Consider the following 114,867-nt stretch of genomic DNA (forward strand, 5'->3'; position numbering starts at 1 on the left):
CATCTTGTGAACTGTTATCAAACCCCATCAGACTGTCTGTTCATTAAGCACTCTTCTGGGAAAACCTTCAGAGGTCAAACCACATTTATTTCTCCATAGGTGATGTTCCTGCTTCCTGAACCTCAAAAAGAAAATACAAACCTTACTGGCACAGGTCTCTGTGATCCTGAGGGTGCAGTTGAGCTCAATCCCAGTGGAGTTTGCAGACACTAATAATTAGTCAGTTAAAAGCTATTGTACTGGAAGAATGCACCTTAATTTAAGAAATTCCAGAAAGAAAGGAAAAAAAATCTGCATTAGCTTTGCAGCTAAACTGAGCCTGCACATCTGCTCAACAGAGTCAGAGGCTGTCAGGACCTCCCAGGTGTTCACCTGCCTCTGGAGAGTCACAGAATTGTGGCTAAAAACAAATTGCCTTCTCCATGGCAGCACAGTCCTCCCCGGAGTGCATCCAGCAGCACTGCTGGCTGTGGCCTGCTGTCTGATCAGAGCTCCACAAACTCCTCATGAACTGTCAAAACAGAACCTTAATATTGAGAAATTAGTTTGTTCCTCAAACAGTTTATCATAACTTCGTCTTGAGTTGGAAATAAGGACTGAGCAGTGTTTTTGCTAGAAATGTTTTCTGCTCTGTATAGCAACACAGTAACTGTGCTAATGTTCAAAAAGTGAAGTTCTTTGTGATCTACTTCATTATTTTCAACACTGAAACTTGGTCTCCCACAGCAGATATGCTAAGCCCTCACAATGCTGGATGAATTAATATTTGGTGTACAGTTCAGAAGAGGAGTTTTGCTGTTTACAGGTTTGAATTCATACAGCATGTCTATGAAAGACAAGGCTTGAACGCCTATGGATTGAAACATGTTCAGGTTTTTTTTCCAGGTATATGAATCCGATGCTCAAGCAATTCATTATACATAGTTTTCTAAATCCTTTTTAACAGATATAAATAACCTTATTTTTAGTTCACAGTGTTCCAAGTTTTATCAGCAGAATACTGTGTCTCTCATACTCTTCCAAAGTCTAAATACACGCCAAAAATAAACTCTGCTTACTTTGTTAGCCCTACTTACTGGTTCTTCCCTACTTTTTTAACTCTAAGAAGTCCTGTATATTTATGGATTTGAACACATACATCATGAAAAGGAAGGCAAGGGGGTTTTCTGGGCACCTACTGTAAAGACACTCCTAAACAAAACTCCAGGAAGAGCTGACCTTGTTGCATGTTTGCCTGTTCATCTACCATAGCTGTACAGTGAAATAATTTTTTAAAGATGGAAAACAGATGCTGGACAAAGGAAGTTCGCTCATGCTGGACATGTGGGGTTTCCTTTCTTTCTGGGTGAAGTTAACCAAGTGCTCTGCTATGTTTCATCTGGCTTCCTCTCGAAGCCTTGAAACTTCTTCTAGAGAAGCTGATGAGAGAAGTGCTGACAAACAAAGCAGCATGTAACCAGGAAGAAAATATGTGGAATGATTCCCATATTAGTTTTGAAATCTGCAGATGAGTCTTAATATAAAATCACTGGACTTCTTTCAGAATTGGAACAGGCTGCCTAGGGAAATGGTTGAGTCACCATGCCTGGAGATATTTAAAAGACATGTGGATATGGTGCTTAGGGACATAGTTTAGTGGTGGAGGTGGCAGTGCTGGGTTAATGGGTGGACTAGATGATCTTAGAGGTCTTTTCCAACCAACAATTCTATGATTCTACGTACTGTGCAGGACTGCAAAGGTGAGTCATCCCAAGGAGGGCTGCTGTGGGCACCCAGGCATTTTGAGCAGAACTGTTGTGAAATGGGACCAGCCTCTGAGGTTGAGACATGCTGGGCAGTGAAGTTACCAGCACAGCTGAGGCCTTACCTCCACAACAGTATAGGTTGTCCCAGTGCTATTTCCCTTCTGAACCAGAACAGTTTTTCCCAGTTTGCAACTACCATTAGCTACCTGGACCACGGGCACAGTATGTCTGGGGGCTGCTTCCCTGCCAAGACTACTGTTGAGGGACTAAGGTATTTTCCCAGATGAGTTCAGTGTAGAAGTAACAGTGCCTTCATCAAGCTGTAGCTATCCCCATAGCTATTCCCACCAAGTGAGCATAATCTGGTGGTTCATGACCTGCTTCCCTGAGCCCTTCAGGCACAGATCCTCCATCAGAGGAGCAAGGGGAAGTTGCCCTTCTTGTAGCTTTGAGCCAAAAGTGATGCAGGTTTCCAGGCTTTCTCCTCCAAGCTCCCTACTTCAGGCTAAACTTCCCATTTGTCATGCCTCAGTCTCTGTTCTCCTGAAACAACTCATTTTCCCAGGCAATGGCGGGATGAGATGGCAAAGACAACCCCTTGCTCTTATGCAGAGATCCAGAGGCAATCAGTCCCTGGAGTGTCTGCTGGTTGCTTACATGCTAGTTGCTGGTCACATGCTTTTCTGATTTCAAATCATTGCAATCAATAAAAACAGATACATAAAACCAATTTCTGAATGCTATATGAGAAGCAGAGCTAGGGCCTCCAGACGGTGGAGGAGCAGCTCCTGAGCTGGTGATGAAGGGAGAGATGGACTTGGGGCAGCCTCTCTGAAATGTTTTGCTGCGTCAGCAAGGATGACAAGGAATACCCACTTGAGGAATCTGGGTCAGAATAACCATCTGGCTGTTTTATAAAGACTTGGCCAGAGGAGAGGGAGCATTACTTTAAACATGCCAAACCTGTGGGGAGAAAGAGGAACAGTCTGTGGGAAAGGACTGTTCACAGCACTGGGGTGTGGAGGAAGAATTGGCAGAGTACTGTGCCCCAGGGGAGGGGAGAACTGCAGGAACAAGAACATCTGAGAGCAAATAAGTTTGCTGACATATCTTCTAGATATGAAAAATCACAATGATAACAGGTATCATCTTGATCACTGTAGTGTGTTTCTGCGGCTGGGTTTTGGTAGCAGGGGTGGGGGCTACAGCGGTGGCTTCTGTTAGAAGCTGCTAGAAGCTTCCCCTGTCCCTTGGAGCCAATGCCAGCAGGCTCCAGGATGGACTTCCTGATGCTGGCCAAGGCCAAGCCAATTAGGAGTAATAGTAACTCCTCTGTGATAACATATTTAAGAACAGAAGGTTGTTGCACAGAAGAAATTTAAGCCAGGGAAGAGCAGAGTGAGAACATGGGAATAACTATGTAGACACCAAGGTCAGTGCAGAAGGAGAGGGAGGAGCTGAGGGGCTCCAGGTGCCGGAGCTGAGGCCCTGCAGCCCGTGGTGCAGACCATGGTGGAGCAGCTGTGCCCCTGCAGCCCATGGAGGACCATCGGGGTGCAGAGACCCACCTGCAGCCCATGGAGGAGCCCATGCTGGAGCAGGTGGATGCATGAAGGAGGCTGTGACCCCATGGGAGGCCCAAGATGAAGCAGGTTTTTCCTGAGTAGGACTTGTGGCCCCTGTGGGGGACCCACACTGGTACAACTCATCCATGAAAGACTGCACCCCATGGAGGAGTGACCCATGGGACAGCAGTTTGGGAAGGACTGCTGCCTGAGGGATGGACTCACGCTGGAGAGGTCCATCAAGGACTGTCCTGTGGGAGGGACCCCATGGGAGCAGGGGAAGGACTCCTTTCTCTGAGCAGTGGCAGAAACAACAACTGGCTGCAACCCCCATTCCCCATCCCCCTGCACCCCTGGGGGAGAGGAGGGAGAACGTGGAAGGAAGGAGGGGTGGGGGGAACATGTTTTTAAGACTGTTTTATTTCTCACTCTTTGGCTCTTATCCTGTTAGTAATTAAGTACTATCCCCACTTTGAGTCTGTTTTGCCCCTGAAGGTAATCAGTAATTGACCTCTCCCAGCTGTTATCTCAACTCATGAATTCTTAGCTGTTTTTTTTTTTATTCTCTCCTCTGTCCAGTTGCAGAGGGAGAGTGAGAGAGTGGTTTTAGCAGGTACCTGGCATCCAGTCAGGGTCAACCCACTACAATCACACACATAGCCATGCTCTAGAAAAGTCTGAAGGCCTTTCACAGGATGGAAGCTAAATGGAACCTAGAGAAGGCTTTTTTACAGTCTATTAAATTCTGCATGCTTTATTGTAGTTTTTGTTGACTTCTATTTTCCCTGAATTTTTAAATCTTATCCCCCAGAATTCTACAGTTGCAGTTTGTCTTTCTTTCAAAGAGAAAAATTGTTTCAAAAATTGTTTTTACAGGTGCTAATTTTCCATGACGATTATTGGGGAACCACCTGGAAAATTATCACGGACAGAAATTTCAATTACATAAACACCAGAGATGGATATTTTATGTGTGTGAATCCTTATGTCATAACTCATATTATGAAGGTTTTCCAAGTCAAACAATCCATAGGAGGGAATTAAGTTATTTTCTTTATCAAATGCTTTTTTATTCATTCCTTTTGGCAAATAAAAAGTAAACATCTTAATATATATAATTTGTTCTAAATAAATATAGAAGTTTACTTATTTTCTATATCTTTAAAATATCATTCATTAGCATCAGCTCCTGCTACCTCACACAAAATAATTTAGAAGGAACCAAAGGAAATGGAGTTAGATAATACCTTGATATAATTAATGAGCTCAGTATTGCAGATGTCTTTGAGTCAAACAGCTGGACCAGCCTGATTGAGGTGGTTTTTAGTGAAATGTCACAAAAGCGTGTGATGAGCTATCGCCTGTCAACACTGGCCCTGAGGCAGCAGAACAGGGTAGGGATGCTCAGAGTTGTCAGCATGATCGGCTTCACATGGTCAGAGGAGTTCAGGGACTTGTCTAGGAGTGGTGGCAGTCAAAAATTCTCCATCCTTCCTATTTCTGGGAGTAGTAAGAGAGAACTTACCCTCCTGAGATATTTACAACATCACTGGCCAAAACAGTAAAAGAAAGTATTTTCCTCCTGGCAAATCCTTATGCATTTGTTATTAAGTAATATGGCATAGAAGAATGGCCTAGAAGGGAAAATAGAAGTTTCTATGTGTACTGCAAGACATCTTTTGTGGAAATCAAGGCCATGACTGTGGATTCAAGTTTTACTGAAAAGACCTTTAGATAGTACATTAGAAATATTTTCGTAACATCAGCAACCCCCTTTTCAATTCCTCTGCCAGTTTGTCTCCTATGGAGACTGAAATTCAGCTAGTGTAGGGCAACACAGAGACTCTCCCTCACAAATTAGGTTTTTTATTTATTTATACTTAGGCACTATTTTTGGTAGTCATACAGGTAAAAGACACATTTTCTTTTCCAGGAGCAGGGCATGACACAGGCCACATGATTTCTTTCATAGAGAAAGAGATTCAAGTTGAATAAAATGGGGTGAGGGAAAATCATGTAAGACACCCCATGCCACTTAAGAGTTGGCCACTTCTCCTGGGTCAGGCAAAGAGGACATCAAGGGGAAGAAAAAGCTCTGTCTTACCCATGTTGGCTCAGTCAGGACTGACTAGTGTTGTTTAAAGCAATTGCTCTATATTAAGGTCACAGGGAACTGGTGATTTCACTGTGTCATGAATCAGATCCATGTTCATTAAGCTTCAGTGGTCTCCACTTACTCAATCCTTTCCAAGCAGTGTTTGTTCTCACCCTGACTCCTAACAGCCAAAGTCAGTAGAAAGCCTCCTGTCATTGCCCATCTTTATGATGCTGCATTTCTCTCCTTCTCACTGGCAGAATAAAACATCTGGGAGTTGTTTGTACTCTGACCAGTGTGAAAAATGTGAAAACATTTTTTCAGAAGCATAGGAACAAACTCCAATGACTTGGCTTTGATTTGGGGGGGCTGATGATTGTAACAGTGACAACAGATGTTTTCTTTTGCATCTGTAGCAAGATTTATTCTGAAAAGTTAAAATACATTAGAATCATAGAATTGTAGAATCACTAAGGTTGGAGGAAGGAAGGAGATCAGGTTGGACTAGCAGGACCTGCCTTTCCTAAACCCCTGCTGGCTGAGCCTGATCCTCTGGTTGCCATGTGATGGGACTCAAGATGATCTGCTCCATGACCTTCCCCAGCACCGAGGTCAGGCTGAAAGGCCTGTAGTTACCTGGATCCTCCTGGTGGCCCTTCTTGTAGACGGGTGTCACATTTGCCATCCTCCAGGCAACTGGCACCTCCCCACTTAGCCAGGAGTGCTGATACATGATTGAAAGTGTCTTGGTGAGCTCTTCGGACAGCGACACAGAACTGTACTGGCATTACACAAGAACAGGCACTGATGCTGTAAACAGTGGAGCAAGAAACTAACTCCCCTTGTAGGGGCAAATAGGGATGTGAATTTTCTTTCTATGTCATATCTACCTCTTTTAAGGATTCTATACATTCAATTCACTTGGAGCTATTTCATTCCAGCAGTGGGTGTCACACAACTTGACATACAGCTGTTGTAAATTAATAACAATGGGATATTATAATAAAATGAACAGCCTATTAATGCACATCCTGGTTTATTTTCGTGCCTCACTCTCAATAAAACCAACTGGCAGCTGCACTATGACTTTGAACTGGTCCCTATTCATTTCCTACTGGGGTGTGCTTGGACACCAAAATGTATTATGCATGCACACCAGCTCAAAGGAGCCCAGCTCTTGCTTTGAGCGTGTGAAAATAATACATTGGATCTGATGGTTATACAAATAGTAGTAATTATACAGAAAAAAGCCCATGTTCCCTTGGTAATGGCACCTCATTAATTTTGTCGAAATCTCCCTAAATGATAGCAATGAATTCTGCTGCCACATTTGGGTTTGGGGTTTTTTGTTTGTTTGTTTTTCCCTTTCAAAAGCAAATTGTTCTATAGAAAAATAAAAGAAAATTCTGCTGGTTGCAGTGGACAAATTGCCCACCAGATAAAACAGTGGTGTTGAAAACAAGAGCTGTGATGTCTAGTACACACTAATAGCTTGCTAATAGCTGTAGAGGAAGTATTAATTTGACAAAAAAAAATTCAAGAAATAGTTCCAGAAGTGGTTGAGCCTAGTTCCCAATGGATTTTTGTCTTGTGGCCAGATGAATTGCATGAAGGTTGCAGCATGAACTCACTATATCAGTAGACATGAGAACACTCTGAGGAGGTAGAAATAATATTAATTTTGAGAAAAATTGCTATTAGCCAGTTGGGGCTTTTTATTAGTAGTAGTTAATGCCAGATAATCTCCTTAGGATACAACCTTTGATAGAGGAGAGGATTTTCCACTTGACCCTGTGCATTGTGCAGCTGAAGGTCAGCCATGAAACACAACTCACTGGAGGCCTTGAAGACATACAGAGCATCCCTTGGGTCTTATGGATCCTCTGGCAACTGATACAATCTGAGCTCAAGTTGGAATAAGAAAATGAGTGAAAATGCAGTGTCTTTGAGACCTTCAGGAGTCTGTCACATCTGGTCAAAATTGAACAGCGAGTTTGAAAGTTATTGAAAAGAGAGCTGATGGTTGACATATCTCTGCAGCAATAGAGATTGGGCTTAGTTTCATTGGAAATCAGGATAATAAAGAATATGTTTTCATTATTGTCACCTTTATGGTTCCCAGGGCTAGCTGATAACAGTGTCACCATATGGATTTGGCCTCTAGATAAAACTACACACGTTCCTCTCAAAATCTCTGTCTTTGGAGGTCCATGCCTTTAATATAGGTGTTTCTCTGTAACGGGCAAACACAAGAGAAGCAGCTTTCTACTCTCTAAAATCAAGTAGCATATAACTTTTCCCATGAAAACTGCTCCAAATCAATGGGTAAAAGGAGGAACTGACATCAGGACAAGACACTGGAGGGTTGTTCTTGGCAGGTACATTATTAGAGATAGATTTGCTGAAAGAGTGAATTGCTGAAAGTGAATCTAAACATAGATCTGTATATGTGGCCAGTGTTCACAGTGCAGCCTGGTAGCAGGAGGTTGCAGAGACTCCTTTCTGCTCGTGCATGGATATGGAGCAAACAACTACTGCTCTAGTGATGTTAAAATCAAAGACCCTCAGCGCTTTTCAAAACATGATTATTTCCAAATATATTTTTTCAGTCTTCATTCCCACTTTTAAAAGACTATGAAGACACTTCTTCAAAGACTGAGAAAACATTCTAAGGTATTTTGATTCCATTTGCAAAATATTGGTTGGATGACTAACTGCTAATACATACTGCACAAATCCTAGGGGTGAGTGACATTTTGTCCCTTATTTCTCTTTGTGAAGTCCTAAAAAGGGTTTCCTTTGGTTTGCATTTGGAAGGAGGAGAATGTTTATTGTAGAGCCTCCTATATAAACTTACATTGATTATTAGGTGTTTCTAATGCATATAATTTTATTCTATATACTACCGAATGCAGTAATGGAAGCAACTAATTGGGATAATACACCGTTACTGCTCCACTACACATACAGAATCATAGACATTCAACTGCCAATTCTCAACTAACTTCAGTTAGTTATCACTGTGTTTCTGATTTATTTTATTTTTTTCAAATCCTTTGTTAATTTTACTTTATCTAACCTTGTAACTTCTGGTGAGGAAAGTTCCCAAAGAATCACAAGAATCAGTCCTTTTGTGACAATTTAAACTGTTAGTCTCCCTATCTGATATGACTTATTTTCTTTCTCTTCTGTTGGGGTGTTTCTTGCATAAATACAGATCATAATATATACATAAATACCCATGTTTTTACTAAGCTTTACTAACTAATTTGCTTCATTTTTATTCACCAGTTGTGCTACTTAATAATTTTATTTTACTTTGCTTGGCCTTTCCAAGTACATATTCAGCCTTTACCAGTGCAACATATTATCAACTCAATTCTTGAGATATAACACTTTCAACAAATGCAACAATAGTCTGTTCTCTAACAAGCTTACAGCTCAAATAATGGATGACAGAAGAAGCCTGAGCTGGGGGCAATCACAGAATGATAAGATTTTCAGAGTATACAGTCAAGAATGAATTGACCACAGGATATATATAGATCAACACATCCTTGATGGCATGTAACTCTGTAATCAGTGTCTGATAATGGCTTCTAGAAATCAAAGCAATGAGATTTTAAAACAACCTTCTTGTTAGAGTTGTGGGGACAACAAAATAAGTCACCCTTAAGCTGGAGAGTGGTGTGTTTCTGGGAAGGACTGTGTGATGCTGTTGCCTGCAGCAGTGGGGGAGTGGATTTTTTTTTTTATTTTATTTTACTTTTTTCCACAGTATTCTTTGTATTTGCTTGTTGTGAACAGAGAGGGAGAGGGGCCTGTTAGAGTGTAGGTTTACAGAAGGTGGATGTCTAAGTTACATCTCTGAGGGACAGAAGTCAGGGCACAGTACCTTGGGAATGGATGAAGTGCCAGCACAAGATCTAGTGACAAGCAGGCTCATTAGACAGCTTTCCACAACCTTGCCCACCTGCACTTGTGGTAGCTCCTGTCCATGCCCAAGAGGTGGAAGTATTTGGTTTATTGCACAAGAGATGGACAGTGTGCATTAAACTGAGTATTACTGCAGACTAGCTGATCAGAGACTAACCCAATGACAGCTGTCAATCTTCCATTCAGAGCAGTCAGCGTGTGTGACACCAACCCTGCTAACATGCCAAACCATGTTAAAATAAACAATAAACTGCTTTCCAAATAGGGAGTTGCTCTAGCTTTTAGAGAGCAAATAAAAGCAAGGAGGAGAAGGAAGGTGGTCTGCAGGTCAGGAAGATAAGAGGGTGGGGCACACGGCCAGAAAATGATCTCACGATTGACTGTGATCTGCTTTTCAAAAATAGTTTCTACTCCGTCTGCAAACAGTATATTTGATGATAAATGGCACTGCAGAGTGGCTAGACGTCTTAAGAAAAAATTAAATGGTTTATTTGATTATATGGGGATGAAGTATTTGTGCAGGCAAAGCATAATTAAATACCAGGTTCTCTCCAGCCCTCAGAATGTCGCCACAAGGTTAAGGTACTGTCTTTTTCCCTTGTGCACTGATTGCTTTTTGCCTACACACACGCACACACCCACTCCCCCATACCCCTAGATCTGTCAGCTTGCTGTATTTGACAATTTTTTTGTGATTTGAGATAGTCTTCTCTTACTGGAGAAAACACTTTTGTATCACTACCAGTAGCCTTCCAAGTACTAGTAGCATTCAGGGAGCAGTGATAGGGAATGGCTTTTTCATCCTGTGTGTTTCTGTCATTGGTCATACTTAGAGACTGAATCTTATTTTAAAAAGAGCTATATTTCCTAACTGACTGTTGGTCTAGAAAATCAGATGTCTGAATGAAAAAGGCTGACAGGGAAGGTGGGGTATGATTGTAGCCTTTAAATTTTTTACTGAATTTCAAGTAGGAAATTCTATGGTGCTACATGCCATGGTCTTGCTGATGGAAAGAGGGGTTCAGCAGTCCTCACTGCTGAGGCCCTCAGAGACACTTCTTGCTCAAATCTGGAGTTGGCATCCACAACCTGTTTCCCAGATGACCATTGGTGGTTACTAGCATGGCAAGCTATAGCATATGCCTCTTAATTCTTGAGGAAAAGTACTCAAAATCCCTTGTGTAGGGATATAACAGTCCAAACTCCCTGAACGGAAGGAGAAATGGGGTAAAATGTAACATGGATGAGGAAGTGAGAGAAGCAGATGGAACAGCCATCCTGCCACCAATAAGTGTGGTCAGTGAAAGGATCTCCAGAACACGGGCTACGTCATTGCCCTGGGCATCAAACATCACCTTTCTGTTGACCAGATACTTTGGCAGTCAATTTTGTGGGGAATTTTTGTCCTGCAAACCATTTACTCATTGCTCCACATTGTCTGGAGTCAAAGCAAAGAGCCTGAGAAAAGTTTCAGGGGATAACCTGACGGGTTCAAAGGGCTTCAAAGAAAACATGACTGTAGGTGCCATGAAACAAAGTTTTTCTTTTCCAACCTCTGTCTGGACATCAGCTTCCCTCTTGTCACTCCAGTTAACTTTATTTCAGTCACCTAGAATAGGTAATGCATTATTCCTTTACGTTCATACACAGATAATGGCCTGGAAGATGCATTCACTGTAATATCTTAGATCTGTTTCCAGCTCAGCTTTGTTTCAAAAATAATTGCAGTTTCAGATTAAGCCAAGCTTTGCTTTTGTCCTGAGTATGGACTTCAGACCAATCTAAGTTACATGTAAGCTATTTCTAAAGCTGGTTTTGAACTTTCCAATAAGAAAAATGCCTGTTTGGATACAGACCTGTGTCACTGTATCCACCTTGATATGAACTGAAATGATCACTAATATCTTGAATCTAAAACATATTTTATTGTTCTTTAATTTAAAAACAATGAACAAATGGTCTGTTCATAGCTGCTGTCAGGTAAGAAAGGATTAAAATATGCTGAAACTGAGTTTCTCTAGCTCTCTCTCAGAGCCTTTAAATTTTTTCACCTAGTAAAAATTTGGGATATTAGCAAAAACTGATTCACACTGTTACTCTAGGCAATTAAGGAATTTTTATAATGTTTTCCCACTTTTTGAAGTATCTTGAGCCATATGTAATTCACTGTAGTTCTAACAACATCTGTCATTTCCTTGGGAATACTTCACTTGTCAGAAATTAAAATACATTACCACTAATGAGACATTCTGATTTCAGATTGTCATTTCCGATTCTAAATATAAAAGTAATTACCAGCACAAATGACACCCCCCAACTGAACACTTTTATCATCATTCCCAGAAGTAACATCAATACTTTTGTTGTTTCTTGTAAAAGAAAAGTCTTTACCATAATGACCCCCCTGCTAGTCAAGGGGAAGCCATTACATAGATACAAGGGAATAAAATAATAACATCAATGATCTAGCAACATTTTCTACTTAAAAGAGTAAGAAATAAATACAAAAGGACAGTTATTTAAGTTCCTATGTACAGTTACATAAAGCAGTTTTTGTTTTGGAAAAAAATACCTAAAATATGCAGCTGAGTCTCTGAAAACTGCAGCAGCAGGCAATGAAGTTTGTGCTACTCGTAAATCTCAATAAATGAAATATCCTTTCTTTTCATCATACCAGTATCTCATTTTGCAAACTATACAGCTGTTCATGAGAAGCCTTTTAAACATAACTAGCAGATTCATAAACAAGCTATAATTCAGGGATAATTTTGCCAAATCCAGACCTGATATTCCTCTCCTTCAGAACCTCTCCTTTTTCAGCTGATCCTTTACAGTAGGCAAACATTTCTGTTAGCATCATCATCCATCTTATGATTTGGTCCTGTCAACCCTGTATACTCCATATTGGATATCCTGTGTTTGATATAGAATACAAGATGTCTAAGAAGGGAGTCAACAAGTAAACAAACACGTATAGACTCTCCCTTTATCTAGTACTTATAGATAAAATTATCTAAATAATTGCTGCATTCTTATACAACCTATTCCTATTCTGCAATTGCATTGAGTATCTCTGCCCATGTCTGTACATTATAACACACTTCTGTATAGCCCCTTCCATGTTTTACAAATTAAATTTTTAGATGAGTATTAGTAAATATATTAATAACGGTGATTAAATAAGTAAGAAAATTTCTTTATTACTTACTACTTGGTACTGAGAAACTGTATTTTGAACAACTGTTCTGGTTTATTCTAATAGAAAAGTTTTTCCTTTAAAGCACCCTACTGGATATCTGATTAGATCAATATTCAGATACTATGTCCCCTATTCCCATTTCATGCCCATGTGAAAGACAAGAGAACTTGGTGGATTTTTGCCCTAAGTCTCCTCTTTTTCTTGAGAATAAGACCATGAGAGGAAGGATCTTCTAGGATCATCAGATCTAGTTTTCTCCTATCTCTATTAGCAATGTCACACACATTTTTCCACAGAGACAAGTACATAAGTTTATTTTTCACTCGTATCACTAATCAGCTATTGGTTAGGAACACTGGGTTCATTCCAACTTTGAAATTATTCTTGTCCTTGTTTATTTCCAGTTGTTCTTTTATCAGCTTTTAGGTCAGTTAAATGCAGTGAGGTCCTCTGGTTAGCTGCCAGAAAATGGGTTTTCCTTTCTTCTGATTCTCTTCTTCCTCTTGCCCTCATTTTTACTCCTCTTCAGAAAGGACAGATCATCTGCAACTGTGTGCAGTGTTTTGGATGGGAACTTACCAGTGGTTCACAGAAGGTGAATAAGACTTTTCCAGTTTCTGCTGAAAGTACTGTCTGATCCAGCCACAGGCCCCTCGTTGGCCTTCCCACGGTTGTGTCTCAACCTGCTCACCCTGCAGCTGCTTAGTATGACAGGGTCTTGTTCCCTTCCTTGTTTCCAGTTGATGGACTCCAGCTTACAGAACAAATTTTAGCTACTTAGCAACCTTGTAATTTTGACTTCTACAATGTCATTATTTCTTTATTATGTCCAGATTTAAGGTCATCCTTTTGTTCCTGTTCTGTTCCTACCTCCCAGCTGTTACCACCAAGAGCTTATCAGCATGTTTCTGCTTTTTCTGCCAAATTCTAAGATTTTTCCGAGTCCCACATCCAGTCCCCAAGGAATTCAGTTCATCTTTTTCTTCCTATTGATTAGTTTTCCTCCACTTGCAATCTGCTTCTCAGGCATTTCCTTAGCTATCATATGCTAACGCATGAAACTTCAGCCCGACTAATCATTTTCAGTGAGGAAATATTTTACTTAAGTCCAGAGAGATTGGAGCTATTTCACTTCCCTTTTATCAAAAATTAACTGAATCATGAGAGATAAGTATTAGGTTAGACTGACACAATCTACTGTCAGGAGATGGCAAATCTATGTTGTGTTTTATACTATTCCCCATCTAGTTCCATTCTTTTAGAATTCAGGTATGAATATTGCTTAAGTGTCTAGTTTGACTGCATTCAGCAATTTAATTCAAATTTGGTCATCAAGTTAAAAATTACTGTGTTCAGCTGAAAACACAGTCATGTTTAATTACTTGTAAAGCTATCTTTCTGTTATGTAATAGGTCTGTTTGGGCATCTATCCTGCTGAAGAAACTTTTATTATTTGTGCTATTTTTCTGCAGTAATAAACTTCTTGATTTTCAAACTGTCTTTTTTGTTATTGCTGTTGATCTATACTTTTATTTTTATCTGATCAGTCTAAAAAATGCTTGTTTCTCTATACAGCAAAAATCCAGGAAAATTTCGATGCACTGTTATTTCCATGGTTCTTCATTCTACACCTGAGAAGGTATTTTCCTCATTCATATTGCAATTCTTAAAATGTTTTTGATTTGGAGAAGTACTTGAAAAATAACCTACTCAGACGCACCCACACAAGCAAGTATAGATATAAACACTAGAGAAAAAAAAATGAAATATGTGTGTGAAATAATTGTGAATCACACAGTACTAGTAAATTTGTTTTGTTAAAACTAGCAGAAAAAGCCTTTCTCGTTGCAATTCTTACTAGTAACTCTATAATCACCTGATGCATTTAACTTCACATGTAAGAGAACCAGAGAATTTGTCCTAGTTGCAAGGTTTAAGAGAAACAAGACATACAAAGGAAGAAGCTGGAGATTTTCAAGGCAGGATGTTGCCAGGGTTACAGGAATTTGCTCTTGCAATCCTCTCCACCACACTTAAACTATCCCAGGGCTGTTTCCTGGGCCCACACACTGAAATAAATGCATACACCAGATCTTGAGAATGTCATTTATAGATGATAGGAAATACAAGATGCTGTTTTCAACACTGCTTTTGGCTCATTCTGTTCTTTATTCCTTATTAAACCAAATATTCTATGTCAAAAAAAAAAAAACCAAACGACGTGACCTTGTTTGGAGGAATTTAACTGAATTAAACTACATGTCAAGATGTTTTGGTACTATTTCCAGAATGCCAGAGTCTTCATATTTTATACTGGACTTCATAATGCTGCTGAAGAGTTCCAGAAAAGCAAACCTACTTTTTAAGTGTGTATTGATTCATTTTTCGCCTTATCAGCATCCAATCAAAACAAAGTATTTGTTATGAAACAGCATACTGTAAAACCCCTTTAGAGAAAGACAAATGTTAAACTTTGAAACACAAACCAGAAGATTTCCTGGCCCCACCTGGGCTAATGTCACAGGTCCCTGTCCCCTGTGGCATTTGTTACCACTGGGCATCATGGTCATTGTCATGTCCCCAGTCCTGCCCAGCCCTGCCTCCTGTGTGAACCTCAAACTCACATTGCAGCACTGTCTCTGCTGCTGCCAGATGGATTCTGGACTTGACTCACTACCTTGCCTCCTCTGGGACTGCTGGTGAATCTGCCACTGCCACCAACCCACTCCTGCTCAGACACTGTGGGATAGAGCTTCATTGGAGAAGGCAAACCAAATCCGAACTCCAAAGGCAGGAGGACTGGCATTTCTGTGCAGAGAAAGTGCAAATCTTGTGGAGGTTGTGATGAGAATGAGCCTTACTCACACTCTTTGGTCCTTCTAGACAGATCTCAGGTTGAGAATCAGTGCAACCAGGCACAGCCTGGCTGAAGGTCTTCTGTTGGACTATCCTTTGAGCAAGAAGGATTATGGTAGCATACACAGTACATAGTTTTGCAAACCAGTGGAGAATTGTCTTCTGCCTGGGAAAGTGCTTCTCTTGACCAGTTGCTCCCTCTGAGCTTTCCTGGGAATCTATGGGACACAGGAGAAGCCAGCAGTATGTGAAACTATATTTCACTTCAGAAATATTCAAGTAGCTCTCGGAATCCTGCTTGCTAAAGAGTCCAACATGGTGTTAGAAACTAACCTCAGTTTCTCAGTGCCCTGAAAAGAATCCCTTTCCTCCAGTCATGCTGCCAGTTCTAATCTTTGTTTTGTTTTTCATGGCCACTAACTAATTATCCCATTGCTTGATGCAGAAGGCTGAGAGGACAGGTTGCTTTTGGCATTAAAATTTTTTTTTAAAAAATCTTCATTAAGGAAAGCTGGAGATGTGGTTTCTCAGAGGCCCATATGGATAGAACCAAAAGACCTGTTAGACCCATAAGTAAAGTTGAGACCACAATGATCTCATGCACTATATTTTCATTAATAAAATGCACCCCGGCAAAGGATTAACATTACTTGAGCACATCTTACCTGGGTTTTTGTGTGAACACTTAGTGCACTTTCCAGCATACTTAGGCTTTGAAGGACTCACAAAGAATAGGGGCAGGAATGGGTTTGGCCTGCTAACAGCCACTTTGCCATTGTGACTGTATTGTGGTGTTACACAAACCTAATACCAACAGCCCCAGCGTTGTTTGGGCATGTTCATAGAAATGAAATGTAGAGCATTCAGAACAGAGGCATTACGCCCTGCCTTGCATCATAGCCCAGCTGCCTTTTGCGCAACCCACCCCAGAGCCTCTGAATTCCTGATTCCATAAGTAACTCCTAACACTCAGCAGCAGAGCAAAAGGGCAGAAGGCAAGCTGCTCTTTCCCCACCTGCCCCTAAAGGCAGCTCTCCTGGCTCCCAGCCCTGCCTTATTGCAGAGCAGGGTTCCAGTGGGCGTAGAGGAGGGTCTCTGAATCCCTGGAGGAGGAGATGAGGTAGAAGTTTATGTTGTAGTGAAGAGCTGGGGCAGGAGAAGAGAACTCATTGTATGACCTTGAATAGCAATGTTCACTGTGGAGACACATCCCAGGCTCATCACCTCTCCTTTGTTCCTGTTCCAGCTGAGCTCTCAATGTACCAATTCTCTCCTAATCAGCATCACCCTTTGTGAGCAACACAGGAAGTTTCCCATTTTCTAGATACACCAAAATAATGCCTTGATTGAATCTCCTCCCTGTAGAGGCACACAGAGAGAAAGACCTTCTTCCACCTCTGCCCCTACACTGAGCCCCTTAGTGCAGCATTATTGACACTAATCAGAAACTGCCTCCAGAAATGAAAAACCGGGCAATCAAGAATAGCATGAAATCTATGCTGTTGCTGTTTTTAAATGACCTTTAACTGACAGCTCTCAAACCCAGCATCAGAACAGAGGCATGTCCAGGCACTGAATGACTTAAGATGTAGTGTGACAAGGTTACAAAACCTAGGCTTTTCAATCTCTTTTGTTCTAAAGTTTATCTCCATAGTCTTGGACTCACTAAGTAGCTGCAAACACCCACTGTCTTCTTAAAATGAGGGTCTAGTACTGTGTGATTCTCAGCACTAGTAGCACCATGGCAAAAATATGCTAATTGGATAGGGGCAGTGTATGCCTGCAAGACAATAAATATATCTTTGCAAGCGGTTCCCCCTGGAAGTGTTGAAAATCATGCAACATGGTTACTTAAACACTTGGCTTAGCTACTGTAAAGAGACAACATTCAGATACAAAAAGACAGCATCAGCTTGTGGAAACTTTATTCCATGGTCTAATGGTCCTTGGAGCAGCATAAGTGAAGCTGTGCACAAAACAAGAAAATAAACAAGTAAGCAGTGATCCTGGCAAATAGCATAGCTATTTATTCTAATTAACTAAACTTAATTACAGGAGTCAGACCAACTGTCTTTCTACAACCAGCCAACAAAATCAATACCAAAGATTAGTCACAGCAAATGTAGTAGTGCTGCCTGTTAGGAAGGTGGCTGGACATTTCCTATTGGAAGATCTGCTTTTGTGCTAATTATCCTTTGCAAAACTTCATCTGTCTGAACTGAAATCATCCATATGTGTTATCTAATTTTGACTGATTCTTCCAGAATATTGTAGCAAGAAGAGGATAACCATTTCCAAGAATGAAAGCAGTGAACAGGATGCTGCTTGGCCATGTAACTTTCCAGGACCTTTCTTTTCACCTTCTTACCCTTTGCTTTGAAGAAAGAATTTGAAATGCAGTAGAAAGTGCATTTCTACTGCTGGACCTGGAAAGTGCATTTCTACTTACTGGAGCTGGAATTGTGTTCCCCATAGGGTCTAGCCAAACTCAGCTAAACTTCACCATCCTCAGACACTCCACAGACATTCTAGAGTCTTCCATAGCTGCCATGCCCAGAGGTCCAGCTCTCCCTGAGGGCAATGCACCCATGTCCCTCATTGACACAACCCAGAAAATAGCTCAATGTGCAGGAGCACTGGGAAACTCCCTTGAAGAGCTGCTTTGAGTCATTCTGGACCTACCTGGATAAATCAAGAATTTGTACCTTAGGTAGCACTCAAGCAATCCAAGGGAGGCACGAGTTCTTTATGAATAAGGGATGCAAACCAAAATAACAAGAAAGAAAAAGACTTGCCAGGTACAGTAGATACAGTCCTAAGCCTGGGGCAGGAAGAAGAGAAAGCTGTGACAGAGGAGCAAAAGGATCAGAACCTCAAGAACTGGGTCCATGGGAACTTCATGAGGTTCAACAGGGCCAAGTGCAAGGTGTTGCACCTGGGTCAGGGCAACCCCTGGTGTAAAAAAAAAAGCTGGACGTGACCCAGCCATGTGAGCTCACAGCCCAGAAAACCAATTTTATCTTGGGCTGCATCAAAAGCAGTGTCGCCAGCAGGTCGAGGGAGGGGATTCTGCCACTCAGCTCTACTGTCGTGAGACCCCACCTGGAGTGTTGTATCCAGCTCTGGGGTTCCTGACATAGGAAGGACATGGACTTGCTTCAGTGAGTCCAGAGGAGGACCACAAAGATGATCACAGGGCTGGAGCACCTCTCCTATGAAGACAAGCTGAGAAAGTCGGGGTTGTTCAGCCTGGAGAAGAGAATGCTCTGGAGAGACCTTATAGCACCTTCCAGTATCTAAAGTGGGCTACAAGAGAGCTGGAGAGGGACTTTTTTCAAGGACAGGTAGTGATAGGACTAGGGGTAATGGCTTTAAAGTGAATGAAGGTAGGTTTAGATTAGATATTAGGAAGAAATTCCTGACTGTGAAGGTGGTGAGGCACTGGAACAGGTTGCCCAGAGATGGTGGATGCCCCATCCCTGGTAACATACAAGGTCAGGCTGAATAGGGCTATGAGTAACCCAATCTAGTTGAAGATATCCCTGCTCACTGTAGAGGGCTTTGATCTAGATGATCTTTAAAGGTCTCTTCTAACTCAAACTATTTTATGATTTTTTGTTGAGACAAGCACCCAGGTGGTGGCCCAAGTCCATATTTTGTGGAGGCTACCATACATATCAGTGTCCTCTCCAAGGTGGTCTCCATGTGGAGAAAGTTCCCTGGGTGCAAGCCAGACAGCAACTTCAATGCAGTCCAAGATGTGCTGACTCAGTGTAATGAGGAAAGCCAGGAGGAGGGGAGGAAGGAGGACTGGAAGGAAGCAAACAATATGGCACATAAGTAGGCAGGAGAGAATACTTCTGTGAGTGACAGAAAAAAAATGATGAATATTTCTTATAAAAGCAAAGTTCTAATCAATACATACTAAAAAGACAATAAGGCAGAATAAGCACCTAAATTGTTATTAATCCTCTTCTCCTCTGGCATGTGTGCTGACTATTCCTGGACCATAACAGAAGAGGTAACCAAGCTTTATCCAACCATGCAACAGAGCCATCAATAACTCTGCCACCAAGATGCCTAAGGGAATTCTCTCCTAACCCATTTAAGTCCCAGTGAGCTTAGGAGTAGCTGTCAGAGCAGACCTTGATGATCCGCTCTAATGATCTTTTCGGGCCACTGTGGAAGAAATAAAACTGAACATTTTATTATCTGACTTGCTGTGTGTTTGGGCTTGGTTTTTTTCATTTCTTACCTGAGAAATTCAACCATCCAAGGACTGTCTTCAAAACCTTTCTCCTCACTTTCTTGGGTGGGGACTTCAAAGTAAATCTGGCCATGGTCACACATACTCTGCAGAAATGACTGTCAAACCATTCGTTATCACCTTCCTGCTGGAGAGGAATACTTCCTGCTTGAAATTAGGAGAATTGGTTGGAGTTCTTCTTAATCAGTCTTGTGCTAGATGCTAGGTTGGTTTAATACTCACTAGAACACAGTCTGACCCTGAGATTAGCTCAGTTGGTTAGAGTGTGGTGCTAATAACACCAAAGGTTGTGGGTTTGATCCCCATATGGGCCATTCACTTTAGAGTTGGACTCAATGATCCTTGTGGGTCCCTTCCAACTCAGAATATTCTGTGAATCTGAAGTTTAAGCTGCCCTGGCTTACTCTGCTGAGAGGTGGACAAAAAGGCCTCATATTTCATCCACCTGGGGGAGCAATCACTTCTGAAATCATCACAGGTATTCCAGTAGGAGTCATCTGTCTCCAGCCTAAACTTACATAGTGCAAGTGCTGAGCACAAAGATTATGTTCCACAGCATCTCTTTGCTGTCAAAATTTAGTCCATGTAATGCTGAAAAAAAAGAAAAATGAGGAAAACACAGGTGCTGCTGTATTTCAGTAGCTGTCAAACATTCGGTCTGGAGACCAATAGATGAACAAAGTAATCTCCACTCTTCATTCATATTAGGGTTCCCTACAATGTCTGTCTGTTATGGGAGAAGGCCAGCCTATTCCCTTTGTCTCATCTCCTGTGAATCGATATTCTGAAAATGAATGAAAAAAACCAAACAAAGGCAATTCAAACATGAATTAAGTCACGCTTTGAAAAAAAAGTAACATAAATTTGCTTGAACAAAAAAGGTCAGACACAGGTAAAGCATTAGAATGTGGCACATGGACAGGAACTCTCTCTCTGAATTTCATCTCAAAATAATTCGGCTTCAGTATTCTTAAAAAGCAGGTGTCCTTGTACAATACTAAATCAGACATGCAGAGCTGTGACTGACAAGAAGATCAGCCATCAGTCCAACCTGGCATTTCTGCTATTTTAATTCATCAGATAGAGCCACTGATGTGTCTGCTATGTGTCTATAGCAGTCATGGAGACAGGCATTGTAAGTATTGCATGATCTCCCTTCAGCTTCCCTATCCACACTGGTGGGAAAGGAGCTATGAAATAACTGGAAACACTCTTAACTCTAAGTATTCCAATCCTTTCTTCACAAAACCAGTTCCAAAACTGAAAACTTGTTTCAATCTATGCTAGCTATCAGACAACCTGATTTTTTTCCAGGTTTTTCAGGGCAGCTTTTGAACCGACTCACGTCTTGTGAGAAAGCCATGATGCAAGGACCATTCCCCAGACACCTTTAGAAAGCTGTCTCTGTGGTTCCAGACATGGCAAAGGACTAATCCCATTTCAGGCAAGTATAAGGAGAGAGAGAGAACACAAACCCACCTTCCTCTCTTCATCTCAAGTCACAACATTTAATGATGCCAGCAGTGGTCAAGCCTGGCTGGAAGCCCCTCACATACGTTGTTCCATGGCAAAGAAGGAAACTCGGGAGGCAAAAGCCCAGGCAGGCATCACACCTGTGATTGTCACCCCTTGGCAGGCATGCCTGGATTTAGAGAGTGTATGGGCCACCCTAAGGAGACCTCAGCAGGAAGCGTTAATAACACTAGTTCATTAGAGATTTGCTGCCAGGTATTTTATTTGGGACATTGTTATAACACTTTGATACAAGAAAATAATCACTGATGGGAGCTAGTAATTATCTAGATAATTGATCTAGAGATCACAAGAAAAGGAAGAAATGATAAAACATTGGCTATGGTACAGCCCACTACCTTGATGCCTTCTGGTGCTCAAATTCTCCTCAGCCCTAATTTCTTTTTATTTTACTTACTGCAACTCACTCCTCTGTGGCCTTCTATGGTTTCTGATCCCTTGCATCTGAAAGGCATTTATTAAACCTCATAACTGTCTCAGGCTTTTTCCCAATGAACAATAGCCAAAAAAAAAAAAAGAGATTTACAAGGAATTGCCAACTTTTTAAAGTCACATTACCCTCTGGTTTATCATACTTCCAGCTCCAAATATCTCTAATTCATGTAAGCATCAAACAGAGACTATTCTTGTTTTATACAACGTGTCTTCCTAGTCTTATTCCAATGTGCATTTGTTGTCATCATTGTAGAAATAGAACATGCAGCTGTTCATAATAAGAACATGATGCTTTAGCAGAAAAAAGCCCCATGGGGCTCATATGTCTCTGTTCCCTCTAGTCCTAGTCTCTTCCTTTCATCCTTGGGATGGGAATACAGACAATATGGCTGCTTGAAGGACACTACAACCTTATCTTTTCAAATCCCAGGTTGCTAAACTGCTTCCCAGTTAATGTCTTAAGAAGTCCTTCCTTGCAGCTGTCTTGATGCACAGGATTTGCTGGTGACAGGACAGATCTGTGCTCTTCCTCATCCCCTGGAAGCCAGTGAACAAAACCAGTGCAAAGACCCGGATATGTAAGCAGCACATGCTCTTTAACCCTGAATCCTGTGAATAATGATAAAGTTTGAACACCAATGCTCTCATAGCCTCATACCTATGGCATCATGAGCTATTTCACTTTGATAAACTGCATTAGTGCTTCTATGTCTCTCATGGCCAAGGCCAGCCTTGATTTAAAGACACAGCAATTGTTTCTGTGACACCCATGCCCAGATTTTCACAGTGTGCTAAAATCTTTGAAATATCTGGTACCATTCACATTGAAGAGGAGATATGGCCTTTTAATGTGTGTATCATAATAAGACTAAAGAAAGTCTAATGAAATCCATGCTGGGATATTTCATTATCTTGCAGGCAATAAAGCCATCAAAACAAAGCCATTCATTTTCTTTCCTATTAGGGAAGAAAACAAGTGATCTATATCATTTAGATTATCTCATTGTCCTCCCTGGTCACAAATGATAGCAGCATTATGAACATTAAAAAAAGCAATGTATATTAGTCACTTGTTTGTTTCCACAGTAGGAAAGCAGTTCCCTAGAAGGAAAAATAAGCTTGAGGGCTCAGCTGCATAAAAATTGTCTATTTTACAGCTCATTGCATTGTTAAGTAACATTATAGCGTAATTTGGCCTTTGGGGTATAGTTTTACATAGGGTAGACTAGCACTTGCATTTTTTTTAATATTCTTTTCCCCCAAATGCATCACACATAACCAAATTCAATATTTGGATTTTCAAATCTGCACTAAATGGAAATGACTATGAGCATATACGACAGCAGGCTGCTTCTGGACTCCAATTCTGAAAACATAATTGTTTCTAAAGTGATATATTAAACACTTCAGAATTGCTGATCTCTACTGTCTATCTTGTTAAAACAGATTATAAGGTCTTTATTATGAGAGCTCTGTCACACTGACATGCCATAAGGCTGTGATCATAATAAGAGATTTGGGATGTTAAAAAATACAAGGATAGTAATGATTTTTGTCCTGTTTCATAAGAAAAAAATTACTTCAGTGATTGCAGCATTTTTCCCAATCTCTTCCTCAGTCTGTCAGTTCTCGTAACTTTCAAGAAATTCTCATAACAAAGAACCACTGGGTGTCACAAATGTTAAGTTTCCCAAACATTGTGGAAATAGGCAGAAATACCAGGGTAAAATGCAGTTATTACTGCCAAAAGGCACCAAGGAGTCAGGCATCAGCTAGGGGTAGGCTGGGATGACCTGCACTGCTACCAAGGCAAGCCTTGGCAGGAGCACTTCTGGCCTGAAGTCACAGGCAACTGCTCTGGGGCTCACCCCTCATCTCTCTCATCTCTACAGCTGTCTGTAACACCTGGGACAAGTAAGAACAGCACATCAGCTGCTGCAATGTTTATTAGACATGATCTGCTTAAGCAGCAGAAGAAAATATACCATGGAGATATTTTCCCAGGTTTTATCTTCCTGCTCCTCCTTTGCTTTCCCTGGTACTTACTGCAAGACAAATTATATATATGCAACTTCTATTTTTGCTTTATTCTTCCATACAAATATCTGATAACACTGCATTGCATTAATAAGCTATACTAGCTTATAAGGACCTGCTTTTCAAGTGACCCTCTAAAAAAGGCCAAGAGTTGTCCAAGGGGAGTACCTGTGGCCAACCATCAGATCCTAATACACAAAACGTGTCTGTTTTGAGATAGATATCTCTCAGCTTTCTAAGCTTAAAATAGAGAGGACAGGGGGATCTTTACTACAGCAGATTCCCCATCGGTTGCATGTTAAAGACACTCAGTACGGACACTGTGATTGATGAAGATTAGACTAGAAGTAGACCAAGGCAACTGTGGAGTAGGTTTATCCAGTATTTGGACTTAAAATGCCATGGAAACTGTGAAAGGGCATTCCCTAGGTATAAAATACTAGCTTTGTTTATTTCAATTAAGCCAGAATGAGATTCTAGTCTCTATGGCTGTGGGAAGTAAACCGAAGCCAAAATATATTGCTTAGAGGCAGCAACTGAAATCAAAGGGATATTCAGAAGAACGTGTCATTACGATATTGCCCATCTCTAGATGACTAAATACAACAGTATATAAAAGACCAGAAGCATATATTTTACTTTCAGATTGGATTCTCCTACAAAATTGTTGGTAGCAAGGAGAACCAAACTGTGTGAAAGCAAGAACGTTGCAGGTTCCCCCTAATAAGGAATTGCCCTACAAAGAATATGAGTGGCATGCATCTTTTTTTAAAAAGCTTACTTGTAATAAAATTTTTTTATTTAATAGAATAAATTAAAACTAGGAAAGAAATAGCGATATTTCACTTTATGCAGGGAGGGGAAATTCTGGATTATGTTCTGGAATTGGATTCTTAATAAATGAAAGCATTATTAAATAATTATTAATTCAGGCAACTAAAATGGTTATCCTGTGGTAGCACCTCAGTCCTGTATTATTAAATAGATAGAATAAATACATGGGTCTTTCTCCAAAGCTGGGCTTTCATCACCATAATACACAAATCTTTACTTGTAAGTTGGCAGTAGAAGATCATTTGTGGTAATTTAGCTATAAAGCAATTCAGTTCTTAATGCACTCTAGCATAAATTTCCCCTACCATTTTCAGCTTACATGAAAAGAGGGCACCAAATGTTGCCTTTGGGCATCTAGAGGACTACAAATGTGCTCAGGTGGCCAAGAAGGCCAATGGCATCCTGGCCAGTATCAGAAATAGCGTGGCCAGCAGGACCAGGGCAGTGATTGTCCCCATGTACTTGGCTCTGGTGAGGCTGCACTTCGAGTCCTGTGTCCAGTTTTGGGTCCCTGGCTGTAAGACAGACATCAAGGTGCTGGAGCAAGTCCAGAAAAGGGCAATGGAGCTACTCCAGCACCCGGGGCCCCTCCTCTTCCCCCCTTCACTGACCTTGGTGTCTGCAGAGTTGGAACCAGCTGGCACTGGCTCTATCAGACATGGGAGAAGCATCTGCCAACTTCTCACAGAAGCCACCTCTGTAGCCATCCTGTATCAAAACCTTTCCCCACAAACCCAATACAAACAAATGAGAAACCGATGATATATTTATGCTTTTTTATATACTTCCGTACCTAAAAGCCTTTAAAAAACTGAATACTACTTTAAAGGATAAAACCCAGGTAACAGAGCATCACACCCTGGAGAAGAAAGAGACAGAGGAAAAATGCTGCTAAATTATTACTGGAATGTTGTCAGAGCAATGATGGACCAAGGGTAAAGTGAGGCAGGATTTGTGGGGAATACTGTTTTTGTTAGATTGAGAGATATTGCTTGGAAAAACAAACTACATTTCAGGTTAATAAGCTCTCTGTCAGATGACCCTAAAGCTTGTCAGAACCCTCCTAAGTAAGTATTTTCATTTCATGAAAACTGTTACATCCACCTTCAAGTTTCCTTTTCCTAACTTCACAGCTAAAGTGTTAACTTGTGTCAAAGAGTCAGCAAAGCAGAGAGTATTAATTCAAATAGAAGCAGACACTTGTTCTTTTATCAGGTTCATGTTCCTGAACACTACAGCAAATATTACCAGAAATTTTTAAGTCTGCACAGTAGAAACAAAAATGACAAAAATTAGCAGCCTTGTAAATTAAGGCTCCTCACTGTTAAAGAACAAAGCAAGCAGGCTGGGTAGCTGTCTTTTACCTTTTTTACACTCACATATTCCTTTGCCTCACACAACAGGACAACCAACTGATGTTGAACATTATCTTGGAATAAGCAGTTTCAGAGAAGTGTCAATGGCACATTTTATTTTGTACCTAGATTTTTACTTTACACAGTCATATTTTAACCTATGCTCTTAATTAAACTTTTAAATTTGCATCACTGAAACATTAAATATGAAAAGTACATAAGCATGAACTTTGTATGATTCCTCTGACCTGCTGTAGTAAGCTTTCCGTCAAAAGTCTCAACTAAAGCAATCCCAAGAGTTCTTCTCCACACTTCTCAAATTAACAAGCAATCATGTCTTTCTTCCCCAGTGAACTCAGAGCTGCTTTACTCTAAGTAAAAAGCAGATCATTAAATGTATAATCTCATCCCTAATTCACTTAGTTATGTGCGAAGCAAGACTCCTAATTCATGCCCCCCAGGAGGTCTGATTCTCTCCTGCTCACGATATTGGACTGCTGTCTAACTTCACATAGCCAGGAGTGCTTTGCATCTTCAATGGGCTGGAGAGAAATGTTTGCTGGTCAAAACCTTTCTTTCTTAAAGTCTGTGTAAAACTGAAAGGAGATGCTCCCAAGAGTGGTACCCCTGTAAGTCTGTATACACAAGTCTGGCAATAATAATGATGTTAGCAGTAAAACAGCATACACAGATACAACTCTAAATTAGGAACCTGCTCCGTACTATGAACTAGTACTGACCAAGCATTGTAAATGATGCCACATTATGATCCCAAGACTAAACACAGGGAAAGTACATTAGCCAGCCACAAGCCTTAGAAGTTAATGTTTTCACTGTTCAAAATTCTGTATGCCTTTTCAACTTCTCAAACCTCGAGACTCAACCAAGGTATATTATGAGGCAGGTATGTTAACAAGAGTTCAGGCTCTTCCAGGCATTGGAACTATGCTCAGAACAGTTTTTCTTTTATGTGTACAAGCTTCTTTCTATCCCTTTTTGGAATAAACTCAATTAAAATCCTGGGTAGGACAGATGAGTGAGTAGCACATCCAGCACAGGAAAACATAATAAGCTATTGCCTGAGGCTGGCATAAGAAAAAGCTGGCACAGGCTCTTATGGGCCAGCAGGGACAATAAGCGGATGGACAAAGCAATGATGCAGCAAGTTCCAGCCATAGGAGAGAAAAAAGAGGTGAGGTGCTGTCACTCTTTCCTGTTCAGTCTGTGCCACCCCAGAGAACAGGGTTCAAGACTTATTTGGCCAAAAAGAGAAAGCCTATTTGCCATGGCACTGGCTTAACAAATGGGAGTCCTGTGCTCTGGCTTCTTTGGCAACGACTGTTTCTGTCTTTTATTCTTAAATTCATATACAGTCTAAAGACATGGGCTCAGGTGCTCTCCCTTCCTTCCTCCCAAGGAACCTCCTGTTGCCTCACCTGCAGAATCATATCCTTGCTGTTTCTCCAACATAGAACTAGTGGTTGTTTTTGCAGATTTTCCTAATGTTATGACAGCAAGGAACACTGGCACTGAGAACTGGCTTTAACCTTGCGGAGCGGGCAGCCCCTGATGGAGAGGGGGCCCGGCTGCCTCTGAAACTCAGGAGGAAATTGGTCATGTATCCTACATCCTGGGGGAGTGCTCTGGGAAACAGACTATTATTCCACAAGAGAAGTGAGGCACACTCCATGATACCACATGACAGCAGATTCTACTGCTGCTGCTGCTGCATGGAACTGGTCCCAGTTAACAGCAGTCAGAGGTGCTGGGGAGACACTGGGACAGGGTCCTGCTGGGCTTTGGCAAGAAAGGCTTGCTAAATTTAAGGCTTCAACTAACACAAAGATGGGTTTGAGGCCCTAGGGAACTGTGAATGTTGTACTCTGGGGAAACTTCAGCTGTCCAGGGGTGAGCCTGCTTATCAGAGCCCTCCCAAAACATGAAGCCAGCTACATCTAGCTGATTAGTAATGATGAGCTGATGGTAATGACTAATCCCCACTTCAGCACCTACACATGATGAACAGAATCATCTGACCAAACACTGGTATCTGAGCTGTTTGGGCCAGGCTCTTCTTTCAGGTTCATGTCAAGAAAGAAGCATTATTCATCTGATCTACTAAGGATGATTGAAAAGCACCTGGTCCTTCTGCTGAGTACAAAAGGAGCCTGCGGTGAGTCGCTCACATACAGGCATCAGTGTTTAACTAAGGTGATACTGCGCAGGTGCTTATATAAGCATGGTCCACCTGTTTTAAAACAAGGATTATCTGTGATGCTGCGTTTTGCATAATGTCCCATCACTCAAGTAGAGTGCTTAACAAGCTCAAAGAGGACCCAGATCAGGCCCATCCAAGGTGACTCGAGGACTGTGCTGCCTGGTTTCTGGTCTTACATGGAAATATGTTCCCAGCAACTCAGAGCATGGTGTCTTGTGTTGAAGCTTGAGGAAGCATTCGGTATAAAAAAAAAAAAAAAATTGCTGATAGGACGGTGAATACAATATCCATACAGGATAGGAACCATTTTTGGGTGGCACAGAACACTTGATGGTTTGACAGCTTTCTACTGGCAAACACACAATGTTGCAGGCATCCATAGCAGTGTGCTTCTCCAGGTGGTTTCAGAACTGAATCACACCAGCTTTTGGAATGGATCTTCAGTTTTATTTCCTCCAAAAGGATCTGAGGTCTGGTGCACAACAGCTGCTGTGGGAAACCAGTCACACACAGTGAATGGAGAGAGTTTGCTCCAAAACTACATCATTTCTCCAAATTGCTAATTTATACTTAAGACAATGAGGAGCATGTTCTAAATGTAGCAAAAGTGATATTCAAGCTAAAAGACAACTGAGGTAATATTTTTATTTCTCAGATTGACTCTGCGAAATCGTGGGTTATTGAAGCTGTAACTGGGTGAGCTTATGTCATGTGGAAGCTTAGAGCAGACTGTCCTAAATATTCCTTTAAATATATGGAGTTTTGGACTATGCTTTATTCAAAGACTTGGGTCAATTCTTAGGCTATCCAAACTATGCTACCGTTAACTTCACTAGCAGCTTCCAACTTTATTAACAGAGAGCCCACAGAGGTAGAAAAGACAGATATGCCTTCCCAAGAGCATTTCTGAAACACAGAATGTCCACACTTCAGGCAAAGCTGGTTTTCTAGGCTCTGATCCAAATCTGTGAGAGCATGTTACCAGAAGTCCAGTAAGACAACCAATTTCCTCACATGAAGTAGGATGCTACAAGCAGAGAAAATATTCCATATACAAACAAACCATCAAAGCATAAAGATTAAAGTACACAGTTTTTACAAGATGAAAGACAGTTTAATAGACATTACTCTAGCAGCAGGTCAGCTAGGTCAGAGCAGGATGTTAAATCCTGCAATCCATGAGGTATATTTTAAGGAGAAAGGAATCAGATAGAACTGAAGATGACTCACTTGTATAGGAATAAAGACCAACAGAACCAGTCTACTTCTGTGATCCATGAAAAGTTAATTCACATTTTATAAAAAAAGTGTTAAAAAAAAAAAGCTTACAGATAAAATCAAGAGAATCAGCCAAAGATTGGAAAATCAACATTTCTGGAATTGCTACTCAGAGTGAATTTCCAGTTGAGGCAACACAGACATTTTCTTTGGACATATAATAGATGCTTATGTAAATATTGTGAGTCATTTTAGGGGAATTACACAAATATGAACTTCCTATACAGCAGAACATATGTAGATCCTTTTCATATTATTATTTTAGATGAGTCCTTACTTCATTTCACCCTGTTATCACATGGTAGTTACCAATTCAGGTACAGCTGAACACCTAAAAAAAGTAGACAGTACTGCGAACCCAACTAATTGAGAAACATCTGAGATGCTAAGTTCATAACCATCAAAAATATAAAGGCTGCTAACTGGGAAAATGTGTGATATGCTTGAACGAAGTGCTGACCATGTCAACAGTGGGGACAGGGTGAAGTGGTAAGGGGAAGAGTTTGCCTGGAAGTTATCACAGAGCTAACAGTCACTGATTCACTATGCTAGCAGGGAAAAGCTAAGCACTATGTGGGATAAAATGCTAAAGCACAGAAATATACCACAACTTTCATGTCCATTTCCCAGTGAAGAAGCCTTCTCTTTCTTGCATGCAAGGATGAGGTGTTATTTAGTCCTAGGTACGGAAACAATTATAACATGTTTACTTTCCCCGTCATGTTGCAGTGCGTGAGTTTCCGCAGGATGCTGGAGGAGGCCACGTGTTCTCCCAAGAGAAACATTAGTCTGATCACCTCCTTGCTCCACCCTAATCCCTTTCTCAGCAGATTTAGTCACGTCACATACGCAAGCAGTGAAGCTGCAGGAAACGAGCTTCGGCCAGTCCCACATAGGTTTCCACAGCTCCTGTTCACTTCCATGACGATCTGGCTTTGCTGCTAGCTGTAGCCAACCTGGCTCAGAAGTCCTGTATGCTGTAATCACACTTCCTACTGTTACTGATACACACAGAGTTTAGGGAGAACCTTTCACTTGCGGTGGTAGCTGTAACATAGCTCCCGTGAGGAGGTTAGCTCAGACCAGAAAATCACACTCTTACACTTGACCCTCCCTTAACCTCCTCCATATCCTTCTGGGCAGCAAGCCTCTGCCCTTGTGATTGTTGTCAATCTGCCTTTTCTTTCCTGAAAACTTCCTTTAGCTTGGGGCTACAATTCCTGCTTACACAGAATCTTGCAGAGAACTCAACCTCTACTTTTAAGTTATTGCTCAAAACTTCTAGTTTTCTCCTGGCAAACTAGGGCTTAGATGTCTGCAGAGGAATTCAGGAGAAGTATGCCTGAGTCCCATGAATCCTAGGTGGCAGTAAGCCCTCTTCTGTACCATTCTAAATCAACAAAGTCACATTTTTGTGGGATATTAATATGACAACACTTTAGTGGCTTCAGAAAAACAGTAAGCTAGTGCAGGATCTGGCCCACCCTTCCACAAGTACTCCCTCATGAGGAATAGTCTGTTTGGTTGAGCAAATCCTCCTCAGTGTCTCAGGAAAACTTGGATATATGTATCATTTAGATCCATTAGATTCAACCTCTGCAGGCATTACACTAGCACATGAAGGTTATCTCTCTGAACTGCTAAATAAGCAAAAGAAACCTCAGCTTCAAGGTTTCGAGTACATGTTAAAATATGTTAAGGCAGGTGCTGAAGGACCTCACTTGTAAAGCTTACAGTGAAACAGGTACCTGTGCTGCTGAGACGCAGTACTTCACCAGAAATACTCAGTAAGATATGGCTCTCCACAATATCAGTTAGTGCAATACCTACTGCACAGTCACATCCAAACTTAGATGCTGCTCCCCTTGTTTAAAAACAAGCAGAGCTTCTGGTCCAACTCAACCAAGCTACCAAACTTGCTATGAGGGAAAATATGAATGTAGCTGGTGAATCAGCACAGGACCACTTTCTGGGTAAGGCAGGCATAGATTTTAAATGTCATCCTCCAACACACCCAACAGATCTACAGTCAGGTTTTCCCAAAGGGAGTAGTTTAGCTAGTACTAGCTATCTTTAGGCTAGTAAAATCTACAGGCTCAAAGGAGATACTCTTTTTTTTTTGATAAAAGATAGTTTCTCACAGACAAAACTGGGACACGACTAAATGAACAATTCCCTCCTTGACACCGCAGTTCACAACTGGCACAATGATTCTTTACTAGGTATCCAAACACTTCTGAATAATACCATTTATTGAAAATATTTTGAAAATACATTTGCACATTACAGACAATCTTAGGAAATTCTTCGCTTTTCACAAACCAGTGGCCAGTGCCTCTCAGTGGGGAAGACACACGGTGACATCAATTCTGTCAATAACTATTTCTAAGGCACACATTTGCAAACTGCTTTAGAAAAGTAATGCCATAGGAATACATTTTATATTTCACTATCATTAAAGCTTCTTTTACTAAAGAGATAAACTGGCTGTGTAACCTGAGATTTCCTAGAGCAATGCAAAGCTTCAAACTTGATGTTTTACAAAGCTGTAATAAGGGACATGGTGCCTTTTAATTTTGTGCAGATATTTAATTTTTGATGAATTTTTAAAAAGTCATTTTGCCCAAAACCAAAATGAAACACGACACTCAGAATTCAGAATTTTTCTTTATAGGAAAGTGTGTTCCAGGCATCTGGAGCCCATCAGTTACATAGCTCAGGTCCAGCTTCTGTGACAGGTTTGATGATGCCCCACTGCTAATGGGATCCAGCCTTACACCCAGTACAGCACCTCTCGCCTTCCTCTTCTGTCTCAGTGATTCTGGCTCCAGTCCTGGCTTTGGAGGGCTGCTTGCAGTTGCTTGCATGCAGTGGAAGAACTTGTGATTTTTAAATTGAAACACATCATTGTATTCTATTGGGGATTAAGTGCTGTGACAATGGAGTGGTCACCAGATGCAGAAAAACATCCTAGAAAACACTCCACGTTTGTGACTGGTTCTTCTACAACTTTCACACAAGTGTTCAATATGATTGTACTTACTTTCTCTCTTACAAAATATAAATACAAAACCAGCTTCTAATATCACTTCTGTAATTTTGCAGGTCAGTATCACCAGACTTCCAGGAGAAATAGAGCAAATGAACTTATGTGGAATCAAATCACTTATAAGAGCAAAGTGAAAAAATGTGTATCCAACATTAATTATTACAATCACAAAGAGCTGAAATATAGCAACAATTTTTCATTTTTACATATTGAACAGCAAAAAAAGTTAAAAAAAATATATATACAAGCTTAACAGGGAAACAAATCTGAAACAGTTTTCTACTGCTCAAGAATAAGACAATTTTCCCTTAAATGTTTTACTCCATTCCCTCTCACTCCCAAGAACTAATGCGTTTTGTCTTCCTGTTCTAAGGCAAATTGAAACCAGTCAAATCTTTCTTCAAATCAAGAACAGCTGTGAACCAGTGAATTAATACATATTCACCTGAGATCACTCTGAAATATAGAACAAGATCAATAATGATTAACAGCTAAGGTGCATACCTGTTTTGTAACTTTTAAAGAGAAACAGCATTTACACAGAACTGTTTTTGCTACAGGACAGTAAACTGTCATCTGTAATGAGAATTACTGAAAGCCATAGAGGAGGAGACAGTATGAGAACTGAAAGCAGCTTACTCTTCTACTTTCTTCAATATTGTTTTGTTCCCAAGTTTCTGTAACATAAAAAGAGGGAGGGGAAGAAAAAATAAATGTAAAAAAATCAATGATTAAAAACATTTTCTCTCTAACTCAGTTTATTTCATGCTTATGTAATTTTCACTCAAATCCGCTGACTGACTCTAAAGTAGTCCTATGGTAAATACTAAAGTAGATTCATTTCATCTGCTTCAAACAGCACAAAACAAACCCACAAAGCTAAATATAGTCTACATGTGTACCCAGCTCTGATTAATGGGTAGAATTAACTACGAGATAAAAATAAATGAACCAATGCTTCTATCCTTTTATATCCAGATTTAGTTTTTTAGTACTTTCTAGAGTAATTCTGTTGAATACAACTGGTATCCACCAGTGACACGTTCAAACAAAATCAACCTGACTACTGATAACCACTTAAAAGCATCACAAAAGTACTTTCATTCACACACTGAACAAGCCAGAGCTGCAACAGTAAACAGAGAACTACCATTCATAAAGCAAAGTAAGGAGAAAGCTAAAGGGGCTGTCCCGTACTTTGTGCTGGTCTCAAGAAACATAACCATTGTGATGTTTGGAGGTGGGAAGGATCCAGGCAAGAGTGAAAAGGAACATTTTGCTTACTTATTTTTTGGTCATTTTACAACATGCATCAGTACTGTATCGATATGTACCAGGTCATGAAATCATTTAACATTCTGTTCTCTGCTCTCATGATTTTGGGGATGGATTATTATTTTTAACATGTGGTACATGAGATGGAAAAAGAAATAAACTGAAAATCCCAGAAGAAACTCAGGCTGCAGCCAAGGACTGAACTCCAATTTCTGGCATCTCATGCCTGTACTTCAATCAGGAGATCATCAGGCAGAAATGCATCATTCATGTGTAGCCTTAATTGTCTGTTTGGCACAGCTGCTTAATGACTACACCACGTGAGAGGAATAAAATCAGAGGGGAGAGTTGTGTCGTGCTTACAGAAGTGCTCAGAAAAACATGAATCAGAGTGCCATACCAGCCACAACTCTCATGAATCTGCACAGTGAAAATAGAGTAAGGCTAAGTTTCAAACCCAGATCCTGCAGAGATCAGGTGTGTCATACTGAAATTAAATTTATGACTACCATGTTTACAGGTTAATAAATAAATGATCCAACACCAGTCTGGCAAAGCCTATGGCAAACAAAGCTATGATTTTATAAAATTTGTTTGTATCTCTATCACTCTGCAGATTAAATTCAAGTACTTATGTTGGGATGTCTTTGTGGTATCAATGCATCAAATGCAAATAAAGGTGAATATTAATGCAAAATAAAAAGTCATGTCTACGTAGTATACTCAAAGTGATTCCAACTTGCAAATTGAAGTAACAAAAAAAATAAGACATAATTTAAGTGATTCCAATTTGCAAACTGAAGTAACAAAAAAATAAGACATAATTTAAAAATGTATTTTCAATATATCTTCAAACAGTAACACAACTTGATTTTGTATAGCATCCTACATATAAGATGTACTCAAAACACTTAGCAGACCTTAATATCACAATTACAGAGTTAAGCAGCAGAAGAGAAAAACAAGTGCTACAGGCAAGAAAGAAGACATAAGCTCTCAGATGGGATTTGAAACAAAAGGGAGAATTAAGTTAACTTTGTCTCCTGTTTTAAGTCTAGAAGAAATAAGTACCATAAAGTAGTATCAAAATGATTCAGTTTACCTCAATAGCATCATCCATTTCTGTAATCTCATACAATCATTTCAGCTTGTGCCAGGATTAGGAAACTCTTTTTCTGGAGAACTGTCATCACTTAGGTCACTGTAGCTGTCGCTGTTAGAAGCAATAAGCATTCAGAAGGATCTAAACCAAATATTTTATTTCAAACCCTCCAACCCATGATGCATATGATCAACACTTTCCTCAAATGCAACCCATTTCCAGAAAACTTAAGAACATCTTTCTCTAAAGGAATGGGCTTAAGTTTGGAGTGTAAGACCTGACAAGAAAAAATATTCTACCTAATAAACAGTATGCTCAATTTCTTTTTGCTTGGCTCCTGTACATTCATTCTACAGTTTGCTAGTGCTGTGTGGCTACAATCATGATTAACAACATGGAGAATAACAGGTATTCAGAGCAAGAATAAAAGGAATTTCTTCTTTACGAAGATAACTTTATCTACTCAGAATTCTTCAACTAATACTTAAATTACAATTTTTGTTCTTCCAGTCAGAACATAAATCATTTTCATTGCACCAATCAATATCCTGACAGTTTTTCCTAAGGTTTTATCCCCTTCTGCTGTTTCCTGAGAGAAGCAGTTTGGTTTTCACAGAACAAACAGCCATGCAAGTGATTGTTTTATAAGTGGCCAGAACAGGGAAACAGTGAAAAACAGGAATCACCGCAGCAACTGAGAGAAATAAGTGCCCACCAACCACATTTTCAGTCAGCTGTGAAGTCTGTTGGGTCTCCAGGTTTTTCTTAACTTGAAGTGCACTTCAGAAGTGCCTCCAGCGTCAACCTACCCCTACCACACTTCATTTCTGCATTCTGCTTTCCATATATTTGAATTTCCCAAGATCAGAAGCCAGCAAAGGGAGCCCAGGGAACTCACAAGTACATTTGAGCAACAGTAATTCTGGTCAGTCCCATGACAATTCAGAGCATAGGTTATGGTTAATACAGTACAGGTGGGGATCTCAGACCTCACACAGCTTTGGGTACCAACTCTACGCCAGCCTCTGCACACCTGTCTTGTCACATCTCGCTTTTACCACATACGCCTTCATCCTCCAGCCAACAGGACCTCAGTCAGGTCATGCTCCCCACCTAGGGGCAGATCTCCTTCTGAGACATCAAGAATGTAAGCAGCCCATGACTCACCTAGACACAGCCTTATCCATGGATCCCCAGTGACTGCCTGCTGGGTAATGTTTCAAGGGGAACTATGTAGCTTCATAGCTAGAGATCTTTGATTAAGACTGCAATGTGGGAACAGTGAACAAACTGCACTCAGCTATACTAGTGCTTGTTATTGAGCACTGCTTTGTTGCCTGAATTTCATTGTCTCTTCTTTGAGTGAAAAGAAAAACCAAGAAAGAACAAGTAAAAGATCGGCCTTTTAATAGCGTGGGACAGGCAGAGTGGCACCAGCAGTCACCTCATTTAATTTCTCTCTCTGACTGTTAAGAAAGCCTCCCACAGTTACAGCAAGTCACTGTACCAAGTTTTGTATAAGACAGCATATCTATTCTGGCTGTCCTAACATTAAGATTTTGCCTACAGCATTTTGCCCTTTCTTTGCATGACACACATGCTGCTGATGTGGTTCTTACAAAGAGCATGTCATATCAGCCTAGTGTGAAATGCTCAATTTGATCATTTCACCAGCTGGCAATCAATTACACAGTTCAAGTGAGGAAAGTGTTGTTAACAGTATGATCAAGCATGCCAGATGCACACAGACAAACACAACATCACCGACGCTGTACTTACTTTTTTCTGAAAGTACCCATGGAAACATGGAACAAAAATTCAGTATTATTAAACAGTTTCGTATTTTCACATCACAGCAAAACAGCAAATACCATCCACAGAACAGAGTAAAACTGTGATTGTAGAGAGCTGTGTAATCTTATGATTGCCCTGATTTAAGACCAAAGTCTTCAGAGAATTTTTTTTTAAATTAGCTCTGCTGCCCGGTGACAGTCACAGCTGTAAAACATGCCAGAGCTCTGTATACAACACAGTATAGGAGTCAGATGCTTAAGGAAAAATGCTCAGGGAGTGAGTGAAGTGAGTGGAGAACTGCCCAGCTTCATCTCTTGAATGCAGGTAGGCGCTGATTCCCAGCCAGCACTCTCTTCCTAGGTCCTCTGCCACCCAAGGTCACAGGTTTTAGAGGCATATGCCCATAGAAGCAGTCACACAGCACCAGATGCTTCCATCATTTCCCCAACTTCTCAAGCCTGCTCCCAGTTTGCAGAAATTAATTAGTAATTATCTTGGGCAGAAACCTGACACCCCCTTCATCTTGTTTGTAACAATTCTTATAACAGTGGAGTCCAACAAAAAGCAGCTACTGAGAAGATCTAAGGCCACTAGATATAAGATCTAACCCCAGCAGCTGTATTCCTTTTGGTTTTTTTGTGAGATTTGCAGTATAAAGAAGTGGCCAAGGGAAAAAAAACAAAACTCAAAGAGTGTGCTGTGTCACTGCACCTAGTCAGTCAGTCACTTTAGTCTTTAAGATGAAGAATTTTGGTCACTTTGATCCTTACATCTAATCTAGCTGTAGTTAATGGAAATACATTCACTGCACAGTGAAATATTAACCAGTACCTAGCTGGTATTTCCCTTTGCTGTTAACTAATGTGAAACTCCTTAAGTTAACGCAGAACACCTCTTAGAACCTAGCTGGCATTTCACTTTGCAGTGAACTGCAACGTATTTCCTGACCTGAGCAAAGAAAACATCCTTTGTTGAGAAATTACCTTACAGGGTTTTGTTTTGAAGTTCACTCATCCTCAGATCTCTGTCTTCTCAAGACGTAAACAATAAAAAGAGCTTTCCCCTGCTTGTGCATTATTATCAAATTAATTCCCCTTGCAGATCTTGCTTTTCTACTGAGAGAAGCATCATCTCCCTGCTATTCATCAGTCTAAAGCATGGAAGGAAGCAAGATGAGAAGATTCCCTATTGGTATGGTATAGAAGGCAGCTGACTGCTGGGGCCATATGACATGTAGCTGGAATGCATTACCTCAGCTGCAAAATCACTTGAATTAAGACTCAAGATCAATTTTAAACCTGTATGTTCCAAACAGCTGCTCAAAAGCACCACACTGCCTGCTTTCTTATTAAGAAACACAGGCAACTGTAAAATGGGTACTCCTCAAACATTCTACTTGTTTCCCTTGGAAAATCCACATTCTTTAGAAACAAAGTATTTGACAGTTTCAGAGGATCTTTTTTTTCTTTTTTTTTAATGTAAAATTGACAAAAAACTCATTTTCCAGAAATGTAAGCAATTTAAACAATTGTTACAGTAATGTTATGCCCTGCAAAGGCAGGAGCCAAGCTAAATGCATTTCTTTCTCAGTGCAAATTAAAGATAAATGTAATTAGATTTAGTACAGGCTGTGGTTGTTTAAAACAAACAATTGTTTAGCTTTCAAGAACACAGCAAAAGGAAATCTGTTAATTATTATCATTTATTTCCTCCCCAAAAAGCTGAATTATTGAAGATATTATAGTCATTAAAACATTGCTTAGAATAAATGCATATTTGACTGTGCAATGGTTATAACTGCAGTCACCCATATGCAGTGCACATTTCTATGATCATTATATGGTAAAAAAAATTATATAACATTTATTATGATGATCATCATTATACAATCCTATGCTTCAACAAAACATCATTTCATTAAGGAATCCCTCAGGACACACCTGAGTCCCCAGTCCCAATCTGCCAGACACCTGCACTCACATAACTGGACCTAGGATAACATCTTCATCTGAGATACTTACCACCAGCTTCTTACAATCACTGGAGAGAAATAGGCACTTGCAGCACATAATGTGTATGTGACCCACATAACAATAATAATGAGCTATTTGGCTCCTTGAAGTGCATTTTCATTTAATGACTACAGAAAAAGACTTGAGGTGACTAGCTCAGAAGGGTCTTCACTGTAAACACCTAACACTTAAATGACAAAGTAACTGACTTAACTAACCATTACTAAGTGCCACTATGGTTAAGAGAAGATTTCCTTTAAAACTCTTCCATAGTTTTCTGTAAGAGCACTGAGGGTAACAAGAGGTCTTTGCTGCCTGGACCATCCTCACCTGGGGCCTTCCCCAGTGGTGACTGTCACTGGAGCCAGACCCCTTGCCTGCTTTGGAGACTGCAGTACTGACTCCTGCCAGTCCTCTCCCTACCAGGACAGCTGCCACCCCGGCTCCTGGATTGTCATCTTTTGTGGAGCAGCCCCTCTCTTGCTGCTCTCTTGACAGTCTTCAAATCACATAATTTCTTTCACTTTAATCTGATATGCCTGGATTTGGCCAATGGCAGATGCTATGCCAGATGCATTCTTGATTGGGGACAATGTACAGGGGACATCAGAGATAGCCCTGCCCATACTGCTTTTGTCTTTCATACACCAGAACATGTCACACAGGTTCTTTTCTGTTCTGTTCACAGGTGCTCACCTAAACTTTCCTCCATAGCTGACCTGGGAGATAGCTGGACCATGCTACTGCAGTAAGCTCCACATGGGCAAATTTTCTGAGGTTTCTGGCAGTTTTCTTAATGCACCACTCCTTTTCTCTGGCCACTTTTGTTCCTTGTCTCTGAACACAACTCATAAGTCATCTTTTATTAATAACCTGCCTGAAACTCAAGAGAGTACTCCGTGATGGCATTGGATTGGTGCCTCACATTAGTATATTCACTAATGATCTGCAAAAATTTCTTTTGGCAGTAGTCATAGCTGCCCACACTTTCTCACCTAGGAACATCTCTCACTTCCTACATTTTCTCCCACCTATGGAACATTTGTGTTTAAATTATTTATCTTCAGCTCTTTATCCTCTTCCTCCAAAGATGTCACTATATTCAGCACAGATTTCTAAATTCCCTACATACTTTTATGTTATTTCTTTGTTCTGAGCAGTGCTTTCAGCTCTTATTGAAATGACATTATTTGCAAACATAATTAATGCACTCTGGCTTATTCTTGCAGGCCATTAATAAAGGTGTAGGTTGAGGACAAAGAAATAAAGCCTGCTGATGCTAAACTTGCTATGGGGAAAAAAAAACCCAAAACAACAAACCAAAACAAACCAGCAACACGGCTTTATTGTACATCAGTGATTCTGCAACCCATATTACACTGTTCCTAAAGATAAGCCAGTTTTTATTATCTTTTCCAAATGAAACTATGTAAGACTCAGTAAAAGCCAACAACATTACATGTGAAGTTCCCCTCTTCATCCACTAGTTTTCTATTAAACCCTTCTGTTTGCTCTTACAAAGCAGTCTATTTGTAGGTATTGTATGCTTTGAGAGTCTCATGTGGATCTAGTTTTCTCTATCCTTGAAAATGAAACATAAACTGGAAGCCTCCCACCTGCCTCACTTCTATATGAAATGGTACCTTCAGTATTTCCATGGAAAGATGTGGAAAAGGTCATGATCTAAAACCATTCACAAGGAAACAAAGTGCATGGCTTTGTTTGATGGCTGGGCACTCATGGCATAAAGCATGAGAGGCTGAAACCACAAAGGCAACTTGGGTGCCCAACTACCATTACAGGTAACTAAGTAATAGCTCATCACTGAGTTACTCTGATCCTTTGCTCAGTTCTTGACTGTCTCTATACATACCAAAGCTTCTGGGAACTAAGTTTAAAACCCCTGAGGATACATTCCAGTCTCAAACTAGGTATGGTCACGCCCATGTGTGCCTATGTCTCTACCAGACTAGGCCTCACAAAATTTTAAGAGAAGGTTTATTCACTTTTATTTATTTAGGGCACTCTCCTGGGAGTTGTAATGCATCTTTAAATTTACTACTAGCTTTGCTTAGAAGCTAGGGCTTCTGTCCAGGTGTCAGATGTTCTAAAACTGCACCCTAATTATGGGGCTGTTAAATGTTTTGGGGTAATGGTTTCCTGTTAAGACTCTCATGCTGAAATACATATTTCCTTTTGTTTCAGGACTTCATCATTACCTCTCCTTTTAGTGTTTATAACAGCCTGATTTAGGCAATCTGTTCAACTTGCTGATCTCCACAAATTCTCTTTCAGGTTACATCTTTGCTCTAGTCCACAGCATGACTACAGCTCATGCAGGCAGTGCTAGATGAGTTGTGCAGAACAGCCTCTCCTCAGATTTGTTTCAGTCTTGCTATGACCTGCCTTAGCTTTACAGCTCAGTGAAATCACCAGCATTCTGGGGTTTAAAGGTTTACTTTGGAAATCCTTTCCACTCAGCAGGTGCACATCTTAATATGAGTGGGTGTGCTGTAATTAGCACTGAAATTCCCTTCTGAACATTCTTCCCTACAAAATGCTTCTCTTTTAGCCTCTAAATGTTTTTCTATTCCAGCGCTCTTTCTCAAGACACAGGGGTTTTGCTTGATTGCTGTAAATGGTAAAATCTGTAACTTTATATATAAGTGTTGGGGTATGAATGTCTTTGCTAAATGTTTAAGGTTTGGTTGGAGTTTATTGTATGAACATGAAGAAAAAGAGCTGTGTATAATTTTTTAATGATTAATTCAAACAAGTCTAAGTGTGGCATATTCCGTAATTGCCAAAAATTAAAGTCAAGTTTAGATAGCATGGTTGCTATAATGCTAAGGGATTTAAATTAGCAGGACATGTACAGATCACTCATCAAAAAAAAGTAGTTTTTCTTTACCTCAGAGATAAATAGTTTTAGCTATGGGATGAAGCAGTGTGAGAAAAGATATTGGGACCTTGGAAACAAGATCAAGAGTGAGGCAGAGTACTCACAAAGAGGGAAAGACAGAATATCACTGAGGTCAAAGACCGCCCCTTGCCAAGCACCACAAAAATCTGACCTATGTATTGCATCAGCACAGATTTTAAAAGGTAGCTAACATTATGACCACTAATTACAATGACAGGCTAAGGTAATACGAATATTTCAATCAAGCTGTACTTTGCAGATCAGAAATAATAATTCTCTTTGTATGTACATTATTGCACAACTGGGCAGGATGAACAAAGATGAAATGTATTTATAAAGTCAACTGATATACCCATAAAGGAGTAGGCTACCAGACCAGATTGGTCTGGTCTGGCTTGGCTATTTTCCATTACTACTCAAACCTGAATAAAATTTCTATTTCTCAACAAAACAACTTCATTTTAATAGAACACAACACTCGGGGGGGGGGGGGGGAAAGCAGCCCAACCCACAAAACTAATAAGTTTGGTGCCTTGTTTAGAAGAAAAGTCAATATGCCAGAGTTGCATCAGTTCAGCATTACTATTCGTTTTATGATTTTTTTTCATTTTTGTTATTGTGCCCTAAGTTTCCTTCTGACTGCTTTATTATTCCTATTACAATGAAATTGTAACTGTTTTTATATCACTGAAATAAACAAGAATTAGTTAACACTGGCTAAAAAATACTGCTACATTCAACAACCCAAAACCTTCGTGTCCAAGAGAATCAGGACAAAGAGTTTTAGTTTAGCTGAACCATCCAGTTTTGATCTAGATCCAAACGCTTCCATAAGTCTAAAGATACCCCAACTGTTTTGTTTCAGGCCTGTCTCTTGGCTACTTCAAAATAAAATTAGTGTTTTCTTTGTTGTTGCTATCATCATTCAACTACAACTAGGTAAGAATTTCACTTCATTGCTTGATTCTCTAGCAAACCTCTTTCCCTAGGAAACTACTGTCAATGGAAGTTAGTACAGGAGGCCACCAGCTTCACATGATGTGGGGTTATGGCTTCATCCCTAATAGCTCCTGAAAAGGAGAAAGTCAGGAACTGTGTTTTCTGCTACAGGTTATTTTAGACCAGGATTTATGACAGGCATGTACAGAAACAAGTAAATCAACACATGAAGAACTCTTCTTCCTCTTCCAGACTTCTGAATTGAAGGATGGGATAGTCCCTCCAAAAATGTGACTGTCAAACTGCAGGCAAGTAACAAAGAAAGATTACCTTGGAGACAATTTACATCCACGCTGAAGGTATGCACTGAGTGTCCCAGTTGCTGCTAGCAACAGCCCAAGGTATGGAGGTGAAGGTTTCATAGGTCTTGAGGAAAATTCTGGGTGGAACTGAACTCCCACAAAATATGGGTGATCTACAAGATAGATGTCAAAGAAAATTACACTATATAGGAAGAAGATACCAGAAAAAGTTCAAGAAAAAAAAGTATATTGAAGATTTCAGACAGGTGTCCAGAAGCCAGATCACTACATGTGAATTTAAGGGTAAGGCAGTAGGAAACTTAACTTTTTTTCCACAAAAAGCTATTGACAACAGAGGCAGAAAGTTAGTAAGGCAAATTAAGGAAAAATCCTGTGATTTAAAAAAGCTGAATAATAAACCTGTACCAACACGGGGTGGGGGGGAGGGGGCGAGGCACACAAAGGAACAGTCACAAAGTTACAATCACCATGTTATTTTCATCATAGTTTGGTTTCCAATATATATTTATGCACGTATATTCAGAACAATATGCTGCTTCACCTTCTCTTAAATCTTCAACTCTTTGTTTCTCACTCAGAGCACCCTTTTACTAGTGCTTTTGCTTCCCTTCTTTCTTCTTCAAAATTGAAAAAAAGAATGTTTTTGTACTCTTCCATGCTGAGCATCTGTTCCTTCTCTGAATATTGTTTTAACCACTTCTAGTGCCAGGACATTAGACAAAACTAGTTACAGACTTCCTCTGGTTCTACATTTTCCAAAATAATCCCAAACATTCAAGGAATTTCTCTGCAGCACAGAGTAGGTGGTAACAAGAAATCAGGGATTTTCTTCTAGGAAGATAAAACTATATGGTTTAGCATACTGTTCTTCTCTCTGCTGTTGTATCTTAAAGAGCAAATGGATCCTAGATTTATATCATAACTTCAATGACAAAGCATTAAATAGTTCCAAAACCTAAAAGCTTTGCCTTAAGCTATCTGGTGTACTGTTATTTCTGTGCTTCTGCTCCAACCTACCCTATTCCTTATGATGACTGTTTTTCTTTAGTAAACAGAGTCTCCTTGCAGCCCATTATGAAATAATTCCAGGTTTTACTGCTGCTTTTCTTCTTTTCACAGTAACACGCAATTTAAAAATTCTGCCTGATTTATTTCACGATGTTCTCTGTAGAAGTTGTTTGATGCAGGGCAAAGTAGCCTCCCAACACCACCATGTGTAACGGAGGCAATCTGTCAGGAACAAACTAACCCAAGAACACTCATGACTATTGGTAGTTTATGAATTCACATGTGTCCTTTGCTCTCAGATTACTCTCTATGGTGCAGCTGCTTGACATTCCAAGTAGGTGTCTATATACCAAACCTGGTTCAAAATTACAACATACCATGGAGTATATAAAATGAATTCTCAGGTGTATCATGCAACAAACAGCACTCTATAGGCTAATAATGTATTCTTATGATGATTTTTTTTTTCTATATATGGAGTTTATCTTGACCAATGGCAATTCGGGTTCACATAAGAACAGAAAAGGAAAAAAAATCTTGTAGAGTAGCCTGCATCTTCAGGTGCCTGATACTTATCTAGCCAACAGTAACTTAAGAGCAAGGAGTTAACCAAATATACATGCAAAATCAAAAGGATGGATTTGAAGAACTACTCTGTGTACCAGTGAAAAAATATATGCAATGTAGGTCCTTTTTATTTCAGAATCTTTTAGAAAAGACATCGTCTTACTTAACAAAGTAGTCCAAATCTACTAAACTTCCAAAGTGTCACTCATCTCTCTGAATCACTTCCATGTAAGAAAGGAGCTTGCTTTGTAGTTAATTTTCACACTGTTTTTCAATGATTCTAACCAGCGGGTAACTGGAAGAGACACAAAGTAACTGGAAGGCGCCTTGGGAGGCCTCTGCTCCTACCTTCTGTTCAAAGCAGGGACAAGTTCAAAGGGAAATCAGGTTGCTGACAGTTTGTCTAGTCAAGCTCTGAAGGTCTCAATTGCAAGGATGAAGATTTCACAGCCTCTCTAGGTAACATACTCTAGTAATGGTTTATACTTTGGTTATATTGTATGTATACACATTTCACATACTCAAACAAACTGAACACATATTAGTTATTGGGACCTGACTAAGAATATTTGAGGGTCCTTAGGGAGCAGGGAAATGTCATTGTGAAGTTAGTTTTTATCTTTACAAAGCCAAGGCAATCATAAGAGGTCCCTGATGACTAGAAAAAGGCAGTTACCATGCCCTTCTCCAAGATAAAAAGAAGGATCCAAGGAACCACAGAACAGTTAGTCTAACCTCAGTTTATGTCAAGATTATGAAACAAATTTTCCTCCAAGGCATTTCCAGACACATGAAGGACAGGAAGACAGTTTAGCACAAGCTAAAGAGAACAGTCTGTCTTTGGATGCAGGGAAAGCAGTAGCCTTCCTTAATTCTGACTTCAACAAGATTTTGATATGGTTTCCTAGCATCCAAGTTGGAAGTTGTGACTATGGGTAGACCACAAAATGGCCAGACTGCTGCATTCAAAGAGTAGTAGTATACTTGGAGATACCCAAAACTTGACTGATAAAACTCTTGACAACCTGACCTATATTTGAATGTAGCCCTGTGTGGAAGGAAGCACAGGGTTGGAGAGATGACCTCCTAAATCACTGAATGATTCTACACAGCCAAATCCCCCTGAGCTAGAATTACGACCTTTTGGAAAAGGAGCATGATTGTCCCTGATAATCAAATACATGCACAACCCTTACAAAGTGTTAAGACTTTTCCTAACACACTCATAATTTTCACCCATTGTAATACACAGATGGAGTCAGCAGTATCCCCCAACATGATCTTGGCTGTTATGACAGCTTAATATCGTGTCTACATGTCATTTAACAACCTATAGTTTATACAGTTTTAACATGCAAACAATACTACAAACAAGACACTCACTCTCCAGTTCAATAATTTCCATTCTGTTCCCCTCCATATCATGGCCAACAAATTTCAAACCTTTCTCTTCAAAGCAGTGAGTCAATTCTGGGTTCACCTGAAATATTGAAAATAATAATAATTGTTATTCTTGGATTTACCAAACAGTAGTAGTTAATAGTAATTTAGCATGCATGCAAGAATGAAAAGAATTGGGAAAGGACTGGGAACTCTTGCTTTCTTGTTTTAACAGCTCTCCAGTATAAATTTGTAAAAGTGTGCATGCTTATTAAATAAAGAGATTAATCAGTAAGTTACTATGCAACATTCAAAAGACTAAAGCCAGGGTCCCTTCTGCTTGCTGTCCTCCTGATTCTGAGCAGCTTGCATTCCTCCTTTTTCCAGTGTCCCACTAGACTAGGTGTAGAGACTAACCTCCCCTTTGAACACTGCATTTCAGTGGTTATGACACAAGCTGTGGTTCAGCTCCTCCTTCAAACTGAGGAGCTTTGCAGTGAGCTGTCTCATGCCCTCGATGATGCTCTAACCACTCAGTTAACATTCCAACTTTGAGCACATTTACCACCATTACATTCTCCCCCCACGTTTTAAGGAAACAACATTGTCTCAATCAGGTACAGCATGCACACATCCCATACTTCAGGCCCTTCTTGAGACACTGATGGAGTGAGGCCCCTTCTGAACTACCTCAGAAATAACTCTAGGAGTCCACTCCGTGTCCGCATGACAGTATTATGAAAGTATTTGGACACCTTTTCCCACATGTTCACAGAGGAGCGGACACATAACAAGGGACATACACAACTGGATGGTAGGAAGCATTGATGTGAATTGGCCTCTGAGTTGTAGATGTCTGAAGTCTGCCTACATTTAGACCATGAAAGAATACGCATTACCTAAACATAATCTAAGCCTTTAAATAAGCCAAACTGGCCAGTACATTTAAGGATTACAAGCCTTTACCTTCCAAGTGTTTCACAAGAAATCAAGCCAGGTAATCTCTGATACAGCTCTCCAAGACCATTTTGCTAGACACTGCATCTTCTCCAACCCAGAAACAGTACCTGACATTATTCCCCTCTGTTGAACACTTCCAAGAACACCTCTGCAATACTGTGTCTACACTCAGGCTCCTCAATACAAGAAAGAGACTGAAAAAATATTGAGAGCTCATAGGAAGTCCAATCAGAATGGTTAGAGGCTGGGCCATGTGCAACATGGGAGGAGAGATGGGACGAGCTGGATTTGTTCAGCCTAGGAAAGAGAAAGCCAAGAGTGGATCTCATGGCTGACTTCAAATATCTAATGGGACAGACTCTGCTCAGAGATGCACAGCACATAACTGAGACTAAAAAGACAAACTGCTCAAGGAATTCTCCTGTTAGATACAAGGGCGTTGGAACAAATTGTCAAAAGATATTGTGGAAACTCTCTCTTGAAAGAGATTCAAAATAAGATGGAACAAAATCCTGAGTGGCATGATCTAATTTTAAAGTTGGCTCAACTCCAACAGGGAGCTGGACCAAAAGACTTCGAAAGGATCCTTCCAATCTAAATTATACCATCTGACCACTACTAAATTTTGGCTTATGCTTATGTAAGAAAACTCCCATCAGCTTTTTTCTGCCTACCAAGAGAAACACAGTTTGCTCAAGTTTTAACTTTTGAGCATAAAGTACATTAGCAGTGCTTACCTCATATCGATGCCTGTGTCGCTCCTCTACAAATGCTTCATCACCATAAAGCTTCCCTGAATATACAACAAAAAATAAATTTATGCTAATGTGTTGCTTTAATAGTTGTTACAACTATTTTTTGTAATTTAAACCTCAAAAAAGTCATATGTAAAACATAACAAGAAACTATTCATCCCACTCCAGCTTTCTGTCTTTCCTGAGTGATGACTAGATTCTTTTAATTTAGCATTACCTGAGTTTATTCAGGATTCCTATTTCTATTGACCAGAAATACCTTAGGCAGACTAGAGAGTAAAGGACACGCTTAAACTAATTTAAATTGTAAAGCTCAAAATAAAATTAAAAAATGTTCGAGCAAAAAAGCAATATAAAATCCCCTCAGGGTTTTACAACAGTGGTACAGAAAACGTGCAGGGAAGGAAGGCTTTTAGTAGCATCTGTTCCATTTTAATAGATTATGCATGGCAGCTGGCGTAATACCTCCAAAGAACAAACAGAGAATATTGCTTTTTTCTGTTTTCCTGATCTCATTACCCAAATGACTCTTGCAGTCCTCTGTGTAATCTGGAACACTCCAGATTTCACAGCAATAAGGAATAAGTTAGAGGTATGCAGTAAACCAGATTATAATCATATCTCTCACTTACAATTACGGCCCAGACTTTGCTCTCAATTTACCCCAAGGTCATCAGAATTACTACCTTGCTGAGGGGTTGGTACAAGAACTAGACTGCCAAGAACATTTCCAAAAACTGTAGAATGATAGTATTGCAATTTTATAAGAAGTGGTGCATATATTAATTTTAAAGAACCATCTCTTAAAAACCATTACTTTCATTCAAGTTGTAAAGCATTAGAAAGTCAAATCAGGTTTCCTGAATAAAATACCAGAGTTTTTTATGGTTCTTTGATAAATATTGTCATCTAAACAGTTCATAATACTGGTCAAGAGTTACATTTGTTAATTTTTATTAACTTTTCTAAGTGTTTGGGCAGTAGAACAACTTGTGCATATCTATATCAGACCTAGGCAAAGTATCACCCAAGTCAGCGAGATCACCAGCATGAGCATTCTCTAGAAAGGCAGATTTTTCATTAAATGCACACATGTATTACACTTTGGTCTCCTGCTGAAGTAGGTGTCATTTTAAAAAAGTTCAGAAGGATGCACTCCATAAGTTCAACATAACTAAATAATAGTAATAGCTCAGATCAATGTCAGGCACAGGGCAATATAAGAAATATGGCCATACGTAATCAATGAACAAGAAACTACTTTTTTCACATTTACAGTATCATTTATATTACTCCTGTATAATGGGCTGATTAATATGAGACAAGTATTACTTCAATTTCCCAAAATTAGACTGTTTCCAGGGCTGGGCTAGGCCTAGGGCAGTGCTGGGTCAGAGACTGGTGTTAAGGAGGGCCTGGCTACTAGAGAACATTGTCAAGACAAGGTAAGGACTAAGGCAGCAAGGCCATAAGACTGTTTAAGGCTGAGGTGCACTGGCAACTCTAGGGAAGCAACATTTAGGTCTGGGAAGAGTGTAAGGGGCAAGAGTTTGGGTTAGTTCTACCAAAAAGCTTCAGGGGTAGGATAAGAAGCCCCGCCTCACACATCTTATCAGCTCATAAAGAAAATAGGAAGAAAGCACTCTGATTTTCCCAAAAATATAATGAATTAAACTACCATGAAATGTATTTCAGTTACCTCAACATTGTCCTCATTGTTTATTTAAAGCACTGGACTCTAACTGACAGCTTCACTGGGAATTACAGATGTCTCCCATTTCTTTTTTACATTCCAGTTCTCAGTAAATGTATATGGGAACAGGATCAGAGTGAATGAGCTCAGGGAAGTTGTCACCCAACAGCTTGCTTGAGCTTATAGTCCTTTAAAAAAATGTGCTTTGACATTTTTGCTTTTCCATGTTACAGAGCTCCGATTCAAAGGGCAAGTCATAACAGCAGAAAAATTACTTACTTAGAACAGAATTTTCTGTTTTGAAAACAGTCCTCCTCTTCCCCAGTCTCATCGTTCCCCCCATATCTCCAGGATTGTGTTCTGGCATGTCAATAACCTGTAGAAAAAAGTTGTTCAGACATAGTTTCATCCACCAGACAAAAAACCCCCAAACAACAATTGCCTAACAGGTTGCATAGATTTGTAAAAGGCAACTTTATATAGTTTTCCACCAAGCATTCCCTATTATTAATTCTCTTTGTTTTTCGTAATGCTTTGTTCTTCAATAATGGCACTGTAATAGAGTGAGTATATTAACTAATTGGTGAAAGACTTTTTCATTTAATGTTAAGATCAACAAAAGCAACTTACTAATCTCTTAATTTAATTTTGAGGTGGAAAAAATGCCTTTCTTTTAAAAAATATACCAAAATGTTGGCAATAGGATAATTCTGCCCAAAGCTATTCTTTGCGCTATGAGATTATATAAATTCATAGACCAAAAATATCCACCAAGTGATAAAGACACCATCTCTGAAAAATGAAGTCCCTCAAATACACAATGTTAGAGGCTGAAAGATTATAGTTGGTAAATATTTCTGTACACTCAGTCATTTCTTATATATTATTCTTCATACACAATGTTCTTTCCTATGCTAAGAGCCAAAAACAGTTGTCTTATCAAGTGAGAAGGTGACCTCTTTTTTGGAAAGTGGAAAGAAGTGGAGGGCATGCAATAGCAGAGTGAAGACACTTGTAACAAGACTATAATTTTGTAAAAGCAGAGTATGAAAAGAGGTGACTCCAATATGCGTGTGCTAATTCAGATTACATATGTAACTGATTTATCACAGGGAAATGGAAAAGCCTACCCCCAGTTCACCTCTACTAAAGGGTTTCTCAGATTGCTAAAGAATTCACAAAATACTTTATATGAAGTAAGAAGAATATGCTATTTAACACAATATTTAAAGAAGAGAATATAAAAATACTGGGTTTGAGGACCAAAGCAGATGGGTTGAATGAATGCTATGCGGGTCAAGTGAAACTCAGGACAGTGGGACTCAGGGCATTTGAGAAACCCCAGCTTAGCAGAAGGAGTGTGCTTAGTTTTGCTCAGTTTGAAAAATCTGGCAGGGTCTCACAATCAAGTTTAGAGGAGGTCTGTCTCAGAGAACAGTAAAACAGTTCAAAATTGCAGAAATGTGAACTGAAGCTTTGACCTACGTATTTGTATTCATATATACACAGTCAGTGAGGAATGTAATTGACAAAGAAAGGTTCTACAAATACAAATATTCACATATATGGGTAATCTGGAATTGGATTTTTATTAACCTTAATTTGCCCTCTGGGACTAATGAAAACAATTTCTGATGATACACTTCATAAAGTGAAGTTATTCAATTTAGGAGGGATGGTGGAAAGTGCTTAGCCTTTGGCCTTGTGCCAATGCATTTCAGCTGTGTAATTATCTCTGTATAACCTTATACCTTCAAAATGTTATTTATAAGCTATATACTCATTATACAATGTAATGAGCATGAGTTGTGATCAAACCAGTGGGATATTACAAATCCTCTAATTACCTCTCAGATCACAAAGGTGAGTACTATGAAGCACATTCAGGTAAAAAAGAAACCCATGAATTCAAAAAATAAAAAAAGCATTCATTGAGTTCTTCTTAATTTAAAAAAATATTAATCAATTGATTTTATTTCCTTCCCTTTATTTTTGCTTTTTTCCTGAAGCAGTGGCCACAAAAGAATGTGTACATCAGACTGTGTGTCTATGTCAAACACTCTGACCCTCTGAAATCAAACACAAGTTTTCCTTGAGGTGTTATTTACTTACCTACACCCATACTACAGATAACCTCAAAGATGTGCTACTAGCTCTTGTTAAAAGAAGATGAAGTGGTAAAAAGCAGTTATTGAGTATTTCAAGTATATGCTTCTCTTCCAATTACAAAATTTTCACTTTAAGGGCTGTTTAATGTGTATTTGCAGTTGACAAGAAAAGCAGTGAGGTGGGTTTCTTTGTTTGTTAGTTTGAGTTTTCTTAAGTTTGGAGGCTAATGTCAAGATTAGACATTTCTTCACTCCCAAGGAATGCAAGCATTCCAAGGAAGTTCAAGCAGCTGAATGCTGTCCTCCACCATCAGTTTTAGATTTTAATTCCTAAAAATTAGAGGCATGATGTTTTGGTCTAATTTTGCTAACTGCATAATGGTAATACCCAGCTGTCTGGGGTTCACCCCTTCTCTTGCTCAGGAAAAAAAAAAAGAAAAAGAAAGTCACTGTTTTCACCTTTCAGTATTTGCTGTACTAAGATATTCTATCAAAACACTTCAAAGTGTAATGCCATAAACAGAAGGAAACATGGTGATACAATAAAGTGAATGGGACAATAACTTCTTGAAGGACATTGCTCAGCTCTTTAAACTCCTCAGTCAAAACACTGGCTCCAAATGAAGTGGACCTGTCTATGTAGTCCTTAGCAAATTTCACTAGTTTACTGCACTTAAATGCATTCAGAAACATCAATTAACATATATATGGTTTCCTGTTCATTAAGTAGAGCATATCGGTTTAAACAGGTTATGGCCATACTCTCAGCTCTTCCTTCTTTTAGTGGGCAAAAAAACAAAGACTGAATTCATGTGAGCCTCACTAAAGCTCTAGATAACGGTCTGGAATGAAAACAGTTGCATCTGCTCTGCTGAGGGCTTTTGTCACCCTTCGGGTCAGAACCTGACATGAGGCTGCAAGCCCTATAAAAATTCCACTGGAGAAATGGCCTTTCAGGGAAGATTCAGATGAGTTTCAACATCAACTAACTGTGTGTGTTTTCATCCTTTCATCTTCCCCCAAATTGTTAGATTTACAATAGTAAGAAATAGACAAGGCTTGAAATAATAATTTTTGTATTTGTCAGGTGAGGAAAGGAGCTACTTATGAAATAATAACTCAGACCTACTGTGACTCTGGATCTTCCTTTTTGATACACTCTGTGGCTTCGATGAACTTCAGCAACTATTACAGCACATCCCTCAGTGTTTGTATATTACACAAATTTCACTGCAACAAAGTCTGCGCAAGAAGTTTTTGACACCAAAGTGGCACTGCTGCTCTACAGCCCAAGAACAGTAGGAGAATAAGAAAGGCAACTCATATGAATGGAATTTTTTGACATATTTTACAGAACTTATTTGATCAGAAAAACATAAACTTTCACGTTGTGGTCATCTTGAACAACTATGAAACTGAGCAGATTTTTCAAAGAGCTTATGCTTCCTGACACAGAACAAATCTGCTCTTACTATGCATTATTCTTACTATTCTTTGAAAACTGCCGACACGTACACCAGACAGCCAACATGAAATAAATAATGAATTACTGTAACATAACACAAAGCACGTTCTAAAAATAAAACAGTCTGATCAGTATTAAATCATGTTACTGATTAATAGTGACTTCAACTACCCATGAACAGCGATCTTCTTTCAAAAATCTACTGCTTGGATTGTTTCATTGTTGTTAGAAAACATATAAAAGCTAATTAGAAAACCTTTCAAGCCCTGACATTGAACATAGAGCAACCAAGGCCCTGAAAGCCCCACACCTATCATTTTAGCAATCATCCCAGGACCATTACGTTTTATCTTTGTTTTGCCTCATGTCCTGCAATGCCATTTTGAGAAATACATCTACCCTGGTTACCTTGGCAGAAGGAAGGTGGAGAGTGGGGGGTGTCTGGTTGGGTTTTCTTTGCAGGCTTCTTTTTTTGGGAGTGGAGGAAGGAGGGGAGCATTAGTTGGTTTGAACAACTCATTGGTAAGACAGCTTTGAAAACATGTTTTTACGAGGGTTTTTTCTTTTGTCTTTTTACTCTGCCCTTGACTGGTGAGCAAAAGATTTGTGACTGCTGAAATAAATTGCTACACATGTAAGTTCTGATCAAAGCATCAGGAGATGCCGAGACCCTAAAGATTAACTGAACACTGAAAAGAGGCTCTAAGACACTTGGCACATAAGAGATGTGCACAGGGAAAGCTGACAGTGCGAGCAGGGAATACAGTGACAGGTAATGATGAATACCAACCCCTGCTGAACATGACTATGAAAAAAAAAAAAAAATCCAGCAACATAAACTGTCAAGGACTTGCTCCAAACTTAAGGAACTTGTCCTTTTATGGGCTCTTCCATCATTTCTCTGCAGGATTAGTCAGTACTTGTTATATTTGATCTGATCAATCAATCACAAGTTTATCAATAAACAGACCCAGACACTTACAAATAGGATGTTTATACTAAGATTTTAGAAACAATACTACAAATATTTTAAAGAAAAAGTTGACAGATGCAACACTAAGAGCTGTACTGAGAACTTCCAACTTGGCAAGTAAACCAAAAAGATACACTTTCCCTTTTCATTAATAAAACAGGTTTTAACATTTTCAATTACTGAAAGAAGGTGCAAGGATTACATCTGTCTGAATCCCTTGCTCCCCTTTCCCCCAGAGATATCCTAGTTCAAAGCAAACCCCATCAATGCCCAGCTACTTAAAGCATTCAAGCCCTCTAGGACTAAATCAGTTGTCACAAAACCACTTACAGATTTCAGACTACTCAGAGCTCCATTACTCTGACTGAAGTAATGTTTGTTTTTAAAAGATGTCCACCATCATGTATAAGATCAAAGAAACCATCAGTAGCTGATTCATGCAGTTACATACTGATATGAGTAACTAGCTTGAAAAGTTCTGTCCTCTACTATCTTCACTAAACTATAGCACAGTATATAAACATTCCAGCAAACACTAGCTGAAATTTCTTAAACTCTTAAAATCCCATAGCATACTATTGTCAACTATTTCCAATTTAGGCAACTCTCTTTTCCAGAGATTTGTTGTTTCCTATTTTAGAATTAAGTAACTGCCCTACAGCATTTATTTCATTCAAGTCTGAAAGTTCTCTAAGAAGGATTTTGCCTGAACAAGCAGAATTTCTGGTACAGAATGTTTTGTAGCATTTTCTCCAGAAAAAGTCATAAAGGGTGTGACATCCTTTTCTAACAGTGCTTGTTCACTCATAAGTATAGTGCAGTGGGCACGGGCCCGGTCCGGCCCCGGGCGCTGGGGCCTGACCCCGGGCATGGAAAGGAGCGAGAGAATAGGAGCTTCGCCTGTGTGGACAGTACCATTGTGGGATTTGAGAGGGGAGCCCCGGAACGCACAGAAGAGAAGGACAACTCTAAACCCGGGCAGATGGAGCTCGTCAGCCCTGTAAGGCCATCCATCTAAGAGAAGGTCACTCTAAACAAACCTAGGTCCTGAGGACCTCGCTGCCACTGTCCAAGCTTGCTCAGCCCCGGCAGATGAACCTTAGCATTAAAGGGTGGGCTCAGTTCAGCACACACTGTGTCTCACCTAAAAAATCCATTGCGCAGGCTCGAAGGCCTTACCCACATTTGCGAAGCCCTGTATCAACAGCACGCTTGTAACAAATGTGGGTAAAGATCTTTCCCTAATCTTCGTTCGTGAAGACTGGCCATGATAGTGCAGTGAACTGAGGAAGTTAAAGGAGATGTTGATACACAAACTCCATATAGATATTACTTAACACCATTTTAAGAACTTATTCTAGTTATTCCAAACACATGTCCCAGAATCAACCTGAAGAGTTAATCAAGTCGAAAGTTTCAGTGTTAGCAAAAGGAACAGGGTAAGACAGTGCTGGCTACAGAAATACACTGGAGTGCCAGTCATGCTATGCCATGGAGGCATAATCCCGGAGGGCAGGATTTGCCACACTCTTGAATAACTAAAAAGAAAGTGGAAGACTGTTCTCAGGCTTTGGATTGCTCCAGCTCACATTATAATTAATGACCGTAACTGAATTTCAGAAAGATCAGCACATCTGTAGCTAGGAGAAATCCTTCTTTCTACCACATAGATCTTTTAAAAAATCAGAACTCTGTCACCACCTTTGAAGGGGAAATCTCCAACTGAAATTGCTAGTAGGTGAAATTCTGCCCTTACCAAACGCACTTAAATCCACATCAGGTATTTCAGAAGTAGGAAGGCATGAAGGAAGTCTGTGTCTCTGAGCATCCTAAAGCAGAGGGAAGAACTTAAAGAATGAGAGAGAGCATGGTGCTCACTTCATCAAACATCCCAGCCCTAAAGGTGGGACAGGGATAATCAAACACTTATGGCCTGAGACTGTTTAAACAGTAGTATGCTTGATGGTCTCTGACTCAGAGAACTATTACATCCAAGCCCCATTAGATAAGCAATGCAAAGTAGCCAAGGAGGCATGAGATTGTCCTTAGCAGAGATAAAGCACCGCAGATGTTTCATCCTCAAAATGCTCTAGTGTTCTGTACTTGCTCTACCCTGAGTTATGCATGAGCAAGCATCTGTTGCAGTCGTTTCTCATTCATTAACATGGCAGTGCTAGTTCAAATCACTTTGTTATCAGTTATCTCCGCCTTCAGCAAGCAAGGCAGAAGGAAAATTGTTTACTTCAAGGAAAGAAAGCAGGAAAACTGCTTACTTCAAGGGGTCACTACTCCAGACCTTCACTGAGAATTACTGGTATCAGCTTTCTGACAATGCTCAGTACCATGATCTGCACTATTCTACAACAAAACATCCGTTTATCTGCCATAAAAATCAGTATCCTCAAAAGGAGGATGAGGAGAATTAGTTTTTCATCCCGTTTCCCTGAAGTAATCAGACCACCACCAGGTTTGTGAGTAAGAAAGACTGCCTGGATTACAACCACAGATCTGTCTCATAGAATGGTGTCACCAATCATCCTGACGTTCTGTTCACCTTCCAGATCTGCCCAGTGATGATCTGGTACTTGATAAACACAAATGGAGAAACTGAGTCATTTCTTTTAGAAAGCAAGCAAGCAGGCAGGTAGCAAACAGAAAATTATAGATTGCCCTATTTTAATTTTTATTCTAGTTAGAAGGTACTTTTGTTGTAGTGCAAAACTTTCCAGCTAACTGCAGAGCTGAGAAGGAATCCCTGGACAGGTCCTGGGTCAGCTGAAAGACTTCTTTTAAGTAACCTCTCTCACATGCTAATCAGCAAACCACAGCCATTGGTTTCTAATTATTTTTTGCAAGTTCTCCTCCTTTTTCAGACCTGTCAAGAGAGGGGCAGAGGCACTTTTGCCATAAATTTACTGAAATTGTGTGTACACATGCTAAAACATAAAAGTTGCAGCAATGGAAATAAAATACAACTATGGACTAATTATTTTATTTATTGAATATGGAAAAGCATCCCATCAAAAGAATAGCTATTTGAATAGAAAAAAAAAGTAAGGTACTTTGAAGTTGAAAAAGAGACAAAGTTTTCAAGTAAGAGCTCTATTCACAGAAGAAAGAAAGAAGTGAAAATGCTATCTAGAGCTTGAAATCCATGCCAGTTTTAAGAATACAAATCTAAATATATCTATATTTTTTGTGGTTTAATCTCTGTCTTCAGAGAAATTACTTTATTCTCTTTTCGATTTACCCTGATAAATAATTTTAACATTATTGGACAACACATGCTTGACTGAGATTAATAACTTCTAGCAGTTGAGATGATTTCACCAACTAGTTTTAGATTTAGTTACTGTACATCTGATTAAGATTTCATTAAATTGAGGTTTTAAACTTAAGGACAAAACTATACAATCACATTGGTTGATACTGACACAAGAAAATGCCTTGTTTAGAATCTGGAGTAAACAAATGAAACAGAAATAAAGGATTCTAGCTCCATAAGGATTTCTCTGCTACAGATATGTAAGAAGCAGCCCAGTACCAGTCAATCCAATTAGGATATCATGCTTCATATTAGGCCCAAAGATCAGGGGCAGACCATAAACTTTAATGGTTGATTGATCACTTTTTGAAATGAACACAAGAATTTAAAATCTGACATTTCTACATTAAAAAGAGAATTTTCTATTAGCTGGGCTACACTGGTATCTCTGATAGGTGAACATTTTATGAAAAGCAGCTGAATAGAAGGAAAAATGATACACTTAAAAAAAAATTCCCTAGTCTTTGAAGTCTTAACTTCAAAGAACAAAAACACATAATACAATCCAAGATCCCAAGGAAAGACAAAGTAGTGAGAAAATATCTTGAAATGTTTTAAAGACACTGCTAAGCAAGCATGTTAAATGGCTACAAGGTATTTTGCAGGTTGTGTATCTTTGAAAAAAAATCCCACTAAAGTTGTAGACAACTGCATGCAGTTGTGAAAGTAAATGTTGCTCTATAGCTAGTGCCAAAATCTTGTGCCAATTTGATTCTTTTAACAAGAAGCTGAATCCACTCTGCAAAACTACACAAAAGCAACCAGCTCACGCCAACCACTGTAACCTTTAACTGAAGCAATCTGTTCTGATGCGCAAGTCTATTTTCTTTTCAACTCTTCTTTTACATTTAAGCTGTAACTTAGTAAAAATGAAAATAGATGTGGATAATAAAGAAAGGTAGATAATGAAGGCTAGAGTAATTTTCATACTAATTTACAGTATAGTCATGCTTCTTCCTACTTCCACCTCATTCTTTTCTTTGTTCTCATTTTTGCCTGGTTTTGGAAGGCAAGCAGGATCACCTTTACTGTTTAAATAGAGATTCGCATCCACCATGTAGATATCTTGAAATATTTCATATGCACCTTTGTATTGTCCTCCTTCTCTCTTCCTCTTTGAAAGCTTTTGGTTTGGTTAAACTCCTGATTAAATGTCATGCCAGTTCCCTCACCTTTACTACTTATTCCCCTTAACAAGGCTATCAAATGAAATTAAGTCGACCACTGCATTACTTAGCAGTTTCCCCATTTCATTTACTATTTTGAAACATTCTAGTAATGCTAATCTTATGGACTAAGAGGAGAACAGACATACTATAACAGGGAATTTCTAGGCAGAAAGCCTCTGGCACAATCACTGTAATGTTAATTACTACTCTTGTCTTCCATGGCATGCCTAAGACAATAAAAGTACCCTGGCCTATCTGATCTTTCACGTCTGCAACTTTTCCTAAATTACAAAGAACAATCTGAATGCTGGATATCTCAATAGCCATACAGAATGGACACCTAGAAAGCTCTCCAGCAAAAAGCAATGGGATTTTCTTTCCCCCATGAATTCAATAGCAGCAGTAGAGAATGACTCACAGAAGTATTCTCCTCCCTTCCCTACACATACATCATAACATTTCTCATTCCAGCTGGAGGACTAGAAGAACTAAAGCAAGTGCCAGATATAAGGGTAATCGAGGCACTGACTTCTAATTCTAAGATTTCCTAAATCTTATGGTTTTCTATTGTAAACTATATCAGAACAAACAACAACAACAAAAGAGAACACAGGACGATAATTACAATGATACATACAACTTTGACCACTTAGATTATCTTGCAAAAAACTAGGTTGGCATCTTCATTACTATCTATCCAATCCAGTACACATCAGCTTCAGAAAACCAAAATGATTTATATTATTATTGCAAAGAGATTAATTACCTTGATTACCTCTGCCAGCCATTTCAGGGATACTTTGAGTCACATGCCCTACATTACAATTAATAGTTTCCTGCTTCCACTCAGAGAAGCTTAGTTGGCCAAAGATCATCTTGCCTGGAAGAACCTTAATTCTGGTAAAAGACTTATGACCTACAATCCAATTTTTTTTTTTTTTTTTTATTTCACAGAGAAACCACATTGTCTTTACTTCTGAGCAGGATACTTTCTGTTTCACTTTGTCTGTTCTGCCTCCTCCAAAAACCTTATTATGTCCAGATCATAATTTAATTCTGCACTTCTTGAGATAAACCCCCCCCAGCAAATTAACTCTATCCCCTTCAACTCTATCCCCTTCAACAAATTACAAGAATTCTTTGGAATTTTCTTTCCTTAATTATGTTTATAAGGTATCAGGGGTCAAGTTCAGACAGCATTTAAAAAGACAACTGGCTTGCCCAGTTGTCCCCATTCTACCGACATCAGCAGAGCTCACACGCTGATCGCTTCCTCCCTCCACAAGGCACCAGTGAGCAGCACTAGGACGCCTGGATTCATGTATGAGGTCCAGAGTTAGCGTGACAGTACAGACATACCTGTGCAGTTGTTTGCTAACTGATCATAAAACCAGAGCTGCAAACCTATATATCCATTTTCGGGGATGAACACGGTACACACTTTTAAAGATAAACCAATAGGAAGAGCTACACATGAGGAAGTAGGAAGAAAGAAGCAGAGAGGTGTGTGTGCATACAGAGAACCATTAGCAAAAAGGTCAGAGAGGAGGAGAAATGGTGAAAGCCTACAGGAAATATTTTACCAGTATCGTTTCTAAGAAAGTAACATCTATAGAATCATCAACTTTACACTACCACAGATCAAGTAGTCATTTAATTAGCATGACACCAGCTGGACACACCCAGCAGAATTTGAGACACCCGCTGTGAAAAGTGTGGGTGGCCGGGTACAGATTAATTCAACAGATAATGCAGTGATCCACTCAAATGCTACAAATGTTTACCAAGCAATGAAAAGATATTGCCACACAGCAAAATTCTAGGCTGTGTCACCACCCGGCACAGTGGCACACAACACACAACTGGCACAGCTGCTACATCTCATACAGAGCAACACACAGCACCTACAACCTTGCAAAGGAAAAGTAATCAGTGGTGACTATACAAAAAGCATTTTATCCTTCACCTGTACCTCTAATTGTCTGCAATGGCAGAACGAAAAGTCAGAGAGCACAAGAAATAATTTTTAGCTAAAAAGCACATGTCTACAGTGAATCATGGTCAAATCCACAGTAAATGCAGTTCTCTGTTCAGTGCCTAACTCCCCAACATGGAACATCTTATTATCACATACAAGTCAAGGATGAGAGGCAAATTAATACAGATTTAACAGACAATCTCATCAATAAAAAAGCTGGGGAATGGTCTGTATTTTTCTTCTTCACATTATTTTTTTCCATTACATTAATTTGATGGGGGGCAGAGTATTTATTAAAAATAAAACTTTAGCTAGTAGTTTTTCCTTTATTTTTAATAAAAATTAATAGTTTACAACATAATGAACAGGCCACTCATATCTCATATATCTCATATATCTCACCCTCCAATACAACTATGCAACTGATTTGAATTCGTCATTTTTTTCTTGCCCATGCACTTTTAGGAGCATGTTCAATTCCAGTGCTCACTTCTGGGTCTCTATAAAGCTGTTATGAAAAGGGTGGAAGTCCTTAGCTTCTGCACAGACCCTTCTTTGCAGGTATCAAGCCACTTTACAAACACAAGTATGTTTCATTACCTCTATTTGATATGAGAAAAATAAGGTAGATTATACAATTTGTTTAACCAAGCAGAACCAGGACTTTGTGACATCTAATCTTGTTCCTACACTTTAGAAACAAGGCAGTTAATGATACAGAAACCATGCATTCCCCTGGTGAGCTCCTAACATGGCCAGTGCTTTAATGCAAGTGGGTCATTTATATAGATAGGAGAAACTTCTATGGAAATGACTTTCATAATATTGGAAGTGATTTCATGTAGTTTTCAACATATGAACTGCAGTAATCTGTTGAATCAGAATTGTGCAGAAATATGTGAACAGGCAATCTATTTTATGTGCTCTAATTTTTAATTACTTTTTTTTAATACAAAATTTCTGCAAGCTTATTTGTGTGGGTGCTTTTTTGAGGCTGGTGGGTGGGAGAAGGTGTTTTGGAGGTGTTAATATTCAGTGATATAATCACAGCATTGAGGGATCTGGACAACCCCCTTCCAAATTTATTTTGTTTCATTAATCAGAATTACATTTTTAACTTCCTAAACAGGACAATGGTGAGGAACTAGTTAACCACAGTGCTTCCAAATTAGTCCCTGTGTGTGGCAATCACCCCACATAACTTCAGCTGGGTAAATTTCAGATAGGTAATTTAAGGGAATCAGTTGAGTGTTCCTCTCTGTAGGGACAAGAGTACATACAGAGGCAAATACATTCCAGCTGGAGAATCAAACCAAAACATGTGGCAGCTTGAAATGTTCATCTAAACCATGAGATGAGTGCTGTTCTCTTGCACAAAGTGTTGTTTTGCTTGCACAAAACCAGTTTTTTTAATATCCCTTTCACATCCATTCTTTGCCAACACTACATATACCACCCCAGACCATCCCTAGTTCACTCTGAACTAACACACTATTCAAATATATTGCAGTATTACAAAGGCAGACTTGGGCATAGAGTCCTCTATTAAATAAATGTTCTCTGCTTGTTAAACCAGACATGGACAGATACTCACCTACATCCACTTCATCCAGAAAAATATTTTGTACATAGCATAAATATCCTTATTTGATTTACAATTAAATTACACATAATTCCTTATGCAAGTACTGGAAAGGTCAAAATCTTTTTGAAAATGTAACATTTAACTCTATTTAGAAAAATCCTTCTTTATTAAGAAAACCTTAAGAGAGAAAAAAAGTAGCAGATTATTAACAGCAAGAAGGCACCCTTCATAAAAACTAAATCTATGTTCAACTGAAGATAAAGAAACACAAATATTTTTAAGTTAAATATATAAATATCAAGTCATTATCCCCCACTACCCAAATATTTGAGAAGTAACTTGTAAAAGGCATCAATAACTGAGACAATTATTTTCATTCATTTTCATTTAAAGAGAAAAATTTAGCATAGTAAAGTTAAACAATGCTACTTGTCACTTGAATTTCAGGTTTTGTTGAGTTTGCAAGGATGTGGTGGAATGAAGAAAATAAATTCACTGACAAAAGAATTATTAGAAACTTTTTCAGGTGTTTGCTTAAGTACTGGCTCTCTAATGCCTCCAAGAAGACAGAGACAATTAAATGTCTCCTTACTTAAGTTTCAGCTCAGAAAAGACAGGTAAAAATGAGTTAAATTGGGTGAGAAGGTGATAATATAAATACATTCACCACATAATGGTGCTAATTTTATAAGTGACTATGGCCTATTGAAAGAAATAAACCTGTTGTTACTTAACAAAAATTGTAGTCCAGAAAGGATATTGCTTGTATACATAGCTTAATTTTAGATTTTCTCATTACCTATTTTGATTACTAAATCAAAACCAAACTATAATAAGTTCAATAAGTAACAGTAGTAGTAGCTTGGAAGTTCTCAGTTTACACAAATGCATCAAATGAGCAATTTATAAACATCTGTAAACCAGATGATACTGAGTTTACAGAATGATACTGAGTTTCAAAAATGTAATCTATTTGGTGTTAGAGAATTCATATAATTTCTTTGTAGTATCACTTACAATTCTGCATTCACAGCAAGAGAAACAGCAAGACAACACAAACCTTGCAAGTACTCTGATTATCTCTACTTAAAATGGATTATTCTGAGAAAGATTAGAATATTTTTTTGCCACAAGACAAAAAAGTTTTGTACCAAGTCAAGCTGTGCAAGAAAGCACTGGTCGCTGATCTGTGTTATCTGCAGACACAGCATGTCTGCTGTGATTTGTCAAAACTAATTTTTCAGTTTACAGATTGAGCAATACTGAGGCTTTGGTACTTTTCCCAGACTTGGGCAACTGCTGGGCTTCCTTCTTATCAATGAAGACCAATGTTAACAGTTTCATGGCAAGTTATATCTCTGATTCCTGCACAGGCTCTCTCTAATTAGCAAGGCCAAATGATAGTCTCAAAGGAAGCCATCACTAATTACATCTAAATTATCTTTTATCTGCAATGCAATAATCACCAAGTGTTTTCATACACATATTTTCATTATTTTCAAATGTATAATTCCAGATTCTTCATAGCTAGATATTAGGACTTTTTAAAACTAGGATCTGATGGACAATAGAAGGTGACTGCGCAGAGCGGATGAGAAAAATCAACTTTAGCAATGTCTCAGAGGAAAACCCTTGTTTCTCCTTTTTTAATGTTCTGACAGTTCTAACACCCAAAGGACGCACAGCACACACAGGTATCTTGGGGTTACCCAGGTCTGCTCTAAGCTGATACCAGCCTTAAGGCTGAGCTTCACATAGCATTTGGTGCACATCCTGACAAGCTAGAGATACTTACAACCTTCATATAAAATTCTCTCCACTCTTGATTCTGAAGGTCTGATTTGTTACAACTTAGCTGTGAACTCCTGTCTATTACAGGGGAAAAACAAACAAAACGAAAAAAGCTAAGTCCTTTTGTTTTGAAGGGAAACTAGTCTCTAACCTAAAACAGATGAAGCTGGCTCCAAGGTGAATTCAACTTAATTGATAGTTGGTTTCCTCACTAGCACAATTGAGAAGTGAGTTATGACTGACATGGATAATTTGTTAATTTCAGTTTACAACAAAATGCAAATTTACTGCTTCAAAGTTCTAGTTTACAGATGTTTATAAATTGCTCATTTGATGCATTTGTGTAAACTGAGAACTTCCAAACTACTACTGCTGTTACTTCTTGAACTTATTATAGTTTGGTTTTGATTTAGTAATCAAAATAGGTAATGAGAAAATCTAAAATTAAGCTATGTATACAAGCAATATCCTTTCTGGACTACAATTTTTATTAAGTAACAACAGGTTTATTTCTTTCAAGAGGCCATAGTCACTTATAAAATAGATAACCGATTGCTCTATGCTGTTAGTTAGACAACAGCTACTCCTCTCATAAGCCTCATTAGTTCCCTCTGATTTCATCTTTGGTTTTCTCTCATGTTCCACATTAACTCTTGACTTGGTCAAAAGAGAAGACAGGGGAGACTTCTCTAGCAGCCTTTTGCTTCCCCATTGTCCCAAATTCTCATATCAGAGAGAACTGAGAGTTATTCATGGTCATTTTGACAGTCTTCCTTTGGAAATAATTTAGCAAACATCTATTATATCTAGATAATGATACATCAGAATCCTAACAGATGAGTGATTTCTATGCCAAAGGTAAAGCCATTACTCTGTAGCATCATTTTTTTTATATTTCACACTGATAATGAAACATTCCCCAGAATACTACTAATAATCTGACTTTACATGGCATGGCTCAGTTTCAGACTTCTGACAGAATTAGTAACTTCTGGAGCTCAAATGGTGCAGATAAGCACATCTTTTTCTGAATCAAAGAGAGAGCTCCAAGGTTCTTACCACGACGTGATTTATTTCTCTGCCTCCCCATTTTGTGCTGCTGTGTCTGACCAGGCCAGCAAGGCTTGACCCATCTACACAGTGCAGAAGGTAAAAAAATTGAACAGAGAGATTCAGAGGTTTCTACCAAAGAAGCCTGGCAAAATGACCTCCATTTCTTTCTTCCTAAGAGCACCTCTCATGGTTGGTGCTGTTTTCCCCAAACTTACCTGTTCCTGGAGGAATGCAGGTGGTCATTATCTAACACAAGAACCTTTAGTTCAGTATTGTGGCACTGTCTCAATAATTCCCTTCCACTTCAGCAGCAAGGTCAGCACAGCTGCAGCAGGTTCAGAGCGACCTAAAGGGTCACTGCAGCACAACTCTGATAAAAGACCTCGGTGCCTGATTTGTAGAGGCTTGAACATTGTTAACTGACATCAGAATATTCATTCTATCAGTTCCTGCTGTTTAATATAAAAGGCAAAATTGTTTCAGAGAGAGAAGCCAGAACCCAGGATTCTCTACCTTTCCCACATGCTCACAAAGAGAATCAGGACTATCTTATCATGTCACCATACCATCTCAAGCTGTAGGCTGCCTTTAAAAGAAAGCATCACTAACTCATACTGTATCAGGCCCCTGTCCATTAAATCATATTAAGTAAACTATAAGAATACATAATGGATTAGATCCTTCCAGATCGAGACAACGAGGTATGTCATTCCTGACTCTGACTAGAATTATTACATTGACAGACAGTAGTCCTGAACTTGCATGAAAAGAGACTATAGCTATTTCTAGGCAAGAAAAAAAGCTGAATAAAGGAGCTTCTTATTGGTATATTCACACTGTGAGATTTAGGCATCTCAGTGCCATGTAATTCCTGAATCATGTGCCCATGTGGTTTATTAGGTGCACCTCTAGATCTCTTTTGAACAGTCCATCGGGTTGCATCATTGAGAGCAGAAAAAATGCTCTGAAAATGATCTACACACTCAATGTGAAAATGAACTACACTATCTCTCCTCATAGATTTTGTTTATAGGATGAAGAAAGGGTCTTAGATACAGCTGTGACGTCTAGAGAGTCCAGGCATCTCCAGGGTCAAAGGACAGCTGAGAGAAGACTTAATATCAACACAAACAAAACAAACCTGCTAGTGTACCTTACTAATACTTCCTTTGCCCTACCTGAAACTCCACAAAAATCCCTCCTCCATAAATCCATACATGCTTTTCCAGAATGGAGATTTACACATTTTTGATCACTTTAAGCATTTCAAAAAACAAATGTGAGTTTAGTATGGAACAAAAGGTTTTAGAGTTTTAGCAATTACACTAGCTGCAAATTTCAGCCACAGCAGTAACAACTGTATTGCACTGCTGCACGAGTCAAGGTTCACAAAGCGGAAGGATAAAACCTCCTATTGAGACACATTCTCCCTCAAAACTATCTTGTGCAATAAAGAATATCTACATCACAGGGAGTTTCAGCAAAATAATAGTTTGGCTGCCAGATGTGCCCGTATGGCAGCAACAGCTGACACATATAGCTACAATGAATAACACATCACCAATTTAAAGCTGACTACAAACAATGCATCTTATTAAATCATTCATCCCTGCAGCAGTCGCACCCAGTCCTGTTTAGGGAGACACCTTCAACATCTCATTAGGTATATGTCACAAGGGAGGGCCTGCAAGAGACTCTTGTCAGGATAACCCATATAGTTCAAGTGTAATTTGTGAGATGAGACAACCCTTTAACACGTCACCACTAGAGGTTTTACAAACAATGGCAATTTTAATATAAAGAATGCGTCACCCGTGACACATAAAGGATTTTACAACTCATCCCCAACTTCCATCTTACAGTTCCATCCCTCAAAGCAATGCCAGGTTCTCTACATTCGCTGTAGTTTAGTTTGCTGAACTTCTCACCCATAACTATTTGATTTTTTTCAGAAAGTTTATTCACTGGATGTTCCTTTTCTCTCTGTCAGTCCTTTGTCTCCTCCTACCCTAACAGTAAGAACCCAACTGGCAGCACTGAAAAGTTCTATCGCAACTCCCCAATTTGCACTACAGAGCTAGTTCCCAACATCTGCCAACGTACAACTTGAAAAAAGTCCTATGCATTAGACTCTCAATATCTCGGCTTTAAATCCTTTTCCTTTTTTCAAACAGGTCAAGAATGTCTGAAGATGACTGACTACAGTTGCAGCACTGATTCTCTGCAGAACTCACCAAAGCTCTTACAGCTGAAATGAACACACACCATGGTAGCAGCAGACACCTGCATCTCCACGGCTTCATTTGCAATTAGTTACAATACAACTATTTAAAAAGAAATATTACTACCATTTTTGCATTGTATCCAACATTTAACTTCTGATGCAGCATAGGGATTGGTACTTTAAAATAGGCACAGACATATGCACATTCTTTGTATTAGCATTACTTCTATACAGGTTCTGCTCTACCTCTTTACTCAATAAGAAATCAAACTTATTTGACACCTGTGCAAGATTTCTTTGCAAATCAGATAAGGAACAGTACGTTCCACAGAGTCCCTAATGCAGCCCAATTTACTTCAATTGTCCCATCATCTTTCTTCACTTCCACCTCAGAAAGTATGCAAAGTTAACAAAGGGCTTTGAGCTAGTAACAGATGTATGGAAGCTAGAGATGATGTACAAGCAGTATACAAGTAGAAATAAGTGAATGCTAAGGACAAAGCCACCTCTTGCTCTTTCTTTTCAAAGGCTCAACATCCACAAATATATGTTCTCAATTACAGCAAACGTCACCTTGACAGCAGACATCAATACTGCAGCCAGGCTGCAACATAAACCTCACAGAGATTCCTCAACTACCTTTAAAGTAGTTGGGTTCACATACAAGTAACAGTGGTGCTGCTACAATAAAACACACCAAAGCAGCTGGAAAAGTACTGGAGGGTTAGGGTGTTAACCCATCACTGGAGGATTAAACAGGATGATTGAGATAGTTGCTGCCCTCGGGGTGACAGCCCCACCCCTGTGGAAGGTGCCCTGTCCCTTCCAACAGTGTCAGTGAATGGCACAGAAATCCACTTGTAGACCAACCCAATTTATAGTCCAGCATGTTAAGGTAAACAAGGAGCACAGATTCCCATACCATTCAGACATCAATGGTTGGCAGGAAGGATGCGACAAGGGCAAAAGAGACAGCAGTTGAGTTACCACCCCACTTCATCCATCATTAAATGCATATGACCATGATGCCATAAATTTCACCCCTCCTACCACTAGCAGTGGTGTCCAAACTTCAATCATCCCTGCATGTTGTATTCTCTTACTCTCCAATATGACTGGAATTGCTTGCTCCAAATATGCCAGCAAACCAGTTTATTAGGGCAATACTCACCAACAGGTGATTTTGAGTGAATACTGAATCTGCACACACCATCACTGAAAGAAAATGACCCACAACCAGCACAGGGACACGTGACATGCATCCCTAAACAGTCTTACAAGACATCACCAACTTAGTTCTCTTTTTGCTAATGGCTTTGTACCTAAGCTACAATAAAAATGTCAATTCCAAAAGGCTATTATGCTTACTAACATGATTTCTCTAGCTCAGGGCAAACCCAATTCAATTATGTCATAAACTGCAGGAATGATATATTTTCATATATTCAAGAAAGAACAGCAAAACACTGTAACCAAAGCTAGACTCCAGCTTCTACACTGGGAGTCAGCTTGCACAGACTTCAAAGCTTCAAGTGGTGTTCTATAGCACAGATAAATGCTGATGTCTGCTAGTCACACATCATCTAACAGCAGCAACAGTAACTTATGTTCCCCTACTTTAGTTCAAATTCTTAATCAGTGACCAGAATTCATTACATCTGTAGTTCTACCACTACTGGGCTGTGCTGAATAAGCTGGACCTATTTCAGAATAGAACTGATGTCCTACAAAGGGGTCTTCTGGCAAAGACAACATCCTGGGACCTGTCAAACTGAGTTCTGGGGCTGATTCCAATACAGAATTCAGAGATGCCACACAAACTATTGAAGAGAACAGAGATGGGAGATCAAACTACAAATCCCAGCTCCACCAGTCTCACATTCAGATAGCCTCTAGATTACAGTGCCTTGTGAATAAAGCTGACCTAAGGAGAATAGATTCCTCCCCTGATTTTTACACAACTCTTCAGCAGATCACCTAAATTTCCAGACATCAGTCTCTCACAGGAAGATGTTTCAGTAGAACTAGTTATGCTATTTTGCAATTAGAGAGTGTTCTTTAATGAACCCTTAACAAATTAACAAGGTTAATGTGCTGAATTTCTTAAGTTGTAATCCCTTGAAACACAATTTTTCCATACTACTACATTTTCAACTCAGGGAGGTGCCTTAGGTACAAAGACAAGTAATTTGAACACTTAAATTTTGCAATGTCAACAATATAGATCAGGCACACCAGCTTCCCAGCACCACTTCCAAAAGGGATAAAGCAGTTGCTGATGCCTCAGGAACTATTTAAATCTGAAAAACCATGAGCACCCAGAGCAGTCAACAAGTGGTACAACTTTGGAGATGACACCTCAAGATGGGAACCAACTGAAGAAAGTCAAGAAAAGATGAGCAGATCCAAGAAGTAGGACTCACAAAGGAATACTAAACTAGCAAGGATTTCTGTATCAAAAAAAAAGAGGACAGGAAATTTGGCTGATGTTAAAGGCCATTTTAAGAAGGAAGATGATAGGTCTCTTTTCCCTATCTATGGAGACAGGAAAAGCAAAGGGCTTCAATGCAACAAGGCTTGTGGACATACAGTAATACAGTCTAATAGTAAGATAAGGAACCACAAAGAATAGACCAGACAAGAAGGTTGTGAAGTCCCCACTATTTAAAGCATTTAAGAATACATTCAGCATATATCCAACATAAACACTGGTGATCCCACTCCAGGGCAAAGGGAAGAATGAATTATGTGATCTCTGGAGGACCTTCTCATCTCCCTGACATTTTGGGAAGTAAGTACAAGGAAATTCAAACGGGATGCTAAATGCAAGGTGCATTATCTACATGATTTATCTAGCAAAGTTTGCCTGGTCTTCTCTGGTCTTCCCTCCTGCTTACCTGTCATGGAATCCTACACCCATACACCTGCAGTTCCAAAACCGTCCCTTTGAACCCATCCATCTCCTACAGACCCACAAAGCTCTTGCTCAGTTATAAGTGATACATTGATTAGTGATTCTCAAGAAGTGATGGATAGGGTGAAAAATCTAGTTAGTGGGCCTCGGACTAAGCACCAAAAAAACAAACATAACAGACAGCAGGCAGATTAGAAACCACACATAGAAACCACAGCCAGAGCCAATAACTCAGCAGTTGCAAAATCAGCAGTGTTGGGTCATGAAGCATCAACCACAGGCTGAATATCAAAATGTCCCACAGATCATCAGTGGAACATGATAAATTGGAACATTCAGAACGGAATATTCAGAACCTGTAGAACACAATACTCAGTTATCAAACTGTTCCCAAGAAGTTTTTTCAGAACCTTAAATTCAACTTTCTCATTTAGAATGTTTCAGTCTTTTTTCATTCACGTAATGGAGTGTTTTGATTCTGAATAAGAGCAACCAAAATTTTATCTCAGAGGAAATTCATCACTTTCCTGTGCTAAGAAACAGCACAAAATTTGGAGAAGTGTCCTTGCAATTGGTGATTATCTGCTCACACAGAGAGCAAGTAGCTTCTTAATATGTTATTTATCTGGATCTTTTTAAAACAAATTTATATTTACTATTTTCAAAAAGGCCACTATAATAACAAATGCTATATATATCCCCATAGGAGTTTGTTTCAGGCTTCTTTGAGTGTGGTTCATCTTGAAGTGTAAAACACAAAAATTCAAGTGAGAAAACCTCTACAGGATCACCTACAAAGACCAAGTAAACCTACATCAAGTGCAGTGGAGAATGATGACATTTCAAAGATAAAAAAAAATTAGTCATTTCTGCAGCTAAAGTATCCTATTCCTTTGACTATTGAAAACACAGTAACTAGTGCACTGACTCAATGACAAATGCCAGTTTCATAATTAGGGTGGAGCACACAAGCAACTATAAAGGTTACCCCAATCTGAAACTCTCACTTCTGCCGAATACATTTGAAAGCTCCAGATTCTGAGTGAGGTAAGCATAACCTAAACATATACTGGGTGTTTCAAATCCTTGGACCTAACTTAGATAATTTCTTTTCTTGGCAGAGTTGATCTAATTTTACAGAAAAAAGCTCAGCTCTTTCATCTAGGTTAAGTATTAATCATTTCACATGGTTAGTAAAACAATGAAGAGCATGTCAGATATATTTTGAATTCTGAGGATTGCTATTATCTGCTTTGTTTACAGTTATTCTTCAAGACAACATCTGAGAAACATGGAACATTTACTCAATGAAAATCTTCTGAAGTATTTTACCCAGTATGCTTTAATGGAGGGCAGCACCAGTGCACTGTCCATTGGGGGGTTGAAAAACCTACTTCAGAATCAATTTGCACAGTACCTGAAGGTAAGTTACACTCTTATTTATTTACTGTGCTTCCTATCAAATGGATAGGAGAAAGGAAATACAAGCAATGATGTTCAAGGCAGATTATTGTGCCCAAACAGTTTCACTGACTCTATAAATAATTCTTTAATAAGGTTTGCCTTATAAAACTTCATTTAACGAACAGTAGTTCCAAAAAGATACCTGACCATGGAGTTTATAACAAAGACTTATGAAACTAAATGCAAAAACCCTAAGAAAGCTGTTTTGGGGAGGGTTTTTTATGGGTTGGTTTGGTTTGGTTTTTGGGGTTTTTTTTTAATGTAAGCCAAATTTCACTTAAAATATTGCATCTGAGTCTTATAAAATATTTGTTGTTTCAGTCTAAATAATTAATCTTGAATCTAGAAAATACAGAGAAGAAAAATTTATAAACCAAGTAAAACAGTAGGACACATTTAGAAGCAAGAGATCTCAGCCAATTTCTATCTAGATTAAGTTCCCACTATCACAAAATAAAAGAAGGTTTGCCATTCTGGAAAGATGTCAAATAAAGAAAATAAATTCCACTAGTCTAGAGAAACACCCATTTCCTGTAGCTGGAAAAAAATCTAGATTCTGATTTCATATATATTCTCTGCCAAGCCTTTCCTGAACTGCATTAGGACTCAATTTAGATTCTTTTGCTAGACAAACAAATCCCTAAATACTGTGTTTTGGATAGCTGACAGAACCCATTTTTGCTAAAGGTCTGAAATAAGTGGCATCCCAACAGAAAAATCCAGTATTTTGAGAATCACAGTAATCTAATTTAGTCATTTCAATTAACATGAAATGGCTTATTAACAAAACACAAAGGTTGGTGTGGGTTTTTTCCCCTTAAAAAACATGTTAGAAATTAATTGTCAAAAATTAATAGAAATGTGATAGCAAATTCAGAAATATGATGCATTTTATATTAGCTAGAGATCATTTAGCAGAACACCCATTTTGCCAGATATGCAGATATGGAATTGTTCAGAAAAAGCAATACTGATGTTTTCTATCTGAACTTCAGACATTTTCAAGCAACTGGTCTATTTGCAAAAATTTATGGCACCATAATAAATCAACATAAAAACATAACAGGCCATTACAAAGCACACATAGATAAAAGGTATTAAAAAAGAAAACATTTCAAGAATTTAAATTATAACTTCAAATTTGGTTTATATTATTTAATTAGTCTGATCAGGGTTGTTATCAGAATACTCATTGCATCAGGATGTTACATGCACTCTTACCAGACACAACATATAAAAGAAGCTAATAATCTAAACTAGATTTAATACACTATCAAAATTTTTTCAACAGTGTACAGTACAGTATCCCTAACGAAGAGGGGAAAAGGGGAAGGAAAGAGACTCTCAGATCCTGGCCCAAAGAGTAAAGAAAGTAGCAACACCTTTTCAAATAGTGCATGCAGGGCCCAAATTAGTATCTAATAAAGGAGTAGGTGGTATGCATGTTAATTTTTCATTGGTGACTGTGTACATGATGCAGCTATACCACCTGCTGTTTCATACATTCCAAATTTACCCCAACAAGACTGAGTAATACTTGGTATTTCCCAAATGGTCATTGCCTCTTTGTTAACATTTTTGGCAGACAATAGCAAGCTGTACTTCTAGTTTAACCAGTCAAACTAGTAAATACAACACTACTAGTGTTACTTCAAATAGCACTGATTATTATTGACTGTGTCACTTCTTGGCAACCAACATTCTTAATAGGGAAATAGTCATGGCAATCTACTTATTTCATTCTTCTTTTTTTCCTTAATTCTTGTCCTATAAAAACAGGATCAATTCTCACTTGATAACATAATTAAATCGTTGGACAAAAATAATGATGGAAGTGTCAGCTTTGATGAGTTTGTGATGCTTATAAAAAGGATAACTAATAGAGGACAGTAAGGCATCTGCAAGAACAAATATCACTGCACTGAAGAAGAGCCTGGCATTTGTTTATGTTATTCATACATCTAAACCCACAGATTTGTTATTATTTTAAAACATATGGAATAAAGATTTAACAGATAACGAAGCGTGTCTGTATTGTGTTTCCTGCATACTCACCAGCCACACTTTCCAGCTGAAATGCCTTGCAATTAGTTCAGAACTACCTGTTTCTATTTCACGCTACATCTGAGGTGTCATTTAACAAACCCTGCTTTACCTGAGCTACTATTTGGACCGCTAGAGCAATTCAAATCACACGGTTTCTATAACACACAAAAAGAAAGATGTAGCATTCCATTTGAGGAGCATTCCCTAGTGGATACCATCCAATACTCCTCCCAGTTCAGTTTCATCATTACATAAGACAACACTGCCATAGGGCAAACAGTTCAATTTTTTAGAACATGAAGTACTTATTTTCAGTAACAATGTAACAATGCCAAGTATGATAATTGCAACATTAAATTATATTTATGTAAGTAGGTTACTTTTTTTTTGTTATTACTCCTGTAATAGGTAATTATGTATATAAACTGAGGGATTGCTTTTGCAACTAAAACATTCATTGCCTTTCTCTGGTGAAGCTTTAACCTTTTCATTGCATGATTCCTGTGACAGATGTGTTTTCCCACAAGTAATTTATGGGCATTATTATTTACCTTAAGAAGAAATTAGTCAAAGAAGAGAAATGAGAAGAATGAAAATTTTGCAGGCAAGTAATCAGCAGATTAGGCGCTAATCCTGCTAGATAACTTGGAACTTCGGACGGAATTTTGGCACCAGCACCCTCCATTATCTTGATTAATTAGATCTCAGAGTTACTTAAGGACTTAAAGACTCAGATTAATTGCAAAGTCTGTCAAGTGCATTCAAGACCCCATATGACTGTGGTTCCTATCCCTGAATTTTCCCTCCATGAAATGAGAAGTACTACACACCAGTGATGCATGAATAGAAGCCTCAAAAAATACTATGCGTAGACATGATATGAATGTTCTAGCAGGCATTCAGGCCATTCTTTTACAAAAACCCATTAGTTGTTGAAATATATTGTTTCTTGGAAGAAAATCATAATATTTATTACTTTTTTCTGGTTTATGAAAAAAAATTCTCAATTAACAGCATGCTTCGATTTCAAAACTAAATACACCACCTGCCTATTCACTTACTAAGCTGTGGTAGTTACTTTACACACCTAAGTACATCGCAGAACTTTAGGAGGTGCTTTTGTGTGAGTGAGACATGCTCCTTTATATCTCTTAGACGACCTTAGAAATTTTGGAATTCAATAAGGTTACTGAGATCCTGAAGAGGAAACATGGGCACCAAGAACTAAACATGTTTTAAGAGTGTCACCTACTGGCAAAATATATTTCTGCATTTCTTGACTATACAGAAAACGCAATTTTATCCATTGCAATAAATTCAGTTTCATGATCCTATACAAGGTGCAATAGGTCACGAAGAACAACAGTCACAATTAAAATTAGCTTTTTTAAATCAAAGGGAAAAAAAAGAAAAAAGCATTGCAATTATTTCTGGAAAGAGTCTTTTTTTTTTTCCTCTAGAGAAGTATTAGATGCAGTTGCAATAAAATTGACAAAGACAATAATTTAAAGGCTCGTTAAAAAAAAATTTAATAATGGAGGAAGATGAGGGAAATGGAACAAACAAATGACTTTTTGTCCATCCAGTGAATCCAGTTCATTAGCAGTTCACAAACTACACAGTTTCCCTTTAAAGGAGTTATTTTTGAAATTAGCATTTGCCAAATTACCAAATTATCACTGGTATGAGAAAATTCATACCAAGCACTACGCTCAAGCAAATCATTACTTTTCTGAACAGTCACCTTCCTGCAAAGGACACTAACAATTCATCTATCATTATTTTCCAAAAAGGCTATAAAGTAAAGTAGAAAGCTTAAGAATACTTAATGGAAACATCACCTGCAAATAATCAACCAAGGTGAGATGAAGAACTTGAGGGGCTGTGCTCAGAGCTCATGTACCTCCCTCACCTTCCCTACTGAACAATGCCTGGCATTGCTCCAGACTTGGGGAAGAGTGGCTGGAAAGCTGCCCAGGTGACGTGGTGGTGTTGGCTGACAATGGCTGAACACAAGCCAGCAGTGTGCCCAGGTGGCCAAGAAGGCCAAAGGCATCCTGGCCTCCATCAGCAATAGTGTGGCCAGCAGGACCAGGGCAGTGATTGTCCCCGTGTACTCAGCACTGGTGAGGCCGTGTCTTGAGTCCTGTGCCCAGTTTTGGACCCTCACTACAAGAAAAACATTGAGATGCTGGAGCATGCCCAGAGAAGGAAAACAGAGCTGGTGAAGGGTCTGGAGCTCAAGTCCTGTGAGGAGTGGCTGAGGGAGCTGGGGTTGTTTAGCCTGCAGAAAAGGAGGCTCAGGGGTGACCTTATTGCTCTCTACAACTACTTGAAAGGAGATTGTAGCCAGGTGGGGACTGGCCTCTTCTCCCATGCAACTAGTGACAGGACAAGAGGAAACAGCCTCAAGCTGCACCAAGGGAGGTTAAGGTTGGACGACAGAAAGAATTTCTTCATTGAAAGGTTTGTCAGGCATTGGAATGGACTGTCCAGGAAGGTGGTAGAGTCACCATCCCGGGAGGTGGTCAAGAAATGACTGGACGTGGCACTTAGTGCCATGGTCTAGTTGACAAGGTGGTGACTGGTCAAAGGTTGGACTCAATGATCTGGGCAGTCTTTTCCAACCTCAATGGTTCTATGATTCTCCGTAATTCTGAGGTACACGATTACCTGATAATCTCAGTTTTTATTTCTAATAAAAAGGTTCAAAATTCCATAGATGCAGATAAAGGGGAAGCAAAGAAGACCAAGATATTTTCTAACTATTTTAGAAGAAACTTTCGGCTTTGCTAAGTACAGTTCTGAGTAGCTGAATGCTTGGCAAATTAAGAAAGGATGTAAGCAGCTGCACATTTTATGGTGGCCCTGGGTTCGCACCAAGCTGCATATTCCAACTTTTGTCTTTTTCTTAAAAATAAAAGGAACTACTGCCTCTCCAGTACCTTTCTTCACCCCCTTCAGTTTCCAAAGGAGCAGGAACCAAAAGAAAAGTACACTGCTTTGGTCCTTAGCATACAGTGGCATCACAAGATATTATCGGTGCTGATACATTCCAATTAACTTTCTTGCATAATGAAACATCTACATTGGTTAGATATTTCACAAGCTTCACTAATGTGCTTCTCTTCCATTCATTTTTATTGATTATATAGAATATCTAAACAGTTTTTAGCACAAGATGGACTCTGCTAAGGCAGATTATTTAGCAGTTATAATTATTGGTAGTGCAAATTTCCCCCTTGGAATGATTTATATCTGTTTCTTGTCCAAAACTGAAATGTCAAAGATTAGATTAAGATGCTGAAATATGACTGGTAATAACCAACTTCAGAACCTTAATGCAGCTCAGAACAAAAGAATATCCATTATACATACTGCAAGCATACTGCTTCCCTTGTAAACAATGTATTAATCTTCTATGACACATACAGTCATTCTAATATTTCCTTAACTTTATGTCCACATAACTTTCTCTTTAACATATCTACCTTACTTGTCCTTGAATGCAAACTGCAAATCACCCAGTTCATTACAATTACGTAAAACTGGCACTCGAAAAGCTCTAAAAACAAAGATAGCCCAGAATCAGTCTTCTGTACTCTCCCTTCTTGATACCAAAAGAATTTACAGTAAGTGTTCAACATCTTCCACATTTTACAACATATTGCTATCATGAAATTGAACTCTCTAGTGAAACAGTATGTCTTTGCACAAATTCAAGAAAGAGGAAGGAAGAGATCTCTTACATGATGGCAAGGCCACAAAAGTTTACCTTTGCTCACCTGAGGACATCTCCAAACACCACGAAGTTTTAGCAGCAAGTCTTACACTAAAACTTTTAGGTCTTTAATTTACCTTCAAAAGTTCAGACTAGGTTATCTTTCCTATGGAAATAAACAACCTTGTCAAAAAGGTCAAATGCTTCAAAACCCTCCTATTGGCACATTTCAGACTAAGCAGACATGAAAAAAAGAAGTTTCACTTGCAAATCCCAACAAAACACTTTTGAAGGAAGTTCATATAGAAACAGTAGGTCACTATGAGCAACCCACTTAATTTGTCACTAGAACAGATGTTTACATCTTACACCAAGATATTGCTTTATTTCTCACATTTTTCTGTTCTTTTTCATTGTCTTTAAACCCCTTGTTCACTGATCATTTTTAAGTTTTACTACAGTGACGATGTGATGAACTTCACTAAAATTCTACCATCAGCATATGATGCAGAAAGCCCTGCTCTATCTGCAGCACTGAAATTTTTGTCAAAAGGAAGACTGTAAGATGAGTCAGCAGGAGGGGTGTAGTGATTATTTATGCATTTTATATAAAGGAAACACAAGAATTTTTCAAACCCTTTCCATTTAATCCTTATCTTTTTTATATAAATTTATATTTTGATAAAAGCTTTGTGCTACACTTTTCAGCTCCCTTTTATATTTTAATCCCTACTAAAGCCAACCTAATCATTATTGTCTAATCCTAGGATCAGTTTACAGCCAGTTTACAGGAAAATATTAGAAAGATTAAAAAAGTAAAGTTAAGATAATTCACAAAAGTGAGCAGGTAATGGTAAGACACTATCAAAAGAAAATACCTTTTTAAACAATATTAAATAGGGACAGCAGAAAACACCTCATGTCCTACCACGTAAAAATATATATAGATCTTAACTAACACAGAGGTAACTCCCTTTTTAACAAAAATGTATGTTCACAAAACATATGCAGGAAAAACTGTACTCACAACAGGGTTTTTTGTGTCTGGGTCAAATTCTGTAGAATTTGCATCTGAAACAGAAATTCAAAGTAAACACAGTACATTTGTTCTACATGCACTACAAACTTGCAACAGTTCTGTAGCATTTCAGGGCTTGTCTGCATTTAAGCTACAATCATACATTGAAACACATACTGCACCACTTCTGAAGCAAGCCCAGGAGGTATATGACCTCAGACACATACATTCCCTTTCCTACTTTCCAAAACTCTTTCCTCTCAGCTCATAGTAGTAGAAATTCATTGATGAGCTAAATCTCTTCATACTACTACTGCAGTGGTTGTGGTTTCTCTACTCTGTCTAAGGAAGGCAAATGAGAAAACCACTTTTACTTCTCACCACCTCCACACTCCAGAAAGAGACTAGAGGTGAACTGTAAGCACACTTTCTCCTACGCTATAGATCAAGAAACAGGTTTCAAGCAATCTGCATAATAAAGAATTCCTACTCCCTTGCACAGGGAGGTTGCACAGCATATAGAGCTGAAAATGATCTTGCTGCAAGAGCTAAGTATCTAACAATCATAGGATCTGTAAATAGTTCTAGTAATAGACATACATTTCACATAGAGAATAAAACTTCTTCTAAGCAAATCATATTCACACTAGTATACTGAGCTCACCTTTCCAATTCAAACAGTTTCTTGCAAATTCCACAACTGCTAACTGCATTCCCAGGCAAACTCCTAGAAAAAAAAAAAAAAACAAAACCCCCAGAATTTAACAGGACAAAGCAGGACTGACTAAGTACTTGCTCTTCTGTCTTAGACTTGACTACTTTGAAATCTTAGTACTCAGTGTATATGCACAGACTTATAAAAAGCTAAATCAAAAGTCGCCGCTCAATGTAAAGTTCACACTTCAAACTTGGCACACTGTAAATACCTGTGACAGAATTATGTGCTTTAAGCCCTTTCAAAGATTTTTTTTCCTCCTGTCTATTTTACCAATAATTACTGCAAAGACAAACAGAACCTGAAAGCCTGGGTATATCCAGATTCAAAGTTTGCTTTGGCAGCTACTCAGAAACTTAAAAAAATCATAAGAAATGTGGAGTAGGAATGAAATTTTGAGAGGCATTTACACAAACAGCACTCAGCTTATAGGCCAGATGACTTTACCACAATAAAATATATCAGTAAATCAACAAAAATAATCTAATACAACAAATGTGTCCAACAAAGACACCTATGTTTTCTGCACACTATTTAACATATATAATTATAGTGCTTTAATTACAATGAGAAGCAAAGACTCTCTACTCAAAATGTGAACATAGCAGTAAAACCTTGAGAATAGGGATAGTCTTCATTTTCTTCCTTATACAGATGTAGTACACAACTATGACCCTGGGCATTATTTACATGGCAAGTATCCACAACATCATATATACTTCCCTAAGACAGAATCCTTCCCTAGTGTGGGGTTAATTTTATTTTTTTTAATCGAATCACTTAGCTTGCTATACATCTGCAAAACACAGTAATTTCTGACTCTAATGATCTTACCAAGAAAAGGTTTTTTTTTTGATCTTGCCCAGGAGATAGCTTGGAGTTTGCCTTCTGTTCCCCTAATTCCAAACCCTCCTGGGACCAGAATGCCACTGTAATGACAGCCATATATAAAAGAATTAACATGTAGAATCAAGCCAGCAGAGGAAATCCATACAAACTGAAGACTTTTGAGGCAACTAAGCAAGCACAATGCATGAAAGGCATGTTTTGTATGAAGATTCCAAATACAAAGAATTTAACTCTAAATTTGGAGATTTGTTTCATCTACCCACCCCAATTCTCGACATTTGCAAAGTGTCAACAGCATTTACAAGCACCTTTCACTGACCTACACCGTAAAGAAAGTCCAGCTATCCAAAAAGTCAAAACAAGAATATCCCTAACCCAACAACTAAACAACTGCAACTTGTCTAAAGAGAATAAAGCAGAGTTTGAGGGTATAGGCTGATGCTTCATTTCCTATGTCTGAAGTTTGTCACCAACCACGTAATATATCCCTTTACATAAGTAACAGAAGTTTGGATGCATTGAGAAATTATCTGATTTACAGAAACATTTTTCAGCATATGAAATCAATATCATGGTCTGCATTTTGGACACAGAATACCCAACATCACTTACTCTGCTTTGCACAGTTTGTGCCATGCCTGGTGATATTTCACTGAGTTCTCCGCTTCTGTAGAACGTTCAAGTTCTGTTGAATCTATGTACTAATAAAGAAAAATAGGCAATGAAATGGTCTTTTCTTCCACAGAAAGAATAATCAAGCATTAAGAAAAATTATTAAGCATTTCAAGTGAATTTCCAAATAAACCTGTAACAACTTCACTGAAGACCCAGTACTTGTTTTGAGGACACAGTGTTTGCTCCAGTTGCAGCAATCCATGCCCCTTTTTTTGCACATACCTCAGAAGTTCTGCCTGCCAACAGTCCTGTTTGGTTTCCTCCAGGCAATCAGACTTGCTAGAATGCTTCACATAACTGTGTACCCAGGTTATCTCCCTATGGCAATCAGGAACCAGTCAAGGAGTGGTGCTGATCTTATCCTGATAGCCAGGATGTTCACTTCCCTGCCTTTTGGGTGCCACATTTATCTAATCTTATTATAAGATTGGATAAACCTGTATTGTCTGTGAAAAAGGCATTTCTGGGGAGTGTTGTGTAGAAAGGGAGACACATTACCTATGCCCTACTAGAAATCCTGCATTAGAGTCTCTAGTGCCATTAAGCAGCACAGTTCCTGAGGTACCACTAGAGTGAAGTGAGGTGGCTATGTACTGCACTGGGGACACAAAAGATCAGAGCTGGATTCTGGGTTTTGTCAGTCTTCTCCTCAGAATAACGTAATTAATCACATCCTGCTCTAGAGTCCCTCCTCCACAAAAATGAGATCATCCGAACTGACAGAATTCACCCATGTGCAGAGAAATGAATCTGACAAGAAGTTTGCTGACAATTTTCCAGACAGACAGGATTGCCTCCTAGAACTACTTCTGAATGTTGTTATTCAATACTAGAATACTACAGGATCTACTAAAAGGACATTTTATCATGCTTGGAAGTTAGAAAGAGAAACTAATTACAGTTTAAGTTAATTGTGTTTTCCTTGCCAAAGATATTGAGCAGGTACATTTATCACTTCAAGCAGCATCAACATTTCATCATTCAGATGAAGCAGTTCCTTCAGAGCATGGCATTCTATCAAGAGCCTTTGGGCAAAAACACTAAAAGGAGGTTAGGACATGCAGGTAAGTACGGCAGGAGCCCTTGTTTGTTAACCTTTCAGCACTGCACTGGAGCTTAGCAACCATCAAGTCTCATGCTTGTCAATGCAAAAGCCCCACCAAAGTTAAGACCAGCTGCACACAAAGCTGTGTGTTTGAAGACAGGGCATCTTTCACTTTTTTGCTAAAAGCAAAGCTATTTTACACATCAAAAAAATTTCCCACCATGCAGCTGCCAGTAACACTATAGTGACAGAATCACATAAGTCAGAAAGGACCTTGTGAGGTCTCTAGCCCAACCCTCTACTCAAACCAATTCAAACTGGAGCAAGTTGCTAAGGATCATCAAAAGCCAGGATCTAAAAATCTCCAGGGATCAATTCTAGCTGTTCCCACTTTTTTGTTTTTCATACACACAAAAACAACTTTTTGTAGTATTTGCTCATAATCTTCCCAAGGAATAAAGAGAGGCTGACCACCTGCCATTTTTGCCTTTTTCTTTTCTTTTTTTTTTTTTTTTTAACATGGATACAACATTTGCCCTTTTCTAGTCACAGAATCATAGAAAGGATCCTTGAAACCATCCACTAACCCAGCACTGCCAAGTCCACCACGAAACCATTTCTCATGAGAACAAGTGAAATTTAACTTTGATAGTAAATACAAATTTGCAGGTAAAGTCTGTTTTTTCATCAGATCCAGTTTTGGGTAACTTCAGTGTTCCCTTCAGATAACTTTAGTTCCAAAAAAAAAAAAAATTAAATCTGTAAACATTTCTTTTAAAAAATTAGATGCTTGGCCTGTCTGTATTTATCTGCATGATTCATTTTCTGATTTTCACATGAATTAAAACTGCCTCACATGATGGGAACTAGTAGGGTATCACAGAATTATACAACAGTAGATTCAAAGTATTCCTGAAAGAAAAAGCCAGAAATATCCTCACCATTAACTCCAGTTTGTAATTAATTGCCAGCGCAGAGTGTTCCAGAGCTTTGAAAACAGATGCATAGCAGTCACTTAGCTTGGTGTACTTGCCAACGAGGGCTATGGAACACACCTTCAGCAACCTTTCATATCTGACAAAAAAAAGTTTTTCAGTTACTACATCAGATTTCACAAAGAAAACATTTTAAGTGTTTGCTTTTTCTTTAACTCCACAAAATATCTTCTAAAATTTCCTAACCGACCATGTTTTTAAACTTAGACCATTCACAGGTGTTGATCAGCACCTGGACTCCAGTCCAGCCTGGTGACTTCACAGTAGCTAAAAACCTAACTTGAATTAAAACACTTATTAAAAAAGCAGCAGGATGTAGAATACCTGCAAGCCATTTTCTTCCATTTCATTAGAAGATCACTTGGCTGGTCATCAATAGGTAAATTTAACCTCTGTTTAAAATACTTAATGATGCCTTGCTCCTCCAACAGGATTGGTACTCGGTAAGTAGAAGAAACATCATGAATAAATATCACCTAGCAAAAGAAAGCATAACATAAAAAGACTTACCTAAAATTCTTCATAGGAAACGTACATTCTATTTTTTGGATACTACAAGCATTTTTTCTTTCTATATACATTCTAATTTTTAAATATTTTTCTTTTGAATGAGCAGGACAGCTTGGCAGCTACCATCCTAAGGATATAACATTAAGAAAGAATCACTAACTGCTGTAAGTTACAGCTGTGCTGACTATGGAGACTTATAATCCTGAAACAAGCTAAAGACACTGCTTTTGTCTTGACAGTACATAGAGTCAAGAGAGGAGGGAGGACTCACTTGAAATAAATAAAATAAAAATCCACTTAGAGGAAGACTGTGGACAAAACAGCACATGGTCTTCATGGACTAGTTATGACTGTCCTGGAAGCCAGTTCTGGGCACACAAAACACAAGAAAATAAACAGGAGTAGTCAGCATAGATTCACCAAAGGAAGGTCATACTTGACCAATCTGATAAACTTTCATGATTAAGTAACTGGCCTGGCAGATAAGAGGAGAGCAGTGGACTGGACTTCAGGAAGGCTTTTAGCACTATCTCCTCTAAGATCCTCATAGACAAGCTGTTCATGTATGGATGAGCAGACAGTGAGGAAACTGTCAGAATGGCTGGGCCCAGAGGGTGATGATCAGCAGCACAAAGTCTAGTTGAAAGCCAGTAATTATCAGAGTACCCCAGGGGCCAGTACTGGATCCAGTCTTGTTTAACATCCTCATTAATATTATTATTATATAATTATATATTATGTAATATGTATTATATTATACTATATTATATTACTGATTCTGTATGATGGGGCAGAGCACACCTTCAGCCAGTTTTCAGATGACACCAAAGTGGTATAAGTGGTTGACAGGGCAGAGGGCTGTGCTGCCACTCTGCCAAGAGGCAGAAGAAATGGGCTGACAGGGGCCTCATGAAGTTCAACAAGGGTAAGTGCAAAGCCCTGCATGTGGGCAGAAACAACCCCAGGCACCATTACATGACACCACCCAGCTGGAAAGAAGCTTAACAAGAAACAACCTAGTGGAGTTGAACGTTAGCCAAGCCCTGGTACCCTAGGCTGCACTAGGAGGAGTGTTGCCAGCAGGTCAAGGGATATGATCCTTCCCCTCTACCCAGCTCTGGTGAGGCCACACCTGCTGTACTGAGTCCAGTTCTGAGCTTCCCGGTACAAGAGAGACACGGACATATTGATTTCAGAAAAAATCCAGGATCATTCTAGGGAAAGTAAGACATGCACATAAGTGTCTTCTGAAATCCAAAAGTGGTTCATTAATTTTAAGACACACAGTGGACTTAAGAATGGTTTTGCAGAATTGTAATGAATATAGTTATGAAAAGAAAAAAGAACAAAAGAAAGAGGGAAAAAAAAAGGCTGCAACACAGTGTGGCACCTAACAGTTCAGTTAGGGTGGGTCTAACCACCAGACAAACATATATTACACAATTCAGTGCTGAGGAAAGACATTTGAGCTAGCCAGAACAGTGTAAGAAGAATGCAGCACTCTGCCCTCGTGAAAGTTGTGACTGGTACAACCATTCAGGTACCACCCTAAAAGGTAGAAATTCAGAAAAAAAGGAACAGTGCCATGAAGACAGCTCTCTCCCTGCCATGGAGCTCTAAGGGAAGTTCAGTTATGCACATTGCTCTTGGTCCACTTAGACTGGCATAATAACTGCAGTTGGGATCTGAGTATGTATGTGCTTACACGCAGCCTGATACTCCCAGAAGAGCACACACCATTTCTCTTTGACTGAATTTTCAGTTGTCTCTCTCTGGCTGAAGAGGAATCACAAAGCATATCTGAAGGATTTTCTGGAAGCTAGCTTGATCAAGGGTGTTGTCTTCCACGGATAGTAAGATGGAAGGAATGAGGGGTGGAGGGTATGAAGCAATGGCTTCGCTGTTCTCTAAGTCCTCACCCGGAATCTTGCTATCAAAAGCTTTTTCTTACACATTGCAGAGATAGTAGTCAACACTGACACATATTTGAAATACCACATAACTACTTACATCTATTTTGTATTTTTACTATCGCAAAAAATATTACAGAGCATTTGATTTCTCAAAATTAATATCTGAATAGCAATTAATCACAAACTATTAGGCAAAAATCACACATGAATTATAAAAGGATATATGACTACACAGTAGATGTTCTAAACATGTTGAAAGAGCATAAATAGCCTATTACATATGATCACAGTAAAAGTGTTCATATAGTTGCAATCATCTATGGACGTAAGCAAATCACCTGAGTTTAACCACACTTTGTTCATCCATTACTACAATCACCTGAGATCATTTATGGGCAATAACCAATAAGAGTTGTGAAAACTGTGCAGTTTCAAGCTACGCACAGCAACTAACCATGCACTCAAAATCTATTCCTTTGATTAGCTTTTACATAATGCGCATTTAAATTATTAAGGACTGTTTGACATAAAACCTAACATACCAACTTCCAGTATTTTTAAAATGCTATAGTGTACAGGACAGCAAGATAAAAATTATAAAAACAATTACATGTTAATGAAGCAGTCTGAAGTTGAAAACAGAAACACGTAGAAATATTTGTATGCTTTCCTACATGTTTAAATAATGACAAATAAAATATTAAGGTACTGACCTGCTCAGGCTCCACATGACAAAACATGGAAATCTTTTCCTTCACCGCCATTTCTATAGGTTTTGCACTTCTGCAGACTATCTGTCATGACAGAAGGAAAAATTTCAAGTATTTACTAGGCAAACCAATAGAAGAGCCTCAATACTTCATAGAAAAATTCGTCTCCTTTGGAAGCAGAGCACAAACAAATGTGCCTTTTATACTCTTTCCCCTCTTTTAGAGTTCCACAATATATCATAGCTCACAAATAATCTACTAGCAAGGCAGAAGTAATCCAGTCACCTACCCATAGTGACGAATTTTTATTTATCTTTCATTGACACTCTGCAATACTGCTTTGTCATGTTCTCCTTTCTTGCAGCTACTACTGTAATAGTCTGTCTAAAGTCTAGCAGCTCTGTAAGGATGAATAATATGATGAATCAAAAGGAATACTGTAATCTTATCAGTAAGATCAGATTTAAATTTAGAGCATTAATACTTAGCTTACATGCATATTTCTAGTATTTCAGTAGTTTAGCATCTTCTTGTAATTTTTAATTTGGACATCATGACAAAAAGAACGAGGACAAAGATGAGAAAACTATTTCAAAATTGTCTGGGGTTTTTTACTGCTGCAATTATTCTGCTAGTATTTTGCTGATACATTCAAAACTCAGTAATTTTAGGAAATATTGATCATTTTTAAACAATGAAGAAAATTACTGTATGTTTGGTGTTTGTTGAAAGAGGTCTTGGTTTTGCATCATGTAACTCCAGGCACCTAGCTCAAAATGCAGAACTGGTCTATCAATGTGTCTGTTGATTACTTTGTCTACTACCTTAAGTTATTTTGAAACCTCAAAGTGTAACAGAAAGTAGGATGATCCTGTTACAAGATTAATTCATTATTTTCCCCATCTTTCTAGCAAATGCATCTACTTAATGCATTAAGCCCCTTTGTTCAGAAACTTGTAGCTGACCTTTGATCACCTTGCTAATGCAGTTTAACTACACTGATATTGATGAAGTCTAATTAACTTCCCTTACTTAGTGCACGTTCAAGTAAAAAAAGCACCAGGAAACAATCTGCACATTCTATTCAAGTAAGCACAACTCATACTTAAAAATTCGGTACAGTTTGAAGGTGAAGGTATAATTCATAAACCTTGATAGTAAGAGCACATGACTAAATTAATTTTGAAAACTATAATCCATTTTGCTGAGGCAAATTTAAAGTTAATGCAGACAGAGAAATCAAAAACATCAGAATCAGCATGAAAATAAAGAAACTACAATAATAACAGTGGCAGAGATGCATCTCAAAGAAACATAACACACAGAAGATGAGAACAATTCAATTGAACAGGGCAGCACTGACAAGCATATACTCAAGTTTTCTGCTGTAGCAGAGTACATGATACCTGCAGCTGTAGCGTGTTCGTTAGGCACTTTGGACACCCCATAGAGAACACAAAGGCTCTTGCACACACAGCTGAGACCATCCCAGCGTGCCACCTCAAGAAGCCTGGGAGCAGGCAGGGAGGCAGCAGGCATTCAGAACAGGACAAGCCAAGTTCAGATCAGGCAGCCTGGCAGCATAGCTCATGGAGGAAGCCCTCCTGACTGCTGCAGGAGGAGCTTCCCCGTGCGCTGTCTCAGCCTTGGGCCTCTGCCCAAGAGAGTTACCATTTAAACATTGTCTTGAAGCAGCACCCAAGGAACTTTATAAGGGCGCCAGGAGGCTACACTCTGACTGTAATCTCTTGCTGCTTTAGCAGTCAATAGCAGCAGTCACAAAAAATAAAAAAAAAAGATACTGTGCTTCTGGCAGTGCCAGAACTGCCCCAGGCAAGAACTCAAGATGTGAGAAAGTGACTACATTTGTCTCTTTTCTTTTTATTACACATATTCACTTAAAAGGCTTTTTAAAAATTTTTATTTTCTGGGTGGGTAGGGGGAGGGAGAAGTCAGGCACTGGCAATTATCATAACGGCCTTCAAAAATGACATGCAACTTTCCCTATGCAATTAGCACCTCAAGAGGGATCTTGAAGTTTAGGCTCTGAAGCTTCAAATACTGCATTGCATTAATAAAAGTCCTTCCCTCCACAAGACAATTACAATCACCAAGTCACAACAACTGGAAGTTAAACACATCCGTCGTATATCCTGTTTATAAATCCATTGGTTTTGTAGTTATAAAAACACTCATTCATACGTGTAAAATGCAAGAGCTCAAAAAAATCAGAGAGAAGTACAACACAGAATTTAATTGTGTGACTATATTTTTAAGAATCATTTTTCCTTTTTGAGGACATACACATTGCTTCTTCTTAATCACGCATAAAAAGAAATTTGTGAGAATGTTAGGAGCCAGAAACATTGTAGTTCTTCCCACAAAGCAAACTGAGATTTCAGATTATTTTTAGCAGTGAAGAATTATTTTTGCAAAAAGATGTCTTTAAAAGAACATAGCTACAGTCCCAAGATATTGCAAGGAGTTAGTTCAATTAAGTTAACTTTGAGTCAACTTGAGTAATTTGATTTCCTGTGGCTTTAGTGAAGCAATACAGCACATATTTTGCACTTCTTGTTTCTCCTCAGAGACTAAGGCTTATTCTTTGAACACAGGTTATGCAAGGACATTTTTACATGAACCATCAATAAAAAAAAAAAATCTGTATTTACTGACTCACCAAATCTGGAGACAAGCCTAGACCCCTCAGTGCTCGAACACTGTTCTGTGTTGGTTTTGTCTTCTGTTCACCAGTGGCATTAGGCTGGAAAGGCACATTTTGAAAGCCTGAATAAGCAACCAACCTCTACTAAGAAAACAGTTACAGATTAAAAGAGAAAATTCATTGCAAGTAATATTTTCAGGACGTAAACATATCCAAACAGAGCCACAATATGCCAGAAACATATAAGTAATTAACAGTGGTGACACTTCTAACAAATACTCTGAAGACCCTAATTCAGGTCAGGTTTATTTTGTCTTTTTTTCTTTCAGAGAAAAGTTTCAATATAATTGACTCGGGTAGAAGAATAATAATGTTCCAAAAATTGGATTTTGCTAATAAATGGAGAGTGTCGAACACAGCACAAAACCTCCAGTGACTGTCTTTGAAAATATTCATATGTAGCAAATAATTCTGTTTTCAAATACACAGAATTAATCCTACCAACTGCTGATCAATCCATAGCTGTAGCTAATAATAAGAACCTTGTTATCTGTACAAGTGAAATCACATCATCATTACCAACCTTTGCTTACAAAAATCTCCTCTATGAATACTTACATCTCGTGAAGTAAAATTTAGAGTTCAAATGAAAAAGTACTTTTAGCCCTGTACAAAGAGTTGTAGTGGTCTTGACTTGACTCCAGCATAAAAGGGTTAATGGGACAAATAAACAAATACAAAGCCCAATACAGAGTGAAATTTATTTTATTAATTCTCATAACTTACCTGTGGTACTAGGCTAACATGGATGTTACAGAAGTTTTCTCTTTTTGCTTTGAACTGAAACTGTCTAAATGCTTCAACAAATGGCATTCCTTCAATATCTCCAATGGTTCCACCCAGCTGAAAAGTAAAGCTTAGATATGTCAGCGGTAGAAAGAAAAAACAAAAGAAAAAAAAGTCTCTCATATACTTCAACATGTTTTCTGAAATTTTTGTCTTAAAAAATCCTGACAATTGAAATTTGCAGGCACACTCTGAAAAGAACCCTCATCTACTCTGCGCATTTTGTTTCTTGTGGAAAACATTAAACAACTTTCCAGTTTTGTTATAATCATTTTACATCAAATACATAAGCTTCCATGGGAAGATGTTCGGTGCTACTGAATAATACATGCTTTCACACTGCCATCAAAGGGGTGAACCACTAATCAACAGTTAAGCTCATGTGAAGGTTTTTGTGCAGAAGACCTTTATTTTCCTGTCAGATTAAGAAGCAGTTGTGATCAACAAGATACAGACATTTCCCACCATCACCATGGCTTTCCAACATCAATAAATGTTTCTTACCAAATATTTATTACCAAACCAAAATGCAAGACTAAGTCCATGCTAAAACTTATTTATAAAGACAGAAATTAGATGTCTTTCAAGGACAGATAGAGCTACAGTAGACTAAGCGCTGAATAACGCAGTTTAACACAAAAGTCTGACAAAACAGTTGTGTTTCAGAATGATCTTTCTGTGCCACCAAGTGGCTTTTGACAGAATTGCACATTTGTGTTCATCCAGTATCAGAAAAACTTGTGATAATTACATTTGTACATGATACACATGTTCAGTCTAACTCCTTCAGGATTTTGCCATGGAAAAATTATTCTTAAAGTACTGACAAAAAATACTTTTATCAGGTTGGAGGTACAAGTGTATAACAAGAAAAGAAAATAAACCCCTTATCTGGAGAAAACAGAAAATTAAGACTGAAGTTAAAGCGTTGATAAGACCATCACTCATTTCTGTTCTTGTGCAACTTCTGTATTTACCTTTTTCATATTTGTTTTAAATTAAATGTTTGACTCTCACTGTGCACATCATAAAAAAGATCTATAGTTATACTGGTGAGTATATTTGAATCAAGACAGATTCTTCTACCTAAGAAATACTGAGCAATTCTGCTGCCCAGGTCATAAAGTTTATTGCACTATTGATTATGGTGGTCACTTCTGGTATTAAATGTCTGACATATTCTTCTGTCAAATTCTCAAGTATAATCTTTTCTGGTATTGTCTGCTGTAGTAGTAATACAAGCAATTAGTGTCTTTCCTCCTCTCAATGCCCTACTATGGGTGGGGGAAATTTGTTGTTTCCATTGTGCAGAACATCAGCAGGTTAAGTGATTAAAAAGGTTGCTGCCAAAGGTCTTAAAGATAACACCAGAAAGTGGAAAACCAACTCACATATTATTTAAATCTATGCCTTTAAACATGACCACAAGTAACAAGATGGACATTTGAATTCTTATGGAAAGCTAGAATGTTACTCCTATTGACCACAGGAGATTTCAAGTAATACACAAGTTTTCTCAATACTGTGAGCAGTATAAAGCTTCAGTCAAATGCCTGGATCTTGGAATAGGCAGTTCACATTACAGTACCTGTCTGCTTTAATTCCATAAGTTAATGAACTCTTAAGCAGCTCAGTTTCAGCAGTATTCTAAAATGGATTTAGTCAAATGGAAGTTGTAGGGATAAGACCACACCTATCACTTTCAGAACAAACCAAAGAATATAAAATGTGTCTTTACATTGCTGCTCTACATAAAACTTCATTCTGACCTTTTCAGCATATGGAGCAAAGAGAAAGCAAGCTAGTATTTTATGTTCACTGCAGATATATAACCTAAAAAGTTCCATACTTGCCTCAATTACACAAATTTGTGGCTCCTGTCTGTCATCATCCACCGGAACTTTTGCCTGATTCATTACCCATTCCTGAACTGCATCAGTGATGTGTGGAACAACTACAAGACAAAATCAAAGAAGGTAAGCCTAGCTTACTGTAGGTTACTTTAATTTTTGCATGCAAAGGGGGAAAAATGAACAGCAAGTCAAGAGGAAACTGCTAGGTCCTTTCTCTGTTCCTCCTTTCCTTGACCCCAGAACCCAAATGTTACAGGAATACGCCCATTTCTCTTGGAAGGGAGAAAGTAACGTGGTGCAGCAAGGAGCAGCCTGTTCTAGCTGATCACTTCTTTTGTGAAGACTGAATGGACTAGTATCCAACAAAATTAAAAATATTACCTTGAACAGTTTTCCCCAGGTAATCACCATGTCTTTCTTTATTAATGACATGCTGATATATCTTTCCAGTGGTGATATTGTTATCTTTATAGAGATTGATGTCCAAAAATCTCTCATAATTTCCCAAATCCAAGTCAACTTCTCCACCATCATTCAATACAAAAACCTCACCTGAAAAAAGAAAGTGAAAACATACAGAAAAACAATAAAAAAATCAGAAATTATTAAACACCCAGCAGGAATACCATGAATGTCTTAAAACAGAAGAATTTTTCTTTTAAATGACAGAACAACACATCAATAAAGCACATACTGCAACCCAATCTATATTGCCATTCTGTGTGACTTAATATCCAAGTCATTAGTTTTACATCCAATGTCTGTCCCTCAGACACGTACAGTTTTGCAAATAAATAAAAATTGTATTGCCAAAATATTTAAGTGACTTATAAATATTTAACCAGCATTTCAACAGCACTACAATCCATCATCAGAAAGAAACAATCTCCAAGAATCATAAATCAGCAACAAAATATCAATTTACTTGTAGGAGACAAAACCTGTGTTTTTATAAGCAAGAATTATATACATTCAAAGTGTTTCACCATAAATTCTTGGTTTTTGGATCTATTCTAGTGATTAATGCATGGATCAGGAGTAAAGTTATGATGAATATGTTTCTTCAAACATGATCGCTGTTTCTTATTCAGTTGCTCCATCCTGTGTATTTGGTTCACTGTGTCCACAGCGAGAGTTATTTCTGACACTGAAAAAACTAAAGTATCTTTAAGGTTCAGACTTTCCTTAGGCCTCTAAAGAGTCTCTAAATTCTGAATCTAGTCAAATTCTGAAGGAACTAAAGGTGCTAGATCTTGAGGTAAGGCTGGAAAGATCTTCAGAAAAACTGTAAAATATTTTGCCCAATGAAGCAATGGCCAAGGAAGTTACAGGACTAATGCACACCCCCCCCCCCCCCAAAAAAAAACCCCAACTAACCAACCACCCATCCAAAATAAACCAAAACAACAACAAAACCCCTCAGTTCCCATGAAGGTATAATGTGGACTACAGAAATATATATTCCACCAAGGTACAACACTAAACTTCAATGAACAGCCTAACAAATCATCCCAATGCATACAACAGAGTGGAAGATTTATGCCTGATTCTATGAGGCACTTAGTATCTCCTCCATATTAAGTCATAATTTCAGCCAACAAATGATTTGAGCCAACAGATGTAGAGCGGAACCAACATTTCTCTTATGCAGGTCTTGGAAGAATAAAAAAAACACATTGTTAAAAAAAAACTCTTTAAATAACTGGAAATCACTAAATTGAAATTCTTTGACTCAATCATATTTCTGTCAAAATGTTAACAGAAGAGGATCCCCATTCTGGTGTGTGTGAATTTCCATGTACTACCCAGCAAGCCAGTTTTTCTTCATGAGCAGTAAGAAACTCTTAAGTGAAGAAAGGAATTATATTCCATAGTGTCCCCTCTCCTCTGTACCTGATCCAAGGAAGGAATACATACATCCTCACAATCTCAAGTCATCGCAGGAGTTTTAACACCTGCTCAACTGCCTAAGTAACACCAGATGTGCTCCTGAAAGTGCAGAACTACTGCATTAGTTAAATTTTGCTTTTTGAGAGAAGTCTGACAAGCTGTGCTTTTCCTCCACTTAAAAAGCAAAGTGGTCTTTTTTCATTTCAGGAGATATACACATTTATCTTCAGTTTTAAAAATTTTGGTCTGGACTAAAAAGTAAGCAAATAAAGTTCAAAAAATAACAATAATTAGAAATGTCTATTGGCTGAAGGTACTTCGAAAACCATTGCTTTTAATAAATGTACAAGTAAAAAGCCACACAGCCGAAGGAACATTCAACATTTTAAATGCATGTCAGACTGTCTTGTAGCTCATCAGCAACACAGTCAATACAACCAAGGTAGCTTAAACAGCTAACCAACCAAACTAAGCATCTACTTGAAAATTCTATCATTACCTGGCTCTCTAAGCTTCACTGATGTTTTTGACTAGATCCTCTCTGACTAAAATGAGAACTTAGGCTAATTCTTATGAAGGTACTTACGCTAGAAGGCACTGACATCCAGAGAACATCATTCACAACTAACTGTTGAGGACTTAAGTTTCAAATAAGTTTTATATCACTATTTAAATTTTTTTTAATCAAGTTGAGCTGAACATAGCATTAACTGAACAAGGCTTTCAGCTAGGATTTTCCCATTAAGGTAGTATTTTATAGAAAGGAAGCATCTGCTCATAACAGTACCTTCAACAAACAGGCTTCTGTCTCTTTACTTAGAGCAGACAATGAGCTTCAGAACATATAGTAAGCAATAAACTTGCAAAACAATTCTAAAATGACTAATAAGTACCATACTACTGGCTTTTAAAAAACAAAACCAAAACACATTACTGTGAATACATATATTCATGCAAAAGGGAGCAGCACCAGTCTTCATACCATGTTCGTATGGCGAAAAGGTTCCAGCATCTATGTTTATGTAAGGATCAATTTTGATTGCAGTGACACGTAGACCACATGATTTCAGAATGGTGCCAATGCTGCTTGCAATGATCCCTTTGCCAATGCCTGAGATGACACCACCAGTCACCAGGATGTACTTCATCGGAAAATCAGCACACACACACAAAGATCTTGACCTGGAAACCTAAAACAAAGATGTACCTATGATGAATGCAATTTCATGCCAGGGAAGAACACAGACTCAGTCTACAAAGAATCAAAGTTGAAATGACCTATGACCATTTTGGAATCTGGGAGCAGGATTCATCTCTCCCAGCCTATACACCAATACATAAGCTAAGCATCTATGCTGTCCCAAAACAGGTTCTTTCACCCAGTGCACAAGAGGCTGATCCACATGCAGAGTCGCTGTATTTTATTTATTTCCAGTTCTGTGCAGAAAGGGGTGCTGAGTGGCAAATCCTCAAAGCCAACAGGACCATTACCAATTCACAATTTATACTTTTTAGCAAACGAAACCACTAATGTTCATTGTCTACAAGTTACATTTCTCTACCCATCTGAAACAGGATGATGTGTGTATCTCTTCCACAATTGAATTCATATTCCATTCAGGCAGCTGTGGAGGCTAATCACTGGAACAATTTTTGAGCAATGACAGCATGGCTCACCAAAGAGCAAAAACTCTAGGGTCAGGAAAATCTTTCCTTACTTAAGGACCCAGTTCATCCAAAACAGCACAAAACCGCATAGGACCTAATGGCACTCAGTATAAATCAAAGCAGTACAGTTCTTCATCAGATGGTAGTAAGAAGCAGTCAGTGAATAAACATTGTATTTCTTCCTTTTACTATACTGAAATAGCATAAATAAGGCCTGGATCTTCAGGAGACTGAGTTCAAGAATGTATCAATGTTTGTTTTCAATCCTCTTTCATTTATGGTAATGGGAATAAATAAAGTACTATTTGCTTTTCAATATGGACAAAAGGAAGACCCCAACCATTAAAAGTATTTAACTCAGGAGAAAAGGATGATCAGGAATTAATTTTCTCTTGCCATTTAATTTTAATTTGTAATTTTTCTAATAGCACAGATTTTACGATTTGGAGCCTACTACTTCTTTCACACTATTCCTTCACAACTCAGCTAATGCCCTTGTCACATTTCATGAACATCTAAGCCATTTTCAAAGCTCTTTTCAGGAAGAGGGGGGATAGTTTTAATAACAAGTATAAATCTTGACTACGTGCCAATTCAGAACTCTAAAACCTTGCTTACAGGAACCAAAATTAAAAGCTCGCTGTGATTCTAGGAAAAAAATCCGCGATTTCCCAGCAGCCTCAGGAAACGCGATGTTTACTCGCAAGAGAAACAGAGAACTACGCGTGGTTTCGGAAGTCACTTGTAAAAGGAGTGGGAAGTGGGGGAGGGCGAGCGGAAAGCGTACACAGTAAGAGATCATTTCGCCGGGAACTGGCACATGAGTTACTCCGTCCAGCCTTATCCCCGGGAGCCGCCGCCTCCAGCCGGGATTTGCGGGCGCTGCATCCCGGAGGAGCCGCCCCGCGCTGAGCGCTCGGGGCTCCGCGGCCGAGCGGGGAGAAGCCTCCGACTTACGTGGGTGCCACAGGCGGGTGCTCCGACCGGGGCCCGCAGCGAACCGCCGGGGGAGGCGGTGGCGCCCCGCGGGAGCCGCCGGTGAAGCGCCTCCGAGCGCCGCCGGGGCGGGACGGGCAGCGCCCAGCGCTCGGCGCCGCGGGGCTCCCGCGGGGCTCCCCGCGCGACAGCCGCGACACGCGCGACAGGTGCGGCGCGCTCCCGCCCCGCGCGCCTCCGCTCCACCCCGCCCGCTCCCGCCCCTTTCCCCGCTCCCGCTGCCGCTCCCGGCGGAAGTGGCGCACGCGGAAGGAGCGCGGAGCGGCCGCCCCGGTTTCCGCAGAGCAGCGCCGGGACCCCCGAGCGCGGCAGCCACCGCACCCAGAGATGTTGCGCGGCCTGGGCAGCTGGCTGGGGCTGGAGCGGGCCGGGGAGGAGCAGCTGCTGCCCGCCGGGAAGAGGAGCAGTTCTGAGGAAGAGGAGGAGGAGGCGGGTCCGGCCCCGCAGGAGCAGGGGGAGCTGCAGGAGGACTCGGAGGCGCTGCTCAGCCAGGCCAAGGGGCTCGGCAGTGAGTGTCCGGTGCTGCTCTGACGTGTGAACAGAGTGAACGGCTGCGAACGTGCCTTTCGGTTGCCATTTCTTTCGGAGTTGTTATTAAAGCGGCAGCGTTTCCTTAAGTATCTGTTCTGTTGGCACTGTGGGAAGCGGGCTCTGTACAGATAGAATAAGTCTGTCTGTATAGAATCAATGCACTTCATGAATTGGTGGTGGGGGGTTTCATAAGAAAATAATGAGGTTTGATGATCTTGTTGAACTTGTCTGTCATAGAATCATAGAATGATTTGGGTTGGAAGGGACCTTAAAGATCATCTCATTCCATGCCTCCTGCCATGGGCAAGGACACCTTCCACTACATCAGGTTGCTCAAAGCCCTGTCCAGACTGGCCCTGAACACTGCCAGGGATGGGGCAAAGCTGTAATTTGCTATAAGATCCCTGCTTTACTACAGATTCATAGATAAAATTAATCCAAAGTACAGATCTATACTTGTTACCGAAGGGTTTTTTTAAATTGATGCTCTGAAATGCTGGATCAGTATAATCTGAGAGGTCAATCTGAGATGGTTCTTGACTGTGCTTTGTCTCAGGCAATCTGAACTGCAGCAGTTTTGCCTGTGGAGATTGATCAAATACTAGTCCTGTCTCATTGTGGTAAATTGATTCGAATCTGCTAATTGCTCTGGTTGTTCAGGAAGAAAAAAGTACTTTGAATTTAAGGGGAAGAATAAGTGTTGACTGTTACCAATATTAAAGTCCATCCCATAATTTGCTCTGGAAGTGAAAATTTGGTTTAGTGATCCATGGGTTCATTGTCCGTGACACCAGGGTAGGTTGTGGTAGAAAAGCTTTTTTATAGATATTTGGATATGGCTGTTTTAAGACTCTAGAAGCATCTGCACGGCTAACAAACAGGGTAGCTATGTAGAAAAGATGGCACATAAAGAATTTCCCTGGCACATAAAGCATTTTACTGGTAAAACCAAAGCCTTACAGATGTTATTTTTTGCTCATTATCACGGCATTATAAAGGTTATGAAAGTTTTGCCAGTGTGAACTAATAATAGCATTATTGCTACATACATGTTCTTAATACAGGCACAGATTTATAAGATGGAGGGTAACTTTTTTTGTCATTTGAAAGTGGAAGTGTTGTTTTCCACCACGAATTCTATTTTTCTAAGGCTAAGTGCCACCTCACAGTGAGGTTTTAGAAGTACCTTACTTCAAAAATATCTTTGCCCTTAATGAAAATAAAAAGTATTTTGCTCTTCAGCCCGTTTCCAGGACTGGCCAGAACTACTTTGTCCAACAACACCAGAATGTCACCAGAAAGCAAATGTCTGAGCACCTTTTGCACCTAACACAATTGCATATGAGAAAGTTTTCAGGGATACATGAAACAACCAATAAAAGCTGGTACGGAGTAAGCAATCCAGTAGGCTGCTGCTTCCTCTACTCTTGTAAAGGGAATAGTATATGTATTTATATCTAAAGTGTAGAAGTTAAGCATCTTTTTGTATGTGAAGCATGTGATGAGTTGTAGAGCCATATAACAGATATGAAAGATGCTGGCGAGTACTTCAAGGATGTTTGGTTGCCACCATTCTGTGGCCTATAAACAGAAGTTACATATAAAAACCTGGCTTGCTTAAAGGCTGGCTAGACCTCTGCATATTTCAGTATTGATTTGGTGATATCATAGCAAAGACAATATTTTCTACACCACAAAAACAGTCAGCTTTCAAAAAGGTGACATCAGTGTTCCAAAGTAACTCATTCTACCAGTGACTAACAACCGTGTGTTAAAGGAACTCACATTTTTTTTTTGCATGGTAAGACTATTTCTTACATTTCTAACCCATAAGGAAACTGGATGTTTTGAGAGGTCTTGAGAAGGAAGGTTGTTCTGTTTCTGAATGTTTATGAAATACATCTTGCTGCTTGCAAGTTTGTTCTCCTTAATTAAAAAACAATAATACAGTGCAGATGCCCACACTACATAGTTCTTTCCCTGCCACCTCTCTTCACTTCAGCTAATACAAAAAATATGAGTCTTTGGGAATATTTGTCACTGCTGTTTTGACACTGAATATATTCAAAAAAATAAGTGAATAGGGCCATGGTGCTTTCCATAGAGATAAAGAGAGGAAAACAATGCAAAATAGGTAAGGGCAAACATCAAGAGCAAGCTTGTATGTTAGGATTTTTGAAGGAATATCAAGTGTTACTTGCATGAAATTTTTCATGGATTTTCTGCTTCACTTTATGAGATTTTATTGTGCATTTTTGTTTTCTTTTTAATATATATAATTATTAATATAAAGTTATGTATTATAAAATTATTATTATGTACAATAATATATAATGTTTTAATACTGTGGTGTGGCTAAGTTAATTTATTGCTTCATGTCTCTGAAATGCTTATATGAAATCAGGAAAGACCCATTGCTTAAAAAAACTCATTGGAAAACAGTATTTCAAGGACCAGTAGGAATGTTTGATTTAGTAAACAAGGTTCACGTATGAAAGTTTGATTTACAGAATGTTGTGATCGAGCATAGAGTTTGATCATCGTCATTAAAGAATATATATTAGAAAAGGATAAATAGAATTTTAGGAGTTCTTTGTAGGCCAGAAGCTGGGTTAAGTTATTTTGAAAGAAACTTTTAAGTAGGTATGCAAATGTCTAAAGAGAAGGAAAAATAAATCTAGTAAAAGAACTGGATGTAAAGAGATCTTTTCTCAGGTCTTTCTTTTTTTTCTCTGTGAAAGGTTACCTCTTCAATTTTGCCACTGCTGCTACAAAAAAGATATCTGAATCCGTTGCCGAAACAGCACAGACAATAAAGAAGTCTGTAGAAGAAGGAAAAATTGACAGTATCATTGATAAGGTATTTTATTTCTAGATACCTTTCTGAAAAATCTGTTTGCTTACTGTTGTTATAACATGTGGCAAATCTGGCATGTGATAACCTTTCTGTAAGCTGTCTTAAGATATTATGTATTTCAAGAGATACTGTGCATCTCCTGTCATGATGAATGATGTGATTGAAATGTTTAGTCATGGTAGACCTGCCAAAAAATGGTCACCCTGCTTTACTCAGTACTGCACCTGTGTTCCATTCCTTCAGGATGTTCATACGCTGGAGACACACCAAAAGAAAATATGGAAAATGCTGACTGTGCATATTCCTGCATGACATGTAGGAGGAAGGGCTGGAAGAATTTGAGACAAGCAGTTGGGGGAATGTCTGTCTAGAGATGTGTAGGCTGAGTTTTTTTTCCCCCAGTTTATTTAGTTGGAAGAAGAAATGCTGTAGCTTGCATCTTAAGTGCATCTCTGAGGCAAGAGTCAGAATTAGCTCAGTGGCTATTAAATCCTAAAACCCGAGAGCTATACAGGTACAGTTTCAGAAGAGCCAGTGAGCTCATGAAACACCTTCCTGTTGTCCTGTTCTTTTACCCACCCTGACCCTGCCACTTATCTCTTGCCCTCTGTGTTCCTGGCTGCCAGCTCCAGTTAACTTCTGCCAGCGAGTGTTCTTCCAGTGCTTTAAGTCACAAACTTGGCAAAAGGGGAAAAAAAAGGCAATAAGTGCTATGTAGTGTTCTGTGTTTGTTACTGAGGGTAGCTTGGAAAGGGGAAGGGAAAGGTAACTGGCCAAGACCAATGCAGCTGCAGTAGGACTGTGCCTCCACGAGTGTCTGAGGGGAGATGCAGCCAGATCCCTCTTCCTGCTCCTGTCCCTGACAGCCCTTCAGGGGAATTACAATGTTGCCTTTTTTTTAATTTTTTTAATACTATGAAATTCAATTTCTTGATGTAATTAGTGTTCATGTTGTCTTCCAAATAAATCATCAAATGACACTTCTGAATTTCTATTATGATCACATTTTGTTTTCAGATTTCGTTGACTACAGTGTACAGTATTTTAGAGTTAATGTACTTTTGATCCACATAATAAAGAAAAAATCAAGTAATAAGGTTATCTGTTAATTTAATACGGTGTTGCTGAAGGAAAAAGAATTATAGGAATTTATCAGGATTTAGCTTGAAGACTTGTGTGCTTTTTGGGAGCTTTTTAAGCCATAGATCTCACTGCATAAAATTTGTATTTTGCGAGTGGTTTAAATATTCGTTTCTAGCTTTATGGTTTTTTGCCTCTGCTTTCAACTACAGCACATCTGCATTGTTACTTCTAGATTATGGCATGCCATATTCTGAGACCATTCTCCAATTTTTAATTCTAAATTCAATATAGGATATTTCTGAATGTAATTTTTTAAATGAAAATTCGTCAACAACATAAATGGAGAAGTTATTTCAGCTAAGAAGACATTCTGAAAATTCTGCTTTACAATTTTGCAAGTCCAATTTACTGCAATGGATGTATTTCTTAGGCAACTCTTGAAACTTACTGTAAGGCCAAGGGTATCTTTAGGTGTTTAATGCTTTAAAACATGCTTAAATAAGTCTAAACAGTCTGTGTTGTCCATATTTGATATGATAAGGCAGTAAGTGGATATGCATAGTATGCCAGTGTTCAAATTATCAGCTAGTCTTTTTTCCTTGTCCTCCTAATTTGATGAAACTATAATTTTGAAAGCATACACAATAGTGATAACTTCTTAAATGCAAAATCAAATGTTTCAGTAAAGGGAAATGTATGATTGACATGAAACACCTTCAACTTACAAAAAGGGCTCCCACAGATATAAGAATACGGTTCTGCACTGTATTTGAAAGCACTTGCTGAGTGAACATGAAACAAGGGGAGTGAATTTTTTTTTAATTGTGGTTCCCTAATTTCTTTTTAGACAATTATTGGAGATTTTCAGAAGGAACAGAAAAAATTTGTCCAAGAGCAGCAAACCAAAAAATCAGGTAATGTATGCTTTTTTTCTTAGTGCCTAACATCACATATGTGAAAACCTGGTGGAAGCTGTGTAGTTGAGGTACATCTAAAACTAATCTATCAAAGCTCTGTTTAATGAAACACGTTATGGCACAACTTAATGCATATTGTGCAATAGGAAGATGATGTTTTTAAGTGAGGTTAGTATTACATTATCTTGCTTTTTTAACCAAATTCAGCTTTATGAAATTACCTCAAAGATCACTGTGCTAATGCAGAGCTGATCTCTTGCTGCTGTTTTGAGTCTTAAACCTGTGTATTTATTGAAAACTGGCATGCTGATTTCTTCTGAGCTTTAGCAATAATGTCACATTTTCATAATGAAATTAAAAACATAGGTTAGGGTTTGCACTATAGTATTTAATTAGTTTTGCTTTAGGAGTTACTCTGCTTACATTAAAGACATAATTGCTCTTTTGCTTTCCCATAAATCATTTGCTCTGTAATTATCTGTGATCTAAATTCTTTAAGTTATCCACCCATATACTATTAACATCAGTGGATCTATTCAAGACTTTAAAATAAGAACACTTGTTTTTTCACGTTGAGTTTCATCATTGACTTTTATCTATTTTAATGTCTTACCTGATTGCGGTAATTTCTGACAGTTTCAGTAATTAGTGACTCTGTTGTTAATCTTTAAAATGAGCTGTTTTAAATGGATTGTGATAAAACTTTTCGTGGTGTTTATAGTTAGTATGTTGGTCTGGTTTCTTCTTGCAAGATTGCTTATGTGATCTTGTTGTCTGTAATTCTTTTTGTCTCTGTTAGTAAACTTTGGCATCTCTTAATATATTTGTAAAAGCTTTATGAAAATAGGTAGTTAGATTGGCCAAAGAAGGAGTAACAGATGACCTGACTGCAAGAAGCATTAGCATCAGAAGGGAATCCATGTGGGTGAAAGATCTTGCTGATATCAGGTGCACAGGCAAAGAAACATTGTTAGTTTAAGGGCACAAGAGTAATAAGTTAACTGTTACAGGTGCATCCTGTTGTCTCTGTAGACTGAATTTGCATTGACAGTAAAAAGATGAATAAATAACTATACATCTACAATAGTTTATTTTCCTCTCTATACAGCCTATAGAACTATTTTGGAAGTATCTACCTAAATATGTAAATCAGCTGAACTTGAGTGGGCTTATTCAGTGTATAACATGATGTAATTTATAACAAATTTATAATCTTTTTCTCCATTGTTAAAAAATTGGTGTCTTCTGTGTGTAAATTATTTTGCAAACTTAATTTAGACAAAGTTTACACATTCAGAGTGAATCAAGAAATGCTATTTGCAGACAACTTAGCCGGTCATACAGCACTACTTCAGTAACTAAACTAAGAGGCACCAAGTTCTGATTGGTGCAAAGAAATCCCCACAGTTTTATTTTTACAACAACAGAAATCAGCAACTATTTAATTATTATTTTTTACCTCTGATAAGTAAGGATCCATTTCTACAGCTTCTCTCTCATGCTATAAACTTAATTTAAGAAAAAGGAACTATGAATAGGACTAATGGTATAACTCTGCTTATTTTTATGACACTATATGTTACTTTATGTAAGGTCTGTTTTGTTGTTTGGGTTTTTTTTTTTCAAGTAATACTCATGGAATTATCTTCCTCCTCTTAATAACAGAAGCCGCAGTGCCTCCCTGGGTAGACAGCAATGAAGAAGAAACAATTCAACAACAAATATTGGCCTTATCAGCAGTAAGTATTTAATTTCCTGTAAGATTTGAAATCCTCTCTTCGAGAGATTAAAGCTTCTCTTTTTTTTTTTTAAGTGAGTTTGGTTGCCATTAAATTGTGTATTTTCAATATACTTCTAATATATGCGTGTGACTGTGCTGATCATGTGCAATAGTAAATAGTTCTGTCGGTTTCAACTTGAGCCACAGCAGATCCTCGGTATAATTTTTATTTTTGTAAAGGTTTCACATACTGCTTTTCTGATCTTGCATGTGAAATACGGTGTCCTTTGTCCAATATCAGTTAATGACCATAAATATGTTCTTCAAAGGACAAACGGAACTTTCTGCGGGATCCCCCAGCAGGTGTGCAGTTTAATTTTGACTTTGATCAAATGTACCCTGTTGCACTGGTGATGTTACAAGAAGATGAACTTCTCAATAGGATGAGGTTTGATCTCGTTCCCAAGCAGTAAGTAATTTCTGCTGGTAACTATGTATCATCGTACTTTTAATGTTTCTGTAAATACCCATAAATTACTCTTTGTTCTTTTCACTTCCTTCAATTCTTTGTGTTCTTCCGATGTATGTTTTTTATCTGCTAATGTCAAATGTGTGGAATACTGCATGTGCATGGAAGTTTAGCAGTTGGAGGAAAGAACGGAAGTACATCTATTACACCTTCAGTAAGAACCAGTAAGGACCTGTTAACTTAAGTATGGGAAAGGCCTTCAATTTTTCCATGTCCGATGGCTAAATTAAAATTATTTTTTTCCCCCCAAACAAAGGTAAATGCAACAACAAAAATGTTCAGATCTGTTGGTGTAACTGACACCCCAAAAAGGTGGTTACAGATAGTCAGAGACCCCACTGGAGAAATGGTAAAAGAATATTTCACAAAGCAGCAGCAGTGCAAGCAAGAAAAGCTGGGTTTGAATAGGCAATGGGAAAAGCTCTGCGTTGAACTGCCTTCCTTCTAGTGGACCTAACTAAAAGATCCAAAGGTCTTTGTCCGAGCAGTTACGGCCTTCTTGGTCACAGCTTTATTCCCTAACTGTTCTTCCTTGTCTAGTCCCAGACTCTGCTCCTAAAGCTCGTTTCAAAAGTCAACATTATTTTGAAGTGGGAGTTCTCAACACTAGTCTCCTTGTCTAAGGATGAAAACAGAAAACATCTTTCTTTGTGACCTTTTCTGTTTTAAATTTCCACCTTTTATAAACCACCCTAGCTCCGCCTTCTATTTACCTTTTCCATGCTTTCAGTCCTGAAGATCTGCCCATATTCTAGATGTTCATCAGATCTGTCTCTGATGCTCTGTCTCCAGCCTCTGGTCATGCTGTCCTTGCCTGTTCTACCACATTGCTTAATAGTTTTTTTCCCCCCTGTTCTTAGTCTCAGTGGTCATTTCTCTTTCTCTCTCTTTCTCTCTCTTTCTCTCTCTTTCTCTCTCTTTCTCTCTTCCTCTCTCTCTTCCTCTCTCTCTTCCTCTCTCTCTTCCTCTCTCTCTTCCTCTCTCTCTTTCTCTCTTAACCTACATACTTTCCTCCCCACAGGTCATACCATTTCTGCCTTTTCTTGCCTCTGGGTTAAAGCTGGGTCTTTTCTTTCTTGCTGGAGGGATTTCAGAGGGAAATGTTACCTGAAATATGGGATAGTTTCCCACTTATCAAAGCTGGTCATTTCTGGGATGTCAGTTTCTAGTTACTAAAGGTTACTGAAAGACGTACAGCTAAGTGAAATAGTTCTGCTATCAAAGGTGTTCCAGTTCCACCTGATGTCTAGGGAAGATGTAGATGAATATAGTTTGACAACAACAGAATGTTGAGTTTAGAGAGGAAATAAAGAGAACAGGGTTGTTTGGCTTGTTGGGTTAGTTTACATAATTTGTCGAGAGAGATGGAATAGCACAACATTTTTTCATACTATGTGTTGCTGCATGCTGTTAAGTTTTTTCTAAAGTTGTAACATTATTATTATTATATGTTCAAGTCCGTTGCAACTCCCTTGTAAGGGATCAAGAAATTCTACAATGATGGATTTTTTAAAATGTGTTAATATCACAAATTCCTTTTTTAAGTTTTTACTTAAATAGCAGCTATGTCTACTCCTTCTCTCTGCATATTTCGTTTTATTTCACTGCTAGATGGTAAAAGGAACCATACTTCCAAGTGTAGTAATCAAAATCTATTTCTTCTCTCTAGCGTAAAGGAGGAGGTGTTTTGGAGAAATTATTTCTACAGGGTGTCCTTAATTAAACAGTCTGCACAACTCACTGCACTTGCAGCTCAACAGCAAGCAGTAGGAAAAGAAGAGAGCAAAGGCAGAGAAGAGGATAGTGAACTGAAAGGTACTGGAAACATTTGTTTTAGCAAGCTCATTAACTTACTGTCATGCGTGCTCACTGAATACATCAGATGCCATCAAATTTTTATCCTGGATTTCCTATTAAATCAGGGCTTCTCTCACCATACTTGGTGTGTTTGTGTAGCATGGGGAAGAAGAGGCTCCTAGTGATTTCAAACTGTTTTCCAGCTTCAGCTAACTGTGTCAGAGGAATGGAAATCTCAAGAGGAGAAACGCTGTACTTGGCTGATAACAGCTCATGACCACTAGTGGTCTCAGGTGTACTTTTTTTGACTTGATTCACTTGGTCAGACAACTAGCCAACCCAGCCAGCTGGCATATAGTTTGCTCTTGGCTTTTGCTTATCCCTCAGACCAAACAAATTAGCGGGCGATACAGAGGTAGAATTTCGGTGGTGGTGGAGGCAGAGACGTGCAGGGTGTGGAAAGGCCCACAATGTATTATAGAAATGGGAAAAAATGGGGACCAGGAGGTTACTTGGGATTCAGTCTTGAGATGAAAAAGCCACTTCAACATAGATGTCTTTAGTTACATTGCTCATTTTATACTGATGATTCTTACTGACCCTCTTATGAACCACTGTGCCTCTTTATCTGCATGCAAACAAGTTCTGCGAGCAGGAATATAAGCAGCTTAAAGAGTAGAAAGCAGTTAGTGGCAAAGATGCAAAAGATAACCAGTAGTTCATTAAATCTTAGCTTAAGTTAAGGTGGGCTCACCACCTCTGGTAAGACACTTGAAGATTCTTGGCAGGCTGGGCAGAAATTGGGCAGGAGAAAGCTTTTGCTGCACCCTTGAACAGATTCTCATATCCCCAATATGAATAAATTGTTGTCATCCATGAAATCCATTAATACTTATGTCCTGTCATGTGGACATGCTGGCCTGACTGACAGCCAGCTGATCACTGCCAAGTTGACTTCTTTTTCTCCCCTTTCAAATACAATAGCTTTCTTAGTATTTTTCCTCTTGAGTCCTTGCACTGCCAATGGTCCCATCTTTCTACTCCTACCTCAGTTTCTAATGTCTCCTTCCTTATTTTTTTTACAGGCTTTCTCACAGGTCTTTTGCACAGCTTACTAATTTTCTGCATTGTTTGAGCTAGGATTAGTCAGCTGGGCCTTGGCTCCTTGGACACTGGCAGCTGCACCTTGGGATGAAGGGGAGGTTACAAATGGGATTTCAGAGCTGGTCTTGTATATTGCATGGAAGATACCTTTTTGAAAAGGACTGTAGTGGCTTCCTCAAGCTTTTGTGTGTGTGTGTGCGCCTTTGTTGTCAGTTTTTCTCATTCTGTTTCTCATAGGTTCTGTTTGGAGTGTGCCTGTGTCAGCCTAGGCAAGGTCCCCATCTAGAGTGAAAAAAAGTAGTTTTCTCTGAGTTAATATCCAAGAGCACTGACAAGACAGGCTATTCCAGCATCTACTGCAAACCAAGAGGCACCAATTCCCACTTCTTTTATTCAAGACAGTGGTCTGCTGTCCAAAACTATGGGTGTTTTAATTGAAGTGTCTCAACTCTACAGGAGAGATGGTATCTGACCCTGTTGAACAACAAAAATGTAATGTTTGAGTCATCCAAACCCTTAGAAATTGCCAGTCAAAGTTGCTAGATTCTAGTAAAATTTCCATTGTGACTGAACCAAAACATATCTTGAGTTTAAAAAAAACCAAACCACTGTCTTTTGGCCTGTTGTGGCTCTCATACAGTTTAGACCACCATACAGTGTAGGACATGCAAATAGATTTACTGTCATAATGACTCTACATTCTGTAATGGAAAAGATACATATACTAGACTGCAGTAAATACATGTTTTGTTTCATTCAGAAATTGCATAGATTTGGGAAGCTCTGAATCATCCATGTTATTTTTGGCTTAAGTAACATTTTTGAAGGTTGGATTCCCTAATCAGAGGCTAAAACTGGAAGTAATTGCCTGTTGGTAATTCTTCGTAATGTTCAGAGTTTCTTCTTAAAGCTGACTGTCTATAAAATAGAATTGTTAGCCTTCCATTTTTATGTCGCTCTGCCTCCTCCTTGGCTGCTCTTTTCAGAAAGTTAAATTGGCATGGTTGATGTGAAAGGAAAAAAGAAGATACAAATGGAAGATGTTCCACATTCTAGTGTAAGAGAGAGGATGGGACAGAGCAGTGGGCATTGAGTAGATAAGCTGTAAAAGCAGTGATAGCTACCAATTAGGAAATTATTTTAATTAAAACTGATCTTAATTTTAAAAACTAAACATAAAGAAATTCCCTGTTCTGAAATTGCTGAGTTAGCAGGAGGGGTCCCCCTGGGCACACGGCAGGAAGCAGAGCTGTGAGCTCAGAGCTGCTTTGCATATTTAAACAAGCAGAACTGCTAAGCAAGCAGCCCATTGCTACCATAACTTGCCCTGTATGTTAATTGTTCTTGCAGCCACCTGGCTCTGTTTTGTAACTCTACCCTGATAGTTGCACAAGGAAGAAAGTTGGGATGTTCTTTTACCTGCTAGGAAGAAGATGTATCCTTGCTTGTAAACAGTCGTTGTCTTCTAGCACCATGCTACTAAATACAGAATGCACAGCAAATTTTCTTAGGAAATTTGAACCAGCTTCTATGGTTTATGTTTTTCAATGACTTCCTTTGCCATGTCAGTAGTAGTAGTACCCAGCCAGGGGAGTTTGGGAACTTCTGTGGTAGACATTAACTGAATTTCATGACCAAGTCTACTTATTTGTAACTTGAAAGATCTTGTGGCATGTTGTGCCATCTGTAAGTGTTTTATAGAAGACATTCTCTCAGATTCCCAACTGCTCCTATCTGCATGGTTTTTTGGATCCTTTTGAGTGTCAGAGGTGTTCCTGTCTTTTAACTTTGGAGTCATATTGAGGAAATGGTTTGCTAAATTTGCCTTAATTAAGAATAGTAAATTGCTTCTCTTCCATTTTGTTGTTTGAAATGCTTCACCTATGGTTGAATTCAGCCTTTAACCACCAGGATTCCTCAAATCTTAAAATGGAATATTTCCCTGTGTATTTAATAGACACACAGATTAAATGATATTTTTACATATTTAAATGTAATCCACCTTTTTTTCTCTCCCCCTTGATAGAAACAGTACGACCGAAAACACCACCTGTTACAATAAAGCCTCAAATAAAATCTCAAGAGGTAAAAATGCTGGTATATTTTATCTGGTATTTAATATGTGAAGCTGTTCCTTAGTAGGTAATTATGCATCCTTTTGAGTAAGTTTTGCTGTGAAACCATAATAATATAGTATCTGACAGTCCTAACCTGCTGCTCTTTTGCTGTGATAATTTTTAGCATATAATCTTGAAACTGATTTTCATTAGAAGAAACAGTAATTTATCTGAAGAATGCTTTCATTAGTATCTTGCACGTTATAATAAGATATGTTTTTCCTCCCAAGAGTGACATTTCGAAAATGTTTGGAGTAGAAGGTTAGCATTGTATTTAGACATGAGGAGTACCTTCATAAAAATGTACTTATGTGCCATGTTCTGTCCAGCTCTTCAGCGGTGGTCAGGCTGGAGTATAGGAAATCTAAATGATGCATTGCATCATCATTGTTTTATTGCACTTTTACTTGATACTGCAGAAACCTGTACCATAGGCATGTAATGACCCTTGTTCATTTCTGGATTGTAAAATCGGTGCCAGAGAACACTCTTGGCAGAAGCAGAGCTGTGCATCCACTTGCCAATAATATGCAGGGGACTAAATTAAGCTACAAAGATTTCAAAGAACAGTCCTCTCTTAATCTTATTCCTGTATAGAAAACTGTTACTGAAGTGTGGCCAAATTTTTAGTGTTAATCTTAGGTCCTGTTGTAAACTGCTTATGAGTTTATTACTGTTTCTGAAGATTACAAAAACAGAATTAAAGTTGTTAAGCGAACCCAAAAAGGCAGCCTAGGATGCAAAGCAGATAATTTTCAGTACAACTATCTAACGTTTTTGTCTGTACAAAAATACTCTTAAAGAAAAGTATCCCATAAAGAAAAACAGTTGTCAGAAAAACGCATTTGGTTTGGTTTTTGCTGACTCTATTTAAAAGCAGTCACATGAGTGGAAATACGTGTTGGTGACATTTCTTCCCCTGTCTGGATAAGTTTATACTAAACTGTCTTGCTGCAGGATGAGGAAGAGATTTCCACAAGTCCAGGAGTATCAGAATTTGTGAGTGATGCTTTTGATACGTGTAATCTGAATCAGGAAGACCTAAGAAAAGAAATGGAACAACTAGTGCTAGACAAAAAGAAAGAAGAGACTTCAGCAGTAGAAGGTAAAGCTATTATTACCTCTGTGTCTTAAGTAGAGCAATTCTAGGAAAGGCTGATTTAAAAAAAAAAAAAGTTGTAATTCAATTTAGAGAAGTAGATTTGTGACAGTTTTTTCAAAGTGTATGAAATGAGAATTTAGCAAATTTTTCAAAGTGTACACAATGAGAGATTGCAGAAATTAATTATAATTTTCACCACAATCAAACCACGTCTTACACAGAATGTTAGCTATGAGGGGTTTAAATCCAAAGCACCTAAGAAATTTTAGGTCACTCTTCCATGAAAGTGAGTATGGGGCATTTTTCCTGTGTATCTCCTCCTTTCCCTGCCTTCTCTTTCATTGGTTCTTATGTGTACAGTTTTTTGTTTCCTTTAAATTGACATCCTTGTAGGTACAGTACAGTATTTGGTAGTCAGGCTCTGTTTTCTTCTTGTGGCACCAGCTAAAAAGGCAGTATTTGCACCAGACTATGAGCTTGCAGAGGCCTCTGCTCTAAAAGGTTTAGAGGCATTTGGAACACTTAAAATTTAACAAATAGTTCTGAGAATGATAAAAAGAAATTAGGTGGAGCTTATACTTAAAATAATTCAGAAGAACTAATATTAGTGTAAAGAGCATGAAAAACAGTCTGTGATGATCGAACTCTGGCCATACACAATGAACAATTTACTATGAAGACGCTTGTATATGTAGGTGCTTAAGAGGTAATTCACCACAACTTTCAGAATTCATCTTACAATGTGCTTTGGATGTTTCTGAATCATTGTTTTCTGAATTCTTTTTTTCCAATATGTAGCCAAGTTTGAGGAATTGTTATGAGTAAAATCAGATTCTTGCATCTATTTCTTTGATGAAAGTGTTTCAGTAAGTTATTAATTTGTTATTTGTTCAGAGAAATCTCAGCTGGCCTTACTGACTTGGACTATGGAATTGCGTACCTTTGTATCTAGGCTGAAGTACTAACCAACATCAAACACCCATCTCCTCCCCCACACTCTTGCCTATGATAGGTAGAGCTAATTAAAACAGAGATTAATAACACTGTAATGCCTTCTGACTCATTTTTTGCCCTGAAGTATGAAATATGATTACCTTTAACCCTGATTAAATGAGCTTGCCTAGCTACAAATGCCAGTGAGGAGAATACCTGCTTCTTTGTTTTAAATTAGGCACAGCATTTGGTCCTATTTTTTTTTCATAACAGTATATAAACACATTTATGAACTTCATATTTTATGGAGATTTAAAAGTGTAAACTTGATTCAGTTGATAGCAGACTGAAAGACTGTAGGAAATGATGTTGCAAAGGGATGCTTATAACAACTTAGCTATGTATTTGCTTTTTAGATCTTTATTATAGTATGCACATAGGAATATAGACTTATATATTACTTAATTCCTACTTGTAGGAATAAGAAGGTGAAATTTCTGATCTTGAAGTTTCTTTAGTTTTTAAGGAGAATTGTCAATAAAGTTTAGGAAATACAAGAGAGGTGCACTGCAAATTCATCTGCTTTTATAATAATAAGCAACATTATACGTTATCAATTAAATTCTTACACATTATCTCTTGTAGAAGAAACTGCTGATTGGGAAAAGGAATTACAACAAGAGCTTCAAGAGTATGAGGTGGTGACAGAATCGGAAAAGCGTGATGAAAACTGGGATAAAGAAATAGAAGAAATGCTGCAAGAAGAAAATTAAACATTTTCACCAAATTACTATAACCCAAAGCTTTTTCTGAAGACTGACATGGATTTCTGCTTTCATATTTTGCTTACAGAAATATCTTCAAAAGACATAAAAGAATCTAAAATCATTATAATTCCATATGGGAATACAACTAGTATTTCTGTTCTTTATATGAGCAGTTTCTGAACTTCTATATTCTTCAAAAGAAAAAAAGAGGAGGCAGACACTGCAAGTTATATGCCATAATTAAAAGTGATAACATTAATACATGAAGCAACAGTTCACGTTTTTAGGTGGTCAAGAAGCTCTTCAAAGAGATTTCTAAATATAAGAATCAAATTTTTTTTTGTCTACAGCCTTCTGTTTAGGATGTAAAAATGGGTGTTGTAAGTAACTTAGTCCTTGAAAACAATTCTCTCTTGACATTTGCACTCTGATCCCTGTATAATCTGTAAATGTGTACTATTTTTGAGGTACTTGTAGCTGGTAGCTTTCATGTGTATTTAACTTCCTAATGTATGTAGCCAATCAATTTGTAGAAAACTCTATTGAATAACTTTCAATGATTTGTTAAAAAATACTAATGCAGACTCCAAAAGAAGCTGATTATTTTTCAGTCAGGTGGCAAACATTTAAGCATTTAAATAAGAATAGAATTATTAACTGCTTGAATTAAATTTGTTTTTGTTAAATCCTCATATTAAGATATTGCCTTTCCCCACAGAGAGAAATAGTTTAATGCATTCTCTCTGCAGAAGGCTGTTATGTTTCCATTTAATTTTGCTGTCTGAGCTGAGAGCAAATTAAATGTTCCTCTTTAAGTGCTGAAACATTTATGTAAAAACTTTTGCTGGTTTGGACACCTTTATTAAATACTGTAGATATGTATAAAACTGTCTCTTTTATTTGGAAGGAGGGCAGAGTGAGAGGCAAGCATACTTCAGACTTACACAGATTTCAAAAATATACATTGTCACAGTGCTTAAGACGTGGAATTTAAATTAAAAAATAGGGGGTTTTCTCTAAAAGATTTTTGATTCTTCATAGGCATCTAGATGTTTCCTGTAGTTTTACCATTAAATCAGTATCCTCATATATATAAATGAAAATTTGATGTTCTATTTGTCATCTATTTCATAAACTTCTGTGACAAAACATTCATGAAATTCCAAATACAAAGGAAAATGGGTAAAATTAAGTAGGTTGGAGCCATTAAGCACAATTGAATTATAGCCATGTTACATACAGTAGGCTCTGTCTTAATGACATAATTCTGCAGAAAACTTTTGTAAAGAGACTGAAAAAGATTATAGCTGTAATTACTCAGTCAATATTCATCCCGTGGGAATTGAAAAGAGCTAAGTAGTTTTAACTGCTGTTACTGCAAGAAAGGTCTATTTAAAATTGTCTCCATTAGCAACTTGGACAGAAAGCTCTCCTGTATTTCTCAGTATACAAAAGGAATTGTTTTAAACCTGCATATATTTGGCTTCTCAAATTAGTTTATTGCCATGCACTTTCTCAACTACAAACCATTTTATGCAGAATTTGTATTTTTATAGTGTTTTTCACTTAGTAAACAGATGTGAGATACATCATGGTAAATAAGAGGTACTTAAGAAGCTTTTTATATCTAGGATTAATTAAAGACCACAAAAGTTAAATATGTTACACTCATAAAAATCAGACTATTCACAGCTTAATGGTTACTCTTGACAAATTCAACTGCTTATAGATTTAAGCTAGAGATATTAGGATCTGTGTCCTGTACAGTTTGACACAACACCTTCTAAAAAGATGGGCAGTTCTATTCTGAGAGTGGCAAGCCTTCCCTGGATGACTAAGAGTTCAAAATCTCCAAATGCCAATCTTCAGTGCTCCAAATGTCCACTTTCTTAAAAATAAGTCTGATCATTCTTAGTGTTTTCAGATGTATTATTACCTTATTTGCATGGAGTTTACACATGAAGCCTCATGTTTGATTTCATGTAAGCATAACCTATATAGTGGTTTCATCTCTCATGAAAGATGGTTCCTACATATAAAACCTTTGTTTTCCAAGTTCCATGAAAAGCATGTCTATGAAAAAAAATAAACCAACCCACTATTTGAATTTACATTTAAACAGGCAATAATGTAGCAAGGCTGAATCTGACTAGAACTCTGATATTTAAAGTCTCTTATCAAATATCATATTAATATTTTCCAATATACATATCTGGTTTTAACCTGTAAAACTGAAGTAAATTTTGTGTAATTCTGCAGTTTTCAGGCCTGCTCTATGCTTTTCATTTAGGCAGGTGCTACAAGTGCCTAGCAGTTCTTATTCTACGTGGAAAGAAGGGAAGTGTCTGCATTCCACTTGTCACGTGAGATGAACACAGGTAGACTTCTTCACATTCTTTGTCAATATTGTATGTCTCTGTAGCCCAAATGTGTCATAATAGTATATATACATGTATATATATAAGCAAGCGTGCTGGTGTTTTCTTAATAGCATCATTCCAAGGACTGGGATGGTGCAGATGCTAAAATCCAGCAACACAACAGTATGAAATCAATGACAAAATGAAAAGAAACCAAGAATAAATGTAAATCGCCATCCTGTGGATACAATGTGACAGAAAGTGCAGTTGTTTAAAACATTGAGGAGAAGCAAACAAACAATCAAAAAGATTGTTAACAAGTTTTCTTGGAGGAAGCTGAACTTGCAAATTTTGGAATTAACCTTTTAGAAACAGAGAAAAGATTACCCAGAAATCATGCAGGTTAGCTTAGAATGGTGATACAGCTTTCTCCTGAGATGCCAACATCTCCAGATCTTCTGTGCACTGAAGAATCCTCTTCAGCTATTAAATTACTAGTCCAGTTGGCTTAAGTTAATACCTATATGGAATTTTTTTATTTAGTAATTTTTTGGAGGATGAGGAAGAGGAAAGATTGTAAAATCCTGGAATAAGAAAAGTGTAGTAAAAAGTTCCCTTACATTTTCATTCAATCACTTACAGCTGTTCTCTTTTTACAGTTAACCTGCATTGTTTTAGTAAACTTTGGATTTTTTTAGTTTGTTTCTTCAGTATTTTTTTCCTTCCTTGCAGTTTGGTGATCTTGGTGTTTGCTTGGTGGGGTGGTGTATGTAGTACTGTAGCGCAGGACGTTGATTTTAACCTCATGCATTTAAAGAATAACCGCATGTGCAGGAGCCTGTCACCAGACTGTGAGATGCACCCTTGAACTGTCGGCCCCTCACACATTATTGACCTTTACTTTGCAATAGCTATTTCATAGAAAGGAACAAAGTGCTCTGCCAAGCAGTAGCAGCCACATTGGGCCCTCGGTCCATGGGCTGTGTCTGGAGTGTTGTACTGTTCCAGTGTGAAGAACCACCTTGATAATGGTCTGGGTTTCAATACAGCTGGAGTTTAGAAGATTAATTGTCTAGCCTGATACTCTGTCTCAGTAAGTGCTGACTGATATATCTGTAACAACAGTGCAGTAGCCTAGCCCTAAATACTGTTACCCATTAGTAGATTTTTCTTCCAAATACTCATTTTCAATGCTATTTTTCCTTTGTTTGAAACATTTGCGGTCTCTCGAGGGGTGGGGTGGGGTGATTGTTAGATCATCATTCCAGTTTTTTTAAACAAAATGGCAAGTAACAGTCAATTAATGTCTTGCTATATTTTCTTTGTATATATTAAAGTTAACTACTGGAGAAAACAATTTCTGCAAAAACATCAGAAGACACGCATGGCTTCATTTTATTCTCAGTATAGCCCAGTATTTTATATATATACATATATATGTATATAAAGAGGATGTATATATATGCAAACCCACATTTATTAATGTGTCTAAATATATTTAAAAATATTAATGATAACGTACTTTTCCTGTTCAGCTGTTACTTTTAAGTAGATACCATTGTGAGACAAGGAGCAACCAAAATAATTAGCATTAGTTTGTCACACTATCATTTTTAATGAGACAGCACTCTGTAGAAATTATCTGTAAAAATGGAATCACTTGCTTTGTTTCCTAAAAACCTGGTTTTCATTATGGCACAGGTTAGGGATGTTTGTTTTCCTTTGCTAGTTCAGGAATTCATGAATCTATGAC

General features: G+C 38.5%; 2 protein-coding genes and 1 long non-coding RNA gene across 4 annotated transcripts; 2 read left to right on the top strand and 1 right to left on the bottom strand.

The window, feature by feature from the left end:
• Nucleotides 1–31,587: 31,587 nt before the first annotated feature.
• Nucleotides 31,588–95,422, bottom strand: CTPS2 (CTP synthase 2). 2 transcript variants are annotated; one of them, XM_064646683.1, is made up of 19 exons: nucleotides 95,259–95,422; nucleotides 93,616–93,823; nucleotides 91,125–91,295; nucleotides 90,744–90,844; nucleotides 88,831–88,947; nucleotides 88,060–88,143; nucleotides 85,383–85,463; nucleotides 82,571–82,722; nucleotides 82,193–82,325; nucleotides 80,144–80,232; nucleotides 79,517–79,611; nucleotides 78,632–78,694; nucleotides 77,977–78,020; nucleotides 49,413–49,509; nucleotides 47,423–47,478; nucleotides 45,729–45,825; nucleotides 42,778–42,922; nucleotides 34,780–34,890; nucleotides 31,588–33,079 (listed from the first exon to the last, which is right to left on the bottom strand). In XM_064646683.1, exons 2-18 carry the CDS (start codon nucleotides 93,779–93,781, stop codon nucleotides 34,821–34,823), a joined length of 1,761 nt encoding a protein of 586 aa, XP_064502753.1. In that variant the 5' UTR covers nucleotides 93,782–93,823; nucleotides 95,259–95,422; the 3' UTR covers nucleotides 31,588–33,079; nucleotides 34,780–34,820. The 2 variants fall into 2 exon arrangements, with proteins under 2 accessions (XP_064502753.1, XP_064502754.1); XM_064646684.1 differs by having other exon boundaries at nucleotides 93,616–93,840; nucleotides 95,259–95,309.
• On the top strand, nucleotides 70,559–73,205 carry LOC135410206 (uncharacterized). The gene is made up of 3 exons (XR_010428551.1): nucleotides 70,559–70,765; nucleotides 70,982–71,141; nucleotides 72,962–73,205. It is a non-coding gene; the product is annotated as an uncharacterized LOC135410206 (long non-coding RNA).
• Nucleotides 95,423–95,511: 89 nt separating the features above from the next.
• SYAP1 (synapse associated protein 1) lies at nucleotides 95,512–111,641 on the top strand. The gene is made up of 9 exons (XM_064646688.1): nucleotides 95,512–95,805; nucleotides 98,570–98,688; nucleotides 100,616–100,682; nucleotides 102,351–102,424; nucleotides 102,735–102,874; nucleotides 104,604–104,749; nucleotides 107,862–107,920; nucleotides 108,910–109,057; nucleotides 110,633–111,641. The coding sequence occupies exons 1-9, from the start codon at nucleotides 95,625–95,627 to the stop codon at nucleotides 110,758–110,760; spliced, it is 1,062 nt and encodes a 353-aa protein (XP_064502758.1). The 5' UTR covers nucleotides 95,512–95,624; the 3' UTR covers nucleotides 110,761–111,641.
• The last annotated feature ends 3,226 nt before the right edge of the window (nucleotides 111,642–114,867 follow it).

Source organism: Pseudopipra pipra, chromosome 2, assembly GCF_036250125.1.
Source record: "Pseudopipra pipra isolate bDixPip1 chromosome 2, bDixPip1.hap1, whole genome shotgun sequence".
NCBI classification, from domain to species: domain Eukaryota; kingdom Metazoa; phylum Chordata; class Aves; order Passeriformes; family Pipridae; genus Pseudopipra; species Pseudopipra pipra.

Excerpts from the sequence above, each read along its gene's own strand:
- CTPS2 (XM_064646683.1), bottom strand. The coding sequence starts at position 93,781 with ATGAAGTACATCCTGGTGACTGGTGGTGTCATCTCAGGCATTGGCAAA. Across the intron at positions 90,845-91,124 it reads CCTGGGGAAAACTGTTCAAG|TTGTTCCACACATCACTGAT; the intron begins GTAATATTTTTA and ends TTTGTCTTGTAG. Across the intron at positions 85,464-88,059 it reads TAGGCTTGTCTCCAGATTTG|ATAGTCTGCAGAAGTGCAAA; the intron begins GTGAGTCAGTAA and ends CTGTCATGACAG.
- SYAP1 (XM_064646688.1), top strand. The coding sequence starts at position 95,625 with ATGTTGCGCGGCCTGGGCAGCTGGCTGGGGCTGGAGCGGGCCGGGGAG. Across the intron at positions 98,689-100,615 it reads TTGACAGTATCATTGATAAG|ACAATTATTGGAGATTTTCA; the intron begins GTATTTTATTTC and ends ATTTCTTTTTAG. Across the intron at positions 100,683-102,350 it reads GCAGCAAACCAAAAAATCAG|AAGCCGCAGTGCCTCCCTGG; the intron begins GTAATGTATGCT and ends TCTTAATAACAG.